At 38.5% G+C, this 128,991-nt stretch overlaps 2 protein-coding genes across 5 annotated transcripts; both read left to right on the forward strand.

Moving 5' to 3' along the window:
• Positions 1–37,876: 37,876 nt before the first annotated feature.
• Positions 37,877–94,039, forward strand: HBS1L (HBS1 like translational GTPase). Of its 4 annotated transcripts, XM_061378135.1 has the most exons (18): positions 37,882–38,040; positions 41,293–41,358; positions 43,436–43,573; positions 44,992–45,186; positions 70,455–70,557; positions 76,748–77,001; positions 77,453–77,618; positions 79,086–79,203; positions 81,825–81,971; positions 82,625–82,699; positions 83,447–83,564; positions 83,760–83,828; positions 86,951–87,055; positions 88,817–88,907; positions 90,508–90,616; positions 91,224–91,324; positions 92,195–92,339; positions 93,379–94,039. In XM_061378135.1, the coding sequence occupies exons 1-18, from the start codon at positions 37,998–38,000 to the stop codon at positions 93,388–93,390; spliced, it is 2,055 nt and encodes a 684-aa protein (XP_061234119.1). In that variant the 5' UTR covers positions 37,882–37,997; the 3' UTR covers positions 93,391–94,039. The 4 variants fall into 4 exon arrangements, with proteins under 4 accessions (XP_061234121.1, XP_061234119.1, XP_061234122.1 ...); XM_061378138.1 differs by lacking the exons at positions 37,882–38,040; positions 41,293–41,358 and adding an exon at positions 42,080–42,196; XM_061378139.1 differs by lacking the exons at positions 37,882–38,040; positions 41,293–41,358; positions 43,436–43,573 and adding an exon at positions 60,737–60,783 and having other exon boundaries at positions 45,104–45,186.
• Positions 94,040–97,228: 3,189 nt separating this feature from the next.
• Positions 97,229–107,919, forward strand: ALDH8A1 (aldehyde dehydrogenase 8 family member A1). Its single transcript, XM_061378442.1, has 7 exons — positions 97,229–97,550; positions 101,665–101,812; positions 102,198–102,353; positions 103,933–104,082; positions 104,565–104,821; positions 105,125–105,286; positions 106,707–107,919. The coding sequence occupies exons 1-7, from the start codon at positions 97,413–97,415 to the stop codon at positions 107,157–107,159; spliced, it is 1,464 nt and encodes a 487-aa protein (XP_061234426.1). The 5' UTR covers positions 97,229–97,412; the 3' UTR covers positions 107,160–107,919.
• Positions 107,920–128,991: the final 21,072 nt, after the last annotated feature.

Consider the following 128,991-nt stretch of genomic DNA (forward strand, 5'->3'; position numbering starts at 1 on the left):
CTCCTCGAGGGAGTGATTTGTTGTGGGGTTTTTTTTAAATACACCTATTTTATACAAGCAAAATCATAGAACAATTCCATCTTCTTGAGTATCAGAGTCTTTAAACTGGTCAGTATTGGAGAGGCAGTCTTGCACTGGGTGTGATGGTTGTGTAAAAGAACAGGAAAAAGAAAGGAGGTAAAGGTACCTTTAGTAGCTCTGAGAACGATAAAATGAGGTGGATCCTTAGTGCTTTGTGGGTAGAAATATAAGACAAGTAGAGGCAACTCAATTTTCTTAAACAAGACAATTAGGGAACCAGCTAAATTGCTGGGGGGTGCTTATGAATAAGTAAAGCATCCATCCTTACTGATCTATCACTTGTCAGATGTTGTTTTAATTTGATGAGGAGGCCAGTATCTGCTTATACCCCCACTCTCTGCCCAAATGTAACTGGAGAGCAGGATTCAGCTCTTAGGCTGAGGTACTAGAAGTCAACAGGGGCGATATACCAGCTAAGTGCCATTATGGAGCTATGACAAATGACTTCTTGACAGATATGTAGGAGTTATCTGATTACACTGGAAGGGGTATTAAAATCAACCTCAGATGCCCTAAATCTCAATGGAGTAAGCTCACACACACACAAACACGCAAACACGCAAACAAATTCTCCCTGCTGAGGTGCCAGTGCCTTCTAGAGGTCAGGAATGAAGCTGAAGGCATCTACTCTGTGTTAGAAGAAAAGTAATTCTGGAGGAGTTTGGACAGAACGGAAACATTTTTAATGTTTCTAAGATAAATGATGAAGCAGTCAATGGTAATGTCTAAATGGTTCATCTCTATTTTTCAGACTTAGCCAAATGAATGCCATGAGCTGATTAGAGGAGCTCCTTCTTCAGGCCACTTTAAACAGAGGCATAAATCCTGAAACAGTTCATACTTCACAAGGGGATCAAAACATTCAGCTGAAGCAAATATATATTAAACCTATTTTCACACTACCAGAAGTTGTGTTTGTTGCAAATAATGTGATTTTTTAACCTCAGATACCTCTACCTCTCAGCTTTGCAAGCAATAGTGACAACGTTGCTGTTTCTGTTTAGATGCACAGTTTTAGGTACTCCTGCTAATACTTTGGCATTTTTAATAGAAAAGTACTCACATGATTTTGCTGAGACAAATTTTCCTGTGAATTCGTAGTGTTCACTTTCGCTCCTCACTTAAATTCACATCTAAATCTAAATGCTTCAGAGACAACTGGGCATTGTCATAACATAGTCTGTACACCTCTGCCTTCTGTAAATAGATAAGTAGATAGGTAGATAGAGTTTTTCTAGCATCAGTCACTGAGATGGCAAGTGCTTCTCTGTGAAGTCTGTTTTATTAAGCTGACATAACAGGAGCTGATCTGTATGTAACTGTGCCAAGGAAGGATCATCTTGTCTGCACATTTCTCCCAGTCTCTGCCTTTGCTTGAGGATACTGAGAGCTGGTGATAATGTGATAAAAATATCTTGCCAAAAAAGCTTTGAAACCTTGCCCTATAAACCATGGTCCATTTTCCACCCCCCTCCCCAATAATAGTTCCTCTGGAATTCCCCAGTAAGAAAACATATTAACCTTCCCAGTGACATTTTAGTTGTACTTGGCAACCACACAGTTTGTAAGTATTTTGGCTAATATTCTAACACAGCTGGCTATTTCTCTCCCTCTTCTGCACAAAGATTGATATCCACTCTTCTAGTCTTCCTCAGACAAAGCTGGTATTATCAGAAAATCACCCCCTTTTTTTTTACGGCCTTACTGAGTGTCAGAATTCAGAGATTCTCTGTCTTTTACATGCTGTAGGCTACTCCAGAAACAGCAAGGGTTTTTTCAGCAGTTTTTAAAAGCCTTAGGGCCATCCTGTCTTCTATTTTCAGCTTCCTCTACAGGTTTTAGGGATTACCCTAAACCTACAAAAGAATATGCTTTTTTTTTGCTTGCAGCTAGTTGATTCACTATTGTTTGAAAAGGCAGGGGATATTTCATGACTATTTACTCTGTAAGGTTCTGGTCAGGCAAATGTAGTTTTGCTGGTTTTAACTGTCCCAGAGAGTGGTGACCTGTAGGTTTCCCTAACCCTGTGGTGTCTGGGCTTTCTTCCACTGGATAAATATATCGAGATTTTTGCTTCTGCAACTACATGACAGGTTGGGATACCCACTGTTATCAAAACTTTCTGCAGGACAATCATTCCTGGCTTTGGAGTCATTTACCCCATTACTGTATTAACAGAAATCTTGTGTAAGGGACTAGTCATACAAGCTTCATGTTGGTTTTTTTTTTTTTTTTGTATCAGAAGAAAGAAAGAGGACTGTTTTATGCTTACATGGAAAGTTGCAATACCAAGAATATTCTTCCTTTTACAAGAAACACGTTTAGACAATTTGGCACACTACACTTTTTCTTTATGGGTGTTGGAAAGGCCCTGTCATTTTGTGTTCTTTTCCTTTCTGATACAGATAAGCTGACTGCAGAGAATGACCTCAGTGTTACTGTAGACAACAGTGAAACTCACAAAAGATTCATTTGTAGAGTGTCTTCCACTGGTGTAATTTCACAGGAGAACAGCACAAAACACACTATTTACTTCCCTTTGCATGAGGAAGATGCTCTCCACTAGCAGTTATCTATCTCCTGTGTTCTCTGAATTAATAATGGTGATGTAGGCCCTGATTCAGGGAAACACTTGTGCACTTATGAACCCTAAGGAAATATGCAAACCTTCTTGTCCTCCTTTTTGATTGAGCATTCTAAGTACACAAGTATGAAAGGCTCAAGCCTTCCTCAGTTAGTCTCTTGCATTGGAAGGGGAGAAATATTGCCAGTAGCAAAAGACTAATTTTAAAATTAAAAGCATTGGCCAAATGGAGAAGTCTGAAAATAAGCACTATTTGCAAAAAGGAAGCTCTGCCCAAGTCCAAGTGAAATACCATACCTTGTGGAAACATACCTGCTTGCCTGATAGCTTTGGGAGAGCAGTTACCAAAACACATTGTTGTCCTACCAAGATTTTGTTGGTAGGGTTTCGGTCTAGACATATGCTGTGTTTTGTCCTGCAGGATCTGTTGCTGGGGCACTTGGATAGCTTGGCCAGATCTCCCAAACCTTGTTGAGAAACTGGATCTGATGCTCTGCATCACTGCTACAACGGAATTGCCCCTCCAGGTTTTCATCCTTGCCTTACATTTCAAGAGACCCACATTCTTCAGATGCTCCCTTTGAACCCCTCTACCAGCTGCACTGGTATGACACTACAGCTCAGCAGACTGCTGAACTATACCCTTTCTGTATACCGAGTCTTGACAAACAGCCACAGTGTGTTGTCTCTTCTGTAAACTGCCCTTTTAGGTCCAGTTCTCCCACTGGGCTACCAAGGGCAACACTGGTTTATTTTAGTTTGGATTCATAATGAAGATCGTTGTACACTAGTTCTGACAACAGAAACACCAGTCCTGTTTTAAAGCTTGTATGCTTACCATGAAGTGGGAAATCCACTCTCCAGGGTTCATCAGACTTACCAACACAAGTAATAGAGCCTGAGAAGAATGGCTCTGCATGCTCCTCCTGGGTGGCTTTTGTTCAGCACATGACTGAAAAATGACCTTTCCTCTGGCATTTCCTACATTTTGCATTTCTAGCACATCTGTGATCAAGATCAGTCTGTAAGCCCTGTCTACTGTTTTGATTGCTTACGCTTGCTATGCTTTTCTGTGTTCTCTTATTAGCTGGAAATACTTTCATAATATCTGTCTCAATTACTTTGTTAGATGGCTGATTTTTTATTTCTTATGGTCATCTCGGTGTTCTTTAGAGAGCCAGTGGTATAGGACTAGAAAGCCATTCATCAGTCCTTTTCAGAAATAGTAACTACCAGGTTGTCTCAAATTTAATTATTCTCATAGAGTTACATCTTGGCAAGTACTCTTCAGTCTCCCTTTGGCAGTATTACCAGCTTTATTTGGACATAAAATTATAGTTAAGTTTCCCAATGCTTTCAAGGCTTTCATTTTTTATTTTCCTCCTTGATTAGGAAAGCTGTGATTGGGAAGCCAGTGTTTACCCTATTGACAATTGAGGGATCTCTCCTCTACCTTTAGGTGTCTTTGCACTAAAACTCTGTAGCTACCTGTGAGAATTCCTTGCATTCTGGCTGTTCTATAACTTTCTCAGCATTTTAGTGTTTCAGAGTATTAAGGCCAGACTTAAGTTTACATATTTACCAAAGTTAAAGTTGTTTAGCTTCAAATCCCACTGGAAAGCAAGTTAGTGCAAAACATGGCATAAATGATATTTTTTTTTGTTCAGCCTGACTCAATTTAGCTTTAACTATCATTTGGGATAAAATTTATATGAAACACACATCTGAATTTATTTTATTACATGTGATTAACCGAAAGTATAATTTTAAAAAGTATGTAACTTTTAATACGGACAAACTTCACTGGTGGTATATAAATACTTTTTGTATTCACTTAAACTCCCTAGTTATATACACTTCTCAATGTACTGAGCTAGTAAAACCTACAAGGCAAAGTACTTGGAGAAGTTACTAGGTTCTTCTTAGAGGTAAGAAGTGTCTGTCTTAAGTGTTGATTGATTAGTTGCTTCTTTCCTGCATTGAGGTTTGGGCATAAAAACTACAATTTTAAAACCTCTCTTACACTTTAGAGTGGCAGAGATCATGGGTGAGGGTATGTAGCAATCAGGGAGAGCAGGTAAAAAAGTGGTGTAAGAAACAGGTTGTTACATACTGACAGAAAAAGGTGTGTACGTATATGCATATGTAAGTATATATGTCAGTTTAAACAGAGTTCAGACTCAGATGCAGCCCTGAATTTGTTGTTAGCTCTTGAACAGGCTCCTTGGATGATGTTGTATACCTGCTTCTATTTATATCATAGTCAAAACGATTTTCTATCTACCTAAATGAGGGGTAAGAAAAAGTCCAGAACGTAACATGCAAAGGTCAGTCCTGGATGTGGTAACTTCAAGAGCAACAGCCAGCAGCAAATCACGCAAGTACAGCTTCCTCAAGTGTGATCTTGGAGTAGCTGAGCTCACTTGTCAGACTACGAGCTTTAGAGAAGAGGGCTTTCTGCTGCCACTTATCTGTTGCATGGGCCAAAGCATATCACCTAGCTATAACAGCTTAAGGATTGTTACAAGGGGCAATAATATTTCCGTTCCTTAGAGGACATTGTAAAAGTTAATCTAGTTCATAAGAGTCACTGAAACTATCATGATATAGATCAGAAGGAAAGTTACTGAAGCAAAAATCTCTCTGAGAGATATCTTCCTTTTAGAAGAGTTTCTCCAGCTCCACTTCCTTCTTTCCACACAGTAGAGGTCAGGAGGGGCAGAGACAGCCCTATTGATTTTTCTGATCTCTACAGACTTTTATTACATACTATTTAGGCAATTTTCTAAAAAAGGAGCTGTATTTATGCCTTTTGTTAAGCCTTCAGCATCTACAGCCTGAGAAAGTTCAGCTTGGGTTTTCGTATCAGATATTTAGGTCTGTTTCTTCCTGTAACACAATGCAACATGGAAGATAATGGTATCAGTGTCACCTATACAAATGAGCCCTGACTAAATAAGGTGGGACTTTTTCTTTCATCTGAATTATTCCAAAGTTCTTTTTCTTTAAAACTTAATCACTGGAAATGCCTAAACTGTTTGTGAGAAAATCTTCCTTGTTGATTTTTTTAATATTCTTATCTTTCTGTTGAGGCTTGAGAGATCTCAAAATGCATGGAGACCTCTAACAAGGGAACATCTGATATTTAAGAGCAGCAAAGAAAACAAAGCAAGCAGAATTTTTCATGAAATTGATGTTTTTCTAAAACAGCAGAGAGAAACATACCATCCCATATTTGTTTCCTGTTACAAAACATACTATGCAGCAATGCTCAAAGCCTCCGTTACAAATGATAATGGTAATAATATTAATGCAGGTCCTTATCTGAGACCTGCTGAAGTCAGTTAAAGGCCTTCCATTGATTGCAGGGGATATTAGATCAGACCCTTTCAGAACATATTTTGGTCAGCTCTTGTCCAACCGTTATTTCTTATAGGAGAAATGGGGTTTATCTCACTTCTGCACTCTGGGCTTCTATCAGCAGAATGACATCCAAGTGAGTGATCCAAACATGAGAAAAGCCCAGGCTGTCCCAGTGGTAAAGTACAGAGGGTGTGCCAGTTTTTAAAGAGCCTCAACACAATAACACATGAGAAAGACAGAGAGAGGGAAAATAAATCATAGAGCAAGACTGGAAGGTAAAGACATGGAGAGGTATAAAGGCAGTTCTTCAGTTTTTCTAACCAAAAATAGTCTGGTCATGTTAAGACGTGAGCAGGTGGGAAAGTACAGCTTTGCAGCTTTGAAACTGTATGTTGTTTTTCAGCTGTAACACAAAAGAGAGATTGAAAAAAGTGAAAAGCGTTCCAGCAGGTTTCAGAGCAGGAAGCAGGCTATGCCAAATTATTGCTGATGTTCAGTCTTTACAGGTGTGCTTTCTCCTTCACCTTGGTGGGAAATCCCCTCATTTAATCTCATAAAATGTAGCAGAATGATTGTAAGCAACTTCCTACTTGGTGTCCTTTTCTTCTGCTGTTCAAGCCACAGTGAGGCTATGGGAATTAATTCCCTGCAGGTTGCGGCATATGGATAAAACCGTATCAGTCTGCACAGCATCACTGGCAGTGGGGTTCTGAGGTGACACCAGCAGCCCTGTGTGAGGAAACATTTAGCAGAGCAGGGGCCACCTTATGCTGTTTGCTGTGGCTTGGTCTTCCTCTGAATACTTTCTCCCATACTTCTCAAGAAAACTTGATTTACTCTTAAAGTAAGAACCATGTTACATGGTATCATGTACCATGTTACAGTAGGGAAGTGCTGACTGTAAGTGGGATGGGCACTTGTTTTATTTTATTTTACAATAAACATGATTCACAGGGAAAAAGGTCTTTAAAACCATATCCTACCATACCCTGTCTCCATTACACTAAAAGAACTAATACTAATCATCTAATTAATACTAATATCCCGGTTGCACATTTTATTGTCCAAAATGCCAAAAAAAAAAAAAAAAAGTCAAAGACAACCCAAATGTTAATTTCCTTAAAATCTTCATTATCAGATTCCTTCAAAATATTGGAAAATTATCAGGAAATGCTACTCTGCAGTCAAAATACAAATATTTTACAATATTTTATTTGTTTTTTAAATAGTTTGAATATTACTGACAACATCAGCTTGTATATGTTATTTTGGCTTTCTTGTGCTATTTAAATCTTATTTGATTCATATTTTCATTTTTTGAAATCCTTACATTAGTGCTAATATGATGTCTGCATTCTGTTTAACGTTAGAAAGGATAATAACACTTTGCATTGCTAAACTGACATTCCAATATTTAGTGTTTCAATAGTTTTCATGTTTCCCCAGAAAACTTTTGGAATTCATTTTATAAAGCAAAGCTAAATATTTTTACTCTTTATCCCAAATTTGGGAATGCAATTTCTTCTTAACCTAGCATGAAGCTGATAATCAGCACCAATCTCTTCTCAGTTTTCATGAGGTGCATATGAGATCAGACATTCTTCTTGTCTCATTTTCCTTCCTCTGACCCTGCTATTCCCATAAACCAACACTAGTCTTCTTCCTTGTGCACTCATCCAATCACCTGGACTAGGGCTGAGACATTTTTCCTCTCCTCTAGGAGCTCAGACCCTAGAAGCCTGATAAAAACCCTAGATTGTTGGGAAAAAAATAGGACCATCTTATTCCATATAATTTTTGTAAGACACTTTTTTTTTCACCCATGATTTCTTAGTATATAGGACAGAATGGGAGATGAATAATTCAACGAGGTCTTGTATTCATTTTGCAAGCACACCACAAGAAAAATGCATACATTAGAATATTTGGTAGCAATTCACATATATATTACTGCTTTTGCATGTGTATTGAAAACAGCATATGCCTTTGACACCCCTGTGAATTGTTGAAGAGCTTATTATGAATACAGAGATAAATGTTCCATTAATTTTAATGTATTTTTAATCATTGTTGTTTTTCACTGTTTTTTACACCCAATAAATAGTTATAAGTAAAATATGTGACTAAAGTGAACTAAACAAGTTAGAACAAGCTTTAAGAAAAAAAATCTATTAATTATATTTGATTAATTTCCATCTCTTTAGATTTTTACTGCGATGAAATACATAATTATAGATTTTCTCACCAAAGGCCTGATCCAAAGATTGTGAAAGGTAATAAGTGTTATTGCAGTTTCATTAAAACCAATTGGCAAAGCTCCTCCATCAGGAGCAGCAAGATTTTGAGCATGGTAACTTGCTTGTGTTTTGAAAAGTCAAGCTTTATGTTTTGAGATTAACATTCCTATTCATGCAAATACTTTAAAAAATTAATGAGCAGGAAGTTGGGTGGAAATCTTGAAGTGACTGTTCAATTAAAAAAAATAATAATAGAATCACAGAATTATTTGGGTTTGAAGGGATCTTAAAGATCATCTAGTTCCAACCCCCATGCCATGGGGAGGGACATCTACTAGGCAAGGTCACTCAAGGCCCCATCAAAGGAGGATAGTTTTCACATGCAAAAAATCATATGAATGTACTGATTTTTGTAATATTTTTGCAAGAAATTACCAAAATAGCCTATCATGTCAAATTTTGTATGCTGTATATTGATGTACTAAATATGCAGGATATTCTATACTTATCTGTCGCTTTTTCTAACATAGCATTAACTAAAACATCAAGGCCTAATATAAATGTTGTGACTTAAAACAAATAGAGCATATTTTCATTTGAAAAAAAAATCTTTAATATTTGAATTTTCCTGCTGGTTTGGGATGAGACAAGATGTTGGCATCTCAGAGTCTCACAGGGAGTGGCAGTTGCACATCAGTGGCACACCATTTTCTTTAGCATGACTTGTCAGCCACTTTCTTTAGCGTGACTTGTCTTGCTGAAGTCAGTGGCAATTTTGCTGTTGAGTGAAAAAGGACGACAGCTAGGAACTTTATTTTCTTCTGAATAAACGTGTCTCTTTCTTAGCTTTTCCTTTTACCTCATGACTACTTTCCTCTTGCATCTCCACAACCATGTCTCATTTCATGTTGCCACAAACATTTCATACTTGATAGACCACTATTGGCTCTGTGCAGCTTGTTACATACCACATGGACTTTTCTTTTGTAATCAAGTGTTTCCCTTTCATAAAGAGCTGTCTCATTGCAATGTCTCCCAAGGCTCTGTCTCTCTGTGATCTGAATATGTTCCTGTTATGTGAATTTAAGCTGACACTGAACAGTCAGGAGGAAGGAGAAAAGAGGAAGGACGCTGGTGTGGTTACGGTGTTAGCCAGAGCCTCTGGGGATGAAGGTGCTTTTCCCTTCTCTGCCACAAATGGCTGTGGTGGCTTCAGGCAGATTACTTAAAGTGCTATACAAGCCAGTAAAATGTTACTTAGGCAGCAAAATAATACTTTATAAAACACAGTCTTGGAGCCACCGCTGGTCATAGCCTGAAATTCATCAGACCCCTAAGCCTTTCTGTCTCTCTGTGTAAGAAATGCTTCAATGTGGACATGACTGAACAGCTCAGTGCCTGAGCTTGCCTGGCCAAAAAGCCTTGGCATTTCTCCACCTGCCTCCTGCCAGGGATGAGACCTGGCTGGCAGGCTCAGCTGCTTCCAGCCCACCCAGCCAGGTCCCAGGTGAGGGGTGATCAGTGGGTTCACTGTAGATTATGGTCTCACCTTTGAAGTGAACCCCCTGATCATTCTGCCCCACTTGTTCTCCTCCAGTCGGTGCGGAAGGGTAGCTGGGTAGTGCACAGACTGGATGCTCTCATGGAAGTAAGCTGGGAATGCATGGCAGGAACACACTTGGTGCCCTCCTGTGCTAATCAGTTTTCAGTACCTGGTGCCAGGCTACAGCTACTCACAATTAAAACTTCCTGAAATGCCTAGCAGGAGAACACAGGGTCCTCGACCTCAACAGTATCGCGCAGCGAAGCCATGCCTGTTGAGCTGGTCTACTTGCTAATGTAGAAACAGAGTGGGAATTCAGCACAGAGATGCCCAACTGTGTCCCTTTTGTACCTAATCTTCAATTGCTCTGTAGCTCTGGTCCCCACCCAGGAACAAGGATGTCAATGCTCTTCTACCCATCCTGTGTGTAGTTACTGGATTTCACCCTGTGGTTGTTAAGTCAGCTATTATCTTGCTTGAGTAAAAATTTCATTAAAAAAAAAAAAAAAGGAAAATTCTCTCTTACAAAGATAAATGTTAGACCAAAACTGCCTTGTCTTTTCCAACAAGGTAGCTGGGGAGCAACAGGAGCTCAACAATCTCTTTTCAGTGTCTTACAGATGCTCATCTTTCCCTGTTATTTAAGTGAACTCTTCTCTACACTACTTTCTCACAGGTGTATTTAACTCATTTAACTTTCTTTCTCACCTCTGTCTGCATTCTGCCACTGTCATGTGGTTAGTCTAACTTCTCCAAAACTGTCTTTCTGTCTGTATTGTTAAAATCTTTTATTTTCATATCTTGACTCTCCTGGTGATAACTTAAAAAAAAACAAAGAAACAAACAACAAACCCAAAACAAGCACAGCCTTTCTTTTACTAAGAAAAGGGGTGCATTTCAAGCCATATTAATTAATTTTAGATAAAATCTTGAGGAACATAAGACAACTGGAGTTTTTAAGCCCTAATAAATAATGAGGGGGAGCTAAGGATTTTAACAGAGCTGTAAATATAAAAAAAAGTTAAGATGCTTTGAGTTTTTGAATCTTATGCAATAAGTCTTTGAGTGTGATGAAAACTGAGGTAGAATTAGAATACCTGAATGGCTGGTATCCGAGTGACACTGATTTTTCAGGTTTGTTTTTAGCTTCAGAAAGTCCAAGAAAACTCCAAAAAGCTAGGTACGCTTTCTAAATATGAGGCAAAATTATTATAATAGGTTCCTTGGTCACTCTTTGACTAGCTGAGAAAGATTAAAGATTGTTTTATTCTGGTTTTCATGAATGAACTGGATTAAACCAGCCCTCACTTATATTTCCCCCCCCCCCGCTTCTCCTTTTTAGAGAACACAAGGCCTGTATAGCAAGTATCTAGCCAGGTGCATAGAAAAGCAATATATAGTTTCAATATGAAAATGACCACCTCTCTGCCTCAGAACCCTGTAACGTATGCATCATACTACACAATCTAGTGTATGTTGTGATTGCCATTTCCAAAGACATGAGAGTCATACAAGTCAAGCGTGTCTTTCAGTTAATTTTGGATCAGGCCCTTGCTTGCCATTTCTGAATTGAGCATTGGCACATTCAAAATCCTTGAACAAGGCACTTGGGGAACTCTTTTCTAAAAAGTCCCACACATTTTGGGTTTTTCTTTTTATAGACAGCCTAATTTAGACACCTGCTGGTGTTTAAAGCCAGACAACCGTAAACAGAGGCATGCAAAGTCAGTGAATACTTGTGAGCCCTTTCAGCCTTACCTCTGTGTGGATGATTAAGTTCTGGTGTGATTTGTGAGGCCCAGATGAGTTAAATCAAGGCTAAACTGTGAAATTGAAGCTTTTGTCTATAACATTTTGTTAAGGTTGCTTTGTTCTGCTTTGGCTTGGTTTGTAGTTTGTTTTGTGGGTTAGTTGCTTTTTGTTCGGTTTTATTCAGAGAAACTGATCAAGATATTCAAATTGTAAGGACTAAAGGTTAGTCCTTAATCTACTTGTCTATCTGTCCATTAAATACAGCCTGCTTTGATGATGTTTTGTATCTCCTGACCAAAGATGAAAATGGTGCGTATTTTTCAGCTTCCATAACTTTAGGCACTTAAGACTGACCTGAACTGCTCACTTCAAAAAAGTTCTGAATTGAAACTTAGTGCAAAAATACTAAGGAAGACAATATGAGAAGAAAGCACATTTGGTGGTCACCTTTTTATTGCTAAGCTTACCACTGTCACAGGGAATTAAAAGCAAAATCAAGGAACAAAACATTGAAACCAGAAATCCACAAGAAAAAATGAATCTGACTCATGAAAGGGATGCCCTTACTTTCCCTGTTGGTAAAAATGAATCACTTCTGCGTGTGAGAGCTAAGTGAAAAAAAGATCAACTGTAAATACTGCTTTCTTTTTCCTCCCTTTTATCCTGTTCTTGCACCTACAGGCTGTGGTTGCTATGAAAAAAAAATGACACTTTATGAAATGGTGTCCACAGAGGCAGAGTCCCCACAACACCCAGCCAGCTAACCTGAAGGTTAATCTGGGTTCCCTTTTTTTGTTCAGTTGTCCAGGCTTTAGGCCAAATAACGTGATTCAGTTGATCTGCCCTTGTACTTGAAGCCAGCATCCTGCTGTTTAGGAACCTCTTATATTCAGCTTAGAGGTTTTGAGGTTTTGCCTGAGCAGGCTTTTGAGTCTTTGATACTGAAACTTTCTGCTTGCCATTTTAGTTCTCTATGTCTGATCAAACCTTCTTGTGCCTTGGTGCCTGTGAATAAGCCTAGTCCTTTCTCTATGTAGTCTGTGACAGCAAAATAAAGAGATTGAGAGCTAAAGGTGACTTGATTCTGAAGCTAACAAAAAGTATAGTGACTAAAGGAAGTCCTGCCTCTAAGCTTGACTTCAGTGGTTGTTGACCTATGATATCAAAGGCCTAAGTATGTGATGTGTACCAATGTTTGGTAAAAAGATAAAAAAAATAAACACAATTCTAGATTAATAATTGTAGGTTCGCTTGGGTTTTTCTGTTGGTTTTGGTTTGTTGTTTTGGGGTTTTTCTTCTGTTTGTTTTTTTTTTGTTTGTCTTTTTAATAAAAGATGCCATGTAAACCAGAAATGTATATGTATTTTCTTTATTTAAGAGTGCTATAAAACTCAGAAAGAGTCCCAAATAAAACAGAATCAATTCATTCACATAATACAGACTGACATACTAACATTTGAACGGTTGGGGCGAGATTTACAACCTCATATATATCAGGCAGATTTACTTTTTCCAAGCAGAGCTATAGCCAGTTTCCCCTCACTGAGCATCTGGACTACTGCTTTTAAATTACTTAAGTGTCAATTAATGATGGAAGTGTGAAGCCATCCCCAAAAGATTATCACCACTAAAGTAGCAACAAATATAATTGTCAGATTATTGTCCAACTTGTTCTTTAAATACTTCAGTCACTCTGCTAGGGAAGTGAGTAAAGACTTCCAGAATCTGACTTTACCACTCATCTGCATACCATTATCACTTATATTAACTGAATCAGTCTTTCAGTCAGATCTATAGATCCATTTATTGACTTCACTGTACAATCCACCTCTTTAAAACTCCACAGCACAAGCAATATCCTTCAACCTCTTATTTAACAGGAGAACCAGGATGGCTTCCAGGGTTTGCAAGAGAGTTGAGAAGCAGAATACAACTAGTATGCAATATGGATGTGACTAAGATACTTTTTGGGGCCCATAGTATCAGCACAGACAGGGAGGCCACCATCACACCCACTTGAGATACTTTCTTTGTTGGGTGGGGAATCACTGGTAAGTAGATTTGAAACCATTTTTTTCAACCAACCTTACCTACCTGATGGTGAATATATCAAGGTTCTGTTTCCTTCTGAAAACTCCATGTAGACAATGACAAAGCTTTACTCCAGTTACGTACTTATCTTCTACTTGTTCCTGCTGTGCTACATCTATTAACTATCAAAGAAATAAATTAGTTTGAAGTGAGCTGTTCTTGACACACCCTTGTTGCTTGTTTTTATCACTTTATTATCTTATAGGCACTTGACATGGATTGTTCAGTAATTTGTTCCAGAATTTTTTATAGACTGATTAGTTTATGACACTCGGCATCTTTACATCTTCCTTTCTCCTTCTTTATAAGGCTTCCGCCTTTTCTTGTTTTCTGAAGCCTCCTTTGTCCTCCCTAGGTTCCCATATCTTGATTAGTTCCAAAAATCATCTAGTTTGGCTCTTTCTAAATTCTGCTTGTTTTGTCTAGAGTAATTTTCATCTAGCTCTGCCGGCTAGAACATCACTCACTTAGCTAATATGTTATTTAATATGCTTTTTCTGTGCTTTATCTGGTACTCTTCTGTCCTTGTTAAAATGTATTTTCTTCCAAGTGGCTGACTACAATTTATCTTTCATGTTTGTGTGTGTGTGAAGCCACACTTGCTTGTTGCCTCCACTATGCAATAGATCTATAAAAGGTTTTCCTCTTCTTCCTAATACATTCATAGCTACTTTTTTCTTGCCTTTTATGCCTCATGATAATTTAAATCTATTTTTCACCTGAGGTTTTCTGATTTTTCACCACTTGGTCATGCTTGAAAATAATGTTTATAAAATAATATGCCTTTCAAGAGTGCTTGCTGTAGCAGTGGAAATCCTAACCTAAAGGGCAGGAAATACAAGTTTAAGCACTACCCAGCTTACTTACAAAATAAAGTTTCAAAAGCAGTGAGGATTAAAGTGAATGGAAACTGACTGCAGTCATTGTTCAAAAATAAAGTGACCTCTTCATCTCACTCAAAGCTGAAAACCAGTAGCTGTATATGTCATTATGAACTAACTCAGAGATACTGGATAAAATACTCCTAGTTTTAGCCTTTGTGTTTTAATATAAGCAAATCATAGAAAAAATAGTGACTGATGTTATTAGGAAAATAGTGTCAAGATTACAATATTAGAACATATTATTTTCTCTACAGAAAAGCTACTTTTTCTATATATTTTTTTCTGCATATAATTACATATAAAATAGAAGGTTTTTCTATTCCTATGTCAAACCTACCCATACTGTAGGTTTGACATAGGAGTACTGTAGCTGTATCATGATGTGGGTTGTGCTGATCACGTAACTGACCTGAAATGTTTGAAAAGTATCATGTGTACTTCACAAAGTGCTTCCGTGAATACTTATTGTCCCTTTTATGATCATGCCTCTTTCTGTCTTCTGTTTAGTAAGTTTAGGCTTTTATAAAGAGGCTGTGTTTTCTTTTAAAAGCTGCTGTGATATGCCTTTGAGCATATTTCACTTGCTGTTTTGACTGGCTTGACTTCTCACTTCAACAATGCAGCTGTATTACACGTCTTACATTAATTTTAACTCATCCTTTTGATAATAATAATAATAATAATAAAGAAGTCAGTCTTATCAGGGGTGAGATCAAGGAGGATTAAGAAGCTGAATCATGTGAGAGAGAACCGCGTATGAATCAGGTCTGCCAGATGGAAAATGAAAAGATGAAGGGAGAAGACTAAGGGGTGGTCATGCAATAGAGGAAGAGGATGAAATTAGGGAACAGGGTGTTACTGTGAAACTTCAGGCTTTGTAGGAATTCAAGAGCTATCAGACTTGTCTTCAAACATCCCAGCCTTTTCTTAGAGGCACTATGAGTATATGTAGTGTAGTTCTGGTATTGATTACAATAGAGAAAGGTGGCTAATGTCATTACTGTACTTCATGAAATTGGGAGCAGTCACATGTGGCTGCTATGGTGAGATCACATGCTAGGAGTCTGTGCTGGGGTTTGAATTGCTAAGTACTCCAGGATGCCTAGAGTAAAAAGGAGAGGAGGTTCAGATGTGGGCTGTCTCATGATCTAGCTCCAAGAGGTTTCCTGCCCATTCCATGGGGCAGTAGTGGGACAGCTGAAAGTAGAAATGCTTCACCTCCCACCTGTCTCCACATTCTCCCTCAGGATCCCTCTTCCTGTTCTCTGGACATAGGTACTGAGCTTCTTGCCCTTGGCCACATGCAGATTATTTTACATGGCCTGAAGAGCAGGACAATTGGTTGTAAAAGACAGGTATCATACAACCAGGTGAAAGTCTAGTTATGAATTTCTGGATGCTGATGTGGCCACACTAACTCAAAATACTGTTATTAGCATTTTACTCTTCATGAAGAAATTTTCAAAACACTGAAGAGCAGTTACTGCCTAGTCTCTACTGAATGTCAGGACTAGATACCTGACTCTAGCTAGACCTGAGCTAGAAAATATAACTGGGGAAGAGGAAGACTAAGAAGTACTGCAGGGGTGAGTAGGAATAGAAAGGGCAGGACAGGAACAGCAAAACTTACCCACAACTTGGGTTTAAAGGAGTAGGGATTGATAGTCAGCAATGGAAAGTATGTGAGACAGGAAAACACTTCTGCATGCATCTGTGGATAAAAGCAATTTTTTTAAACAAAAGAGTATTCCATGAAATTGCAGATTTCATGTTAAAATCAATTGTTGCTTCATTAGAGCATGTGCAGTGTGACTGGTCAATTTGTAGATATACATAGATATCCTCTGGAGCTTTTCTCAAACTTCAAGTGTTATGTTTGAAATAGAACAATGGCTGTTACTGTAACACAACTTTATCATGTGCACCATTTAAAGCTGCCAAAATAAATGGGGATGTAAAGGAAAGAGAGGGACAGTGGCTGACTGAGTAATGTTCAAACTGTCAAATTCCTTATGAACAAATTAGCTGATCCTAATCTAGTTGACATGGGGAAATCATCCAGTTTTGGGTTTTTGTTTTGTTTTGTTTTGTTTTTATAGAAGATGACTTTTTATTGGAACTGAGACAACTGCTTTCTTGGCTCTGATTACATCCTTCCTCACCACAGAGTGCTTGGTATGGCTAGCAGAGAGAAGTCTGATTCCTTGACATACGCATCCTGCCTGTGCACCAATACAAAGGGTTTGGGGAAGAAGATAAGGAAAATTTCTTTGCTGAAGGCAGCCTGGAGAGGAAAGCCTAGGGTAGACCAATGTAGATGTGAGAATGTTAAAGCATCACTAGAAGGCTAAGCTAGGGCTGGGCTATTCCACCATGCAACATCAAGCAGGGTTTTGTCATGATTTTTCTGAAATTGGGCCTTACCTTTCTCATCTACTTGGATTAATTATTTTGTCCTATTGAACCTGTTGGAATCAAACCACTGGCAGAAAATACACAGAAGATAACTTCTGCTCTAAAAGACTTCTGTTATTGAGTTATGTGGGTGAGCTGTACCAGTTTTCAGTCGTCATGGGAAATCTCTTAGTGTGCGTATGATATGCTTAAATGTGGTGATTAGGAGAGCTCTTCAGAAGTCTGTTCTTCAAGTTTTATTCCAGTTCCAGCAGGCTGGTCCACCAGATCAGCTTCCTGAAGAATGAACAATTTGTTACTTCAGATACCTTTGGGTTATGGATTAAAAGTGAGGTTTGGCTAAGTATCAGTGGATGGCTTCTGGATGCTGGGGAACTAAAAGGTCACAACCAGAGGGAAGAGAAGAAATCTCACATCTTCTGTTCAGAAACAAAGACAGAAAAAAAAATAAAACCCTTGAAAGGGGAAAATTAAGAGTTACAGCAACCACATATTAGAGCTAATTGCCCGGACACTTTATGAAATTTGATTTCAATGTGGGGGGAACTTAATTTGCTCTTGGCAACAGGGTAGAATGCTTAATTCAACTTAACAAAAATACATTTTTAAAAGGGGAAACAAGACTGACAGAATTTTGGCATGTCAACAAAAAGCAAGAATACAAAAAGAAAAGGATTAGTGAAAATGAAGATCAAAAAAAGGATCAAAAATACATTGGCTAGAGTCCAGGAAACATTTGTTACATTTTATAAGCAATGCTATTCTTCCCAAGTGTGTAGAACAGAGGAACTAGCTGATCTTTACCTAAAGCGATATTGGCCACCCTGTGTGCTAATGAACAGATGTCCCCATAGGAATCAGAAGAGCCTTGATCTGTGTACTATAACTGAAATGGCATAAACTGACATGTTTACATGCATTAAAAACAAATGGAAAATTCAGTAAGGACTTGCAAAGTTACATTGATTTATAAGTCAACAATTCCTAATGCATTAAATAGGACATAATAAACTAGTTCTACATTTAGTAAAAGCTTTTCTTGTCTTCTGCTTCTTACAATATAATGACTTGTTTCACTCCATAACATGACTAGATGGCGGGCTTAAGAGAAGGAGAATGTTTTTTTCATGTGATGCCCAAGTGTAGTGTGGCAAAACCAGTGCCATAGGATAATAATAAGATCAAAATATAGATTAATTAAAGATTATTCAAGTCAACACGGGAAGGGTCCGTCAGGAGGTTTCAGATTGAGAGACCCCCTAAACTGCCAATACGTACCAGCGTCACTCAGCACCTGGCCCTGTTCTTTATGTTTATGCCTTAGCATTTTTGCTAGTGGCCAATGCAGATACCAAATACTGAGCTAGTTCAGTCTTAAGCCTGACCCAATATGAATATTTTTACAGTCTACTCCTGCATTTGTATGGCCTTTTTGTATTTATGACACATTTTTCTAACAAATAACTTCAGAAAAAATTACTCTTAGCTGTGATTCCCAGCTGAGACTTATATAAGTAACGAAAGGTTACTTATAAAGGTAACGAAATATCATAGAATCATAGAATTAACTAGGTTGGAAATGACCTTTGCGATCAAGCCCAACCGTTATCCCAGCAGTGCCAAGTCCACCACTAAACCATATCACTAAGGGCCTCATCTACACATCCTTTGAACACTTCCAGGGACAGTGATCCCACCACTTCTCTGTGCAGCCTGTTCCAATGGCTGATCACCATTTTGGTGAAAAAAATTTTCTTAATATCCAGTCTAAACCTCCCCTGGTGCAGTTTGAGGCCTTTCCTCTTGTCCTATCACTCATTACTTGGGAGAAGAGACCAACCACCTCCTTGTTCTATCCTCCTTTCAGGTAGTTGTAGAAACCATAAGGTCCCCCCTGAGCCTTCTCCAGGCTAAACCATTCTTCTCTGGGCCCACTCCAGCAACTCAGTATCTCTCTTGCAGTGAGGGGCCTAGAACTGAACATGATATTCAAGGTGCAGCTTCATCAGTGCCCAGTACAGGCGGATAATCATTTCTCTGGTCCTGCTGGCCACACTATGTATGATACAGACCAGGATGCTGTTGGCTTTCTTGGCTTTCCTTTATGAAGTCAGATGGATTAGTTCAAACAAGGCTCCGAGTAATTTAGTTAGTAGTTAGTCTTTTTGATATTGCACTGAAAATGGACTAGGAATGTTCTCAATATCTACAATGATACAAGCAACAAATAACCCAAGACCAGCTTTTGTTTGTTGTTGTTGTTTTGTTTTTTTTTCCATGTAGTTGCAATCACTGATGTATGCCTTGGAGTAGAATAAAAATTCAGAGCAGAATTACTGAAGATTTATCCGACTATTGGTGTTTCCCATCCAAAATTTTCACATTACCTATGTGTAATAAGATGCACAATGAACAGACTGAAGAAATTCTTCCTGTGGTCTAAACTAGGAAATGTATAATTTATTTTATTCAAATAATTAATCTGCAAAGCAGATTAAACTTGAATGACTTTCCAAAACTATTTAAAGCTTTTCTAAAACTGTATAACATCAGTTTTCAAAGGTGTTTCTTGAAAAATTTGTCTGGATACCGTGAGACTGCTGGGACATTTTTTTACTATGCCTAAATTCAGATGAAGCAAGGAAAGAAAAGGCTTAGGACAAAAGACTGTGGGAACTGTCAAGAGGACTAGTAATTATAGAGTCAGGTTTTATACTGCTAAACTCTGTCCACATGGGCACTGCTGAATGTGTCAAATTACTTTGATTTAGGTAGACTCAAATAACCCACAACTGCCTCTTTCTGATATGGAAAAAAAACATTTTTTTTTTCAGTTTACATTGTCATTTGGAAAGGGATTCATGCTTGACTGGGAGGAACGTTCTCATACTTGACAGAATGTCCCCTGAACTATTTTTATCTGAGCAATGATACTGGTATAAGCAAGTGACTAATCATTCCTGCATAATGGCAAGAGGCAAGAGTCACTACTCAGAGGCCATGTTAGTAACCAAGAGATGTGGCATTCCAGTGGTCTACTAGCATGAGCTCTGTTCTCTTTGTCCAGTTCCTGGGAGATGACCACCACCAGAATTACAAGTAATTTACAGTCTGAGAAGAAGTAGTCAAGATCTTGATGCTCTGCATTAGAAATGGCCTTCCAAGATGTGAGGAGCAAGAAATGTAAGCAATCTTAACCTACTACAGCCCATTAATACAGCTATTTAGAGGCTTAGAAAGAAACCATATTGCAGGCTTTTGATATGAAAAGCTGCCCAAGTTATTTGTTTGCCCCCCCCCCCCAAAAAAAAATGTTTTTGGAAACAATTAGAAATTGTTATCACAGGTTTAAAAAATGGCAGTGAATCATCTGAAGTCACTTGCAGTGACTCATACTGTGGTCAGGGTTTTCATATGTCAAGCAGGTATTTTTCTCAAAGAATACCTTATGGTGCTTCTTTTTATTATCAGTTATTCAGGATATTACTTTTTATTTAGTCTTTTACAGCAGTCCATACTATATGTACATATGGTTTAGCCTATTGGACTAGCTAACCATGCAACACTATGTTCCATACCCCTTTCAGTTCAGCCATTACACACTTTGATTAGGCAAAACAAAGACAGCTGAACTCACCTTTGAATTACAGTGTTCTGAAAGAGAAATCTATATGGAGGTACACAAGAAGCACTCTCTGGCTGATTGCTATAGGATGGGTTGTTCAGGCTTCTTCGCTTCCCAGGCCCTGAGTGAACCTTCTTTGCCTCATGCAATCTGGATGTAATACAGTGCCCACTGAAGGCCACTCACATTTGATTTCACTAAGCTTTATATCTGGATTCTCATGTAGAGTGTAGCAGCAATATTATTTGTTGATATTACCACCTGTAACATTGCTAGGATGGTTTTGGATGTCTGCTGGAGCAACGCTAAAATTCTTTTAAGTAGAAGGATGCAGTTGTGCTCCAGACTTCCTTCTTAGCTTCTCCTTATTAACCACACTGCAGTGGCAGTTCTTAGAGGTTCAACAGCAGCTAGGTGGGTAGGATTTCATTTTCCTGTAATGCATGATTTAGCGTGGTACCATGATACTTCCTTCAGGATATAAGCCTAAAACCACTCCACCCCATTTTCAGTAACACCTGTTAATTATTTTGTAGATATTTTGACTGTACTCAGTATCTGGGAAAGAGTCTCGCTGCTGATTTTAAAGATGATTTTCTGTTTGGTTTGGTTTCTAATCTTCTCCTTTCGTGCATTGTACATGACATGCTTATCTTTGGAATTTTTCATTATTTTAACTATTAGTGAAGAATTGTACCTTATAAATGTACTCTGCCAACGCTATTCCTTATACCTGCAGTGACATCTGAAAGATGTGAACATATACAGTGAAAGGGACAGAAAGTTTCTTTGAACATTTTTCCAGAAATTAAAATATATTAAAAGAGCAATTTTTTTTTAAAGCTTCTGTAGGTATTTTTAAAGCAATGAGTTATTGGTTAGTTTTAAGGTAATGACAAGTGGTGGAATCACTTGTCCCTGGAAATTTTCAAAAACTGTGTAGATGAGGCCTTCAGTGATATGGTTTAGTGATAAATTTGGCAGTCCTGGAGTAATGGTTGAACTTGATGATCTTAAAGGTCTTTTCCAACCGAGTTGATTCTATGGTTCTATGATTTTACAGTAATTCATTGCTGATTTGTTGATCTGAGGAGACATATTCACCACCAGTACAATATGCTCTTTGACGCAGAAGACCTGATCCTTTATGCAGGTTCAATGTAAAATCAGTAAGATTAAAGCTGCAATGCAGTTTTGCATTACAGTGCCCCCACACTTCACCCTCCTGCCATTCTTGAAGTGAAATCCAAGGTTTGCTGTAGGTGGAATAAGTACGTCTTGGGGAACAGCTCCTGGGGCACTACAATGTCTCTGCTGAGTAGAGCATCCAGGAGCAGGGGCTAATCTGCAGTAGTGACCGAGTTGACTCCCCACTGCCCTTGTTAATGCTAATCTCATTTACAGACACATTCGCCCTTTTGTGTGACTCACCAAAGCTTCCACAGAGTGGCATGTGGCTGGACATGAGGAAGCAGTCATTTTGATTCTCCTCTTCTGACATATAAGAATCAAGCTGTGGAGGCATGTATGAAACTGTGTGGTTGACGGATGTGTTATCTCTTTTCTCTTGTTTGACAGACTTTTGATCCTGCTGACTCATACAAAAAAGAGTTGGCAGAGAAGCCACAATGGACCATGTGCCGCACTGGTGATAGCAATGAAAAAACAATGTCTTGGACTGAAAGTTTGTTTCAGCCTTTGTTTCAGGAGATACCTTTCATTATCAGTCTTTGCTTTGAAACATATATTCTTACAATTAATTATGTTCAGTTTTGGTCTTCAACTAACTTTGAAAGTCTTACTTTGGTAAATATATATATATATACATACAATATATTAAAATATTTCTAAGACAGTTATTAATTTTTAATTGGACTTGAGATTTTTGTCTGTAGTCTGGAGAAAATTGATAATGCTAATCAAACCGAAATGACAATTGAATTTTCTGGGTGCTTATATTACAAGTCCTGTAATTATACATTGTATTTGTATATGCAAGTAAGTATTTGAATGTTTAGAATTGATGCATAAACATATCAACATATTCCTTAGCTATTTTTGTACACATAATTAATTGCATTTAAAAATGCATTTGGGGTACTTCTTCATGCATATGCTTATTGAATAGCCTACCGCATGCTGAATACTTCTGATTGCAGAGAGGTTTTGTATGTGTAATGAACAGGTGCTTCCATAAGCACAAGAATTGCTGGCAAGCTACATATTTGAATCCTTTGTCCCTCAACCATTTCCATCACAATAGCCCCTGCTCAACAATAATTCCTTCAACATTTTCAGTTCGAAGGAGGTGTTGATAACATGCTTGACCCAGAGATCTTGATGTGCTTGGTGGGCAGCTGCTATGTACAGGTTCACTGGCCAATAAAGCACGTATTTTTTCTAACTCCTTCCTTTTTCTATACTACAGTATTAATGTGGGATGGTATTCCACCTAGGAGCTGAATCCAAGAAACACTTAGAATCATGATTATCACTGAGATACTTGCCACACTTTGAAATTTATACAAACTGGCCAGTGAAATCAGAAGGCATGGGGCAGGAGACACAGAAGAGAAGAGATAGACAGACCTCCGGACAGATAGCTCAATCAAATCCTCCTTTCCTTGGGAAATCAAGGTAAAAAATAAAGAGAAAATTTATGACATTTGACCTATGACTTAAACCACAGCACTTATCTACCCTAACTGTTCAATAACTCTAGGACTGAATTTGCCCCAGACCCTATGGTTGCCCTGGAACCCATGTCTTGAAGCTAAGTTTTCACTGCGAAAGCAATAACTGGAACAACAAAGTGCTCTATGGCTTGCAAGACAAACAGAATGTTCCAAGTAAAGAGCAGTAAATTAAGATTTTTTCTACTTTGTCCAAGAAAAAGTCTGATGTACTACAGTAGAGAAATCCTACAACCAGATGAAGATATGGGATATAAATACATTGTTCTTGCATAGAGTTTCCTCTGGTCTAGCCAGAATGACCTATAATTCTGTTGGCTTGGGTTCTTTTTTCCTTTAAAATAATTTTGAAAACTTTGTGTGCTTTTGCATTTCCTTGGCCTAACTTCAGTCTTGCTTTTTTTCTTTTTTCTTGCTTCTAGTACTGAAGGTCTTTAGCACCTGTTGACTGTCTCATTTCCCACACTTAGTGTCATCATGTGATAATACCAGCTGAAGGGCTTCTTCTAAAACAACAACCACAAAGTCAGACTGTGGTTTTGAGAAAGGCACATCTCGCAGAGGGTGACTATCGTGATGCCACCTGCATCTATGTTTGAAGTAGTCTCAAACATAACATGAATCATGTCTGACTTTGTGTGAGTGTCAGAGGTCCAGTGTAGCACCTTGAAAAGAAAATTATCTGGCTTTAAAGAAGTTAATTACTAGCTACCAAAAAGGAATACATTTTAAGCACTGAAGTCAATTACCTGCATTAAGGTAACTTGAGGTCCTAGACATATTCTTACATGCCAAAAACTACAGCCCCAAATTCTGCACCACATTCCCATCCTACTGTGGGATCCCTGCAGCAGCTGTACCCACAGAAGGCCGTCTTGCTTGGAGCTGCCCCTCATTCAACTACTGTGGATAGCTTCTTTCCTAAGACTTCATTCCTGCCTTCAGAGTGATTAGTGAAGAAGAAGCAACATCTCTTGCCTACCTAAGAATAAAACTCACCACTATCATGACAGAATTACAGTTGGGCGGCAACAGTCAGGAACTCATTCCTTCCATTCAAAAACATAAAACTAGGATGGTATCAGTAAAACTAGGACGGTATCAGTAGGTGTCTCTCAGTGTTCAAACACCTCAGCTTGAATGGTTAGAACTTCTCACATCACTGTTTTTTACTAGAGGATACAATGCTTTTTGAAAGAAAGGTACTGCCAAAAAGACCCCTAAACCATGAGAAATTTTGAGAAAAATGAAAAGAAGCTCCAATGGCAAAATAAACACTTCAACACTTTCTAATATGTCCCCAGCATGAATTAGAATGGTGGATGATGCCCTTTGCCCACCTGAGCCTGTGGAGAAAATTTAGTGTCATAAAAGTTAACACTATACTCAAGATTATACTAAAAGGCCATCCTCATAGTAAATCTTGATTTCCTCCCCTCACAGTTCACAAATAAGTTTTATTTAAAGGCAGCTTCTGAAGACAACTGTATAGAACTGTGACCAGTTTTTCTTCTTGAGAATCATTCACCTACGTGTAAATGCTCAGGATTTTCAATTCTCAAAATGCTACTTTGTCATGTTATTACATTTTCCACAGTCTCACAATTGTAAGCACCAAAGCTGTGACTCTTCCCTCACACATTGTTTTCATCTGGAGTAAAACCAACCTAGCATCAGTCAGGGTGGACAACACATGTCCATTTCCTCAGCACATACCAACAGCTCAGCTAGCTGTAGGATAGCTACCACACCACATATTTAGGGAAACGAACGGGAAACAAGCCATGTGAGAACTGGGATGCAGGTTGAAACTTCAAGACCATGCATCTCGGAGATCCTGAGGCCCCCAGACTACACTAGGGTGTACTAGATAAGTTTATTAGACATATAGTAGACAAATAGGAGTGGAGTATGTACTCAGGCAGTGCTGCATAAATGACATGGAAGTAAATTGCAGATGTAGAAACCTAACAGAATGACTGCAAGCATAGATAAAGGTCACTGAGCTTTTCTTACACTTGCAAATAAAACAGGGTCAGGGCTCATACTCATGCACCCTTCTGCAGATGCTGATACTTCTATGGTTTTAGCACACTTCCAAGCATTACTTTGGTTCTTGCCAATTCGTACTACTACCCTAGAAAATATGTCATGGTCAGCATGTTACATAAAGCTTTCCCATTAGGAGATCTGGTAAAATTAATCTATTTGGGATAGGAGGTGGGGACTTTTTGACCTAGTTTCAAGCCGTGTCGTGTTTTCTGCGCCAAAGCACAGTCTCCAGTCTGTTTTACTTTAGAGTATAAATGTAATTCAAAAGACCTGTTGCAGAAAGGGAGGCAGAACAGAGTGGTCAGCAATTTCTGGATGCAGATCTCAACTTTTTTTGTTTCTGGCTTTGAAGCATTCACCCATGAGATCACGATAAAACAATACATCTAAAAACTATGAAACAATTCAACGGGGAAACGATTCAGATAGCTTATGTAGGAGGCCAGATTATGTAGTAACATTAACCTCTTCTTGATTTATAATCTGTAAAATGATCAGTACACCTTATGTAGGAGGCCAGATTATGTAGTAACATTAACCTCTTCTTGATTTATAATCTGTAAAATGATCAGTATTCCTGGACAAGACAGAAAAGAAAGTTTGTCAGAAAGGAACAGTAAACTTGCAGAGTAACCATGTACAGGAAAGTTTAATTTGCATGAAGATGATAGCTGCCTCAAGGTTAAAGGTACTTCCATTAATATCCAATGTGGGAGCTAAGTAGAAAATCAGCAGGAACCTGTGTGTGGGTCACAAATGAATCCAAAAGTATTGTCTTCCAGCTCTCATTGGCATTACCAGGAAAAGCCTCACAGTCTTCACTGGCTGTTGAATAAAGCATAATGAAGTGTAGCATTTTTAGTTAAACAAATCACACATGTTCTTGATAGATTACTTTTTGTCTTTTGCACACAGACCAGAGGTTTCATTAATATTTTTGTTGCTGTTTTCCTGCTTTTGTGGAGATCACTGTTTTTCATTTTGTGATTTTTTGAGGACACACATTTTGATTTTTCAGAATTAGGTGGGTTGTGAGAGCAGAGATGGAAACACTGAAATAATCTCTTTTTTTTTTCTTAGTGGGGGGCCCCATAGGGAAGAGCAAAAACACGTTTCCTCAGCCCAGACAAGTTTAGCGAGATAGTCTGAGGTGAGGGCTGAAACATATTCTCTGATCATCTACAGACCATGTATTTGATGAGCACAGAGCCCTTATTGTTGATGATGTACAAATCCCCCAGGAATTGTCACACTAAAATTGCACAATCAACCACTGGGTGCTCAGTAGAACAAATTCATACTAATGAATGGGGACACTCTGAGAAATATTGCTACGTGAATTCTCACGTCCATGAATCAAACAATGAAAAAAAAGGGTTCTTGCATATAGCTGATTTATACTTTTTTTTTGATTGATGGTAGCTTAGCTATAATCCTTTACCAGAATAGACTGTCATAAGTCATGATTGCACCATTAAGATGATGGTCTTACCTAGCTGCCTGAGGATCATCCACACCTGTTCCCTCACTGTTCACATCTGTCACCCCCCTCACAGACACCGGAAGGCCAGCATCTGACCTTTGCTTCTTCCCTCAATCCAATCTAACTCTTCTGTCAGTGAGTCACAACACTGTCATTCTACCTCCAACCACCTTGCCACTTGAAAGGCTGGGTGCTGGCTTTACTTCCTGGTTTTCTGGGCTAAGTGTAGTTCACAAGAGGCTGCTGAACTACAAACAGGTAACATGGAGCTGGGGCTCACCACAGTTGCTAAGGCTGAAGCTGAGGTCACTGATGAACAGCAGGAAATCACCAGATGAAGGCACAAACTCTGTTAATAGGAGAGTTTTGCAACATTTGGGACTGTACCTGTAGCTGGTTATACTCACAGATAACAGATGCATGGATGGATGTACAAGTTCCCTAGAAGGGGCATGGCAGTCTGACTTCCCTTGCTGCTCATGTCTTCCCAGCCCCGAAGGAGGACCCCTAACTTCTACCAGCAGAAAGCCTAATAAAGGGTAATTATAAGCTTATCACTTTGACGACTGAGATCTACATTTTGAAGTACACACTCTTCTCCAGTCTTCCACTGAGCTGTGGTTATACAAGTCTCTGTGTACTTTGTTTTTCATTGGACATTTATTTCTTAAGTTAAGAAGGGAACTGATAAATAGTAAACAGCTACATATGTACTGCATCAAACTGATACAAGTGATTGATTTTTTAGTAACGATTTAATCAGTTGGCTTTTAAAAGGCAATTATTTAAAGATTTGGAATCTTTATTATTACAAATGTCCCTTTTCCTTGAAGACTCATTCAGTTATGGGGAAAACAGGTATAGAAGAATCCATTATTCCCTCCTTCCCTGGGGCTGCAATTATAATGTTAGGCCAGATAGTACCTATTACCTGCCTGCTTCCTGTTATTTTTGGAATGATCTTAAACAGGGTGAAAGTGCTTATTCAGGGTGTGGGAATAGCAAGGTTTTATTTCACCTCTCCAAATAAAAACTGTATTGAGCCAGTATTTTACATGACAAGCTAAGGACCAAAATCCATTGAATTTTATGTGAATCTTACAATAATGTCAAACAAATTTGGAAGAGGCCCTGAAATAACAAGAATACACATCCTGTGGGATGCTGTACACCATGTGGCAGTGCAAACAGCACTTTTTTCACTTTTTTACCCTCACAAAGTATATACTGTTCACACGCTTCAGTGGGTTAGGTTTGTATTACCGTCAAATGACAAACAATCACATTGCTTATAACTTGAACAGATTGTTTGTTCGATCATTCTTATGGAATAAAACTTGTTACATCAAAGGAACATTCATCCATTCAGCAGCTAAAACAGCGTTTCTCCTCAACGCTGTTGATGCACAGAGATCACATTTAAACTATACTGAAAGTCTGTCTGTGTTTTATTTTTTTGATACTCATATAAAGCATTGCAACAGAAAACTTTAGCTTCCAATCAGAGAGACAGGACAGCATAAAGATTATTAATCTGTTTGGGTAAAACTGAATGTAGTTTCACAGATTTTGCTCTTACTAAATGAAATATATGAACCATTTTGACTTCCTTTAATTATTATTTTTCCTTTTTCATGTATACGTCTTCCTCATGGCTACTTTTTCCCCCTCCATTCTCATTTGTTTGATTTTTCCTTCAATATTTTCAATAGAAAAACATCCCTAAAAGATTTCAAGAGCTCATTTTGTGCCTTGGAAGCAGTGTGATTAATAGAGACTTCTTTAATGTATATTGGAAATATAGTTTTCTACTGTTTTGCACATAGCTTGGGATTCTTTTTAGAATGGGTGCATGATGTAAAAGACGAAGGTCAGTTCCTCTGGGTCTACACCCAAACAGAATTTTGTTTAAAAAGATATGGTAGATGCATCTAGGTTATGAAGTAGCAGTGTTAAATCCACATTAAAGATGTCTGCAGATTCAAGAAATGATTCTCATTTGAACAATGCTAATTTATTTCAGAAGCCTACATAAGTCATATAACTCACACAAATGCAAAACTGATGTAATATTACAACTGACTTTCAATACATTGACAATCTTTTGATTGGTCATAAATATGAATTTGTTTATGTCCCTCTTTGAGATACCAATGCTTTACTGCTATTATTCTTTGTGTCAGTCCTGGAGAAGAACCATTCTGTACTCAGTAGGGTAAAAATGCAGAAAAATAATAAAGATGATCCTTTTTCCAAAGAGCTTATAACCTGAATTGAGATTTTTTTTTTCCTAGTTGATGAATATTTACCTTTCAACATACAAGAAGTTTTCTTAAAGATTTCAAATCAATGGATCACAAACAATTACTTTTTCCTCTTCTTTTTGAAAGGTGATCATTTGTCTTGATAGGCACTCAAAGATAATGTGTCAAGTCTGCTTTAAAATACTGGAAAGTGTCATGTCTTTATTCCAAGGCAAAGGAAGTCTTATACAAGCACACAGTATTTGCTAAGCCCCTATATTTTGTAAACTGGCAGGCTCCCTCACCGGCCAGGGAAAAAAAATCCGGTTCCACACCCAAGCCTCTTTAAGGCTTTTCCCTCAGGCACAGCTTATTATCTGAAATGCAAACTGTACCAAGCAACACAACACAGGGTTATTTCCCCTGACTAAAGCTAACTCCAACAACCAGGAGTCAACATATCCAGCTGTGTTTCTTGGTGCTTAGCAGGAGTCACTTGATGCCTTCCCTTTTGGCCAAATAATGGCTTGGACCAGATTGTTCCAGTGCTTCTCTCCCAACTCCTCAGGCTCAAAGGGGCAGCCTTGGTTATTCTCCTCCACTTTGCTATGTTTTACTTTTTTTACTTTTTTTCTTTTACTCAATCTTGTGCTTTCACAGATAACATCTTGACATTTTCTCACTGCCTGAGAACACAGATAAGAAATTTTCCATACCTATTATTATCTTTAGCTGCTCAGCTCATGGTTACTCTAGCAATAATAAGATGTCTCTCTAAAACGCTCTGGAACCTATTGTACAATTTCGCTGTTTTGTTCTATGAAAATCCTCTCCTTCATATGTTTTGTTGGTCTGGTTAGTGTCAAATTAATTCATTAAAGCAAATGCAATTGTCTATTTACTTTCATAGAGTTTGGACCAGAATGAAATGAACGTCTATAAAAAGAGGACCAGAATCTTTCAGTTGGAGAGTATCAGTAGAATTTTGCTGTAGCATTTACAGAGAATGAAATGTGAATTTCCACACGAGCACAGATGAATTAAAATGAAACAGGAATATTTTTTAATTCTATTTCAAATAATGCTCTTACTGATCCTGCTTGTAACTTTTCAAATCATTCCAAACTTTCTTTTAACAAATTCAAGTGACCAATACAGAGTGCTGGCATTGCATCATAGCTGTAAATTATGATCTCAAAATTTATGAAATCCAGTATAGCACTGATACATCTATCTAATGTTCCACCAAAATAGTTTCTGAATGGCATGTAGATACTAAAATGTATTGCTATGGGATTAAATTAATTCCTGATTAAATTTCATTGAAGTCGCTTTTATGTGCCTTGTCAAATAAATTATACTGACTTAATTCATCCACTCTAAATACTGCTGAGTATTAGATATTAAACGCTGAATATAAGTAATTTTGTTAACTCCTGAATATCCTACCATCAGCTTCAGTAATGTGGATAGACTGTGACTGTTTCTATTAACTATTTCAAACTCCAGAAAAAGTTTCTGCCAAATAAACAGTAAAGAGATGAAAGCCAGATTATTCTGCACTGTATCTTTTGTCCCTCAACTACCCTTCATGGCAGTAACCAGAGCTGTCTCTTATCTTTGTGACAGCATCATTGGGCCCATACTATGGCTAATATGAAACTCTGCAAATATGCAGAAGATGTAACAGTTAAATTTTAGACAGATGAAAGTTCTCCAATCAGCAATAAAATCACATAAACCAATTATACTTTTAAGTATATTAAGCAAAATTTTATTAAGGTAACCTGTCCTCAGAAATAGTCTAGAAAGCGAGACAATAATCTTTTCAGAAGGGGATACCTTAGAGGTAGCACAAGGTTTATATAGAACAGCTACATCAGTTAAGCTTTTGATACCAGTATTAAGATACTGTTTCATAAGGCCTAAGCCATGTTTGTTTTTATAAGCAGTGCAGATATGAAAATGGCATACATGAGTAAGATACCTCCAGTTAAACTGAAATCCTGCCATTACCCATGAGGTAGATGCTGCAGCACCCTAAGACCAAAAGTTTACTTTCCTTTTTGTAATACACGGTGTACAGACTAGGAACATTGGATTGGTTCTAGGTTTTATTTAATTGGTGTTTCTCCTTTACACTTTGTGGCTAATGTTTTCCTATTATCAAGGCTTTGCATATTTTCAGCACCCACCCAACTCTGTGGTATTACATGCAAATTTTAAAGGTCTGAGTGACAAGTACATTGATATAAGTGAATCATTATTTTGCAGGCATAAAATTTTATCAGATTGGTTTTTGAGTAGATCTATACATTTAAGACAGCGCATCTGCCATACAAGATTAGCTCATGGAAGATAGGACATTTTTCTAATAGCAAGTGATAGAATTTTATACTTAAAACATGTGAAGCAAACTAGATAGTAAATGAGCATCTTGTTATGTAGTTCCTGGTTACCAGATAAAGTAAACAAAACTGAACTAAAGGCATATTATTGTGCAAGATTAGGCCAAGTTTCCATTCCCTGCTAGTGTCAGTGCTTTATGCTGCAGAACTACATTTTACTGTAGTATACACAAAACATAACCGGATGACAAAGCAAGAAAAGTGAAATAAAAGAACATCTGAAGTGTGTAATCTCTTGCTATGGGATTCTTCAGCCTCCAGTATCTGAGAATTGATTGAGAGATAAACAGGGACTTGGTAATTTCATGAATAATTATCCCTTTAAAGTGAAAATTTTCTGTGGAATAAAACAAAGACTTTAGTCTAAGACCAAAACATAGTATCAGACTGAATTACGCCACATTTCTTATTCTTCTTATGATGTTCCCTTGTCACACTTAATAATACCATGTATCTCTTTCAGCCTGACATATCCTGGTTTCACAGATTCAGTTCTGAGTGTCGTGTGCAAAGGAATATAGTTGAGGAAAACCCTGCAGGTAGCAGATTTCCAAGAAAAGTATAGGGACTTTCCCTGACTCAGTGGCCACGCTATACCTGCCATTAGGATGCCTGTAGTTTCCCACTTCTGCACCACAAAGGTAACCAAATCTCAGGCTGCTTACAGACCCCAGGCAGCTACACAGCCTTGCAACTTGGACTATGGCAATGCTCCATGCTCCATGGTACAGAGGGCAACAGACTGTGCACACCACCCGTACTACGAATGAGCCTAACATCCTAATGTGGATGCCTCATCCTTGGCAGTGTCCAAGGCCAGGCTGGATGGGGCTTTGAGCAACCTGGTCTAGTGGAAGTTGTCCCTGCCCATGGCAAGGGGTTTGGAACTAGTCAACCTTTAAGGTCCCCTCCAAACCAAACCATTCTGTCATTCTATGATTCTAACAAACACTGACAGCTGAGATTTTACTTTCAGGATAACCCATGAGTTACCCAGCCCCATGTGTGGGTCTGCACTTCAAATAAAATGGATACATATTCACTGATTTTGCTATAGGCTTAATTAATATATGAATATCAAACGGTAGTTCTACTGGATGTCTCCTGGAAGCCTGGATTTACTCTTCTACTGGAAGCCTTTGTTGTGTTTTCCATGTGTCAGGCAATTTCACCCTGACTCCTCTAGGACAGGGGGCAAAAAATACGCCTCTAAGAGACCAGCATATGGAGTTGACTACATACTCAGTGTGCTCTGCCCAGCATATAGATGTGTTTGACAAAGGCAGATCAAAAATTTTAGAAGTGCAGAAGACAAAATCAGGGTTATTCTAAGATAATGCTTGGAGATTAACAAGCTCCCTTCCCAACAAACCAGCTATAATTATGCCTCCCACAAGCATACATGTGTCAGTATTTGTTTTTAACTTAAGGTCTATATGAAGAGATCAGTAGTGGAAGGTCCCAGTCAGGTTTATATCACAGATTACTTTATCCAGAAAAGTCAGGGACTTTTCAAACTATATTTGCCCTGCTTTGATTTGCACCTGTGGATGCTTGTGTAATGTTTCCTAAAATACTCTCCAGAATCTAAGTTCTTTTTTTCTACTGAGGCAATAGAAAAAGATCCCACTGCTGTTACTGGAAGCTTGGCTGCATCTCTATGTTTCATAGACATACCGCAACCCAGAAGTACTAGTAAAGACAGTTTATGGTAGCAGCCAGGATCCATGACAAACTTTTTAAGTACATCCTAAATTGAGGTGTACGATCACATACAACAGAAAGCTGCCACTATATATATGTGAGTCAGTATAATCTGCTTTAGCGCAGACACGTGCACCATATTCTGCCAAGTCATAATGAGAGCCTTTGGTTTTGTCTCTTCCTTATGTCTGCAGCTCCCATTAATTTATCCTGTTAGTCACCTGTAACAATTAAAAGTAGACTGAATCACTAAAATGAAGATTTCCATTACTTTGCAGAACGTTTATATAGATTTGAAATATTTACTGTGATCATGTTTAAGTGTTCTTGTCATCTACCCAAGTATGTTTGAATCCTGCTTGGGTATGTTTGAATACCCAACTGTTTAAATCCTGCTAAATTTTTTGCTGTGAACATTTCTTCTGGTGGTGAAACTTGCAGTCTAGTTCTGTGCAGAATGAAAATAGTTTATCAGTTTAAAATTTGCCTTCTTTCAATCACAACAAATTTTCTCTTTTACTATGAAAAAACCCCAATGGCTATTTCTAGTATTCTAATGGCTATATATTCTAATATATAGCCATTCCCTAGTATATACTTTGGTCATGTCCCATTTTATACATCTCCTCTGTAAGACACATTCCTAATCTTTTTAGTTTTTCTTCATGTAAGCCATTTCTCATGCCCCTGATGATTCTCGTGACTTACTTCACTGGATCAACAATATACTTCACAGGCCAACTAAAGTGAAGGCCACACTGCTGTAACTGTACCTTGTTTTTTAGGCTGTGTTGAGTGCAAAAAAAAAAAATTTAACAGGGATTTTCAGTGAGTGCTTCACAGTGGCTATAGTACCATGCTCTTGGCAACCATACTTGAATTCATGGTCTCACAGCCGTGTGGTTCAAGGCAACTCCCCTCCTTGCACAGACTGAAGCTTCCCTTTCTGGGCTGACTTCTGGGTCAACTGCAGATCAGGATCAGTCTGAGAGCCAGTAGGGATGCAGCAGGATGAAAGAGGAATTGGGGATCGAGCCCAATGTGTTTTGGGTAGTAGAGACATAGCTAAAGTCACTGAAATATTTTATTCTTTACTGTAAGTTTAAATACTTGTGAGGAACACAGATGTACTGGACTTGGAAGTGCTAGGTTTATAGTTGGACTCGATAATCTTAAAAGTCTTTTCCAACCCAAAGGATTCTATAATTCTATGTTAAACCATCCAAACTGGCAACTTTTCCAGAGCCACTTGCCATTATGTTACCATTTGCCATCAGTTGATATTTAACTCGGATACTCTTGAAATTGCATAAGGTGCTGACTAACATAAATCACAAACTCACATGTGAAACTTGTTCTGCAGACTGATGCATTCTCAAAGAAAAAGTATATTTAATAAGCTCATTCATACTGTGGAAAATTAGAGACGCTTGCTATTTACCATGTGTACAAAATGATCATTTATTAATGCTCTTTGTTTTCTGACTCCTAAATCAGCTTCTGTTCTAGATGGCGTAATTTTAAACAAAACAGACATTTATTGGTTATGGTTCTTTTGATCTAGTGAGATAATTTATCGGCTGGAGAAGCGCTTAGTGACATTGATGATATCTGTATTTTAAAACCCACACTGCATAGTGTGGTATAACATCTGGAATTACATTGGGTTTTTTTCCCAGAGCAGGTCTTGCTTAACTTTGGTTTTAAAGGAAACAATAGTGAAATAGACTGAGTGATATTTAACTAAGGACTTTAAAACTACAAAAAGATGGGTAACTTTAAGAAGAAATAACATAATTCAAAAGGCTGCTTATCTAAAATAAATTATTAAATATTTTATTAGTTTTTACTGTTAAAAAATTATTAGTAGCACTGGGGCTGGGAGTGCCCAGCAGACTGCTGAAAAAACCCACGAATACCAGTAATGCTGCCACCTGGATTGAGACTGGTGGTCTTATTTCTCTTCTTTATGCACACACCTTAAAGTAATATATAATCTCAGTGTGCAGGAAGGAAATAACACTTGTAGTGTTTACCAGAAGTGACCTGGTTAGTCATTCCCTAGTCAGAAATGAAGAAACCAGATGGACAAGGTTCTCTAATCATGCTTTAATTGCTGCTGAAGGAATAATGTTTAGTTATAGACTGATTTGCTATCAGATGAGTATCTTTCCTGAGCCTTGCATTCACTTACAAATAGCACTAACTAAGGCATAGCTAGGACTTAAGGACTAAGGCTTACTGTTTCTTGAATACCTTTCCCTAAAACATTTACACAGCTCTTAAGAGTTAAGGAGAGGCATGGAATGATCACAGTGTATTTGTGACTCTTTGAAGATACTGCTGTAATACGAAATAATTGTGCTTCTGTAGGAAAATGTTGTTCTTGGTGTTTTTTTGTTTTTTTTCTTTCCCTGAGTCTTCATGTGATATAACCTAATAAACTTTAAATGAAGAAAACCAGCAGCCTTCCAAGTTCCCTGTTAATGCCATGGAAAGACTACATAGTGTATAACCTTCTACACTGGCCTTAGATCATCTTTATATTTTTACAACTATTGTTTATTTTTGAAATCTTGAAAACAATGTTAAATTTTACTATCAAGTAAATAAAATGTGAGTCATATCTGTGGAGGCCACAGTCACTGAAAATCAACAGCAGTAACAATAAAAGTAAACATAAAATTCAAACATGAAAAAATTATTTGTTAAGCAGCTAATGATTTGTGTAAAAAGCACAAATAGCAAAGATAAAAGAAACATCTTTGAAATAGGATGGTCAGGTGTGAAATGAGAAGACACTATTTGAAAGAAACAAACGAGTTAAATGTACATGGTTGAAGATTTAATGGTGTTTGTAACATGTGAAAAATGGGATGTAAGTAATTTTGGAGGCTGGAAAGAGTGCCATTTCCAAAGTAAAGCTGCTGGAGGCAGACTGGCAGGAGGGCTGTAGTGCTACTGTGTCTAAAGGTACTTCATTAAAGGCTCAGGTAGCACGTTCAGAATCAGATTTTGAATTTAGAAGTGTGTCATACTGGCCATATAATATTAAATCATAATGCATGACAGCAATTCTTCACTTTTGTATCTTTGACCCATATCAAGAGACCGGGACAGATACAGATCAACATGACTTCTGTCAAACCTCTGCTGCAGAGAACATTAGTGTCACTAAAGGTCAGCAGGACATCAAATGGGTATCAATCTTAGCACCATATGAAAGATATAAGTTTGTGCAGCTACATCTGCTGTTCTGTACAAGTCAGTCAGAAATATGCAAATAACGTAAGGAAACAATCTGCACATTTGCATATAATTTGTATATGAATACAACCTTTGGCTTAACACACCCTGCCTCTGGTGGTGGCCAGGAAGGATGTGGAGTTACAGATAGTGACAGTTTTGGCATATGGGCTAGGATGAGACAATAGTTAGGTGGCAGTTACAAACCCACGGTATGTGTGTTTGTAGGGATGTGTGGCTATGTGGTGGGTGATCAGAGGACACCTAACGCGTGCAGGTGGCTGGAGGAGGCTGCATTTCTGGCATGGTCAAGACTGGGTAAAAAGATGGTAAATTAAGTATTAAAGGTCTTGAAAATGGAGACATCAGACTTGAGAAATACTATTGTGAGTCTGCCTGTTGGCTCCTGAGAATAAGGTGAATGCAGGTATCTGAGGAACAACTGGGCTGGATGGTGCAGAGGCAGCTGAGTCTGTTAGCAGGGAACACTGGTAGAGCCTGTGAACTGGGATCTCTCTCTGCCACCAAAGTTTACGTAGTCTTCTCTGCTTGCCCAGCAAGAGGAGTGGCTGTAAGGATGTTCCTTGATTACCTCATCCCTTGGCACTGCAACAGCACTTGTAGCCTGAAACTGTTTCAGATAGTGCCTGAAGTAATGTGCCAATGAAGTCAAATGAAGATCTCCATGGAGCCCACTGGTTTGATGTTTTGCTGCTTAACATTGTCAATGGCGATGCCAGTTACTCAGTGTTTTATCTACAGCCATCTCAATTAATCATGGCTAGTAGTCAAGTCACTGGATTGTTATGGCTAGCAGTCACCAACAAGCCACACCGATTTGAGCTGTTTCACCTCCAGAGTTGAAAAAAAAAACCAACCAACTCCAAAACCCATCTAGTTAATTCTAAAGCCTTGCAGACTGCTCCTGCAATGGCGCACAAATACAGAATTTTCGGAGTGTGTTTCAACAAGCATACCCTCAGTGAACTTTGGCCAACCTGAAATGCTGTGCTGACATCAATGGTGCAACTGTCTTGAATCATCTTAAATACACTTGCTTACGTATGTTGCAGCAGTTCATCACATTCTAACTTTGAGGTGTGTCAAGGCTGCGTCCGACTGCAGGATCAGACCCGCGGCAGATTCGATAGAGGGGTGACCAGGGGGCAGGTGCGACATGCAGGCCCTAAACCAGGCCGGGCCTTAGCACGACGCCACCGGACTGCGCCGCGGCTGCCCCTCCATCGCAGACTCAGCGGACGCCGCAGGCTGGCTACCTGGGCCGCGCCGCGGTGACGGACGCAGAGCCCGCGGTGGCCGCCTCAGCCAAGCCAGGCTGAACCATGGGCGCCCAGCGCCCACAGCTGATGTAAAACCCCAACACAGGGGCAGAATAAGAACAACCCAAAACAGGCGTCCCGCCTCGCCCCGCGACACCGGCAAGGCAGGCACCGCGCATGCGCAATAGCGCGACGACGTATTCTGTGCGCCTGCGCAGAGGTGTTTCGCGAGGCCCGCCGAGCACCGACATGGCGCCCTAGATGTGTCGTGCCATCGCCTCCGCGGGCTAGCCAGGCGGCCGCAACAACTATCATGTCCCGGCACAGGAACGTCCGAGGTTATAACTACGACGAAGGTAGTGGCGAACAGAAGCCGGTGGCAGAGCTGCGGGTGAACCGCTCTAGCCGCCGGTCCCTTCGCGCTTTCTCTATCTCTTGCCTGCATCCTTTTCTCCGGGGGGCCTTTCCACCCCGCCGGGTGTGCGGCAGTGCCTGTGGGTGTGACGGGGCCCAAAAGAATGGAGGGGAGGATGTGGGGGGGCTGTTAAGGGCGGTGGGAGGGGAGAGGCATCTCCTCCTCTCCGCGGGGGTTGGATGAGGCTCCGTGCGAGGCCTCGCCCCAGCTTTTCTTTCTCTTCCCCCTCCCCGTTTCCCGCCTGAGCGGTGCGCTTCCGCTGCCCTTCGGGGGCCGCATCTTGCTGCCGGGGCTCCGGGAGCTCCCAGGCGGGGGGAAAGCGCGGCTTTGGCGCGCAGATCGAGCCGCGGTGGGGGTTACCTGCATTGCCTCAAGCTGATGAAGTTGGCCGCTTTTACAGTCGTCAATGTAATTGAACCCGTCCTTCTTCAGTCTTGTGAAACTTAAAAGTTTGTATTACCAGTCTGACTGCAGCAAATTGTTGCTGGTGTTCAGCCACAGTAATAGATCAGAAGCAACGGCTGTTACCTGTAGAATAAATGTAGTTGTAAAAAGTGGCGTTGAGCATCTCAGGATGAAGCTGTTTTTCAGATGCTTTGCTGTCATCCGAACTTGAATGGAATGAATGTGGTTTTATGTAAAATCTTGGCTGATACCTGCAGTACTGCAGCTTTCTCTGTGTCTTCTCCGTTAACTTCAACAGACTGTAAATGGCATCCCTTTTTCTCAGAGGTTTTGTTTGTGTTGGCTTTGGGTTGTGGAAAAATGGGCACACTTCCAGTTGATACTGGTATTTTAAAGAACTCTGGTATGTGAGCAGCTGTTTTGTTGCCTCACGTCAGATTATATAAAAAACTGCAATAAATACTTGTGTCTGCCTTTGGTCTATTGCTGTTGAGTGGACAGTTGTATTGTAGTAGCACAAATTGGGTTTTGCATCATGATCGTGGAGTTTTTTTGGGAAGTCATGTAAATCCGTGCGAGCCATGACATCTGTGTGGCCTATCTTGCAGGTTTTACTAGTGCAATTTTACCTAATATAGGCAAAATCTTATTGGAGATGTTGCTGCTTGATTCTTTCATCCTTTAGATATTGTTTTCATCACAAATTGATGAAAATCTTGATTTCATCTGAATCTCTGTCATCTGTGAAGTTGCATGCCCAGTCATTAGAACCTCATTTAATGAGGTTGCTGAGATACATAGTAATTTGCTTTAGCCAAATGAGGCTTAAATTGCTATTTGAAAACTTTACTGTTGCATTACGTATCATGTTTAATTGGAAGTGTGTATAGGTGTGGCCTTTATACATAGACCTTATACTACTTTTGTAGTCACATACGATCATTTCTGTCCCAAATGAAGTACACTTTTTTTTTTCTTTTTTTTTTTTTTTAACTTAGTATAATGCCACAAGTTCTTCTTATACCTCTTACAATTCTGTAATACTTCTTCTGGCCCAATTATTTACTTGCTTTCGAAAATAAATATTTGCAGTACTTTTTTGTCTTCTTTCATAGGAAGCCTTTAAGGCCTAAAACTTTGTGGCCTTTATTTGACTGTATTTCTGCCCTCTCCTTTTGAAGTATTGTGATCAGAATTGAATGTTGATATTCCATTTGAGAGTATGTTGTTGATACAGCTGTTGCTAGTGTGGAATGCTTCTGCAGCTTCTGATCTGTTCTCTGTAAATGCTGTCATTTTTTAATAATTATTTTTGTGGTCAATGCAAGCCAAGCCATTTTCATGGAGGTGTGTCTTTTTCTTATTCTAGAAATTAAACCAATGTGGGATATACAAATGATGAGATAATGCACACTCACAAGACTTCGCTTGATTTCGCTAGCTGTGGATATTAGCCATTCACACAAGTCATCTTGGAATTCCCCTTGACAGTCTCCAAGTACTCGCCAATCTATAAAAAGTGCTCTTACCTTGAAAAAAATGTATAGCTCTTCTCTGGACTTTATAGATTAATTGGCCCTAGCATGGAACCAGGAGACATGGTCTGTGTCTGAGACATACTGTGTCCTTTTAAACATGATCAAAAGATAGATAACAAGTCTTCTTTTTAAGACAAACAATCAAAATAAGCCTTTATTTTCTTTATCTTGTGATACTTAATTTCCAAAGTAGCTTCCTGCATCTTTCACCAGACTTTCATACACTTGTGCCAGCCTTTCTAGCTACTGCCTTTGGTTGGCATTATTTTGAAAATTAGTTAATTATGGAGTTAGGTTTACTTTGAGATAAATTAATGCCCAAAATACCAAGCCTTTTATAGATGGATATAGAGTGTTTGTAATGTCCTGGGTTTGTAAGTTGGTAGCAGAGTGCAGATATTTTTTCTTAGCTGCTAGCTGCTTTTTTTCCTCTGACTTTTTTAAACCAACCAACAATGTATGTTATTTGTGAAACTGGCAAGTGTATACAATAACATCTTTAAAAATAGTTCATTACTTTTTTCATATATTTTGTTATTACTTGACAAAAATTATAAATTTCAAGATTTATGGGATACTAGGATTGTTTGAGGGGGATAGCTTGCTGTTTCTTTGTGTTTCCTGATAACTGATTCCTTATACCTTTTTTTTTTTTTAATAGGGAAAGTATATGGCTATATTTAAGTAACTATAAGAATCTTGCTTATTGGCTGAAATGGTTTTACATATTCAAAGAGAGTTGTGAATTGTGTTTTTGTTTAGCTGAACTTGAGTTGAAAGGTAGATAGCTGTGATGATAGACCAGAGAAGAAAGCTGAGAGTAGAAATGTTGATCCTGAGTTGTTAGAGTAGATTGTAATTGAGCTATATGTGGTTAAGACTGACTTGACTGCTTGAGAGGTCAAGCGAAAATGTCAAGGGAAGTGCCATGGATAAAGATGTGGGGGACTGTAGAAACGTGTTTGGACTGTAAGGGCAGCCTCCCAAAGGACATGCTGCAGGAGGAGGTGGGAAGTATGGCACCTCTTGAAACTTTTCAGTTTTCCTAATGCATAAAATGTTGAATGTTAAAATTCTATTATTGTAACTTTGAATCTCTTAGCTAGGTAAGTAAACAGTACTTAATGGCTCTTCTGGAATACTGGTGATAACATAATTTCTTAAAACCTTGTGTAAAAACCGTGCTTAGAATTATAATATTAAGTATTTAGAAATTGTGCAAACTAACCTTACTTTTCTGCTTCATATAGATTTTGAAGATGATGATGTGTATGGCCAATCAGTAGAAGATGATTATGGCATTTCTCCTTCAACAGGTTAGTTCAGATGATTACATATAAACATTGTCCATTGATTCTTACTCTGATTTTTATTTCCAGAATAAAACAGTATTTAAAAGCTGGTGAAATTTTTTGGAAGAGACTAGCTGCCATAATCCTGTTAAAGTCAGTTAGTGCTAGGTACTGTTGTAATTTTGGAAGTCACATTAGACAACTGGGCACATCTTCAGTCGTACAACTGTATTATCTTGGATGGTCAGAAGGTAATGTAAAGATCTGGTTTATTGGAATGTGTTGATAGTCTTGAAACATTTGTATCTTTTAAAATTATTAGTAGGATGTAGCTGCGTTGAAGAGTTATGGTTCTGCACCTGGTAGTTGATGTCTTACGCAACGGAGACTTTTTGGATAATTGGATGGTCAATGTAGTTGGTAATGTAAAGACCTGGTTTATTGAAATGTGTTGATAGTCTTGAAACACTTGTATATTTTAAAATTATTAGTAGGATCTGGCTGTGTTTAAGAGTTACGATTCTGCACCTGGTAGTTGATGTCTTTTACACAATGGAGTCTTTTTGGATTATTGGATGCAGCACTAGCCCTCATGCAAGATCATGTGAAGCTAATAAGCCTTCCAGCATTTGAAGTGTTGCAGAATAGGTGTAAAAATAGAGATGCTGTGTGCTCAGGTAAGATGTAATTGGAGTGGCTCAACCCAGCTGAATTCTGACTACAGCCATTAGGTTGTGTTATCCAGCCGAATCCTTGGCAAGGTTATCCCTTAAGAGTTCCGGTAGATTTGGTGGCAGTGTTTATAGATCTCAGTAGGCCCTGAAAATACTGTGGCTGATGTTGTGAAGCTGTACTACTGCAGGTGAGTTGGCTGGATCTAAATCCACTGAGACCGTGATGTAGTCTGTGACTAGGCCACAGCTACTTATGTTAATTAGGTTTTCAAAAATCAGTTCCTCAGTCATCCTATTGATTTTTAGATAAGCAAGTCTAGGTGTGTATTTTTTTATTATTTGTCGTAACATTCCCCAAAAGATTGTCTTGCATTCAAATTCTAAATTTAATTGCTAGGGGTTTTCAGATATTTTCTAAGTATTATGTTAGCCTTGTTTTTGTGGTGAAAATGTGCAGTGTATTTACTTTTTACTCAAGGATAAACTGCTAAATTGCAAAATTATTTCTTGTTTGTGCACAGTAATTTTCCTAAGAATTCTTTTTTACTTATTCTTTATTTATGAATTAATCTGATGTAGATTGTATGGCAATCTTTTAATAGTTTCTTCAGTTATGGAGATTGAATATGAAATTGCATGTGTGTGGGAAACAGTTGCTAAGGCTGTACTGCTTCTGAATATACATATGCTTTCAGTATGTATTTCAGAGCTGGGGAGAATATTACATATCATAAAGAAATTTGTTTACATTATACTTTGTACAGTTCTGAGGGTATGTAATAACTGGGGCTCATGTGCAGCAAGAAGTTTACCTATATATGCCTTAATGTGTTGCTAAATCATAATGAAATCATGCATGCGTTTAAAGTTTTGTGTGAATATACATTTTAAGTCGTGGGCTTTATTTATAATGAAATTCCAAGAAGAGAAGAATATGTTTGGCTCCATTAAATTGTTACTGTAGTTTCACAATGCTGTGCTGTAAAAGCAATGTTATTTTCAGGCGCCTTTTTTTTTTTTTTTTTTTTACTTGTAACTGAGGTAGAAAAAAATAGTTGTGGAGGAGAGTTCTCAAGATGTGTGGGCGCAGGTGGTAATTTGCTATAGGAAATACCATTTTTCAAACCTGGAGTACTTTAACTTGCTGGAATACTGAACTTTGCGGAATTGTTGCATTACATGCATACAAGGATATTGTCTAGCCTGTGGTTTCACTGTGATAATTACTTGCTTATATTCTGTCATGAACTGCTGTATGCTCTGTGCATTCTATCAGGTAGTGGTCATACAGTAGTGTCCCTTTCCTCCCCCAAAAAACACTGCAAAAGATCAGCACCCTAATTTTTTTGTCCTTTTAGATATGATTTGTTTTTAAGGGAAGAAAAAATATTTGACTTTTAAAATACTTTGTTTTTTACCTAATGCAGCAGCTCAGTTTATTTACTCCAGACGAGACAAACCAGCAACATTTGCTGAGCCATTAGAAGAAGAATATGGCTGTGAAGGTACAGATGATACTGCTGATTATTTTACATCCAATCATCAACTGACTGAAGTTGATAGAGGTAATTATAGAAAATAAGTAATTGTCAGAACAATGTCTTTTGTGAATTCAGGACTAACTAAAAATAGTCTTAATTTAAATATTTGTTACTTGACTGACGCTACTCACAATTTTATAATCCTGTAGAATAACACTCTTCATGAGCATAGCTTTAGTGCCGATTATTCGAGTTCACAACTACTTTTTGTATGCTCCTTGTAACTTAGTTGCATACATTGAAACATGTTCCTAGTTGGAAATAATGGGAATTGACATGAAAACCGGAGATAAGAACAGCTGTACTGGCTCAGGCCAGGCATCCATGTAGTTCAAGGTCTTGACTCTGCAAATGATGCTTAGGGAAGAGTGTTAGCGTATCTGTAGAATAATCAGTTCTTGTGTTGCATTCCAAATTATAGCGATTAGCAGTATTTGAGATGTTTTTGAAGTCATGAATTTCTTTGAAACAGTAGCCAATATCTGTATCATCTATAATCTTTTCTTACCTGGTTTTGAATTTATTAGACTTTTGTTTCCATTCAGTTCTGCAGCCATAAACTGTACATAATAAGCAAGAGTTCTGATCTGTGGTGTTGAATTCCCTTAGCAAAGTTCTTTAAACAACCCTATCTTTGAGGAGGTGTTCAAATAAAAAAATCTGCAGTTGGCTTCCTGTTCTTCAGTTCCTGTTTTCTAAAATCTGAACTGGCAGGAACTGTAATATTCAGGAATATTATCTTCTCTTGTGTTTGTATATCTGACCAGCACACTACTTTCAGCGAGTGTCAGCTTGGTTAATTTTCAGTCTCTTGTGCAGCAAGTCAAGATTTACAAAACTTACCTTAGTCAAGGCTTATACTAGCTGCAGAAATATGCTCCACAGAAAATTTATTTTATCAGCCAAAAATGTATTACAGTTGTTGGAAAGGTAAAGACTGTAGATGGTTTCAGACCTGATGTGTTGTTCCGGAGTTTTTAGTTGTTGAGGCCTGGGGCCTGTCAAACTGCGTTTTTTCTTTAGGTGTTCATTATAGCATCCGTAAACCCTTAAAATGTGCTGTTCATTGGGATTCCGTGTTGACTTCCTGAATTACTTTGGATAACTTTGAGGTGATTATTTGTATTTGTGTAGTCAAAATAGCTAATTTTACAACATCAAAATATGTCAATATTGAGACTTCATATAGTAATAAGTAGTAGTCAGTGAAATGTTCCATATAGCAATATCTGAAATTAGTCAAATATTCTGCAGGGCTTGGGGGCAAAGTTTATTATGGCAGTAAGTGAGATTGAAATTAATTTCTAAAGGTTTTGTCTTTTACTGTGATAATTTTCTCCCATTTTTGTTTATCAATGTGTGGTGCTAGTGGTTAGGTCACTTAAGACTTTTTTTTTTTTTATTTGTGTGTGCAGCTTATAACAGTAATATGTCTCTTTTAGCTCGTCTTAATTCATGCCTTGATCAAATGAGAGAAGTTTTGGCACAGTCTGTACCAGAACAAACAATGGTGCAAGCAGTACTGGATAGTAAATTTGATGTACAGAAGGCTTTGGATCTTGTGCTTTCACAAGGCAGCAAGCAACATGTGAAGACCAAGAATGAGGACACTTTGATTGTAGGAAAGAAGACAAAAGGTATACTTCTATTTAATTGCTTGCATTCAAGATGATTCATTTCTATGTACAGTTTCATTTTGGCTTACAAGCTCTGAGGGTGTGTGTTACTGTATCAGTCATTTATTAGAAAAATTAAAAAGACCAATTTACTCTCCTGTTCCTGTGTTCTAAAAACATGTAAAAGAAACAGTATCTCTTCTTGAGTTAGAAGGCAGAATTACACCTTAGCATCAGCTTAAATTCAAACTGCAACCATCTGTAGTTCACAGTGAATTTCTGATTTATAATATATGACTTAACTGAATTAATACATGTCCTGCATGTTGGACAATGTCTTCAAGATTTATGTACTTCTGTTACTTGTTTGTGAACTGACATACCCAATACTTTCCTTTTTTTTGCTAGTGCTTTGCAGTAACTTATTTTGATTTATGCTTAAACCTTTGTCATCTTTATTGTCATTGTTTGCTGATTCTTAAAATTTCTTAGATACCTGTATTTATGTCAGTAGATACCTATAGTTTAATTGTAGAACATTGCATATATTTGAGTAACAGTTAGTAATTAAATGCCTTTTCATGTTTCTTCTTGATTTCTTTTTTGTTGCTGCTGACAACGGTAAAAAACAATGGATATTTCAATGTGACTGCATTTCCATCTGAAAATTATTGGCTATTGTAAGGTAAGGAGACTTACTTTGTTGTCCAAAAATGTGTATGGATACAGACATTTTTTTTTGTGCAGTAGAAAATGTTGCCAACAACACCAACAAACCTGGTTTTGGAAACTTGGCAGCCAGAAGTGGTTCAACTTGTTGCTCTTTAATTACAAATGACAAAATGCTGCTTAATGCTGAAAAATCCAATATAACTTCACCTGAAAAGAAGGGATTGAAATCCTCTTCACTTGTTCTTTCATCTTCTTTCAGTGATGATTTGTGTAAAGGATCATTTTGTGAACCTGTGAATAAACAGGCAGAGAATCAGCTACCAGAAAGTGTTAATACATTAAGTTTGATTCCTGACAGTGAAGATGTTTACTTTAGCATAGGAAGTGACATATCTGGAAATTCTTCCTTTAAGAAGCTGGAATGTAAGGAAGCACAGGACTTGAAATCCTTGCTGATGCAGAATGTGGTTTGTGATTCTGTGAGTCCACCTGTTTCCTCAAATACTTCTGATTGTAAAAGCAGTGCAGGTTTTTACAGTAACCCGTGTTTAACAAATACTTTAGGAAAATTGGTTCTTGATAGTGAAGTCAGTGATAATAGAAAGAATGAACTTTTTGATAATTCTTCTTCAGTTGTGCAAAGCAGAAAACAAGAAGGCTTCTCATCAGACATGGCTGCTTTGCCAGTGTTAAGGTCTGGAAATACATCATTGGCTGACTTACTTCAGGAGCACCAGGAAAGCAGTGCTAGCCACTGTTACTCTTTGGCTGACCTTTATACCCAGTCAACAGCAAATCTCACTGATAGGAAATTGGGAACCTCACCATTATCACAACTAGTAAGTCAACCCCAAACTTCAGGTGGGATGCCAGAGCTAACAGGATCTTTGTCTTCTCTAACCCTCTGTCAAGATTCTCCACTAAAGGAGGTTGCGAATTTGTCACTTTCAGATTTAATAGCAGAGACTATTGAAGTAGATAAAACTCAACAAAGGATGGACTTCTCCATGCTCAATGTTACTGAATTAAGGCCCTCTAAAAGAACCAACATTGATTTAAGTGTCCTTGTAAAAAATGCAGAAGTATCTGCAGAACAAAATGTGGTAGGACAGTCAAATGTCTTAAGCCCTGAAATTAAAGTTTTAAAAGAAAACCAAGGAAAACGTTCTGGCTTTGCCAAAACAAATAAAAAACCCAAAAGAGTTACTCCTAAGGAGCAGGATTTGTCACTTTCCTGGGTGAAGGCATTGCGTGCAAGACCTTCAGCTTTTGCTTTAACCTTGTGTCTTCGTTACCCTCCAAAAGGTTATAAGCGGCACACAGCTGGTGTACATAAAGCTTTCCTGTACAGTAGACAAGTACAAGATGTAAAACCCAAGGAAACTGGTCCTTTGATTGCCATAACACCATTTGACTTCAAATCAGCATCTCCTGATGATATTGTGAAAGCTCACCAAAAAAGAGCTTTTACAAGAGAATACTAAAAAAAAAACAACCCAAACCAAAATCAGTGTTTATATCTTGGCATATTAAAAAAAATCATTTATAATCCACAATTGAGGGTTTTTTTTATTTTTTTTAATTGACATATTACAGTTTTCACTTTTGGTAGCAAATTTGTGTGTAAACTTTGTTGCACTGATTTTTTGTCTAATTTTCACTGACAATGTTTTTAACTTTGGCAGTGTTGAATTTCAGTATATACATATTGCATGTACAAAATTCTATAAACACTGTAAGACTTCTTGAAACATCTTTCTAGGTGTTGATGATGCCGTTCATTGGCAAGAACACTGAATTATTATTTTGTAAAGTAATTTAGTTTTGCTACATGGTGTATAGTTTGGGGAGTGGAAACCTCGTTTTATATTACAACTTTTAGTAAATGTTCTTAAAGTTAGATTTTCTGATAAGGTATGTAACTAAATTGCCAGTCTTTGTAATTGATATTTCCAGTCAATGTAAATATTCTCTTCTATCTGTATTCTTATTACAATATTACAACAGAAATGTGTTTAGTTTTTAAGACTCACTAATCTCAGGTTTTGACAGTTTTAATTGTGGTAGGACATGTACAGCTGTTGATAGGACCAAACTCGTAGGGAAGCAAGCAATTAAAACTGCGCACCTCCCTGCATCAGCTGTCAAGATGTGATATTCAGAATTTTGAACCAGCTGTTTTGTAGGTATATACATGCTGCATGTATTTAATTGGAAGTTTCACTAGGATTCCATGGTTTATTCTCAGTCTTTCAGGAAGGTATTGGAATAAAAATGCTTTCAACTCTAGCATGAGAGTCTTTACTCAGTGGAAAAAAAAAAAAAAAAAAGAAAAGAAAAAGAGGCAAACCATAAGTGCTGTTTGTGTCCGCAACTTGTCTGTTTTGGAGAAAGCTTTCTTCAGTAATGGAAATATATTTTTTTCCTACTGTTTGCACCCATTGCTGTTGTTTTGAATCTTTAGATGGAAGATCAGATCAGGACATTCTGCACTTAATTTTTTTTTTACCCGTTAATTACCAAATTCTGGTGCCCTTGTTTGTCAAATTAGTACCTGCATGTATATTTCAACTTTGCTTTTAGTACACATTACTACTTATTTTAGATTCTGAACAGCAATAAGTGCAATAAATGTAGTGCTGCAACTGCAAAAATACATTTGTTCATATACTGCCATACACTTATTCGTGCTAAACTTGGCAGCTAGTATGGAACAGTAGATAAAATTTTTGTCTAGTTTTAATCTAATTTCTGTTGAGCATGTTACATCAAAAAGAAGACAACAACTTTAGGTTTATTCCTGACTTCAGGTTGCATTACAGTTTAGTTTTTAAATAAAAATAAAACATGTTCCAGTGCTCTCAGGTACATATTGTATGTTTTGTATATTTTGCTTATTTGTCTAGTTGATGTTGTTGTCATTTAGGACTATGAGCAGTGTTGACCTGTGACCTCTTGAATGAAATTAATGTTTCTTACTCTTGCTAATAAAAGTTTTATATAATGACAGTGCTGCAATGTTTATGTTTTAGTAGACATGTTAATCTAGTCATTTCTATTTTGAGTGCCTTAAAGCATTGAAGTGTAAATACAATTCTGTGTATGTACCATGATCTGGTAAATTCATAAGCAGGAGCACAACTGATTCATTTCTTCAGATTTCCTGTACAAGTCTGGCATACTGTTTTTTTATTTATTAGTTTTAATAACAAATTCTGGTTTTTGAACAACATGAAACGCTTTTCAGCAATCAGTTTCTCTGTAGTTAGTCCGGATACTAACTTTCTGCTGCTTGGAAATCCAGGTCTGTTTTTCCCACTGAGGTAAAATGTCTTATTTGGAGAGTTTATTAAAGTTCAGTTTTTCCAAAATGTCTTCTAGTAGAGAAATTCTAATATTTAGAGTAAAATGTTAATGCAGAGTTTGGCATCGTCGTTCCTGGTGTATTTTTAGGTAATTTTGTTTTCTTATGTTCCAGATACTCTTAAGTACCTAATTAATTGTAGGTAGAGATTTTTAATACATGCAGGGTTTTTCCCTCTTAATCTTTTCTTTTACAGTTCTTGAACTTCCCTTTGGTTTGGTCTGTTTTCTCATTCTCCTGGCTGCTCTTCTTTGCATAAAACCTATTAGCATTTTTTATAATTTTAGAACCTGAACTGGACATACATCTAAAAGTATGTCCTCTGGGTTCCACTGCAAAGTATGTACAGGTAGTAGGTGGCAATGTACTTGGACCTCAGTTTTGCCATAGGTTTAATGCATATTGAAGTTCAAACAAGTGACTGAAACCAAAGTGCATCAGCATTTATTGTGGACTTTACTGTGGGATTGATACCTTAGTAAACAACTTTGGATCTTGTTAGGTAGCTAGATTTTAATATTAAAATACTTTTTCATTTGCATTTATTTCCCTGGTTTTGGTCATGAAGAAACAATACATGTTGTTTGGTGTAAAAGCAGTAGGGGAGGGATTTTTCTTCTGTTTGTAACCCTTAATCCTTGAATTAGTACAAACCTGCAGGCTGAATGCTGCAGAAGATGCCTAAGTGGTGGATAAACCTGAATCCCAGTTAACTTTCAGTGGAGATTATTTATTTCCATAATCAGAAAATTTTACAGTTCTGTTTTTATATACCGAAACTTACTATGTCACTTTATTTACTTTTTAATTGAAACTGGTATTTTAATAATTTCCTTAGTTATTCCTTAATTTCCTCACTGAGAAACAGGTTTGTGTCATCATAGGTTTAATTGTCTTATAATGTTGCATAATACTATGTGATAAGGCATTTTTGTGTATCAGGTCTGGCCTTTGCACTGAAATGTTTCTGCCTAATGGATGTTAGAATTCTTGTTTACTAAATCTGCTTATTTTATGCTTAACACAGTGAGCTTATTTTATTGATGTATAACTTCCCCTGCAATTTTGCAGCTACTGTATATCTTTGTGTAATATGGGTTGTGTTATTTGTTTTGGAATTCACACATTAACATTGCAAAGTGTTTGTGTTTGCATATAGACATCACAAAAATGTTAAACTACGTAGACATACTAAATCTGGTATTCAGACTGTATACCCTTACGGTATTTTGTACATTACGTTTATTTTGTGCGTAATTTTTAAGTGGCTGCTGAGTATCTTTAATACAGAATTGACTTCTGGACATTGGTTTATGTACTGAAATAAAATACACATTCTTAAAGGACTGTCTTAGTTATAATTTCTTGTTAACATACCTGATAGGATTGGTACTGAATGTTCTGTAATGTTTGTATCTACTGTGGAAAAAGGCTCCAGTACTTGTCTAGGTTTGCGCAGGTATACTTCTTTCCTGGGAAGATTCCTTTGGAAAAATTAAGGCAAAAAGTGGCATCTACTACTGCGCCTTCAGATACCATATTAAGGTTCCAGTTTCCTTTTGTTTAGAAGTGGGTTTCTCAGTATTTTTTGAGGTGATTTTGATAGCAGGTTTTTGAACCTAATTTGGATTGTAAAAAGGAAATGGCAACTGTCTAAAGTTAGTTCTCAAGCCTTATGATACAGCAGAAATTAGAACTACTGGAACTGATTTCTTAAAATCAGTATTCTTTAACTGTCTCTAAATACCTGTAAATACCTGTTCCATTTTTCTCTCTTAGATTTCCTTTTTCTAGCTGATTTCTGTATGAACTTGTTTTGGAAAACCAGGGCAAATTGAAAGTCGAAGTATGAGAAGAGTAGGAAAATAACAACTCCCATTGGGATATAAATAATGGCTGATGCTTTATACCCTGTGGGATGTGACTAAACATAATTACACTTAGTGTTTTTTTAATTACATGAGAAAAGTATAGAATGTTAGGAGCATGAGCTTCAAATTTAAAAAACCTAGTGGGTTTAAAACTTCGCATACCTGCTTTTCACTTTTTAGTCTTGAAATCTCTCATTGAATTATTCAGACAACTTTCAGGATCTTCAGCTTAGAGGTAGCAAGCTACATGAATTTCTGGAACTGTTGAGCAATAATATTTTAAGATCTTATTTCTAGGAGACTAACTGGTGCAGGAGGGTAGTCTTAGCAGTTTTGTGCTTTGACCTATTTCCTTTAACTGTGTCCTTCAGAGACATTTTTCAATAATCAGCAATTTCTGAAAATTTAAACGTACATAGAAAGTTAAAGAATCAAATGAATAGCTATACAAACTAAAAAATGAGTATCTATACAAAAGATTTGCGTGAAGGTAGGATATAGATTGTCTTTAGAAAATGTATATAGTTTATTACAGTTCCTTTATTTAAGGGCAGCAGTTAATAATTATGCAGACAACCATTCACATCTCTTTCAAATCTAAAGTGCTTAGCTTTTCAAAGTTGTTAAAATGTTTTTTATATTAAACATTGATTATGAATTGTGATTGGGTGGAAAAAACAAAGCAAAATTTCCAGCACACTGTAGTTTATGCAATAAAAATAAACTTCATAAAGTGCTGAAAGGAGATGCTTCTCTGCTTTTTTATTCCTGTGGAAATTGAATTGAATTTTTACAGATAACATACCTATTTTTGGTGTGTGCAAAGTATAGACAGCTGATAAACTCTTAAGCAGATTTTGTGTTGAGTTCACTGTGTCCATACTTGTGTAGACGATGAGAAAATGTCATTAGTCCAAGTTACCTAAACTTTTTTTGAAAACTGGTGTGTTGAGTCTGCACTAGAAAACAATATGATGAAACGAAAATCAAAGCCAGTGGTAATTGATGGATTTATTTCTTGAAGCAAGCTCTCTTCCCAGATTGTTATCTTCAAGCAGTTCTATGGGAATAGGTCTCTCTTTTAGTATTGCTGTACCCTACAGCCAGTTTCTCCTTTGTGTAGACTGTTGAAGTATGAATTTTTACCAAAGTAAGTTTGCGATTTCTGATGATTGTTGAGATTAACAATTCTTATGACATGGTTCATAGGTTTCTGTGTCTGTGTCATCATGAAAGTGTTCTTCATCTGTTTTGTGGACATGGGACTTAAAAATGGTCCATTAGAATCAATTGTCACTGACTCCCGAGTTATATCTGTGGTTTGTTGGCCAGTTAATTGATTTGGGTGCTTAGTGTTGGTAGGGTTCCTTAGAAAATAGCATGTTGCCCTTCTCTACAGTTTTCTGGTGGTAAAATGACCAGAGGTGACTAGAACCATAAAATAGTTGTCTGCAGAGTTGAAAATGATACATTCTGAAAGAGAACTAATGAGCCATTTGTTAAGAATTACAGATTTATAAAGGCATAGTGAAAATTGCCTTACTCATTATAATGAGAATATGGAGATTTTAGAGAAGAGTTGCCTGTGAAGTATCTACTCATCATCATGTCAATGTATGGAGGTAATAACTAATGAAGATGGTTATTATTTTAATACTTTGTTTGGCTGTTTTGGTCTTTTTTGTCCATAAAGTCAAAGAATATATGTGTATATGATTTTATTTTCTTTTATTTTTTTTTTCTTTTCAACTGATGTCAGAAGTTTTTGGCATATATAGAGTTTCTTAGGCATCCTTTGCTTCTGTCTCAGCAGTGGGTATTAGTGGTGTTCAGAGACTGCAATTTGAAATACACTATTACAATAAGTTTGCTTTCATTATAGTCAAGAGGAGTAAGGATTTTTATTTGATGAAATTTAGATAATAGTTATGGGTTCTCTGAGAAAACTTTCTTAAAGTTCAGGTTTCTAGAAAATGTTTATGTAAAAATTGTACCCTCTTTGTCAAAAGGCTCTGCATTCTGTGCGCATTCGTTTCATTTCTGCTTGCTTTTTCTAGCTAAACTACATTTTAAGTTTTTTTTTGTGCCTGTTAGTGTTGGAGAACAAATACAGATACTGCTGAGTGAGATAAATTCTGTTCCATTTCAGGCACCATTAAAGGAATTGTTAACCACTTTATGACACTTAGATTTTTGATTTTAGTGAATCATGAGCGAGAAGGAGGTCAGATGTCTGTAAATGTGCAGTCCTTGCAGGAAATAAAAACTACTGTGAACTGAGCATATTTGATTGTTGTTGGGGTAGGAAGGAATCTAGTCTTTTTTTAGATGAAATTGTTCCTGTAGTTGAGCTATTTTTTTGCTATTTTGTTATATGGTAATTTCTCAGGAGTGGCATCAAGAGCAGGACCTTTTTTAGGGCTATATATATAAATATTTAGTAAGAAACAAACTTCACAGTAAAGAGTCAAAATTGAAATAAAGGCACAGGAAGTTGAAAATCCTTACTCATGATAAGCCAGATAGTCTAGAAATAGAGTACAGGTCTCAAGCTTAAGTCTAGTTTTCTAAATTTTGGACTATACTACTATCCTTGCAGCTGTTAATAGGGAAGCAGTTATTTCTTCACTGGAGTTAAGTTTTGATTCATTATTTTTATCAATCTGTATGAATTCAGGTTTTTGATGTAGCTGTTGAGACAGTGTGGGCAGTTACAAGAATACAAGCCACAAGTAAAATTAGTAGATGCTTAGCTAGCATTTTGCTCATGTTGTTTATATTTCAGGTCTCTAGAATTCTTTTGCCTCTCTTGTATAAAAGTCTTCCTTCATTTTTGCCTTACATCAGTGACAGATAAGCAAAAATCACACAAACATCACCACAATGTTACTTAATGTAATTAGCTTTTTCTTTTCATTCAGCTGAATGCAGCAAGGTTTGGTTTTGGTTCAGAATGCTTGTGCTAACTTTTCTTTAGTGTATCATTTTGTAAATACTTGCTAATAATTATGAGAGCCCCTTGTACTTAATGGAGCTCAGATATGGCATGTATTCAGTCTGTGACAAAGAGAATGTGTTCTTTACTGAATGGAAACGTTTGAAATCTCACATGACAGGTGATATATCTGAAATCATGGAAAGTAATGAATTTAAGACTTGTGTGTGTTTTGTAAGAAAAATATATACACAGACCTCGAGAAGTTACTGAATCTTGATACTGAGGTACTGTGTGGGTTTTAGAAAGGAAGTGGCTTATTTCAGGGAAAAATGTGTCACCAGCAATGAAAAGCTTTCTAAAATCCTTTGAGATACCTTTTTTGAAGATTCTCCTCATACATACTGTACACCTACACTGGAAAAAGTGACACTCCAGGTTTTTTCTGAGTTTTCTTTTATGGACTTTTAACACTAGTTTGATTTACCTTTTTTTTTTTTTTTGTCCTGATAAAGTGTAAACCAGTACAAAGTCCATAATTTGCATAGTTGACTATATAATGTATGAAAGTTAGGTGTTTAGAAGCTAAGAGAGCTTAGATCAAAATAAAAATGATTGTGTTCTTCTTAAAACTTTGGGATTCCAGAAGAGCAAGAAATCCTTGGGAAACAGTAGTTGCACTTGTTCTTGCAAAGGCCTTCTATCTCAGTCCCTTCGAGTTATGGTAAAGATCAACCATCAGTTGGTTTTCTGTGTCTCTTTAGAACGTAAAGTGAAGAATTTACTACGTTCTTAGGTGTGATTGCTGGAGTGCCAGGAAGGTATGACTGGAGTCGCTTTAGTCCTGTTAAGTTTTAAGGATGAATGATTGCTGCTCTAGTGCCGTTATATATCAGTTTAAACATTGTAAGTTCTACCTGAAGTTTGCACTTGAGTAATTAAAGCAAGGATGTTGACAAGGCTAAGAGAATAGTATTTTGCAGTTGTGAACCAATGCATTTCAGCTCTAGAAACTTGCAATGCATCTAAATCTAAACATTAGCAGTATAGGCATGTCAAATCCAAAATTGTGGGTGTCTAAGAAACAATTTAACATATAGCAGTTACTGATGAAAAGGAGCTTGAATACTAACAGGAAACACTTGTAAAAATTCAGAAATAAAGTTAAAAGGTAATTACGGTGATTATGCTAGATGGCTTTCACTGCAAGTACTGTTGTTCGTTCCCTGTAAAATTTCTGTTAATACCTACTTTGTACAGTCTTCTGGATGTGTTTCTGCAATATCATGTTTTGTTTTTTTTAGTCTGTGGTTCAGTATTGTTATAAAACATCTTAGTTACACAGTCTGCATGCCAACAGAAATGCCAAGCACCCACTTCTGTTTTTACCTGAACTGGTTTGTTCTTGGGTGACAGAATACCTGTTTTTCATCGTTTCAGCTTCTGTATTCTTGCATAAAGCTTTACGTTTTGGTCTTTAGGGTGGACAATTTAACAAATGCTTAAAATGCATATGTACATACATGCTTAAAATCCTCCCTCCTGTTATACTTCTGACACTTGAAACGGCCATTAAACTCAAACATCATTCTACTGTCAGAATCTCTCTTAGAAATTCATGCTTAAAATGTGAAAAGTTTGGAAAATTGGGAAAATTCTGCATGGAAAATGCGTGTGCCTGCAGAAGGTGTGATGCCAGATTGGCAGAGATGTGGAAGAGCTTTGACTTATTGTTGCTTTGGTTCTTCTGTATTACTGCATATAAAAGCTCAGCCTAGATGGAAATTTTATATCTAATTAATTCCAAAATATTAATTGAAGTTGTTTTAGGTACTCCCCAAAACATCCTATTTGAGTCCTTGTTACCCCGTTCTGTGGTTTTAGCATCATACTTTCCTAGTTTTGATGTTCTTGTCTTCCCTATTGCTGATCCACATCAGCAGGAAAATTGCTATCTTTGCTTGTGAGCTGGGCAAGATAGTGAAGCTGCGTATACACCAAGTACTATGCTCAAGTTGAAAAAAAGTGAAGTGCTGATTTTTAATAATTTTTCAAGGCAAAATTATTTGAATTTTATGCTTTTTTTCTGGGATAAAATATGTATGCAAACAAATAGTTACAAGGTTGTGGATGCTATCTGGATGTGCTTCCAGCTACTACTGTAAATGTGGAGTGTCTACTCTTTCATTGCATTGAGGAAGAGAAAAACGGTAAGCAGTGAATTTGAGTCCATGCACATTCTTCTCTGAAGTCATAATAGAGTGAAATGCACTGGTTCAGACTGCCAAATTAACTTTTCCTGGCATTCATCTGCATCTGATAAATCTTGGAAAGCTTATTTAAAAGTACAGGTTATATTTTACTATAATAACTTCTTCTTCTAAGATAGATATGCAGCTTTTTCTGAATTAGTTTGTGCCTCTCATTTTTGGTAATGAACAAACAGAGCCTCTAGTGCTATGTTTCACATCACAGCTATGCATAGGTTGTTATTTTCCAAATATAAGTCTCCCTTACTTAGATTATGGCAGTGCTTGGCCTCCATTTTTTTTCAGGACTTAATTAAACAAGTTAATCTTTGATAATTCTGGAATTCAGATGTGTTTGCCTGGTGCCAGAGGAGTTCATAGGAAAATGTGGACTAAGGAAATTTTCAGAGTAATAATAAATAAATAGTGCAAATGTAGATAAGTAATGCAGGTAATGTAAAACATGCTGCAGTTAGAAAGGGAAAGTGAATACATTACTTATACTGCAGGTTGGGGCAGTTTTTATAAACTTTTCCTGAATTTTAATGCAGAACAGTTTGGGGGGTTTTTAATGTATTTTATGCTTGTCCAAATGCCTGCTATGTGTGTCAAGCACCTTGTAATTTACCTCTTCAGCTTGGCCGGTATCTGCAGTCTTGCAACAGTTTCCCTGTTTAAATACAATTAGGTCTTATTTCTAGGGTTTTATATCACTTAAGCTGTTGAAAGCCCTACTGCTAGCTTAATCATCTGATTAATGCTGGATTCACTAAATCAATAATAATGTCCATTATTACTGGTGGCATCCATAATGTATTTCGTATGGAATGATGCCTTTCTCATGTATAATCTGTTGTAGTAGCCAAGTTAGTACAAATAGTAGGGTGTATAGTGGTGGTCCAGGAAAATTGCCTTCATGACTTTTCAGATAGCTTAAAATTTGTGTCTAGAATTGTAGTAACTGATATCTGCACTTGTTTGCTTTATTTATCTATTTATTTATTTATCTGGTAATACATTTTTCTCACTGCTGAAGTGCTGGATTGCAGATAAGTATGCTTGATCAGCCTACTGCATTGATGCAGCTGGAGTTTGTTTTGCAAGTTAGATTCAGAGATCTTTAGCAGTTTCACACCTAGGTTTGAAAGGTTCTTTGTAAATGTGTTGCCACTAACACATTTATGAGTAACAAAGAATGCTAAAGCTTTTTTTTCTCTATGTTCTTCGTATTTTTTTAATAACCTTTTCTTCCTCTGCATTTTTGCCCTTCCTTAAATGTACTCTTTACATGAATAGGGCAAGATAGCAGTGTGCAAACTAATTGTATTTATTTAGGGAATGAGCAGGGTGGCTTTGATTACAGTTAAAGGAAGCAGCAAAAGTAGATGTTGGAGCTTGTTGATATTACAGACAAGACAAAAAGAATTTTACAGAAACAAACTAGAAGAAAATTATGTGTCAGTAAAATATGCCTTAGTAGTTTCAAACTGCTCTATCTTACAGCCTGCATTTTAAGCCGTGTTTTCAGAATGTGGTAATCTTATCCTATGGATGTGTTTAGTTATTATCTTTCTTCTTGTGAAGACAGCTTCTGTTGAGTAGATCTGTGTGTGAATCTATTTAACTTCTTTCTGTGTAGCGGTGAGGACAGAACTGAGATTGTGCTCTCCCCCCATATTTTTAGTTTTTTTTTACTCCCTTCGAATGGTAGAAGTTGCTGGAGTTTTGGAGGTATGTGCAGAAAAGAGCCGTTAACAGCACATGAGTATCTGGAAAGTGTGCCAGGTGCTAGTGATGATGTAGTTAGCTATATCAGAAAAGCTGAGCTTTGAATCCCAGTAGTAAGGTAGAATAAAATGCTGGTTCTCTAGAATAATTATGACCAGTGAAGGTCATTTCCAGTAGAGAGCAGTCATGGGTGGCATAACAGATCTTCATATACCCCATTGTTATAGACGTGGTACCAAAACCGGATAGATAAGAATGTAACCAGACTTTAAACCTTATTTCCCTTTGTTTCTCTTCTGATTTTCCACCGTGAGTGGAAAATAGCAATAAGGAGAGGAGTAAGACTATGGATGATGATAAGATGTTCAGAGTTTAAGTGGTATCTAATATAAAAAAATAGGGAGATTACACTGCTAAGTAGTAGCACATTGTAAAATTGGTAGGATGCGAGTGTGTTTTAGAAATGCCTTGTTTAATGGTGCACCTACAGCCTTTGCTTTCATGATGTAAAAACACACTGAAAGCAAAATACAGCTAGAAGGAGGAAATCGTAAATGTTTTTCTCCTGGTGTTACCTTTTAAAATGGATGTTGAATATTTACAGGATACTTAAACTGTCTCATTTACATCAAAATAATTTCTAAATCTCATTTCTTTTTTATTATGTCAGGCTGAATCAAATATAAGAAAAACTCAAAACTCTTAAGTAGTGTTTCTGAAATTTCTATTGCAGAACAGTGATCCTGCAATTAATTTTTTTTAAAAGCTATGTAATATTTTGTAGCTAATGACATAAAACATCACCCCATAATCTGAAATCATGGAACAGTTAAGGAGGAGAAGAGCAGGTAGTTGATCAGTATTAGTCTCTAGTTTGGAAAAGGGGGAAAAAAAAAAAGAGTAAAGCCAGCACCTTGTTAATTATTTTGCTTGGTTTTGATAAGTGTGTGTGTTCTGCTTCATTATTTTACATTTAGTTCTATTAAAATGAATACTGTGAAAGGTGTATGTTCACTCAGCAAATTTCCTTTGAACAGATTGCGTGAAATGTTTAATTTGTATATAAAAAGGAGAACAATGCATTTTTAATGCCTCTTTCATAACATTTGTTCTTTCTGATACATTAAAAAAACTAAAAATCAGATGTTTAATATTTTATTTTCAAAGTAATTATTCAGGTGGCCTTTAAATGTATGCGTTAAAGTGTTTCTAAGATTCACAGCTTTTAAAAATAGACTCAGTTAATTTATCATAGAATTATAGAATAGTTAGGGTTGGAAAGGACCTTAAGATCATGAAGTTCCAACCCCCCCGCCGTATTTAACTTCTGATAAGATTATACATTTCCAGTAGCTGCCTGAGTTTTGGGTATGAAGAGACTGGTTGAAATAGCAAAAAAAGTAGGATTTTCAAGTTAGAGTACTTTCAAGCTATGTGGTTTTGTAAAACCTGTTAAAGTTATTTCCGAGTCTATCCTTTATCTTGTCATACAGCTCTTTTATCAAGGGCTTATCAGCTGCTAGGTCTGAAGTTCTGTATTTGGAGCTCATGAGCTAACTTTTGCATCATTCCATCAGTGGTATTAATTCAAGTGAGCAGACAACTTGGTTTTTTCTTTTAAAGTTTTATTTACAGTAGTTAACTACTTAAGTAAAGGCATTCATGTGCACAGTTACGAAGTACTTGCTTTGAAAAAAATTCTCATTGTCTTGGGGGCACATGGGCAGACACTGTTCTGCTAGGCTGAAAAAGTGAGAGCACTTACTACGTGTAGCATGCTAGTTCCTATCTCACTGCTTATACTTGTTCCTTTGGAAGATTTTTTACTTTTTTTATTCAGAGAAAAAGGCCTTGCATATTCACTTTTCTGGAGGTCTGGCACAAGACATAAATCATTTCTGCAAAACAGGCAAGCTTGTAGAATGTCAGTCTTGCGTTTTACTGGTTTCATCTTTATTGGAGCTTGCCTTCCAGAATCACTATTTTCCATTATGGTGAATACTTTCAGTTTTTTCCTTGTCAGTTTTCTTAATTTGTGAAAATTGTTCATGTTCAAGAAACTCAAAACACTAAATGTTGTTCTTGACAATTTGAAAATGTGCCTAATTTCTTTTGTTAAAATAGTACCTTTTAAAGATTTTTATTTTGGGATTTATGATACCACAGTATTTTGTCGTGATACTACTTGTTAGTAATAAATTTTTGTTTGTGTTCTTGTTGTAGAGAGTCAGAGTGCTCTTTGGTACGTTATTTTTTTCATAAGAATGTAGTTCATGTAGCGAAAGTTCTGTAACTTGTCTTTGTACTTTATTATCTTTTTCTTCAATAGCTGTTTTCTGTCTTAATGGAAGCAGATGAATAAACTGAAAGCTCTTGTTGAGCTCAAGTCTCCACAATGGTTATGGATTAAGGATTTAAATAGCATTTAAGCATTTGTATCAGAAATGAGGGCTTGGTTGGCAAGGACTTTGTACCTAGTTTTACCAGATCCCAGAGAACTGCCCTAACTACTTGGTTTGGAAAGATGTTTCTGCCTCTGTTGAGTACGAGGTGATGGGCATGGCAAGGATGATCAAGAAGTCAGTTTTGTTACACTGCAAAGTAAAACTCCTGAAAGATAAACTGTTCAACATAATGTACATCCATTTTTTTCAATCTCATTTCTGTTGGCAGTCTAATACCACCATTCCTGCCATCTTTAATGAAATTCTAATGAAAGGGAAACTGTCATTTCCCTTCATCTTTGTTATAGGTAAAGCTTTCAAAATTTGAGTCTTCGGCTGACTTTTTGTAAAATATGGAAGTAGAATATGTCTATCTTTTATCTTTTTAAAGAAAAAACCCACAAACTAAACAGCGACATTTCTGAGGATTTGCTGTTTAATTACCATGACCTTGCAAGCAGAACTACAAAAGTCAGTGTCAATCAGTGAGTCTGTCTCCCTTGACTCATGAACAGTTCCTATTCTTTTGTTATTAAATGCAATTTGTGTTTCAATTTACAGTAAGTATGTGTATATATAGTGTTTTCAGTAATTGCTGTATTGCTGGACCTTGATTTCCACACCCCCCCCTTTTAAACCATACTCAGTCTGTTAAACATTTTTGATTCTTTGAAATCATGTCACACCTAAGTCCCTAAACTGCTTTTTTTCAGTAGCTGATAAATTCTTGATAAATGACTAGGTTATTGTTTTAGTCCTCTGAAGCCACAAGTCATCCACTCTGAAACGTGCTTTATGCTGTGACACTGCGGTCTGCTCTGCCGTCCTTGAAATCATGGAGGGGAGTGAATGTATTTTTCTTACACATGGCTAACTTTTCAGAGAAATAAAAAAAATGAATGTGTGTACTGTCAGGTTTTTGGTATGCTTTTCTTATTCACTATTCTTACATTTGAACTTCTGTTTCATACTGAAGTAATTTTGGTGCATAAACAGAAGTTGTGGATCAGGAAAGCTTCCTTTTGTAAAATGCCTTGCAGTCCTGCAGTAGGTAACATCAAAGGCGTGATGTTTCTGAATTACCTGGATGATGTGCAGGGAAATAGCACCATCCTCTGGTATTATAGTATTAGTTAAGAATTAAACATGAAATTGCTGTCTGTTATTTTTGGACATTCAGTATAATTGTAATAGAATGTACATATTGTACTTTCAGTTTTACGTACCTCATTTTGGGCTTTAACAGAAATTCTGTAATTTGCATGGACTCTGCGTATTCTGTTCAATTAAGTGGCTGGCTAAAAGGGCTGTCTTTTTACAGTTACCTTGCCCATAATGCTGACTCTGGTCTTTACATGACTATTTATGGCAGGAAGTTGCACTTCAGAAATACCAGACCAAGCTTTTTCTGAATCTCGGTGAAAGACTATTCACAGTCATTTAAGAAAAATTCGTTGAATTAGAGAATACCACCAACGACTTGTGTATGTGTGGGAGAGTAAAGATACTGTTACAGAACAACTGCAAATGTCTAATAAATTATTTTTACAGCAGATTGTATCTTCAGTTATGGATTGAGAAGGGGCATCATTGGCATTGCTAGAGTGCAAAGCGATGCGCCTCCCATAAATAAAGTTTCATTAGCTGCAGGATGAGTTATGCTAAATTACGATTATGTGAAGGGCTGGATTTTAGTCCATTTAAGCATAAGCAGTAGGCATGAGAAATACTGTAGGGACATTCTTTAAAAAAACCTGGTGGATGAGAAAGTCACTGTTTTGATTGTTGTGAATTTCTATTGGACCTTTACCTGTTTACGTATCAGAAACACCAAAAGAAGGCAGCTGATGTTTGTGTAATCTCTAGAATAAAACACACAGTCCAGTCTGCCTTTCGCTACAGTAGATCTCCGTTCTTTTACACAGGAGGCGTTGGCTTAGTGAAACTGGAAATCTTAAGAGTTTTACCTCAGTGACAGTGCCTTTCTTTCCCCTAATATATTAACTGTGAATGTAAACTAGATCGATTATCTGTGTTTTTGGAAAGACCATACCAGTGATCTACGTACATAGCTGAACATTTGTTGTCCTTTGCTGGCTGCTGTATTCTGTATCATTTGGCTTCAGTTGAGGAGGAAATGTTGGCAGGAAGAGAAATGGTGAGAGTCCAGAAATTTTTGCTAAGTTTCAGGCAGGAAAGAAAATGTGTTATTGTCCTGTTATAATGCATTCCACCCCATCCACTTCAACCTCATCTAATGTTAATGTCTGTGTCCTTCTCATCCTCTGATTTATTTAGTCATGTTAAATTTTTCATTTAATTCCTGGTTTTGCCATAAACACATTTCCTCCTGTCATTTTGAGTTTTCATTGCAGTTTATTTTTTTCCAGTTATCATTCCAAATCCCTGATCTAGCCATTCCCAGTTTCCTACCGTTTTACTATTATACTAACCATGATTATTTTCCATGTTCACTTTTTTCCTACCCATAATTTGTGTTCAGTTTCAGTTCTGATCTTCTTCCCTTGCTCATGTTTAGCTCTGCATGTAACTTGTCACTGATTATGCAGCCTCTTACTTTCTGCCTCTCCTTACACACAGTTTTTCTCCAAGTTAGGTTGTTAACAATATTGTCAGTATTTTTGTGGTCACTTGTAACTTTTATTTTGTCTTCTCTGTTTTATTAGTTTTCATTCTTCTAGTCCTTGTCTATCCTTGATAATCTGCTTCTCTTACTAATTGCCAGTGCTCACTATACCCACTGGTTTTGCTACTTTTTATGATATCCAAGGTAGCTTCATGCCTTCAGTTAGTAAACTGTGGTAGGAAACTATGGAGACCACAAGGGAGGTGGAATTTTCTTTAAGGTGACACAGCTGAGCCCAACCTTGTAAAAATTAGCCACAGCAGCTACATACTGAGTGTTGATGAAGTATGTTGGGGATTTAGTTGTTAAAACATAAGTCATAAGAGCATGTGCACACTGTTCTCAAAGGTCAAATTAGTGAATTTTCAGAAGGTAAAGAGATCACTTGAAGGATTTCATTTATGCAAATAATGTTTTCTTCAGGTGTCATTCATGAAAATAAACAATTCTGTGTGATCTTTTTTCTTCCAGTTTCCTTGTTCTCCCTGTAAAAAGTTAACCCCAAGCAGGTACCTCGGTTGAACAGATTAACTTTTGGACAAAGGATTTTAATGAACTGGAAGTTGCAGGCATTGAAAGTACAGCCTGAGCAGCGAGAAGTGCCAGTTGACTGTAACAGGGATGGCTGCCAGCCCTTCTGACTGTGCCTGCTATACCCGTCTTGTCGTTGAAGCTGCATGTAGTGAAACAAACTGTTTCTGGAACTTCAGTCTTGAGGGTAGCAAGTTTATTGTGCTGTTTGTGTGTTGTGAGCCACAAAAAATTGGCCTGTGTAGACAGGCTAAGAAAGTTGGAGCTATTCAGCCTGGAGAAGAGAAGGCTTACTGGAGACCTCGTAGCAGCCTTCCAGTATGTGAAGGGGGCCTACAAGGATGCTTGGGGAGGAACTGTTCATTAGGGACTGTAGTGACAGGACAAGAGGTAATGTTGTTAAGTTTAAACTTAAACATGGGAAGTTCAGGTTAGATACAAGGAAGAAATTCTTTACTGTGAGGGTGGTGAGGCAATGGAACAGGTTGCCCGAAGGCATGGTAAATGCTCCATCCCTGGCAATGTTGAAGGCTAGGTTGGACAGGGCCTTGGGTGACATGGTCTGGTGGGATGTGTCCCTGCCCATGGCAGTGGAGCTGGAACTAGATAATCTTAAGGTCCTTTCCAACCCTAACCATTCTATGACTCTGTGTTGGAGATCACTCAACAGTCTGCTGTATCCTTCCTCCCTCCTGCTGTATCAAACCTTAAAAACAAAACAAAATTCTTGCAGTCAGGTGCAAATAGATGTTTTAAGCCTTTTTCAGTGAAAATGCTGACTGCCAGTTCCGTGGGGGGAAAAGATAAAAAGTCATATTCACCATCTGAAACTTTGCAGAGAAGGTAATACAACAACAAGGCAAAGTTACTTGGAAAGCCCCTGACTTTGGTTTCTATTAGGAAATAACCTTTCTTTAAAAGAAAAAAGTTCAGAGTTCTTGTTTGGAGAAATGTTTTTAAGTAGTATCTTTAGAATGGCTGTGTGCTAGTACTTAGTACTGGGGGTGACTTAGCAAGTTGCCTTTTCCATTTTCTATTTTGGACTATTGCATTATTGTCGTAAGTTCTTTGGGTGTTGCGGAGCACCCGTTTGTATATTGCAATTCATAATAATGTAATGGCATGCATTTCCCAAAATGGATATTTTAAACTGGTATAATTTAAATAATGAAGTTAACATTTTAACTTTTTTTCACATCACGTTTTTATTAGAACTAGGTGGTGTTTCTACTATCAGAGGTGCTCCTTGGAGGGCTGCTTTTTAAGATCCAAAGAAGTTTGGGAGAGACTTTTCTAAATAATTCAATTTTTCCATTCCCAGGTTCCCCATGCTGCTTTATATATTTGCATAATAAAGGATTTTTGTATGTTGAGCTTATTTCTCATGTGTGACTTTGGCACTATCTTTTACATCCAAAGAAATGTAAGTAGTGGGCTATAGAGATCAGTGCACAGCAAATTCCATGCAGGTGGAATGGCTTAAAGATTAGCAAACTGTAAATTTAGGAAACTGGGATCTTCTAAGTTTAGTAGTTGTCTTGTGTGCTGCTGGGACATGGTTGAGAGTCTTGGACTTCTGATATTGTTCCCAGCGCTATCGTATGTTGGTAATACTAATACTCAGTATCACTGTCACTGAAGATCCAGTGTGCTCTGTGGCAAACTTCCTTAAACTTCACTGCAGGTTGATGCCATGTCCTGTAGCATTTTGTAGAATTTATGAGTGTCAAATAATTCAGTTGAATACATAAATTTTTAATAATCTCTTTAGTTTGATAAACTTCTATATTTCCTTGTCTTACTGTTTTATTCCTAAGTGATACGAAATTTGATGGGAGAAAAATACAATACTGGTTTTGAGGCAAGTGAAATGTTTTAGTTAAAGGCTAGAAGCCTTAGTTCTAAATCATAGCACAGCTTATAGTAAGGGAAATGTTACCTTGAAAGAGGCCTCAGTTATTAAATCTTTTCAGACAGAACTGTCTCTTCTATGCTTCTCTTGGCACTAATACACTTAATAGTTGCACTGCCAGTAGTGTATGCAAAAAAAAATATTATTCCTTTATTAATGAGTCACAAAACATACTTGGAACAAGCTCATCAAAAGGTGCACAAAACCAGTGCACTGTCTTTTTGATTTCATGCAGTTGGTGGCTGTTGCTGTGTAATTGTTAGACAGAGGTGCAAGTGGCGTGCTTGTGGTTATATAGAAAGTCTGTCGCAGAGCAAAGGATGCAAATTGTATCTGCTAGCTCAGAAAGCGTGGTGTTAGATGCATATTTTTCCATGGCAGTGCTAGTTTAGACAGTGAAAGGAAGGACCTGCTTAAGTAAATTAATTCTATTTAGTGTCAGTAACATCTAGGCTCTCTAGTCCCATTCAAAATTGAAATAGTATGCAGCTTTCTTTAAGTGCCTGTACCATTTTTGAAAATAGAAGAATCCATATAAAGCAAGCAAAAATTTCAAAAGCATGTAGATGACTTAAAGCTTTAAAGAAAAGAAATTGCAATCTGACTAGTTAAGTAATATATAATTCCCTTGGAGGTGACTTCCTTTGCCAGTGCTGTTAACACTGCTAGTTGTTTTGTGTGAGATTTCCACCTGAAAAAACATGGACTCAAGACATGCTTAGCATTCACATTCTTCCTTCCTTGTTTCTCAGGCTGAATTCAGGTATATTAAAAATACTGGTTCACCTTATCAGAAGCAGGCTGTGCAGTGGTGCAGCTGAGCAAAATTTTAATTTCAGTGCCATTGTACTTCACTTACTATTCTTCTTTGACAGGATGACAAACTGGGAGGAGAAGCCTCAGTGTATAGGAATCGAAAATGCTGGAATTTTATTACTATTGTTAAAAAGTGGCCATCTGAACAAAGCCAGTGTGGATTTAAATACTCATTGCTAGTATGCATTTATTCAAATACACCAATATCCCTGTTTCACTTTGTGCCAACATGTCTTTTTTTTTGAGATGGTGATTGTTTAACAGACTCCAGTCGTTTTTATGTACCTCTGAGCTATCTGGGAACAGAGTAGATGGATAAACAATTCTTCCAAGTACTGAAACATAACTTTCATCTCTCCTACAGGATTAAACCCCAATTTTTATCTTCCTGTCCTTTCAATGTAAGTATATTGGAAAGCTGAAAACAGGAAAACTGAAAAAAGAACTTCAAGCCTGTTATATATGGTAAAGAAGCCAAAATATTTTGATTTGTTTATTTAAATATTTTACGGGTACTCTTTACAATTTTACCAAGGAAACGTAGGGAGTTGCTTGCAGTAAAGGAAGATTGCTGACTATATCCATGCAGTTACTCAGCTCCAGGTTGAGCACCCAGGGAGACTTTCAATTTTTAAAAACTGTCACTATGTTTTACTTGCTTCGTGCATAAATACATGTCTGTGTCCTGTTTATCAATCTGAAATACTTTATTTATTATTACGAGGTTTTGGGGTTGTACTTCTAATAACCTCAAAGAAGAATAATAAAGGGAAAAGAGCTTTGAATGTCAAGTTATCGCACATTGCCATAGTTGCACTGAAGTAATGGCAGTGCAGATCTGTTCCCGTTGTTTTTAGGCTCCTCCTAATTGAATACTGAGACAAAATGCATGAGGGCATGTTTTGTTTTTTAATAGTGTTTCAGTTCTTGCTAGAGTACACTTTAATCTAGGTATTCTGATGTCAGTGCAGTCTAAATTCCAGATACATGTCTGAAAACTACTTCGCTTAAAATAGGCTATAAGTTTTGTTCTTTAAATACTCTGAGTTGTGAGAACTATCATGCTGATGAGCCTTTACATTTTTGTAATTAATGCCTGTGTACTGTTTTCATGGAAGGAAAATTTAATTTTCCTAGTGTTAAGTTAGTGAATTTCCTGAATTTTTATGGTGTCCTCTTCAGTAAAATCTCTTGCTCTGCAGTCAGCCAGTTGGTGCATTTACTTGCATGTGATCCATCTACTCTTATTTTTAGTTTTTGCAATACTGGAATAGTGAAATGTAGCAAGGAGGCATTGGGACTTCTTAAGGAGTTTATGAAAGATGTATTTGTCTTCGTTTCTATATGTATTCTTGATTTGGAAAATGTCATTACTTGGGTATATGTTAAGAACATTCAAATGGCAGTAGGCATGAAGAACTCTATGAATATGTTCTTAGCAAAAAATTGTATATCCTTTACATCCTTTCTTCAGAGGTTAATTTTCCTCAGAGCTGCTCCTCTCCTAATCAGATGGGGATTACTGCACCTAAAACTTTTTGTAGGCTTCTAGTGCACTTCAGTTGCCATAGGATACTCTGTTTGTTTATTAAGGAGCATTTTACAAATCATATCAGCATTGTGCATTGACTTCCTTTTAGTTCCAAGGTGCAGTTTAAGGATTTGCATATGATCTGTTAAGTGCTGAATAGCTTTTGCATTGCCTGCTAAAGCAGATAAAAATTTATCATACAGTTTTCTCCCGTGCCCTATAGATTAGATAGTAAGGTATGCTCCTTTCCCAGCCTTGTGTCCTTTGTAATGAAGCCCATGATTATTAATCTTTAATGGTGCCTGCAGTTCACAAAAGACAGACTTGGTCTTTATCTCAGATGTGCTGCTTGATTTTATTGTTCATTGAAGTCAGAAAAAGAAATTTGATGCTTCTGTCAGTAGTGTTACTAATAATCCTTGGCATCTATTTGAATGCCACCATGCCACGGTTACTTTCCATGGTTTGGTTTGCCCTTATATGATCCTGGTCTGCTTCCTCACTTCACCTATGCTGATGTGTTAGTGCTTTATAAAAATGAATAAAAACCCCCCACCCAGAATGTCAGTGCTGTTGATGGGCAATTACTGTACTTTCTCTTGCTTTTTGTTAATGTCTGTTTGTATCTTCCTTCAACTTTTAGTGTTTCCTAATGTGTAGTTTAAAACTTCTGTGTTTTCTGTGTCAAGATACTTGGTTTGTTGAATGTATTTTGTGTCCTTGTACCTTTCACTTTGGATCAGTATCAAAACACTCCAATGTATTTGTACAGAGTACAGCTTAATTTCTAAACTGATTAAAGAGATATAAAACCTTTTGACACTTGATTTTGGATCATACATAGCAAATATTGCTTGTAGATTGAAAACTGTTTTCAGGTTATGTGATATGAATTGTTATCTTTCAAATAATCTCATTTCAATTTCAGGTTTTTGTATTTATTAGTTATTAGCAGCCTGATTTCAAACGTGGTATTTTCTGAGAGTTAATATAATTTGTTTTTCAAATTATGTGTAAAGCATTCATGTTTAACTGGCAGTTGAAAGTGGTGGCTGCTTGAAAATTGTTAAAAGTGGAGAAAGACATACCAAGTTGGTATCAAAAATAATGTCATTTTTACTGTAACTCAAGTGGTTAACTGCTTATTAAAAAAAATGCTGTAGGTGATCTATGTAGGAGCTTGAAGATGAAACAAAAATCTTTGTGCTTAACTATAGTCCTTGTCCAGTGATCTGAGAATTTTTGTTTGGAATCTTTACTATTTGTTTGTCAGTTACATAATTTGTGATTATTGTAAACCATGATTTGTACTGTTGCATTCATTTCTCTTACTGTTTTTCCTTACTTACAGTGCACATGGTATGCAATTATTAATAATGCATATACAGACTATTTGTTCCAGAGATCTCCAGGTGGCATATAAATAAAATGAGTATCAGCAGATAAGGCAAATGAGGCAGATGAAGTTAGAGTCTGACATTAAATAAGAATCTCTTAATCTGTAGCGTCATTGTTTACAAAAACTTGCACAACAGCTTTTCTGGTATGCTGTCTGTTATAGATATGTCTGTGGTATTCTGTTTCCTTACCTGAAATCATTGGCAGCTTTGACCGCAACTTTACATATAAAGCAGTGTGATTCTGTGGTTTTAAAGGTGTAGCTGTCACACTTCAGAACACAATAAAGAGTTAACCTAAATGAATAGGACCAAAATGACTCCAGCAGTTTATTTTACAGTAGTAATCTGAAAAACTTAAAAGATTAAATTGTCCTTCAGAATAAGTGTTCACTCGACCTGTGACTAGCCAAACTGGTCTATTACTTGAAGAGAAGGGGCATTTTTCCACATTTCTGATACATCTGTAGGTGAAGATTGTTCAAAATTTGCAGCTTAATTCTGAATTCAGGTTATTGTTTTGCTTTCCTGTGTGTATAATACCCTTCAGAGCACAAGGTACAGTGCCATTAGTTTTGAAACTAGTTTCACAAAATTAAGAATAAACCTTATTGTAATTTTGGTTTCAATTAAGTTATGGGAAAAATTTGATATATTTAAAGTAGTTAAGTTACTCAGCTCCGGTAAGTATTTCTAAATAACCTTTAAATTAGCTAGGTTTTGGGTTTTGCTCGGTGTCTTCTGTGTAATGCAGTACAAGAGTACTCTGTTTCCAGGTTTCGGGGAAGGCCTGCTAGTAGCATGTGCTGCTGCTAGCAGTACCTGAGGTAGACATTGTTTTACAGCAGACTTGAAGCTCAAAAATATTAAGGCAAAAGAAAAAACTAAACAAGAGTTAATCAGCTAGTGAGCAACTGCAAAGTGTTTCTTCATCCTCATACTGCATGAAATGCTTCTGGCATTCTGTAGAACTGCTGGGAGTAAAGCTCTTGAATGGTGTAGATGTCCTATGGATGCTTGGAGATGCAGATGAGATTTTCAGTGTAAATGTTGTTGGTAGGTTATTTTGCATAAACATGTACTACATGCAAGTAGTGTATCTGTGAGTTGAAGATAAGTAATGTAACTTGTTAAACTTTAACACCTGTTAGTCACAACCTTAAGTTCAAACTTACTTTTTATCTATTGCTAGGTAAAACAAGGGATTCCCAGTCAGCCAATTGTGAAATTGTGCCAAAAATTACCAAAATGACAGTGTCTGGAAAGAAACAATCTATGGGATTTGAAGTTCCATGGTAAGCCAAGCCCTCGTACATCAAGGTACATCAGTAGCACTTCTTTCAGACTGATGCACCTGTAGAAGTTTTCTTCTTTTTGTTTTCTATTTTTTACAGCAGTTTTAGTGTCACTCACCAGAATTCACCATCTCAGCTTCTTGTTTGACTCAGAATTACTTTCAGAAGATGGTACCTCACGTTTTGAGTTTAACAAATCCTTTCACTATGAATAGTGCAGAGAGATATCAGCTAGTCAGATTATTTAAACATCCGCTTCATAGAATACTGAACTTTCTTGGGGTTCGTTTATTTTAAATTTAGTTCTCTAAGTGGAATTATGAAATCAATAAATCTTAACTGTAATTGCTTGTTCTTCAAAGGAAGTAATACATTTAAGAATAATTTATGGGCAAAACAATTACTTCTAGCTAAACTTTGTTTTCCTCTGCAGCTTTTATTAACAGGTGTCCAGGGTACAACTGTTGCAGAGAGAAATTGGTCCTCCTGATGCTATAGCTAAATTAGAGTGGTTGAGCAGTAGTTCTAATTTTATTCTCACTTGGAGCTGTCGAGGGGATGTCTTGTGAGAATGTGGAAACTGGCATCTAAGTCTACATGCAACAGTAGCCAGCAGTGAATACTTAAAAGATACATATGAGGACAGAGCTTGTGCATTCAGAATATAGTCCATGAAATATCATTGCATGTAGCATCCTGTGCCTTCCCACCACATTAGGCTGTTTCTATAAAGAATGGTTAATGGATTTTTCTTTCTTTGATATGCCTCTGGTTTTGAATCCAGATCTTGCCACCTAATCCATGCAAGAAATTTCATAGTTAATCCTCAGGAAAAAATTCACAAGTGTAAGCAGTACCAACATCCTCACTTCATCCTGAAGCGTTTGTAGTTCTGATCTCGAAAGCATTTTTGGGAATAAGAGGGAAGGATGGTCTTTATTTTACAGTATGTTGTGCGTGTTTGATAATTAAATGAAAACAAGCTGTTGAATCTTTAGTCTCTTAAGCTTTAGTACAAGGAGTGAAGCTGATGTCATTATTCCCTTTATACTGCTAAATATCATTGCTAAGAGACTTTACTTTCATTCAGCTGCTTAGATGCAATAAGCTCCAAATGAAAAAATTCTGGACCTTTCAGAATCTTTCTGTGCTGTTTGAGATTTGCAGTATATAAAAGGGGACTTTTTTTTTTCACCGTTGCCTGTACTGATCGGTGACTCTGAATGTGACAACTGGACTTGAAGGTGCTGTGATGTTGATAGGAATTTCACAATCATCTCTGATATTTCTACCATACTTCTTATAAATGGCAGTTTTTCTTGGGGACTTTTGTGTATTAAATTAACTTAGGTAGAAGCTTATAAGAAGAAAGGAATCTTAAGTGAGTGAAAAATATATGCCAGGTAATTCTGGATAGTAGTGATTGATTTTTTTTAGCTATAAAAATGACTAAATGTTTGTTTATAAAAAAAAAGGGGAAAATACAGAATTGCGTATCTATGATACTTAGCGTTTGTCACACCTTGTGTATGTGTGCCTTCTCCATAGGGAAGGAGGAGATAAGAAAGAATGCTTCCTTATCTTTGAAATGGAGTAATTCCTGAATAGGATAGTTATGACTCTCTGGGGGAAGATAGTTGGCACTAACATGGTTCTCAGCCAGTATTTCTCTTCAGGGAACCTGAAATAGTTTGCGTCATGATTGCTTCCAGTTAAGTGACATAATATATTTTTGTGGCAGAAAAAATGAATCCTTCAGAACCTGTTGGTAATCCCTTTAGGTAAATCCTCAGTACTGCAAAGATATCTTTTTCTTTTCCTTTTTTTTTTTTTTTTTTATTTTTAAAATTCACCTGAGTTACTTAGTGGTACTGTTGAAATTCTACTGATGAAGAGCAAGCCTGTGTTGTAAAAATTGAATATATATTAGGCATTTAGCTTTAAGTGGGAGGAATAGGTAAGAAGTGGAATGATTTGGAAAAGAGCATGGGATCTGGAGCATAGCCAGTCAGTGAAAATGGAAGAAAGCACAATTTAAATAGTAAAGTTATTGGGCATGTCTGAAGATCCCTGGTTCAAGGAGTCTGTGGTGGCCTCCTTTATTCTTCTGTCCTACAGGCAACTGTGGAAGCACCACTAAGGCACTAGGACCTTGACATGAAGAATGGGGGAGAAGGTCTTGACCATATTTGTGTCATACTTTTCCTTTTCTGTAGGATAGTGGCATTTACTTTCCTGATTCCACTTGAAGCTTGACTAGCTCTTTTGTGTAAAGACTGTGCTAAATATATTGTGGTTAGCTGAAGTACTAGCACTGTCTTCCAAGTTTATAATGACTTGATACACATTTGTTTCTAAACTTTGAAAAAACAAAGCAAAGCATGCTCCATGATTATCAGAGTTGGGAATTTATTTCTACAGTTACCTTGTGGAATATTGATAGCATAAGGATGAGGTGTCAGGGAACAGGAAGAATCTGTGTTTATTAACACCTCAGAAGGGCTGGTTCTTTTGATTCTTTTCATACCCTTTTATGTTACTGATGCATTGATAAATGTACTGCAAAGAGTTTATAATAATGTAGATTTCTAAGTACATAGTTTATATCACTGACCAAAAGCACAGTGTTGTAAATGATTCATGGCAGTTTGGGTTTTAAATCAGCTATAACTGTCCCTTAATCTCACCCCCAAATACTTGTATGGTGTTGGAACAAGCACCATTAGAAAGCGATTGTACAATACGTATGATCTAGCTTTTGTTGTAATCTTTATGGGATCTTAAAGATAATTCATGGACCATGTTTTTAAAACTAGTGGCCTAGAATTAGCAAAACTAACCAACCATTCTTTGACTAGCTATTCAATCTTTATGATTCAGTCTTGTTATGAGGTATGACCTCATAATAAATGAATCTTATTTAAAATGAACGCATTATTAGAAGTCATGAATTGCTTCCAACATTGACTGCCTTTGTTGCTGAGTATTTGTAGTCTACCGATTGTCTACAGAAAATGGAGTTTACTCACTTCTAGCAAACTGATGCTGTAGCAAAACTACTTACAAGGCTTTTTCTTAAATCATGAAGGATGCCAGAATAAGTTGTGAGCAGAAAAGGATGATTATTTTAACCAGCCTGATCAATGTTACGTAATAAGTATTTTAAAATGGTGTCAGCTGTGGATTTACTTTGGTAAATACTTGATTTACAACCTGATTTAGTTGAAGATGTCTCTGCCCATGGCAGGGTGTTGGACTAGATGACCTTTGAAGGTCCCTTCCAATCCAAACTCTTCTATGATTCTATGATTCTAATTAATAATTTTGAAAGGGGAAATAAATGTAGACATTCCTGTAATGACTGTAAGTACTCCGAAAGAGTCGGTTGCATAAAAATAATTCACTAAGCATCTAGACTACAAGGTTGAAAACAGTGTTTAAAAGTTAATTATGCAGAGTTAATCTTCATTAGATAAGCTTCCAGGTTCCTCTTTGAATGCATGGTAGTTTTAACTTTTCAATAATTGTGTGAGATTGAGTGTCTTCTAACATATTCTATGACAATGTATGTTTTATTTCTTATTTTTCCTTCAGAAATCAGTGATGTAACCATAGCTTTTACTCAGTTTACTCGTATGGTCCTTGCTGGCAAGAAATATAGAAAGTTTCTGGCTTGGCAGTTTTGACTACATATTTGTCCTTGCCAGCCTTGCCAGGCTTTTGTATGTTGGCTGATTTCCTAACAAAAAGCTGTGGTAAGCTCTTTTTGACATTTGTGTCTGAGTTGCTGGTGAACAAGCTTTCTTGATTACATTACTTCAGTGCACGTACAAACAAAGTGCATAGTGGTTCTGTCATTTCAGAGAAGTCAAGAGTTGCTTAATCAAATGGTTCCACGTTAGTGGCTAGCAGTCATGTGGCAGACAGACACAGATGTTGGCAAGCAGACACAACTCTTGGAAGTTCCATCAAGTTTTCGTCCAAAGACACAAGGAATTAGTTAGGAAGTGCTCTTCCTTCAAATAAAAATGGTAGTTGAACATAACTCAAACCAAGTTGGAACTTTGCTACCAAAGATGCTTGCTAATGCAAATTACTTGTTTATAGCCTCAACTGCCTGCACTAGTGACATACTGGGTACTAATATGGTATTCTGTTTTCTGACAGAAATTTTCAATTCAGTAATTTTGAAAAATCTCAGTGAAAAAGGCTTACTGAGAAGTGCTTTTAATGTCATTCATTTTCTCATTAACTGTTAGAGAAGAAGCTCCTTTGTAATTTTCTGAGCTGTTAACAAGCTTTCAGTAAACTACTCATCTGGTTGTGATAAGGAATAACTAACTGTCAGGATCTTGCTGCTGCATCCTGCTTCATGTACTTCTGTGAGACTGGAATTGTACATTTCATCTGCTCATTTTCCATTAGGTACATAGCAATAAACTTACTCTACCTTCCCTGACACCGGTCAGCAAAAAGCTGAATTATCTCATCAGAGATGCTCTGTAAGTAGATCATACACTCTGTGCATTTTGATGTTTCTCCTCTGAAACTGCAAGTTTTAATTTATCATGACAGAGGTGTTTTTCAGATTTCCAAAACATGGTAATAATCTGAAACCTGTAGAATTCTAAGTGGAGCTGTGTACTGACTGTTCAAATATTCCACCACTGAAAAAGTAGGAAGGCCTAATGTTATGTTGGCTAGAGTCATGTTTACTCATTATTTCATTTATATCTAGCACTCTTGCTTTGCACCACCCAAATTATAAACTATTCGAGAACCTTAAGCAGTGATATATGAACCACTAGAGAGTGAAAAATTCACCCTGAATGTCGAGACAGTTGATTTTGAGAGCCTGCATGAATCTATTCCATAAGAAAGCAGCCCACAGCATGGCAGTACTGCATTGGAAAAGTTTTCCAGTTTTCCATGGGAAGAAGCCTCTTCTTGGATGAAGTTCTAAATACAGTATTTTGTAGGTATTTCCACATATTGCAATGAATAGTAGTTTGTATATTGAAGTTTGCTGTGCTACAGTTTTGTCACACCTGTAATAACTGCTTCTCTTCCTGTCTTGCTGTTTGCATTAGTGCCTCACCATGACGCTCTGTCAGGCACAAGAAAGCTTTTGCTCTCTTGAAGGTGTTACATAGCATATATTTTTAGTGGTCATCTTTGTCATAACAGGTGAAGAATCATGTATATTCTCAGAGTACTTGTGTAAGCTAGGAAATTAATCCCATTTACAAGTCAGTGTAAGAGAATAATATATTTAGGATTATTTACTATTAGGATTAGTATGGTGAGCTATGGGAGAACAGGGTGTTAGAGAAGGGAAGTTGAGGAATCCAAATTGCCTTAGTCATAGAATCAGAATCATAGAATGATTAGGGTTGGAAAGGACCTTAAGGTCATCTAGTTCCAACACCACTGCCTCACACTAGATTGTGTTGCCCGAGGCTCTGTCCAGCCTGGCCTTGAACACTGCCAGGGATTTCTTTGGGCAACCTGTTCCAGTGTCTCACCACCCTCACAGTAAAGAATTTCTTCCTTATATCTAACTTGAACTTCACTGTTTAAATTTAAACCCATTAATCCTTGTCCTATTGTTATAGTCCCTGATTCTAGATGCCTGTAAGTTTTTACCAGTTATATCTTTTCTAAGTAATGATAAATGTAACTCTATATAAACATTGCACCTTAAATTGCAGCTCAGGTATGCTTAGTAGCTATGTTTTATGCTGTATTGCTCTTCTCACAATAGAATATAGCTACATTCAGCTGCAGTACTTGTAATGTATGTGGAAGCTGTCTTAGTATCGATACTTCAAAGTTGACTTGGGCTCTTAGTTCAGACCACCAGCTTTTTGTAGTTCTGGACAACTGTCCTTTCCCTCTAAAAAAGTGGCTTGTGGGAAGCTCTTGTTTATCTGTTTCATGTATTTTGCAAGACTATTTCTTATCTTGGTTTTGTACAGAGTGCTTTTCAGACAAGATGTTCAGAGCTGGTATCTGTGCAGGTTGTAACCAGCTGCTTATCACTTCCACCTTAATGGGCTTATCACATACTCTTTGTCCGGGGCTTATATGGTAGTGATGGGAAAACTCAGTTTCTCTCCTGCATTTCTATGGCTTCTTTGTCACTTCTTGTGTGTTTTTTTTTGTTTGTTTTGTTTTTTGTTTCCCCTAGTGTGGTTGCTGAAGAAAATGGTCATGCTAATGCACCTCAGAAAGGACTGTCAGATGAAGATGCCAGTGTAACTTCTGGGGTACCTGAGGCAGTCTCAAAATCTGCTCTTTCACAAGTAGCGCAGGTTTCAGAAGAGCAAAATACAGTGCCTACTCCAGTAAAAAAGTCAGGAAAGACAAAACAACAAATAGATGTGAAAGCAGAGTTGGAGAAGAGGCAAGGAGGAAAGCAACTGCTTAATTTGGTGGTAATAGGTAATACTGTTAAATTACATTTTGACACACATAGAGATTAAAAATTTTCTTAAGTGAATCTGGAAGTGATACAGAAGCAAAACTGTCCTCTCTACAGGGAAGGAAAATCTCATACTAGTTTTAGTTGCATCTGCTTGATTGTTGTTGTTCTTTGGAAAAAATGCATTCAGATGTCCTTGACTAGGACAATACAGTAAAATGTAATTTGGTTTGGTTTCATTCTGTCAGTGTGTTCTTTTTAGTATGAATTTGGAGGTGCTATATAGATGTCATGCTGACAGTTTCAATAAAAACTCTCTGTATCTCTGTTTTACAGGATTGTGAGGCTTTATGGATTACATAAGGATTATTAGTGAATCTGATTTTCATGTTATAGTATATTTCTTCTTGTACTATGTTTAAAATGCATAAATTAATAAAATTATTCTAATATTTATTTCCCTCCCTATAGGACATGTTGATGCAGGTAAAAGTACTTTGATGGGTCATCTGCTCTACCTTTTGGGAAATGTGAATAAAAGAACTATGCACAAATACGAGCAAGAGTCTAAGAAGGCTGGCAAAGCTTCGTTTGCCTATGCGTGGGTCTTGGATGAAACGGGTGAAGAAAGAGAAAGGTAGAAATATCTTTCAATGGAGATTACCCCTTTTTTTTTTCTTTTTTTTTTTTTTCTGAAAGAACAGTGTTTGTTAGGAAATACAGATCTAGTAATAATGCTTTGGTAGAAATATCCTAAATGTTTGAAGATACTCAATACTTATTAGCAAATATTTTTCTTTGTATGAGTACATATTACCAAAAGAAAAAGTGATATCTTTGTTGGGCTATAAGAAATGTGAATAAGGAGTTGAGTATCTCTTATTTCTATGCTGTGGAGTGTAGTGAAAAAATATAAATGCAGAATGCTTCTAGTAGCCAAGTTAGTTCATTTAAAGCTGCCTTATTGGTTCATTGCTGCCAAATTTCTCTCAGCTTGCTTATAATTTTATATGAAAAGTTCTATCTTAAATATTTCTGTGAAAGGGTGTCAGAATTATAATCTAAGTACTGAAATGTCAGTTCATCATGTGACTTACATTGAATATAAAATTGTATTTTTCACAAATTGCTTGTAATAGCTTGAAATGCAAAATTTAAAATTTAATTTTATCCTGTTGAAAAAGTATTTAATGAGGAAGCAGTAAAGCAAATTAAAAAAATCTAGGAGTTTCTAAGAGCATTATAAAGCTAAATACATGATATTCTGCTTTCAGAAAATAATAAAAACATTTTCTTATATGTTTATATTTTTACAGTCACTTGTAAACTTGAGGTTTCATAGCTTGTAAGCTCTTACAGTTGAAAAGATAACCTTCACAATGAAAACTGATGCTGAAGAACATGGAGTAAGGCAGTAAGGGAGGTTTATTTTGTTAGTTTATATTGTCACCAGAAGTAGCATATTTTAGAGTATCTAGGCTAACATGAGAAGTTTTGTCCCTTGAAAATACCAGCCTTCATCATATGTGAAGGGAGATGCAGATGGCTTACTGAGATGCATGTATGTGTGTGATAGGATTCATCTAGTCAAATCCTGTGCAGAACCTGTGATTTGTTAGTGAGATGTGGAACTGAGTCAAAGTGCTGTAATCCTTCCTTGATAATTGGTAGTTCTGCATGTAGATCTTTGCAAATGTATCACTGTATTCCTATAGTCACATACCTTTTTTTATTATTCTTGGCTACGTTCCCATTGTTCTATGTCACCTTTTTCTCAAGAACTGAATGTTAAAAGTGGAATTAGCACCGACTTAAATACAGAGTACAATTTTCATGTTCTCACTGAGCTTGTTGGGACATAGTACATGGTGCATGGAGTTAGTACTGTGAATTCTGGGTGTTTGTTTCTTCATGACTGGAGTTACTGAAAGGCAGCTCTAGAGCTCTGCTTTTCCAGCAAGCAGGTTTCTTTCAATTTGTTTGTGCAGGCTAAATCAGATGAAAGCTATGAAGCATCTAACTTCAGGATTGAGTTTTTTATAGCTTACTTGATGAAGCTTTTGAAGCAGTTTTAATGGTGCGTTGCATGTATGCTTTGTTTAAGGGGAGTGACAATGGATGTGGGTATGACCAAATTTGAGACAAAGACTAAAGTAATTACACTGATGGATGCTCCAGGCCACAAGGACTTCATTCCAAATATGATCACAGGAGCCGCACAGGTAGTGATGGTCTAAAAGTCTTTCCAATAACATCTGTTGTTTAAAACCTTTTCTTAAATTTGGTTGTTGTTTTTTTTTTTTTTCTTAAATCTTAAGGTGAAATGAAATCATTGATGGTGCGAAGATACCTTTGAGGTTTTCATGAGTTTTCTAAACTTAAAAAGAATGTGCTTGTTTAAAGGCAGTAGTGGGATGTTAACATTTTGGAGGAGAGTTTTATTAGGGAAGTAATTTGAATACTAAGTTGCAGTTCGATAACATCAGAGTTGAGCTTTGAAAGCTATTCAGATGTGCCATATGTCTACTCAGCAAGAAGTTCTGTGAAAGTGGATTTGTAAGTAAAGACTAAGTGGTTTCGAGCTTAAAGGAAAAAGGATCTGGAAAGGTCAAACAAGAGGCATCTGTTTAACAATATATTTTGTATGAATGTGAAAGCATAATGTAGATAACGGTTTGTGCAGAGTGCATCTGTGTTGTCAATAGGACATTTGCAGAGACTACGGCAGCTTGGTTTAGGAGCAGTAGGTAAAGACAGAAGTATTTGATACTTCCCATTCTCATATAGGTTAGTTATTTAATTTATGGAAATAATAAATCAGAAGGGGGGAAGAATAACGGTTACATGACATAGGAAGTGTGAAAATTTTCCACTTAAATGCACCCTTTTTTAGATAGTAGAATTGATACTCCACGATAGAGCTGTAATCAAAGGTTTTGTGGTTTGGTTTGGTGATTTTTTTTTTCTTTTTTGTTTTCTGGAGCTAAGTGTACAGGTTTTTACTTCGTTCATGTCATTGCAATCTGAAATGTGAGTTTATCTTGAGATCTTAGTAAGGATGGATTATACTGTTAGTATGATTTTACAGATAAAGAACTATACTGTAGGAAGACTGACTTGCCTCAGGTACTGCTCTAGCTCTGAAGCAGAGCCTGGGTAAGAATTCAGAACTTGTGATCCAGTGGTTAGGTTGCAGAATAGTCAGAAGTTTGCAAATTGTGGTGTAGAGCTTGTACAGTTGTCTGTATTGTGGAGTGTATCTTGTAGGAAGTTTAGGAGTTTTAAAATTAGAAGTGAAATATTAGTTTCAGAACAATGGAAAATGTTGGCTTAACCAAGTCATTTTCTTTACAACTTCAGCTTAAATTAGTTGATCTTTTTGGGGAAAAATAATAGAGGCAGAAGCGTTAAGACTGGCAGATCCACCAGCAATTTTATCAATTCAGCAGAAGATGGGGCGAGCAAATAAGACTTGGTATCTCTGTGTTCCCTCAGCTCTCAGGATGGTGAAGGGCTGGTCTGTTCTGAAGCCTGTTTACGGAATCACTGAAGCTTTGCAAGTTTCTGTTGCCTGGTAGAGTAGCTACACTCAGCACTGAAGCAATGCATGGAAGAAAGCAAACATGGAAATAGCTCTGATGCCTGAATTCTGTTAGGAGGTGAATCCCCAACTGCTGTTACGCAGAATTTAAATCAGCCTTATCAGGGGCAGGATCTAGCCTTTGATACGTATGGTTAATTCACGTAAGTCCTGAGGCACAGTTTTATAATTTAGAAAATACAGGATGTCCTTTTTTTTTGAGGGAGAAGTTCACCGCAATGCACTTCAGAGGCTGAGAGCTGTGGGGAAATTCATCCCTCATCCTTTTCCCGTTCTCACGGTTATGCTGTCTCTGTCTGACTTGCGGGGATTTCATGCCTAGGATGAAGTGAGGGGAATTCAGAGCCAGGACAGTGTGCTATCCTCTGTTCGTTCTCTTGGTATCCTGAAGCATAAGTGTGTAAGGAAAGAAAGTACCACTCTCTTTTCATGATGTCCATCTCATCACTCTTATGAAATTGTTTTATACCTGCCTCTTGTCAGCAGTACCTCTATTCATGTCTGTCGCCATTGCTTGGTACATGATTGTGGTCTACCTGGCTGTTACTTGCAAAAGCAGGAAAGTAGAAGCAATATTAGAGGCATTTAAAGCTAACAGCAAAGTGTGGGATTTTTTTTTCCTGTGCTTATATGCTGACTTTTATGCAGTGCTGTAGACTGTGTGATACCTTTTTTCTCTTAATGCTGTGACAGTTTGCCTAGATTATAAAACAGGCTTTTTCTTTTCCACCTTGTGATTTGGCATGCTCCAGTGTCTTGAGTGGACTCTGAAACAACCACATCCAACATGCAGTTGACCAGTTGTCCCAGTTCTATAGTGAGGTGATCTATCTGTAATTTTCACAGCTACTGACTGTGATGGTGTCCAGAACTGAAGCAGAGAGGACTGGACGTTGTGCTCATATCTGTTCTTAAGGTTCCAGAGCACAGACTGCTTCTGTTCAGTTGAAGTCTATGCAGCATATCCATAGTGGGCAGTTTGAAGAGGACAGGTTCCCGAAATCAGGAGTTGGCTCATGATGGTTTGTGACGTGAGGTGACATGCCATAATATCTCACCAAAGTGGGCATGACATAGATAGGGTTGAGCCGCCTAAGTTGTATGTGAAGCATATCAGGATTTTTCCTGTTCAGAGTATGTTTTGTGTGAACTCTCGCTGATTGACAGACTTACCCAGACTATTTCCACCTCTTAACCACTTCTGATTGATTGATTGATTGTTTCCTTTTTTTTTTAATCTAGGCTGATGTGGCTATTTTGGTTGTGGATGCTAGCAGAGGAGAGTTTGAAGCAGGTTTTGAGACTGGAGGACAAACTCGAGAACATGGATTATTAGTGCGGTCTCTTGGAGTGACACAGCTAGCTGTTGCAGTCAATAAAATGGACCAGGTACATGCTCAACTTTTTCATGCAACTGCAGGATTTCCATCTAGGATTGTGGGCCCTAAGTTTAAGGATCAATATTGTGTCTTTCTTTGATTCTCAGCTCTGTCTCTTGTGCTTAGACTTTACAATTTTTTTGATGGCTGTTATTTTCAAAGCAGACAGAATAGTTTTGGTGCTAAAATGAGTAGGGGTCCTTCTTGTTATGTTAGATTTTCACAAGTACTAGTTAACCCAGTGAAATCTTCAAGGGCATCTTGGTGGTCATTCGGGTCAGGACACCAAGAGCTTTATTTAAACCTGTATGGTGTATTAGGTATTACTAGTTTGTATTTTAGATTATTACTGTGTATATATTTTATATATTCTTGCTGAATCTGAATTTTGAGTGAACTTAAGAAAAAAAGGAGCTGTTCAAGGACTAATCATACTAAAGGGGCTTGCAAGGTAAGTAGTGGTGTGTTGTTTGCTATCAGTAATTGTTAATATGCTCTTACGTGTCCAACTATGAAACCATCTGGAAATCCCATGTTTATAAATTCATTAGCTGCTCTGCGTGAAGAATACCTACTGGTACTAGAGAGTTGATGACATGCAGCTGTATGTTGGAGTCAAGGTTAAAAATCTAAAATTTTATTATAATATGTTTTCTGTTTTAGGTCAATTGGCAACAGGAAAGATTTCAGGAAATTACAAGTAAACTTGGCCAATTTCTTAAACAAGCTGGCTTTAAGGTAATGTAAATTTCTGAGATCTTTGTTGCTTTGCTCAGGCATTTGAGTAGAAGTTTTTCTTACAATCAGATTATTTTGTGTCGCTTTTCTGCTGCTGCTATGTGCACATAGTATAGCAGATTCCTTTTCTTACGGGTAGGATGTATGTTGAGCCCTGGGTCAATACTCTTTCTGTCATCACCATCTTTGTTTAGGTCTGTTGGATCTTTGGGGCACTTGCCTCATTTGTAGTTTCGTGGGACTGTTGTCTATAAAGCAGAACAGACCAAGGATCATCCGCCTTAATGTTCAGGATTGCATGAATAAAGGTAGAGAGTTTTATACCAAAGCAGATGCCAGTTTGGATTATGAACTCATAAGAAAACTCTCCATTAGCAATTCTTGAATGTTCTCACATTTCCTCATTTGGACTGGCTGTGGCCTTCCTGAAATCCCTATGCATAAACCAGCATTTCAAACAGAAGTTTTGCCTGTCAGTTATAAAACTGGAGTATGTTACCTCAAATCAGTTTCTAGTTGTTAATGTTGCTGTCATTGTGTTTAAATATCTCCAACCCTTTGGAGCACTGTGATCAGACAAGAAGTAAACTGAAAGAAAATGGATTAACTGAGAAACCTGCCTCCTCCAGGGGAAATACGAATGTGCAAGCTGTTCTTTTATAGCTCAGTTGCATAATACTGAAACAATGCACCTCTTGCTTCTGCTTGAAGATCCTGTTAATGTATGTTTAACTTCCTTTTAATTAGGAATCAGATGTGGCTTATATCCCAACAAGTGGCCTTGGTGGTGAAAATCTGGTCACAAGGGGTCAGATAAGTGACCTCACACAGTGGTATAAAGGAAAATGTTTGTTAGAGCAAATCGGTGAGTGCAATTTTTTTTAAACACTGATATACCTGGGTCAAATCTGTGTAAAAATCTATGTCAAAACTTTTACTGTGAGGAAATGTGGGACAAAGTCTGTGGAATGCAATATAGTTGATTTATCCCTAGGTGAGAAGTTGTTGAGTTAGTTGCTGAATACAGGAATTCTAAAAGATCTTATCAATTTATTTGCAGATTCTTTCAAGCCACCACAGAGATCAGTGGATAAACCATTTAGGTTGTGTGTTGCTGATGTCTTTAAAGGTTGGTTGTTTTAAAATATTTTCACCAATATTTAATACAAGTGTTGAAAAATGATGCAAACATAAGACTTAAAGTGGATCCTTTATGTGTATCGGTAGTCTTGAACAAGAATAGTGAGTTTTCAAGCACTGTTCTTTGTCAAATTTTAGATAGTACTGCTGAAGGAAAAACACACTGGAAAAGAATTTGAGGAAGAAAATCTGCATGACCAGCTAATTGGCTATGTAATGAGTTGATGGTTCTGTGGGACAGAATTTGGGAGTTTCTGTTTCCAAAACTGGTTCTTGTCTACATGAGTGTTTCTCAAACTTCTTGTGACTTCAGGCCTGTTTACCTTCTACTCCTGGATTTTAAGGAAGTTTGACTTGCTCAATATATGTTCATTGTTGTAGCTGTAAATAATGATAAATTCCTTAATTTTTGTATAAAAATTTGGGGGGTGGGGTGGAAGAAAAGGGTAGTGGTGGTGATACTACTATAGCCAGGCAGCAATTCTCTAGCACTAATAGAGAAATGGACAGCAAGTACCTACAACCAGTTCTTATTCCCATTGTCTGGATAGACCAGACTGCCTTTAGCCCTTAAGGTCTTAATGGCAAACTTGATATTTTTTTCAGTTAAATACATTGACATTTACAGGTAACTTAGAAGAAACAAGGTTTGTAACACTCATCCCAATTGAAACTTTACATAGGTCCCGTGACAAATGTTGCAAACTAAATGACAGCGTGATTTGAAATGTCATAAAAAATTTGTTACTAAATATTATTATTGAATTTTGTATTTTAAAATAAGCTGTATTCTATATATGGGGTGCTTATAGCGGAAGTACAAGCAAACCAAGATACTGATTGTAACTGGAAAAATCAGTTTTCTGCGATTTTCATGTGGGTCTTTGAGAAAACACTGGATGCTGTCTGTGCATGCCCTATGTTGGCTGACTTAAGGTACTGATGCCATAACATTAAGTATTGAAACTTTGCATGAGAATTTACCTTAGTTTTTTAACACTAGTTTTGTCATCTAGGCAGTCACTGTAATTTTTTTTATTTTATTTTTATTTATTTTTTTATTTTGTGAGCTGTGGGGAAGTCTGTTGAGATTATTGATTGAGGTCTTTCAAAATATTCTCACAACATTTTGTTGCAATAATCACTTTTGTGTTGAGCTAAGTTTCACAAAATGAGCAATTTTGATTAAATCAGTTTTGATAAAGTATACAAAAAATAATGGCTTTGGGAGGGACTCAATTTACATATACAGGGGTTTTCACTAAATGTGGCCTTTTAGGTGTTTTTAGGCTATTTTTTTTTTTTTTTACTTGTGATTTCAAAACTTAATTAACTTGGATGCCACCAGAGGAAGTAGCGGCAGGTACAAGTACATGAATCAACAGTTGTTCTCAGCTCTGTTCCAGTGTCTGTGCATGCTGTCCATAGAAATGTGTAAAAAGTGAGAGTGCTGAGTGTACTCTTACGTAGTTTGGAAAACCCCTTTCTCTATTAAGGTTACCCACATATGTGATTCATCTACCTCAGCCTGAGTTTAGCTGTTGTCCTCCATAACCCTTCTAATATTCTCTCCAGGCAAACTATCTCCTGATGCAGGAGGTCCCTGTAATTTCCTTCAATCTTAAATCTGTCTAGGGTATGACTTGACCTGACATTTGAAAAGCTTTGTCCAGCGTCCAAATCCTGAGGACAAAGAACATGGCCTCACAGAACCTGAGTACCATGATAAAAGATACGAGGCCATTTATATGCCCTGATTCTGTCCACCACTGTCTGTTTTGTGCTTGCATTGATTTCATGGGGAGCCGAAGAAACTTGACACTTTGCAAGCAACAATCAGCATGGGAGAGAGGGCAAAGCTTCAAACACCATACTAGTGTACTAAGCCAGAGTTGGTGATGTTCTGGGGAAAAGATACTTAGTTCTTGATTTTGGTTGGGAACCTGGAACCTGTTCATGGTTCTGGTTGCTTTCAAGTGCTTGCAGAGCCAGCTTCAGGGTTTTTTGCGTACCATATTGTATTGATATTTCTACCGTTAACTTGGGGATTCTTTTTCTAGCACGTACCTGCTTCTCCAGGTTTCTGTTCTATTGATGGCCAGTGTCATTGGTTAATTGACTGCAATCATCTCGGTTGCTAGAATGGAGGAAAATTAGTTTGCAGGCACTAATAGTATTTTTACAGTGAGATAAATGGAAACATTCATCAATAATGGTGTTGAGTGCAAAAGAGCAAGTTGGTAGTATGTGACCTGAAATCTTGAGCTTGCTTCTTTGAATTCAGCTTTAAATGAAGCTTTTAAAATAATGTGAGACACAAAATACTAAGATGCTTGCTTCTGACTAATGTTTAGCAAAAGGTATATTTGATTTTTGTATGGGCACTGAAAATGTCATTGTAGAATCAATTCAGAGGATTCTTTTTAAATACACCTGCAAACACACGTTAGGAAGATGAGGCATTTCTTAAGGTGTACATGCATAAATGTGCATGTGTGAAAATAACTGACATTCAAATAATGAACAGAGTATTAGGACATTGAAGAAGAAAAACTGCAGCTCTTTTATTCAGAAATACTTAAATACAATTAATAGCTCCGCATGTATAATAGGTCTGAATCAATCTTTGACTTCCCAGGAATAAAAGTAAATATGCAGACAGAACATGTAGGATTCTGACTCACTTAAACAATAAATATCAGAGGAATTTGCACCTGTATGCATGAGAATTTTTATGAAAGGTCTGTGGTATGCTTTTTATCTGTAATTGTAGTAAGAGTTTGCTGAATTAAATAAAATTGCTCTACATTAAGGGGCTTAGTCTAATATTGAAAAACTAGAAAATATTTCTTCATGTGTCTGCATTTGTTTAAAGAAGGATATTTCTCGCTTAGTTCTGAAAAACATGAGATCTAAAGGTTTTGAATCTAATGTTTCATTTTCATTATGATGCACAGCTGGCTAGCTTGCAAATGCAGAACACTGCTGGGGGGAAAAAAACCCATCTTCATTATATTAAAAACTTACCTATGCATTGCTTCAGGGCTAACTTGTGATGGGAAATTAACCTTATTACAGAGTGTTCTGAAATTATTACTGTGTTTATTACAGACCAAGGATCAGGATTTTGTGTGACTGGTAAAATAGAAGCAGGCTATATTCAGGTTGGAGAACGACTTCTGGCAATGCCTCCCAATGAAACTTGCACTGCAAAAGGTACGGTCTTCAGAAGCGTGTTTACTTTCAGGTCAATACTGGGCTAGAAGCAGTTACTGAAATGGTAACAGCCTGTCAAACTGATACTAACTGTCAAACATAAAATGTGAAAGCATAAAACGGATTTCTTTAGATGTGACTATGTCTGTATAAACGTGTCTATCAAGAGTGTGTGAAATCTTGCATTATTATTTTTTACCTTTTTTTTCCTGTATCAGATATTCTAAATGTTACAGCCTCATGACTTTTGGCATTGCTTTATGAAGACCCTGTAGAAACATCTGAATTCCAGCAATGTCTTTAAAAATATGCAGTTCAGGAATCATTAATATTCAGCTTTGCTGTGGAGCATTACTGCTGTTAGGAAGTGTGAAGATGTTGAACAAACTTTAAAAATTAATCTTATGAATTAGATGTGGAAAAGCTTGAGAATTAAGTCTCTGCTGTTTTGATGTTCATGAGGTTTGTCACTGATCCTTTCATAATACACAGACATCCAGGACATAATTGTCCTGAGAAACTACAAAAGAGTAGAAATTTGGATTTAAATTTCAATACATTTGATTTCTGGAAGGAGGAATAGCTAAGTCAAGACATTAAATGTTTAGCTGTTTCCTAATTAAGCTTGCTTGCTTTATACTGCAGAGTTGTTTTTATTTCATGTGCAAACAAAAAAACAAAATTATTATTTTCCTACATTGACCAGTGAATAAAAAATTAAGTCCTCAAAGTAAATGAATAGGTTTCTGTATCTAACTATTTATCCTGAATTAAGCTGTGTGCAGGTTCAACTGTCCTGCTCAGTTCCAGAACCACCTTGTTCAGTGCTCATTTTGGAAGCTCTTCATTGTGCCTGTTTTATACAGTTGTATGCACATTGTTCATGTGCACAGGAATGTTACAGTAATGCAGATAAATATTGGTATCAGACCACTGTAGCCATTCCTGTTTTGTGAGTGGAAGAAGTAGCATTGAAAAGATGTATTTTGTAGCCCCTACTTAAAAAATCAGTACTGAACATAATTGAATGATGCTTTCTGGCATGTGGTTTTGGGAACAGGTTTGCAGATCAATCTGTAGTAAAATAGAACTACATCCTATTAATGTATGTAGGATTCATAAAAGGGGGGGGGGGGGTTAAATTGCCTTCTTGGTGTCTACAAGAAACCTCAGAATGTTAGTTCAAGAGCATTTGGTTTTGTCCATACCCACCAGCCAAGTTGTCTTATAAACCAGGTTAAAATACATCAAAATCGGAACATAGTTACTTTTAAAAGTATGAGTAGACATAACATTGTGAATGGTAGGCATCGGTTACGCCTTTTTTTTTATGAAAGAGTCAGCAAACCCACTTAAGGTAAATGAAAGTTGACACAGTACCATTAAAGTACATGAAAGATGCGGTCTAGGGTGTGCGTGTGCCTCAAAGGATGGGTGGGGCAGATATGGAGATATTTGGTACTACAGCATTTTCGGGACTGCGTCATTTGCGCTCTGTGACAAGTGCCAGGTCCTCTCCTCTGGCTTAAATAAAGCCATGTTGTTGTGCAGGGTGGGGTGAGAGAATAAGTGAGTCCTCACCAAGGAGGGAAAAAAGGCTTCCTCAGTCTTCTCAGTTTAAAAGCTTTTACTCTCAACCCATTCATACTGAAATTTGATGAGTAATGGTTGATGAAGCACAAATGGCCCAAACAGAGCTGTTTGTTTGTAGCTCAGAACCTAGGTACTTCACTGTGAGGTTCTGTTCTTACTCATTTCCAGGAATCACACTGCATGATGAACCAGTTGATTGGGCTGCAGCAGGAGATCACATTACTCTCACTTTGACCGGCATGGATATCATCAAAATCAAGTGAGCAGAACTGGGTTTCAGTCTAAGTAACGGTTTGTTTTTAATGAAAAGCTGTATAACTATTACACTTAACAATCAGTGGTTTACTTGAAGAATGATGTGGCTACCAGGATATTTAAAACCAAAGTGATGCCTATCACCTGGCTTGCGTGTACAAACGTTGGAAACATCTGCTACATGTGCAACGGCTACCTCAGAAGAATACTGTTAGTGTTCATGCTTTGCCGTAGTGCTGACACTGGTAACCTTCAAAGTCTTGGTGACCTTAAGACTTGTCCTTGGGCATTTTACTTGCTGAATTAAGTATACTTGTTGCTAAATGAAAGAGAAGATTTTTGAAGAGCTTATCCAATCATAAACCATTCTAACAAAGCATATTGATGACTGCTATTGCATACCAATAAGTAAATCTGAACAAGTGGAATTGATGGAAACTAGTTATTCAACACATTTAGCTGCTCATAACATTTGTTTTGGTACATGTTTTGCTGCCTCCTTTTGTGGGGGATCATGTTCAGTGAGACACAGTAGATCTCATAGTATTTGTTTCAGTCTGTAGGTTTCATGCTAAGCATTAGCCTCAAGCTTTTAGGTAAGTGTCAGGTTTTGTTCAGGTTAGAAAGTTGGACCCATAATTCATTCACCATTTTTACAATCATTTGGACTTCAGAGAGGAAACTTTCAAGCTACTGTTTGAAAAAATACCTGCATTGATAGTTTTGCAAAGTTATGCTCTATGTTTAAGGGAAAAGTTTGGGCTTTTCTGTATTACCATCTTGTAATGGAGTGTGATTCTCTGTGGTAAATGGGGGGAGGAGGAGAAGTCTTGCTCTGCTTGTTGAATGAAGGCTTCATTAGCTTGATGTCATTCATCTTTTGGAGTCCTCTTGATAAAGATTAAATTTGATTGCATCTGAAATTTGATACATTTAATTGTGCAGTTTATTCTCTTCAGTCATGTTTTCCTGGATGGGATTAATTTTCCTTTCGTTTTAGATGGCTAAAACTAGCTACTGTGAAAAAGCTATGTCTGGTCTACCTGACTGACTTGTAAAGAGCAGCAGCAGCTTTTTGTGTATTTTGGAAAGTATTTTGGAAGTATTTTGGAAATACTTCATATAGAGTATTTTGAAAAAGCTGCTGAGAGATTTAAGTTTTGAGAGTCCTGATCACAGTGTCTCTTTATCCACAAAATAATTGAGTTGTAGGCAGCAGAACTTCAGTTGGGCACCCTGCAGTAATTTGTGTTGTTGCTCTGGGACAATTAATCTCTGAATGAAAGTCTAATTCTTCAAAGTACCTACGCACAGGAAACACTGACATTTTTAGAAACTGATTAGCAATGGACGTAATTGTTCACTGAACTAGACAGACCTCCTCATGCATACCCACAAAGTACCGTAGACATTGTCTAGGAATTAATTTTGTTACAGGCTTTAATATGGTGTTCCTGACTGGTGGTTTGCTTTCCCCACCCTTAGGTTGTACTAAAGTGTTGTCTTTGCTTTATTTGTTGTAAACGTTTGTCTTTTTCTAGTGCAGTGATCAACATTTGTATGTCAAGGTATATATCAGTTTCTTTTGTTCACCTCTCTTGTAGTGTTGGCTGTGTATATTGTGATCCCAAGGAACCCATTAAAGTTTGCACTCGTTTCAGAGCTCGGGTTCTCATCTTCAATATTGAGGTTCCAATCACTAAAGGATTTCCTGTAAGTATCTGTGAAAGTTCCTATGTTCATTACAGCTTGCTCAGGACTTTTCCTCTCCATGTTCAACCCCCCAAATATGGGAGGCATTTAGCATCCAGAAGCAGTTCCATCTCTGCGGATGAAATGAATTCTTCTTTGTTTTGAAGAGGATGTAAGGGGCTATTGTGGCTGCTTATGTATATTCTTAATGGCTTTTAATGCATAGCTTTGCCATTTCAGAGAACATGAGGTCCACCAGTCACATTAGGCTGTCCTTTAGAAAGCCTATGCCTTGTAGGAGTATAATGATGAACTTAGTTGTAAGATACCTTTAAAATAAATGAAGTACCAGTACATGCTGTGGTACTACACTGAAGTGTCAAAAGCAAAACACTTAATGAGCAATGTATTTATGACGAATTAATAAATAATCTTTCTGTCATAATTGTACACATCACAAAGTTTATGAACTAAAAATGATTACTGATTGTTGGGCAGAGACTCCTATGAGAGAAGTTTTATAAGAATTTGTTCAAAAAATGAGTCTTAAAAGAAGTTGAGGTTTTCAAGTATTAACACCTGGGATTTCTGATTGTAGAATGTTTAATAACAGAAAAAATATTTTTAGGTGCTTTTACACTATCAAACTGTGAGTGAACCTGCTACTATTAGAAGACTGTTGAGTGTCCTGCACAAAAGCACTGGTGAAGTGACAAAGAGTAAACCTAAGTAAGTGTTTATTTTGAATAGTTAATAATTATTTAAGAAATGGCTCTTTTAATTAATATATGTATTTATACACTGAGCATTTTCTATTATGAAACAATGATGTGTTTAAAGGATAGTCTTTCATTGTTTTAGCTGGTTTCATGTTTAGATTTCAGAGTGCTTTACAGAGTGAAAAAACTCCTACTAAACATGATAAATGCAAAGCACCTGAGAGGTCACTTGCAGAATTTGTAGTAAATCTTACATCACCAACCCTGTATTTAAAGGATTTTTTGTTTGTTTGTTTGTTTTTGTTTGTTGGTTTGTTTTTTTCTTTTTTTGCTTCGTATAATTCTGGAGTGGGGTTACTGTCTAAAGCTCAGCTAGACAGTGGGTCAGAGAAAAATCAGATTTAGGGAGTCTTTGCATACAAGTTAGGCTATGGGAACTTCCTTCTAGTTACTCAAAGCTATTTGAGTAGAAATGTTACCTGAGACACAGTGTTATCAGAATAATCCTTTTGCATGGCTGAAACTGTTGCTTTAAAGGTAATGGGAAGAAAAATCATGACTACAGAGCAAAGAATTGGCTCTTGATTTTGAAATGGGACTTGATTTCTACTGGACATGAAAAAAAATGGGTATTAAGTGAGATAATTAAAACCATTTGCTAAACGTTGATGCCCTTCTCTAGAAGCTTTTGAAGAAAACTTTACTGTCTTTCTAAAGGGTATGCTCCAGGCAGATGAGTTTTCAATCTGGTGGCTTGGGTTATACTTGAAATCAAGCTTTATCACAGTACTTTTGTCTTTTTAATTTTCCATTTATTCACTGTTCTCTTTTTAATTCATGAATGTGTTTATAATGGAGTTTTCTGCTTATCTGTCTGTAGGTTCTTGTCCAAAGGACAGAATGCTCTAATAGAACTACAGACGCAAAGACCTGTTGCCCTAGAGTTGTATAAAGATTTTAAAGAGCTTGGGAGGTTTATGTTACGCTACGGTGGTTCCACTATTGCTGCAGGAGTTGTCACAGAGGTATGGCATTTTTGTAGCAGAATTTCTGTACTATAAAAGAACCGTGTTAACTTTCATACAACATTCAGTTTTTATGGTTAAGACCTGTTTTACACCCTTTGGTCTAAAAAGCGATTTTATTCTGCTGAAAGAGACAGTGCTTCAGCAAGATGTGAGGAAAACTTGCCACAGTTCTGCTAATTTCTTTGGATCAAAAATGACTCAGTTTAAATTGTTGAATGTTGTGCATTTTCTCTCCTCTCTGGAGCTTAAAGCTAAGGTTTATTTAATCTTAACTCTTTTAACGTACATCGTCTTTCCAAAACCTGATTGTCTATATAAATATACCTGAAATAGTTTGTAAATAAGAAGCGTTGGTCAATTTACTGTAGCTAGTTTGGGTCCCAGATCTTTTCTGTTAGCAGTAAAGACAGTTGTACATTTGAGTCTTACTGATGCCTGTGTGAGAGGAAGCAAAGGCTGTGGGGCTAAATAGGAATGTTTTATCTCCTATTAGGCTCAAAAAATACGAATGTCCTCTATCACATTAACAAAATCTTCCTATGATTTTTAGTTTAAAATATAACTTCTAATTCTAGGCCTGAGGGAGAGCAGTTTAGTCAGATTAACCTAGTTCTGGTACTGGGACAGAAGATGAATCATTTAATGTCAAAAAATTGGAAAGAATTTCTGTCTTGTTCCTGTGTGCATAGGTATGCTGTGGTCTGGCCTTTCTGGAGCTTTAATGCTCTTAATAATCTGCCTTGCCTTAAATAGAATACAAAATTAGGGCTTTAATCTTGTACCCATTTTTCAGTAAGTTTAATTTGAAGTGAATTGGGTCTTAGGTCTGTGATGCCCTGTGTCTGCAGAATTGGGGACTAAACTCTCAGCTATTTGGGGATTACTATTTTATATATCTTGTTCAAGAGAATTTCAAAAGAAAAGGAATTATTGTTTGCACATCTCACTAGATCATATTGAAAAAAGCTGCGATCCTTTTACATTTGGTACTCCATTTTTCACCATAGGTTTTTTTTCCATCTGCTTGTATTTTTAGATTAAAGAATGACAGTGGTGCAAGAACTTTCACTGTCCAACCAAAATGCAGTCAGATGCTCAAACTTCTGTTTAAGAATCCAGTTACTTCAGTTGAAGGAACAAGTGCAATTAATTGGGGATAAGATGATGATGACAAAAGTCAGATTGTGGGAGACGTCTGGGGAGCCCTTCATCAGTCTCTCCCACTGCAGAACAAGATGCCAACTGACAAGGAACTGTTAATGTTGCACTTGTTGATCTCAAGAATCTCATGTGTTTCTCCATGTGGAATTTAGCCCTTAGAAAACTTGACGGAAAAGATCTTAGAGAGTTGAATTAGAGAAGAAGGTGTTGAATCATCATGAAATAAACTCCTTACTTCCAGACATAAATTGTTTACATATTTTCTTAGATTTGCCCTTTTTTTTTTCTGCTCATTAATTCAGTAAAGTAACTTTATTGGTCTAATATATTTTTAGGTTTGATTTGAATGCATATTCAGGGGAAAAAAAGAGCTGTTTACTTTGATTGGTAGTAGTATCTTGAGATTGTTTTCCCTGTCCCAGAATTTATTTAAAAAACATAAATTTTCTTTTGCTGTGTAGTGGAACCCGTGCCAACATTGGCTAGTTTTATTTTTTAAGCTGTAGGAATAATAAAATAACTTTGTCTGAGCATAATTCTTGGCTCCTTCATTTTTTGTTATTTAAACACTGCTAAATTCTGTTAAATCATTCATAATTTCCATAACACAGAAGTTTCAGAGTAAAGATGTTTTGTTCAACATCTTTGTTGCTGACATGGACAGTGGGATTGAGTGCGCCCTCAGCAAGTTTGCCGATGACACCAAGCTGTGTGGTTCGGTTGATACGCTGGAGGGAAGGAATGCCATCCAGAGGGACCTTGACAGGCTTGTGAGGTGGGCTGATGCCAACCTCATGAAGTTCAACCATGCCAAGTGCAAGGTCCTACACCTGGGTCGGAGCAATCCCAGGCACAGCTACAGGTTGGGCAGAGAAGAGATTCAGAGCAGCCCTGCAGAGAAGGACTTGGGAGTGTTGATCGATGAGAAAATGAACATGAGCCGGCTGCAGTGTGCACTCACAGCCCAGAAAGCCAACTGTATCCTGGGCTGCATCAAAAGGAATGTGACCAGCAGGTCAAAGGAGGTGATCCTGCCCCTTTGCTCTGCTCTCGTGAGACCTCACTTGGAGTATTGTGTGCAGTTCTGGTGTCCTCAACATCAAAAGGACATGGAACTGTTGGAACAAGTCGAGAGGAGGGCCACGAGGATGATCAGGGGACCGGAGCACCTCCTGTATGAAGACAGGCTGAAAAAGTTGGGGCTGTTCAGCCTGGAGAAGAGAAGGCTGCGTGGAGACCTCATAGCAGCCTTCCAGTATCCGAAGGGGGCCTATAGGGATGCTGGGGAGGGACTCTTCATTAGGGACTATAGTGATAGGACAAGAGATAATGGGTTAAAACTTAAACAAGGGAAGTTTAGAGTGGATATAAGGAAGAAGTTCTTTACTGTGAGGGTGGTGAGGCACTGGGATGGGTTGCCCATGGAAGTTGTGAATGCTCCATCCCAGGCAGTGTTCAGGGCCAGGTTGGACGAAGCCTTGGGTGACATGGTTTAGTGTGAGGTGTCCCTGCCTGTGGCAGGGGGATTGGAACTAGAAGATCTTAAGGTCCTTTCTAACCCTAACTATTCTATGATTCTATGAAACTGATGAGTTAAAATGCGAAAGTGGCATGTGCCTTGTCTTTCTGTGGAAACCACTTCAGTTTTTCTCATCTTACTCTGCAGCTACTGCACATACACGTCTTCATTCAGACTTGGGGCTCTTTTGAGCAAAAGCTGGCAGTTTATTCTTGGCATGTATGCTAAAGCCAAATTGTTGTGCTTACTTGAGCCTGTAACTCCCTCTCGCTTGTCAGTAATAGGGCAAGTGAAACTCCCAGCTGAAAAGAGTCCTGCTGCTGCCTTCAGCATAAGCTCAGGACAGACACACTTTACTACAGCTCAGAAGACTTTTTTTCTGTAGGAAGTGTAAGAAGAGCTCAGGTATTTCAGAGCCTATATGCAGGTCTTCTTTGACCATAGTAGTTGTCGGAAGGAGTGGTCATTCCAGAGCATCATTCACTGGGGTTGACTGAAGTAAAGCTGTGCCCTCTGTAATGAAGAACACAAAAAGCCTATGCTGGTTGTTTAGTTCAAAGTCACGTTCAGTTGTAACAACTCTTCCCACATGCCTTTTTTTGGTAGGTGACTGTTTTTGCACTTACATGTTTTAGCCCCAATTCAGCACATAACCTGCACTTGATAGTGCAGATAGATCAATTGTACTGTTGACTACATGCGCATTATAGAAGTATCAGCAATGTTTTATGTGGAAATGTCTTTTGTAAAATCTTATGAATCTGAAATACCTGAAAACTGTTGCTGCCAAAACTGAAGCTTATGAATTAACACTATTTGTTGTGTCTTTTTGTAATGAAGACATTGTATTTAAATACTTAACCAGTTTCAGCATGCCAGCTGTGAAGGTTCAGTGCACTTGTTGGATTCCAGAGATTTTGTACTGTTAAGCTCCTATGTTGAAACTGTTCCACTTGAACTTTCCTTAAAACCTTGAAAATGTTTAGCTTGCCTTAAATGTCAGGGGACAGCAGAATTGCTACAGGCAGAAGAAATGTGTCTTCAGTTTTAAGACTTCAGTAAATTCCTTGCTGTTTGTGGATAAGGAAATGTGATGCAGAATGAACCTCTAATACCCTTCCTACATTGAGTTTTGAGACTGTATTCCGTGACAAGTGAAAATCTACTTCATGCTTTCCTGGTCTGTAACTTTGGAGAGCTGGAGGTATTACCTAATCCAATTTCAATATGGCTGCACCACCTTTCAGCACTGATCTGAACTCTGCCCAGAGGCACCGGTTGGCTGATGCATAAATGATCTGTTGTGCAACAAAAATGTATCACTGTTGTTCAATCCAAATAATTTGCACATGGATCCACAAGGAATATGATGGCTTGGCAGTGGTATAGGATGCAAGAACTTTAAAAATTGCCTATCGAGGTATTCACAATCTCCTGGTGACGACACACTGCTCTCTAATATGGATGTAGAGTATCTCTGGAATGGAAGAAGTTGGCATGCAATCTAGGAGCAGTTTGATACTCTTAAGCGTGCTCTGTTGGAGAAAAATATCTTTTATACAGCTCTTACCAGGCAGGTTATTGCGAAGTTAAAGAAAAACTTAATTATATGTAACAGGCTTCTGTATAGTAAGGTAGCTTCCACTGGAATGTGTATGGAAACAAAAGCAGTGAAGCTGTTGTCTTGCTTCTTTTTAAAAAACTGTTTCTTGACAGTATACAACAGAGTGTACCAGGTAGGGTTGTGCTTCTCAACTCTTGAATTGAAGGGCCATTCAGCTGCTTGTATTGTTTGATGTTTGGGAATACTGGTGGCAAAAAGAGTGCTTCTTATGTTTAAAATGTTTTGGTTTGGCAGAAGCATTGTTTTTGGGGTTACAAGGAAAAGTGTTGATGGTAACAAGCAGTGAACATGAGCCGCGGATGTGATTGTCTAGGTATCTCTGTCTCTGCTGGTGATAAGAAGCAGGCCCTTGGCTTGATGTTTGTGTGTTGAATTATTTTGTATAGTTGAGACAAAAGGGCTTCAGACTGTAGCTTGAAGAACTGATGCAGGAAGAAATTTCTCTGTCAAATTACTGTTTTTCTTCCCTTCTTTAGTACTTCATTTTGTATAGACAGGAGCTGTTTCTAACAACTAAGCTGGTCCTGCCTCCCTGCTTCAACTCCTAGAAAAGAGCCGAGTGTCACAGAAACAGTAATTTCCACCCCCCTCCCTTTCCTCTTTTCTGCTGTTATTGCCAGGGTTTTTTCCCCTCATGAGCGAGCGGTGCAGGGAAAACAGAGAGAGGGGGAGGAGTTCAGGCTTGCTGTGCAAATATACATACAGACCTACTAATCCAGCCTGATGCCTTGCAGAAAAAAATCACAGATCAAGCAAGCGGCTAAGGATGGCTCACTCAAAGGATCTCTTGGTGCTGGAAAACTTCATAGGAGGCAGATTTGTTCCTTGTTCCTCCTACATAGACTCCTTTAATCCGTCCACTGGAGATGTCTATTGCAGGGTGCCAGACAGTGGCAAAGAAGAGGTGAGTACTATCTAGATGTGCAAAGAACTGAAAAGGTTTAATGCACATAACATTAATATTTTGAGTGGGAGACACTGAAGGTGAGAGAACAAAAAAATGCTGGAGACTTACATGCTTATATTGTAGCGCTGTGTAATCTGTCGCTGCTGCAGCAGCAAATACTGGGTTTTTTTCTTACATTTTGCTGTTAGAAAGTTACAGGCTGGATCCCAGGCTGGTGTAAGTCAACACAGCTTCAGTGAAGCTCCTTCAGCTCATATAGGAGACGGCTTGTACAAAAGTGAACAATAACACTTAGAAAAGCTGTAAGTATAAACAATCTGTGTGAGAGAAATGGGTCTATTGATCTCTTTTGTAAAATATCTTGGAAGCATCGTATACAACTGTGTTCTTCCTTAGTGTCTTGATGATTTGCAGTGGTCGTTTAAAAGGGTTTTTGGCTTGCTGACTCTTCCCTGAAGATGGTAAACAGCTTCCAGATCTCTCTGGTTTTGGTATTAGCAGCTGGATATTAAGTGAGGTGATGACGTGGCTGTGATGAGTGTATGTTTCCTTGTAATGCAGCCTGTCCTCTACATCAGTTCCTAGCCGTGTGCTCTTCAGTGGGATGAGTGTTTCCTGGTACCTTATATGTCTTCAGGTGTGGATGGGCAATGTGACATTCATCTGGGGACCTGCACTTTCATTGGTGCTACCTTATAAGGGACCTACAGGTGTGTCCAACATAGTGTTTCAGATTCCCTGAAGAGAGAAACAAGTAGAAAAGCTTGGATAAGGCAAAGGGACTGGAAGATTTTGACAAGTATTTTCAAAACATTTTTTTTTTTAAACAAACTGCTACTGTGTGTAGCTGTTCCCTTCACTTGGATTTCAGTCCTGTTGATGTCTTTTGTCTTTGCTTCTCTCAGCAGAAAACTTTGCACTGTAATTTCAACTGGGTAAATATTTGCTAGATGATGATGACTAAGGGTTAAAGAGTAACAGGCTGGATTTGCTAAAATACATTGGTGCAAGTTCATTCCAACCCTAATTATGCTTGAAGAGACTTCTCTTTGATCTGCAGGTGCAAATCTTCCTGTTCATTCATTTGCAAAATCATTAAAACTAGGGAGATGTGAGAATGCCAGAACAGCCTAGCAGAAGTAGGCTGCTGAACGTCCTGGAGATACATTTCAAATATACTAAAGAGCAATGGCTTTTTCAGCTTTCTGAATTAGTGATGATGTGTAGCAGCAGGAACGTGGTTTAAACACCTGTAAACCTGCCAAGTGCTTTACTCCTGCCTTTAGACAACTATACAGGAAGGTTGGGCTCTGCAGAGCTGGTGTCCACTGGTGACTGATGGAATATGCTTCAGGGGAAAATGCAGTCATGTACTACATAGAAGGCATCTAGAGACAGCAAATTAATCATCTGAACCCAGGTTCAACAGAGAACTTGGGATGCTGGTTTCTAGCAAGGTTTAATGTCCAGTTGGACTTTTTTCTTGGTTCATTTTGGTGGAAGGTTAGAAGGCAGAACAGGGGCAGACAGCAAATCTGTTGCTGGTCCTAGAACTTACCACCAGTTCAGCTGCACTGGCCATTTCAGCCAGTTTCTGCCAAATCCACTAAATGTTTGGGGTTGTTTTTTTTTCTTTTCCCAGGGGTTAATTTTCCCTGCAGCTAGATGTGTTAGTTTCCAAATAGCAGTACTGGAAGCAAGCTGAACAGGTGCCCTGTGTCTCCAATGACAGGCTGTGAGGCCTAATTAGTCCTGGCAAGTATCTTCTTAAAAAAAAAAGAAGTCTCTTCAAAGAACCTTGCTCATGTGCATCATCTCCTGGGAAAACAAACATCATGTCCTGAGGGCAGGTTGGGATATTTCAGTATCAACCTTTTACGACAGGCCTGGGTTGTGTGTTCTTTCTCTGTTTTGTGCAGAAGAGGAAAGCAGAAGGAAGTGTTTCAGACACACAAGTTCATAGTTGAATTCTTACATGTGTTTTCTTTGTGGCTCGTCTGTCTCTGCTGCTTTTTGCCAGGCAAACTAAGTAACTGATTAACCTTTGTATGCTCTTTTCTTTCTTCTGTACCGATCTCCCTCCGTTTTTCCTCTTGCTTTTTTCTTTTTAAGATCAGTCTACTGCCACTTCATTCCTTCCATTGCTAATTTCCTGCTGTCTGTGAAAATGCAACATCATCTTCCTTCTCCTAAACCCACTGGCTTAACAATGCAGATAGCCTTAACTTCTTATCAGCTCCCTCTTGAAGCACAAAAGGCCAGAGAGGACAAGGCAGATGAGAAGCAGCACCACAATGGCACCTAATGACGGGAAGGTGGAAGAACAACTTAATTAGTAAAGGTGGTGTGTGGTTTCACAGAGGGTGAACCTTTTCAGCATGTACTGTGCCATCCACACCTGACTCATTCAAGAAGGTGCAGTTCCCCTTTCCCAGGCCAGCTTTGGCCCTGCTCCAACCGTTCAGTGGTTGACAGCCCACCGCTGGTCGGCACCTGAGCAGTAGGTTGTCCAACTACAGTTGAAAGAGTACAGTTCTGAGCTTGGCCAGTGATCTGGGTGACCTTGTGCAAGTTGTTTTTTTTCCACCTTGGCCTCCATACCGATGTCTTTCTGACCCTCAGACTCTGTTCCTTATTTTTAGAGAGAACGTAAGTTCTCATATGCATGGGGAGGAAGGGGTTTTCACCCACTTTTGTGCCCTTCTGAGTAGAACACCACTGGAGTGTCTGTTAGTTATTTTTGTGGTGGTTTTTTGATAACACCAATCACAATGTGAATAAGTGAATTTGGAGCTCAGTTTTATGGAATTGGTGGAAAAGAGCCTTTAGTGACTACACAGGAACCAGCAACATGGCAAAATTAGGAGAGGTCAGAAGGTTCTGATTGATATTACATCAGCATCCTCCTACTTATTGACTTGGGAAATTTTCCAAATCTGAAGAAAATTAGGAGCAAAAATGATGGGTAAGCAGCTAAAACAGCTCTGGCTAAAAGCCCACCTTGGTGCTTATATTAGACATTAGAAGCAATAAGAAGTGATATATGTGAAGCAAAAGCTGGGAAATAGAGTAGTTAATTAAAATATGGAAGGATGCTGGAACCATCTTTAGTTATCTGAGAGACTGGGAAACATAAAAAAGGAGCTGCATATAAATCAATAGATGCAGGTAACTTCCACTTAAGAGCCCAGAGGAAATGGCTGATGAGAGAGAAAGCTTTTTGGTGAATTTTAATCCTTTGAAGCCTAGTCTGCTTCGGAAAAGTGCTGGTAATCTGCCACTATTCAGTGAGGTCAGGCTGAACAACCATGCAACAGTTATGGACATCTCAGCCAAAATACCTAGGAGACTGATACGCATCTATATAGAGGCATATAATAATATTAATAATATCTGTAGACTTCATTAGGTATCTGGTGAGGGAACTGACCAAACCCCAAGAGTTTAGAAAGGAACCATTTCTTTTATTTATTTTTTGTTTCGGTGAGGTTGTTAATGGGTTTCCAGCTGTGATCAGGTGAGATGGAAATATTTTCTATGAGTGCTGTTCTGTAAGTATATTCTTAGTCTTTGCTTGAACCAGCCATGCCAAAGAAATTGGAAGTCAAAGGCTAGCAGGCCATACAGTTAGTTCCTTCCCCAACTTTCATCATTGCCTAGTGTGGCTGAAGTCTTGTGTTGCAAGGATGGTGGACATTTAGATTGAGGCTGCATTCGCTTTGGGAGATCCTTGCACTTTCCCCCATGAGAAACAAGATTCTGCATGGGCGTTTGGTCGGTGGCGCCTGCCTGGTGATAACTGACTAGTCTGGCATTTCCTCCAGGCCTGGAGGGTTGCCCGCTAGTTGTTGGAATTTAGAGAAAAGCAAGAGTTAGAGTGGCAGTTTCTTTTCTAAATGCTCTATTTCAGTAGCGCTGCTTGAGTTATGGGATAGTATCCCAAGAAAGTGAAAATGGGGAAGCTGTCAATAGTCATAACTCAGAAGAGATGCAGTCTTTCCAACAATGTGATCTAGATTATGAGCCTCCCAATTATGAATTCATCTGCTGATTGTTTGATTCTTTCTAAGGCCTTTCATTAGCATTCACCATCCATCTTTTGCTTCTTTAGGTGGAAGCTGCTGTCAAAGCTGCCCAAGATGCATTCCCAAATTGGTCCTCAAAAAGTCCATTGGAAAGATCTCAGATCCTGAACAAATTGGCAGACCTAATTGAACATGACCTGGAAGCTTTTGCAAAAGCAGAGTCAAAGGACCAGGGTAAAAATCTGAACTGTTGATCTCAAATATAATGTATCTTGTTCGATATTGAAATGGAGGGTATGGTCCAAATTTCTAGTATGGTATGAAGTGTCAGAGCAAACTGGAGTTGAAGTGCGTGAACTTATCAGAAGTCACTGATTTTGGATTCCTGGGCCATTCTTGCTTTTCAGGATTACTGACTTTGACTTCAGTTTTTGATTGTTTGGAATGCAGTACATCAGGGAAGCTGTTGTCATTGACTGTACTTGCATTGTGCTGGGGTTACTTCATCACAGGACAAAAGACATTTCCTAAAAACCATGCAAATGGGTTTTCAGGGCAGAGTTTAAAGCCCTGTTTATGCCCATGATAACACAGCAGTGTGCTTTTTTTATTGTTTCAGGAAAAACTATTACATTTGCTAGAACAGTGGACATCCCTCGGGCAGTGTACAACTTCAGATTCTTTGCTTCTTCCATCCTTCACCATGTGACAGAGTGCACCGAGATGGCAACCATGGGCTGTGTGCATTACACCTCGAGGGCCCCTGTGGGAGTTGGTATGGTGCTGCTGAAATGCTGAAAAGCTTGGCAGAGTGTCTGCCTTAGCAGTGGGTCAAGAAAGAGAGAGAGCATTTATTGTCTCTGGACTGTGTGCTAAGCACGACTAGTCTGCTAAGCATGAGCAACTTTGTGCAAAACCAGTTTTTTTTACTTCACGTTAGCAAGAATGCTTAGGTGCCTCAAACAGCACCTGGTTTAATCTGGTAGCTCTCAAAATCACTCTTATGTTTTGTACATGGGGCAGCAGGGAGTAAGTAGGTATTCCTACTGTGGATCAGTGAGGCATTCAGAAGCAGTCAGCAGTTCAGAAGGTGCTGCAGGGAGAGCTTGATCCTCCTCACCTCGGGAAGCAGTAGTAATTTACAACGTGACGTTTCAGCCTGTCACTGGAGTGCATACGTGGATGAACCACTTTTACCTGGGGAATTGCTGAACTCGGCCACTAGATGCCGCTAATGCTTCAGAAATACAGTGACTGTGCTGAGCTTGCCAGTAATGGAACGGTAATGATTCCATGATCAGGTGTTTTATCTAAACTACAGAATAGTTTGGGTTGGAAGGGACAGTAAATATCATTTAGTTCTAACCCCCCTGCCATGCGCAGGGACACCTTCCACTAGACCAGGCTGCGCAAAGCCCTGGCCAACCTGGCCTTCCAACACTCCCAGAGTCAGGAGATCCACAGCTTCTCTGCGCAACCCGTTCCAGTGCTGCACCACCCTCACAGTAAAGATCTTCTTCCTAATATCTCATGTATATGAATGTTCCGCATTCACACTTGAATTATTTAAAATATAAAATTGGCTAACCTGGAGAGGACCCATTTGTAAGTTTTCTTGATCAGTGGAGGACATAAGTACTGATAGAATTACTCTCATAAGGGAATGTTGCTCACTGGATCTGCTCCATCAAATAGCACGAAATCCTGTGGTGTTTGCAAACAGTTGTACCTAGCAATTACAGATGTTTTTTTCACTGTTTCCTATAAATATGTAAGGTGAAAGTATTCTCAGAGGCAATTACTGAAAACATTCTGGTTGTTCAGCAATTTGTGGAAACAGTTTGTACACTGATAAACCTTTGGAACTCTGAAGTTAGGTTAAAATTTATCAGGAAAATATGCATTACATGTTATGCACGCCCTATTTAATGTTAAAACTGGGGGATAGGGGGTAAAAGGGGGGCTCCCTAGAGCAACAGAAAGCAAGTGATCTGAGCTAACACATTACTGCTGCTTAACTTGCTGTTTGCTAACACAGAATATTACTGCAGAGCAGCTGATGGTTAACATTGCATTAATGTTCCTAGAAAACACTGAAAAACTTCCCGTGAATGTAAGATTCTCCCCTGAAGCAGTAAAACCTACTCAGAGAGTTTGGCTGATGGACTTTGCACAAATATTTTAAAGTTATCTGCCTATGGGAAATATTTCTAGCTGCGAATTTGTTGTACAGTTGTCTGGAGATAAAAGCCATGGCTAAATGCGTTTCATAAATCTGAATTGGTTAAGGTCAGAGAAACGAGTTTTGTATCCCAGGAGACTAAACTCCTGTCTTTTATGGTTTTTCTTTGTAGCTGGTTTAATTAGTCCTTGGAATTTGCCACTATATTTGTTGACCTGGAAAATAGCTCCTGCCATTGCATGTGGAAATACTGTAGTTGCCAAGCCAAGCGAGATGACGTCTGTCACAGCTTGGATGATGTGTAAGCTCTTGGAGAAAGCAGGTAAGTCCCGTAGCATGCTGGGGAGGGGGAATGGAGTTGAAATGCTTGTCTGTGCACCATTATTTGGTTGCAGAAATCAGAAAGTGCTCAAAGACTTTGGGAAAGACTGTTTGCTATAGCTGAGTGTTGCACTGAAGAGCAAAAAGCTCTCCCTGTCCTCATACAATTCCATGTCCCCACCCCAGTTATCGCCCAGTTTTTTCCTCTATCTTCTCATGAAAAAATCTTCATGTTCTTCCTTTCCCCCTCCTATGCTCCACTTAAGAGTGTCCTAAGTCTGTGGTGACAGCAGAGGAATCATGAGAGCATAAGAAAGTGAGAATCAGCTCTCAATGGCTGTGTTGTGACTGTATTTGATGCGCCATTAAGCAAAACTAGGAGAACAATTGCTTCTTCTGTCAGTGACTTAAACCTGGATCTCTGATGATGGATATCAGGCAAGCTTGACTGATCAGAGGAATTGGTGCCTCTCTTCCCACCAGGGGTACCTCACGGGGTGGTGAATGTGGTGTTTGGAACAGGCGCCAAGGCAGGAGAAGCCCTTGTCTGCCACCCTGATGTGCCTCTGATCTCTTTCACGGGGAGTACGCTGACTGCCCAGAGGATCACGGAGAAAAGTGCTCCACACTGCAAAAGGCTTTCACTGGAACTGGGAGGCAAAAACCCTGCCATCATCTTCGATGATGCTGACTTAAGCCAATGCATCCCCACAACCCTGAAATCCAGCTTTGCCAACCAGGTGCCTCCCACCTCTGTAGCATATAAACCTTCTCTGCAGCAGGTGGTGTGTGTGTATCTTTAAGTGTGTGGCTGTCTTTAAGTGTGTGTGTGTGTGTGTGTGTGTGCACAAACCTTTGAATTGAATCCTAAACTGTTGAGGTGAAAAAAACTACTTTGCAGTGTTGGTGAATGTAGTTTACACTCCTGAGGATGCAGGGAAATAAATCTCATTGTGGGATGTGACTTCTGGTACTCATCGATAGTACAACATAATATGAGCTAATATTGTTGGTTTTCTTGTTTGTTTATTTCTTTTTGGTAGGGTGAGATCTGTCTCTGCACTTCCAGGATCTTTGTTCAGAGAGGTATATACAGTGAATTTTTGAAGAGGTTTGTGGCAGAGGCGAAGAAGTGGAAGACTGGGAACCCTGCAGATCCTACAGTCAGTGTGGGAGCACTAATAAGTAAAGAACACCTAGAAAAGGTGATGATGTTACATTCAGCTTGTGATCTTATGTCATTTTTTAGAGGGTTACAAAAGGTGATTTCAGCTGTATATGGGATGGACCATGTTCTCTCCAAGGTTAGCTATGAGGGATGATGATTCAAAGTCATTGCTGTTGCCTGTGGCCTGGGATCATGTGATTACTTTGGAAAAAATCAATTCTATGGGGAAAGTAATTTAAAATGACAAGAAAATATTCCCGTTTTAATGAAATAATTCAAAATGGTTAATTCTGAATCTGGAATTTATACTAACCAATCTTAGCGCTTAGCAACATTTTCATAGATTTTAATATCGCATTTGCTATGATCACTTATGTGCCTAGTAAGTTAGTTACCAAGGTAAATGTCGATTTTATATCACTGACAAATTCTGGGCAGTACAATACACTGTTTCCAAGGACAGCTTTCAGTAATTTGGACTCATGTATGTGTGGAGGGCAGCTGAAGATGGTGCACAGTTAGACATAGTCTGTTTTAGTGGCTTATATGAAATCAATTTTTATGGTGTCAGACACTGTTCAGGAGAGCAGAGGCTCATATCCCAAAGCTATCTGACACCATCAGCATAAGCAAGAAGCAGACTGAAAACCGCAGAATGAGACAGAAAGCTAGACCTTTGTCATGCTTCCTGATGCCCCAGCAGGTTCTCCAGGCCTGTTCTGAAGCAGAGTGGTAGAAACACCCACTTCCCAAGGTCCTCGGTCTGTGGCACCACAGGGGACTTCTGAGTCTAACCTACCAAGGTGGTTAAAAGGCAAAAAAGATGCCCTGTGGTATCTCTGTGGTGTTTCTATAGTGAGAGAACCCAGGCAATGATTTCAGAACAGAAGAAGCAGATCAACAGCATGTGATATGTGTTCAAGGTAGTATACAATAGCAGCAGCCATGGAAGCAGCTTTAATTATTTATTGGTGAGATTTTCTATAGCATTTGTGACTTCATCATCCTAGTGGCATGTAAACATTTAACAAGTCTGCCTATGAGGTAGGAAAAGATTACTGATCCCTTGGAGCAGATGAATGAACTGTGATATGGAATACATAGCAAACTGCCCAAGCTCCTGTAAGAAGGGAGGGAGGCTCTGGGATCACTTATGTTTTCACCAGAGGTCCTACCCTTTTGAAAATACTTAGATAGAAGGGCCAGCAATGTTTCCTGCTAGGTTACTGTTTGGGGAGGGAGAACAATTGTTTTACAGCAAGAAATACCCAGCCTTACTTTTCCAGACACATAACAACAAAAGCTACGGAATGACCCTCTGTTGTTCAGAGGAAAGTAAAGGCAACGTGATCCATCTAGAGATACTCAGAGGCTCCTGCTGTTCTGTCCAAACTGGAGAGCTGAACCCTTAGTATTCGGTGTCCTTTAGCAATGATGTTTTCCTGCTGCTTTCACAGGTGAGAAGCTATGTGAAGAGAGCCCAGGCTGAAGGAGCCAGAGTGCTCTGTGGAGAGGGAGTGGATTCCTTAGACCTCCCAGCTGGCAACAAGAAAGGCTATTTCATGTTGCCCACAGTTATTGCTGAAGTGCAGGATGAATCTTGCTGCATGCAAGAAGAGATCTTTGGTCCCGTGACATGTGTGGTAGCATTTGATACAGAAGAAGAAGTGATCAAAAGGGCCAACAGCGTGAAATATGGCTTGGCAGCCACTGTGTGGTCCAGCAATGTGGGACGCGTTCATCGGGTGGCACGAAGACTACAGTCTGGACTAGTGTGGACCAATTGCTGGCTTATTAGAGATCTGAACTTGCCATTTGGTGGGATGAAAGCCTCAGGCATAGGAAGGGAGGGAGCAAAGGATTCCTATGAGTTCTTCACTGAGGTCAAAACCATCACAATAAAGCACTGACGTACATCAGTGGAGGTATTTTAGTGTAAAATAAATTATAGTAATTTGTGTTATCAAAAATGGCTTTCTAGAACACAGGCTGCTATTGTGGCCATCTTTTTCTTGAACTTTGGGCAAGTAATATCTGTAACAGCTGAAAAAAGTCACCCCAAATGCTAACGTTAAATGCAGCCTTCTGTGTTGGATGAGAAGTTCAGCATGGACTCCACAATCCATCCCAAAACAGACAACTTGGTTATCTTACTGATCCTAAAGCTTTTTGAGTGTTCTTGTCTCAAACATCTCTTCCTCTAAGGGAGATGGAGAAAAGATGATATATGACTGTACCTATGGTTTGTGAATTACCTAGAGGGACAAAGTGGGAAGCACGGTGTGAGGCTGATATTGTAATGGGAGTCGGCCAGTTTCCACCATAAACAGTATGGTCCATGTACCAATCCATATTGCACTTCGTTGGTATCAGACAAGGAATAATGCAACAGCACCCTAAAGGCCTGAGGCGATACCTTTAATCTACTAAGTGGTATTAAACCATGAGGTTGTGAAATTCTTGTGATACACAAACATTTTAATTATAACCTGCTTTATGGTATGCAGCTGAATCATCCGAACACTTGTTCTCTTAACTGTTTTGAAATTGAAATTACAGCCTAAGCCTCAGCGCTGGTGTTTTTCACATCCCTGCACAAAGATTTGGCTACATCCCAGGCAGTGTCATTCTTCATTAATAAAGACTGAAAGTGACTCCCAAGCGAACTAACTGCTGGGAAGTATTTGTCACCAAAATGTAAAACATTGGCAACTTTTTTTCATTCATTTGGTCTAGTGGAAGGTGTTCCTGCCCATGGCAGGGAATTGGAGCTCAATGATCTGTAAGGTCCAACCCAAACCGGTCTGTGATTCTATGATTTACAGAGCTTTTTTCTTTTTTTTAATAATAATGTTAATAACAATTAAGAAATCAGGTGTCTCACAAACTTGTTCTCATTCCACAAAAGGAGAAATAAAGTTGGATGTACACCACCCCCCTGCATGAGATGGCTACATTGCTATTGAATTTTTTACAGCAGTCCTTCGTGATTTGTTTTTTGAGTTTTGAGCTGAATATCACAGTTTCATAAATGCCTGTATTTTGGGAATAGGTAATGAGTCATTGGAATATTTTGACAGGGCTGTTGGGGGTGGGGGGACAGGCACCTCCTGAAATACAAAAGCAGCAGATGAAAAACGAATACTGATGAGATGTGAAAGACTGAATTGCTATGCTGAATTGTCGTGCACAACAACAACAAGAGATTCAGGGTTAATAAAAAATGCAATCTTATTTTTTGTACGATTTATAACACGCTGGGACCTTGGTCATCAGACAGATTTGGCACAAGTACCCCCAGATGGAGGTGACTTAAGGAAATACATAAAAATGACAGGCTTACTGAATTGATGTATTCTGAAGAAGCACAAATATTTTGTATTTTAAAACTCTGCCTTAGGTGTAGTCATGACCATATGGTGGCAGCAGAACACCTGCTTTTGTGTTTTTAATCACCCAGTCACACATTTTGCTGGGAGCTCTATCAGTGCATGTTTCATTCTGCCAATTTTCTTTTTCTTTCTTAACAAATCCTGTTTGGAAGAGCAAAAGAACCCCAAAGCTGTGAAACACTTCATTAGTTTGGGGGCAGGCGTTTTCAACAACAGCAGATGGGATATTACATGATTAGTGGATTTGGATGGATTCCTTCCCCCACCTGGTTCTGGTCTAGGTTCACTTTTAATGAGCTGAATTTACTTTCAGGTGGTGATTTTGACCCTGTGTTAGAGGCAATGGGAGATATCTATATATATATTTCATGTACAGGAGACAAAGGCCTGTGTGTCATCTGTGTGTTTGTGTTTACAGCCCAAGAGGTATTCTATAGAGATGGAGTAGTAGGTGGGGAGGGGACAGAGCTATGCAGGACCCCAGGTGAGGGGTATGGAGATGGCAGCTCTATGTGCAGCATGGCTCTGAGGATTTCTCAGAGGTGAACTCCTGGGGTACCCCATTCCATTGTCCCTGTGTCCAGCACCTCAGAGAGGTAAAAGGGATCTGCTGGTGCTAATGATGATGCTTACTTTTGAGCAGGAAGGAGAACCTGTGTGAGGATATAAAATAAATGTTCCTTTCTGCTTTTTCTGTCTGTAATGGATTCTTTCCTTCTCCAGTCAAGGTGGAGTTTAAGTGCCTTGCTTATTCTACTATTTCTTGCCCTTCAGATGAGTAGCAGCAACTCACATACGTATATATGCACATGCGCGGCTGGGTAGGTGTACTTGGTGGTGAGGTTTCTTTTTCTGCCTGTAGTACTGGGTAATTCTTGCATTTCACATGCCTGCCTCCAACTTCAAGTGCCAGCCCACAAGAGAGCCGATGGTGCTTGTGACTGAAGCAGATTATGTGAGAGAGGTTATCTGCTTGCACCAGGGCCTGTCTGTGTGGACACCAAATTCTCCTACATACCAAATACTATGAACTTTCCTGTATTTTCTTTATTCAGACTGACTTTAGCATAGCAATGTGTGGATAACTGTCTCTCATCTTACAGACAAAGTAGTCCAAGAACTTCCTGCAGATGATGAAGGTGCCTGTCGCAGCTTCTTTGTTTCTGGATTTTCTGCTCTTGGACCCAGGGGCAAAGCGGTTATCCTGGAGGATGGGGCAAGCTGATTCAAGGCATCAGGCTGACTGCTCTTGCTGAGCTCTCTGGGCTTACACAGCCTGGAATTTTCCAACTCGGCAGAAAGCTCTTTACCCTTTTTGTAGGCTGCCCTGGCTTGTGCATGAAATCATGTGGCCATTGTGAGGATTTGTTTAATTACTGTTACGTAAAGCCCGAAGAGTTCCTCCATCTGTTATTTCTTACAGATGGAGCGAGCACAGTGCTGTTCAACACCGGAAGATTATCTCACTTGTGTGAGATGGTTGCTTTACATAGGTAGGTAGTATATTTGCCATACTTTACAGCTCTCAAATAGCATAAGGTTATTTTTGTCCTACTTCTGATTTTTTTCTCAGCATGTTTATATCTATATATGTTGTGTAATGCTTGAAAGCAGCTTTACTTAGGGGGACCCTGGTCATACTTTGGAGGGCAGACACATCAGTTTCAATGTTTACTTTCAAATTAAGCTACATCCCTGCTCCCACACTGTTAGTAATTTAGCCAAAATATGAAGTACTTGTAAAACTCCCTGGGCTGAAAACAGGCTTGACTTTTGGGGTCAAAGAGAGTTTCATGCCTAACTTAAATGTGCAGAACTAGAATGTAAGCTAGGCTAGGTTTAAAAACTTAGCTTTGCATTTCCAACCTTTCCTGCCAGGATTGGCCTCAGGACTGAGGTGTAAGGTTTTGTTCAGTCTGGAAGGATGCTTGTCAACACCTGTCTCACCTCTAAAAGGGATGCCATCTGAAGTGTCCAAGTACTTGACTTCAAGCTTCTTATTATACTTATGGATTTTACATGTGGAAAGAGGGTAAAAATGAAAACTGAATGAAATCTTCCTAGGCAGGGGGGAACACTTGAGTCCCACTTCCATCCTAGTTGGAAGTTAAGTATGCTGTAGAAAGCTAAATGTAATGAATAGAGGGGACCCAGAACAGTTGCAGGAAATCCTGGAGGCTGGGACATTTTCTTCATTGAATTCTGTTCCCCTCCTTTCCGAGCATTTGTTTTTGTCCCTGGAGGCTGATGCTTGTACTTAGGGAGCCTCAATGCACTAGCTTTGTTGTTCTAAAATGTATAAAGTCCCTATTGCTAGCAGTTGTGCTTTATATGAAGAATGGTAAGTATAGGAAGTAGGTATAATGAGAAAAAGAGAGAAGTCCTGTAGTTACTGTAACTGGATGCAGTTTATTGCAGCTGAAAGCTAGCTGTGCATCCAGAAACTGGATGGTGCTGCTTCCTGAAAAGGAGCAGTTGGAAAGGATTTGGAGATCATGAGGGAAAGCACAATAAGTGTAAGCATTACCAGCTCAGCTGAACCAGCCCAACAGTGTGTAACTCCACATGAGTTTTGCTGCATCATTGCAATTAATGGAGGAGCCAGCATGATCCCAGAGAAGATAAGCAGAAGTGTACTGGATCTGAAAATAATCCTTACCTTTCTATGCGGTATTATTGTCATGTTTTGCATCTATTTCTGATCTCTTTTAAGGGACGTGGAGGGAGGAAACTTGTTCCTAATTTTTAAGGAAGTCCTTCTAGCGTGAGACTTAAACCTTGGACCGTGTGTTGTGACATCCTTTGCCTTCAGAAACACCTGCTTTACTAAAGACAGCTGGTTGGTGTGTGTTCAGATGCAGGGAAGAAATTACAGGAATCAATGATGAGTCCAGAGAAGGAGATGCACACTACTGAGCTGGAGTTTTGAAGAGCAAGTTTGGACTTCTAAAACACACGCAGTGTTGGAGCACACTTGACATACGTCCTCTCTGTTAGGTGATGAGTTAACCATGGCACAGCCTAGCTTATGGTGTTTCTCTCTGGCACCATGTGTCCTTAATCATTTTCTAGAAAATACAAACGCTCCCAAAGAAGTGAGCCCAAGTGTCCTGAATGGTTACAGCCTGGGGTTTAAAGCTTGCTGTTTATGGAAAGGGGGAGATACGGAGTTGCGACCTGTCAGGTGGATCAGGACAAGGTTTCGCATATGGTTGTGACCGCTTGGCCTTTGTTCTGGTCTTTGGGAAGATGTGCTGGACCTCACAGCTTGGCTTAGGTGAGGGTAAGGATGTTTGGTCCAAGGAGCCTGCTGGTATATGAGTAAGTGAGAGACAGATGCTAAACTGTGCTTGAGACTGAGGCATAAGTACTCATGGAACTTCACCATAGCCATGTGGGGCCTTGGTGCAGTTATGTGCAAGACGAAATAAGGACATTTCCCTGTGCATGAGGTACTGTGGGCTGCTCAGATATGGTAATGATGGGGCCTATAAAAGTCCCCAGAAGAATAAAAGACTTATTTTATGTAATGCTTCTGAGAGCTATCTCCTGGTTTCAGAGAAATAGAAGTAGTTATAGCCCATTTATTGTAGAGAAGTAGGGACATGTTCATTCACAGGATGCTAAACTTGTCCAATTAACTCTGTGCTCCTGAAATAATAATGAAAAGGTTATGCTACCATTTTATTAATTGAATTTTCTCCTCCTTTGGGAACAGTGCATATTAAAGTGAGGGTTTACCCTCGGTTACAGAGAAATTTCTTGGTTTTCAAGTTTGGCTGACCTAACACAAAAGGCAGGCAAAAGTCACATTTTTTACAGCTGTAAAATAGCATTTGTTGATTAAAAAAAAAAGAAAAAGGAAATAAAATGAGCGTTTCCTAATCTTGCCTTAGTTTTTTAAAATGGATTTGTTTAGACTTACTTGGCTTGATTGAATTAACTGTGTTTACTTGCTGAAAATAAAAGGGTTTGTCCTCAGGAGGAATGCCAAAATGTTTGTTGGTGGAAATAGCAGTCCAGTCTGGTATTCCCTTCACCATTCTTGTGCTGAAATACCCATGTTTTCACAAGCGTACTTGTTAGCTGAAAAAAAAATCCCGCTTAATGGCTGTGTTTCACTCATCCTTTTCCAAGCAGACACTGGAGCCAGTTTTCCATGCAGAAGACATTGAGTAGCTATGATAAGGTAGTCTAAGAAGTTTAATTAGGAAATTACCTCCTTCCTGTGATGTTCTGCTGCCAGAATTACACTGAGCTTTTAGAGGATGGGAATGATACTTTCGTAGTTGGTAAGTATATTAGTAATGTATTTTCAGAGCTGTCAGTTTTGCCGCTTCAAATGCGTAGTGTGAAGGGGGTTTTTGATCACCAGATGAGTCTCCTGACTTAGAATCATAGAATAGTTAGGTTTGGAAAGGACCTTAAGATCATCAGGTTCCAATCCCACTGCGGGACACTTAACACTAAACCATCTCACCCAAGGCTTCGTCCAACCTGGCCTTGAACACTGCCTGGGATGGAGCATTCACAACTTCCACAGGCAACCCATTCCAGTGCCTCACCACCCTTACACTAAAGAATTTCTTCCTTATATCCAATCTAAACTTCTCCTGTGTAAGTTTTAACCCATTACCCCTTGTCCTATCACTATAGTCCCTAATGAAGAGTCCCTCCCCAGCATCCCTATAGGCCCCCTTCAGATACTGGAAGGCTGCTATGAGGTCTCCACGCAGCCTTCTCTTCTCCAGGCTGAACAGCCCCAACTTTCTCAGCCTGTCTTCATACAGGAGGTGCTCCAGCCCCCTGATCATCCTCGTGGCCCTCCTCTCGACTTGTTCCAACAGTTCCATGTCCTTTTTATGTTGACGACACCAGAATCGCACACAATACTCCAAGTGAGGTCTCACGAGAGCAGAGTACAGGGCTAGGACCACCTCCTTCAACCTGCTGGTCACGATCCTTTTGATGCAGCCCAGGATACAGTTGACTTTCTGGGCTGCAAGCGCACACTGAAGCTGGCTCATGTTCATTTTCTCCTCGACCAACACCCCAAAGTCCTTCTCCGCAGGGCTGCTCTGAATCTCTTCTCTGCCCAGCCTGTAGCTGTGCCTGGGATTGCTCCGACCCAGGTGTAGGACCTTGCACTTGGCATGGTTAAACTTCATAAGGTTGGCATCTTCCCGCCTCACAAGTATGTCAAGGTCCCTCTGGATGGCATTCCTTCCCTCCAGGTCCCATGGGCTTGTGCATGTTCGAGTTCTTAAGATGGTCTCGAACCAGTTCCTCTCCTACAGTAGGCCTAGGGTCTTCTTTCTCACGGTCTCTGCGTCTGCCTTCCAAGACTTGGGTGGTGCGGTCAGAGCATTTGCCAGTGAAGACCAAGGCAAAGAAGTTATTCAGAACCTCAGCCTTCTCCAAATCCTGTGTAGCTAGCTCTCCCGAGAGCTTCCGGAGGGGGCCTACGTTCTCCCTAATCTGTTTTTTATTTGCTATGTACCTATAGAATCCCTTCCTGGTATCCTTAACATCCCTAACCAAGTTTAATTCTGACAAGGCCTTAGCTTTCCTAACCTGGTCCCTAGCTTCCTGGACAGCATCCCTGTATTCTTCCCAGGCCACCTGTCCTTGCTTCCATCTTTTATAAGCCTCATTTTTACTTTGAATTTTCCTCAGCAGCTCCTTATCCATCCAAGGAGTTCTCCTGGCCCTCCTGCTGCACTTCCTTCTGGTTGGGATGCAACACTCCTGAGCTTGTAGCAGGTGACCCTTGAATATCAACCTTGAATATCAAGTCTTGGGCCCCCCTGCCCTCTAGGGCTATATCCCATGGAACCTTACTAAGCAGGTTCCTGAAGAGGCCAAAGTCTGCTCTCTTGAGGTCCAGGGCAGTGAGCTTGCTGCACGCTCTTCTCACTGTCCTGAGGATCTTGAATTCGACCATCTCGTGATCGCTGCATCCAACGCTGCCCTGGAGCATCACATTTCCAACGAGCCCTTCCCTGTTGGTGAGCACCAGGTCAAGCATGGCACCTCTCCTTGTTGGCTCCTCTGTTACTTGCAGAAGGAAGTTGTCTTCCACACAATCGAGGAACCTCCTGGATTGCTTGTGCCAGGCTGTACTGTCACTCCAACAGATGTCAGGGTGGTTGAAGTCACCCATGAGAGCAAGGGCTTGCAAGCATGAGGCTGTTCCTATCTGTCTGTAAAGTGCTTCACCCACAGAGTCCTCTTGATCAGGCGGTCTGTAACAGATCCCCACAGTAATATCACCCATAGCTGTCCTCCCTTTAACCCTGACCCACAAACTCTGTGTTGACTGCTCACCTGTTCCCAGACACAGGCTTTATGGATTTGAGTCAAATGGGACAGGGGTGAAAACTGTCATCCTGCAACAGCCATGTACCCAAGAGTCTGTTGGTGATTTGAGGAGAAATTTGCTGTTACAGTGCTGTGAAACCCCTCTGCAAGCTGACCCCTGCAAGGAGCTTCAGGCTACTTCATCTGTTGGTGATATGCTTTGAAACCTTTGTGTTGTGTTTAAAAATTAAATATGTGTATAGCTATTCAGATATTCAGTTTCCATGGTGTGATGGTGCAGTAAGGGGAGCAAGCTGAGCTATTGATCCATGTGCTTCCAAAGAAAATCTCACTCTGGTCTGAGACCTTGCCTTCCTATTCAGTTTATTGCTATGAGTAGCCTAAAAGAAAAGCAGTGTTTTCAGACTACTGAGCTCTTTGTAGCACATCATGGTATGTATTTGTAGTGTTTAACACAATACATTAATTTAAACAATAAAAATACCTTAAGAACAGGAGTCTAGGGGAGGTAATTTTCCTCTCAGCTGATACAAATCGGTGTCTAATTTTGATTGTCAGCTGATGTTTTGGTCCTGTTTTGGCTGTCATCTGGGCTAGAGCTCACTTTTCCTCCCAGAGCCTGATGAATGCCGCTTTTCCTTGTGCTGCTTTTCCTGGGATATGCGGTTATTCACCACTGGGGAGGAAAGTCATTCCTCCAGTCATTCTTCCTGAGGTTTGGCAAGGTTATTCCAGTTTATGTGTTTTGGACAAGAAGATAAGGCATTAATGTTTTGTCCAAGGACAAAATTCATCAAAAGCTGCATTTTTGCCTGGCTTTTAAATATGCTTAATGTTTTCCCCTCCTAATTAATATTTGGAAATGAGTTTTCATGCACTTAGTTTCACTTGCTGTTGTTTTGCTCCTAGATTCCATTTCTCACTAGTGATATCTATTATTTAATGGGCATATTGTGCTTCAGAAACAGCATTTTTAGCTGAGCTGCTATGTACTTGGACAGGCACTCACACAAATAAAAAAGATCACTTTTTGAGGAAGCTGTCGGAAATCTCCTGTATTTTAAACATCCAAACTGTGAGTTCTGAATGTTGAAGAAAATGTCACAGAGTTCTAGCAATATTTACTCTAATGTCCCCTTTGAGCTTCATGTCAAAAATAGGTACATCTCTGACTGAGATACAGCTTGGAAGTACTGGTTTCTAAACAATCCCTGAGGCTCCAAGAAAAACTTTAATGAATAGTCCTATGATTGGACAATTGTTCTGGCATACATTTTCTGTGCTGCATCAATCTGCTTTTTATGGGACTTTTTTTATACCAGAAAAGATGGTTTCTGGTTATCTCTTCTTAGCACTTCATTAAGAGGTCTTCTCATCTTCAAAGCAGTGTATGAACTTTAGCTAATTAAGCCTCTTTGCACATCTTACATCTGGAAGTGTGAAGCATTTTTCATTTGTCTGATGCAGCTATTTATGGGTAGACTGTACTCTAATACCTGCAAGATATTTTCTTCAAAGAGAGTCAAGGTTTTTTTTCCCTCTTTCAGTCATATCCTGAAGGTTTGAATGACCTCGCTAGAGAAGAAAGTAGCTTCAGAAGAGGAAAGGCAGTAGGCTCGTAGCTGCAATTTTCTTGCTTATTCCTTTCTTTGGTTGTAATGTGGTTTATGTGGTCTCCAAGCATCCTGGAAAATGCTTACTGCTGGAACTCAAGGAAAAATGTGTCAGCTGGTGTCTGCTCTGGCTGCTGGGTGTCTGGTAGGGATGAGTTGGAGCAGAACTCCAGAGGAAGAGTAAAGATTTCAGTGTTCATTAGTGGGAGGTCAGGCTTCTTTAAATCAGGCAGTCTTGGTAGTTCTTATTTCACTGTGGGTGAATCTTGTAAATCTATTTATATATCTCTAAATCATAAAGAAACCTTAAAGTAACTGCAGATGGTAGTTATGCCACAAGATAATTCAAAGATGCAAAGAAGCGAGAACATCAGTGAGAACTAGACTCAGGTAAAAGGGAACGATATGAAAAAGATTTTACAGGTGGTGTTGGCTTTGGCTTTTGAGAGCATGTTTATCATATATACAGAGAAAAAGGTGATTGCTGACATTCATCCATGCACAGACAGTAAGATAACAGATATACAGCGATATTCTGAGCAATACTATTTCATTTTGATTTCACTGCCATGAAGTAGTGTAGGAACTTATTTTGGTTTAAGGAAGTAGCCATTAAAGGCTGGACTTGTACTTCACACACCTGCCATGGGGATGCTGTCACATTTGTATAGTCCTTGACAGAGCTCTGTTCCTTGAGGCTAAGCCAGATCATTTTTGTGATTAATTCGCAGCATTATTTCTCATTGCATGAGCAGGCTGCATAGCTATTCTCTTAATTAAATTAATTCTTAAATTTAAGAAATGTGATCACTCCAAGCAGTGATCATTCATGGACTAAACTGTGCATGGTCAGAGCAGCAGGAGCATTAGGCATGACAAACCAGGGTTGTGTTGTTTCAAATAAAGCAAATAAAACATAAGTTATGTTTTCAACATAAAAAGGACATGGAACTGTTGGAACAAGTCCAGAGGAGGGCCCCGAGGATGATCAGGGGACTGGAGCACCTCCCATACGAAGACAGGCTGAGAAAGTTGGGGCTGTTCAGCCTGGAGAAGAGAAGGCTGTGTGGAGACCTCATAGCAGCCTTCCAGTATCTGAAGGAGGCCTATAGGGATGCTGGGGATGGACTACTCATTAGGGACTGTAGTGGTAGGAAAAGAGATAATGGGTTAAAACTTACACAGGAGAAGTTTAGATTTGGTATAAGGAGGAAATTCTTTCCTGTTAGGGTGGTGAGGCACTGGAATGGGTTATCCAGGGAGGTTGTGAATGCTCCATCCCTGGCAGTGTTCAAGACCAGGTTGGACGAGGCCTTGGGTGATATGGTTTAGAGCGAGGTGTCCCTGCCCATGGCAGGGGGATTGGAACTTGATGATCTTAAGGTCCTTTCCAACCCTAACTATTCTATGATCCTATGATTCTAAATAAGCTGGAAGCTGTACAGGGTTTCCCAAACCTCATGTGAAATCTCTTTTTCTGTGTGGCCCTAAACAGTTTACCATGCTTAGAATAGGTCTAATTTCTGAGCCTGCAGATCTCCATACAAAACACTTGACTCCTGAAACAGCAATAATGGGAGTAACTCTTATTTCTCTGTTGGGGAGACTGGTCCATACTTTGTTAATGGAAATGTGTGAATGAGAAAAGTGCCCTATAGTCCTAGGAAGGACATTGAATGCAGTGTTTTGTTCTTCCAACATAAATGGATGTGTCCGTACTGTCAGGGGCAGCTCTGGGTGAGCATGACTGTGAAGCTTTGACCAGTCCTGGAGAGCTGGGAGGACTCAGTCTGTTCTTATGATTTTTCTTCTGCTCATCATGATAGGAAGTTTGGCTAAGCACAGTTTAAATCTGCAGCTCCAGCTCTTAACTTTCCGCTTAGTGCAACAATTCTCCCATGGTGGTATGGGGGCAAAGGTAAAGAGACAGTCATTAGACTGTGTGACCAGAGTATTGTTTAAAGATGACCAGGATATATTTTGTTCAAAGTATGTCCCAGGATCAGCAGTTGTCTCATTTTCCCTCTTTCCCTCCACAAGCCCTCCAGAAGGTTAATACAGTTCGTGTTCTTAGCGGTCATGCAAAGCGACACTGCACCCTTTCCTCAGGATGTGTCCCATGCAGTCTAATCTTTGTACAAACCGTGTCCTGAACTGAGAGGTGAGGGTCATGTTGCCACACATGGAAACCAGAAACTTTTCCTTAGGCTTCTTGTAAATGTCAAGACTAAGTGATGAGCCCTGTGAAAAGGTGAAAGGAATCTCCACACCCTATCCATGGACATTTTGGCACTGCATTGTGCAGCATGAAATCTGCTCCGCTTTGGGTGATAAGAGAAGTGCTGCTCTTTCTGCCTTTTGGCAACACTGACTCCCTGCCACAGGTTCACAGTGATAAACAACCTGCGAGATGCTCATACAGAGTGGCATGGTGGTGGCTGCACTTTGCCCCTTGGTGGCAAGGCAGACACTGCCGTGCGGGAATGAGGAGTGGCTACTCCTGACACATCCCCACCTACTCGGGAAAAGAAATATGGGCAGGGTCACACGCACTTTCCTTAACAAACACGCTCATTACCTTGAAATTACAGTTTCCAAAGGGGCAGTGCTCTTGGTCTGTGTAATTTTAGATGATGGCTCTGTGCTATTTTTAGGGTGGTGCTTTCTTTCCCCTGTACGTCTGCATGGTGGTTATTTAGAGTTGTTTCCTTCACCACCCCTAATTCTGAGGAAACCGTAGAGAAGTTATGAAGAAATGGTAGTGGAATTAACAGATAAGAGACCTAAATTTGCTCCTCCACCAATGGAGGCAGATCAGGCAATAACTTCTGCAGAGGGGCATCAACTCTGCCCTGCTAGAACTGAAAAGAAGAAACTCATTCTCAGTGGGCACAAAAACTGCCAGCAAAGGTGCCAACAGCCATGTTGTTGCCAAGGGTTGGATCTAACTCATTCATTTTGTGCTGCTTATCAAAAAGGCATCGAGCAGCATCAGCTTTTGAGCTACAACACTAGCTTGGTTCAGGTCTGAACCAATAGCCTGGCTAAGAAAAGGCCCTGCAAGTTATGGCTGTGTCTCAAGGTTTCTGGGAGAGTGCAGTAAAAATGTTGTTACTGTGAAGAGAAGCAAGTTGTACACACTCCCCTCTGCCCTGTCCTGCAAAGCAGTATTGCGGTAGGGTATTTGTCATCTCCCTTCTGTTAATGAATCTGTATTAACCCCTGAAGTAGCAACATTTCTTTTGCTTGATGCAGTGGTTAACCACTGAAGGGTTGTATATAAACACGTGTACTCTTCCTTAAATCCCATTATTTGGCAATTCTCTACAGTAGCCTGGACCTCATTTCATGCTGCTTTTGCTCCTATTAGAGGTCAAAGAGAGCAACCAAGCATGTAAATAAACTCCCCATTTTTTTCTACACTGCTGAGGAGCTCCCTGAGAGCACAAGCTTGCCATACAAGCACTCTTTCCTTGTGAGACAACTGGAAAGCTGTAAATATCCCAGTTACCTCTGCATAAACTCATAACATTTTTTTTACTAGTCTGTCCTTGCACACCTACAGTCACATTTAAGGTGATAAGGGCTTGATCTGCACCTGGTATATCTGATCAGAGCTTCATTGGATTACCTTGGTTACCAGTTTGACCCAGTTCCTTGGGGTAGTTCAGAAGGGATTCTACCAGGACTAAAACAAATTTCAGTCTTTTTTGATGCCCCTGCACAGACACTTGTGTCTGCAAGCACCTATGAAGCTAAGTAGAATTACAGAAGGCTTTAGAAGGACAAGGCAAAGCTTTCAGTGCTATTTAGGCAATGACTTCTCATATTGCAATTTCTCAAGCCCCTGATTAGCCACCACATAAACCTGCCATTCTCTCTGCATTTAGCATCAAAATGCTCCAGGCTTCTCAATCATTTCACGTGTGTCTAAAGGCATCAGTATTTCTTCCTTGTTCCGATCTGACCAGCAGCTGAGTGGGAAGGAGCATGAAAGTCCTCGATAAACCTTTATTTTTCATGTGTTCCCTAACAGTGAATTATGATGGAGTGAGAAAGCTAGGTGGACAAACCTCTTGTTTACTTGCTTCCAGGACAGTATGTCCAATTGCTCTAATGGAAACTAAACCAGTTTTTAATAGAAATGCCTGCAGTCATTGGAGTAGGAACACAGACTGGGTCTTCCCTGGAGCTTAGTGGTAATGTTCACTTTCTCTGGCCTATTTATTCACATCCAGCACTACAGATTTTGCTTTGCATTTAGAAGTTTGGAGTTATTAAGTGTCGAATGCATGGGGCTGTGGTTTTTTGCATGGTTTCTTGAATGTTTTCAAAGGTTAAATCTGAGGGGAGAAAATGGTGTCATTATCAAGGGAAAGGAAGGTCACACTTTTCCTATCACTCTGTATCTTATTGCCTGATTTCTCCTTCCTCTGCCCTACCCCGACTCCGAATAGGGAGTTTGGAGGTGTTTCCTGCAGGACAGCTGCAGTATCATTGCTGGAAAGTCTCAGTTACAAGTGAAGAATGCAGGCTGGATCAAAAGTGATGAGTTACTGGTGACCTCAGCTGATGGGGGAAAAAATGACTCCTTGGTGAACTGGGCTAGTTCCCAAAAAAAGACTCCATCACTTTGGAAAAGAGGTTAATGGAGTACATCCAGCAGCTCTCCTGGCCAGTGGACAGCAGTCTGCACTGCAGCCACCGGATGAGGAGTTGGGTTGTGTCATTGTGTGATTATTTATATCTTCCGTTGACTAGCACATTTGTTTCCCCAAAGCAGAGTGGGTGTATGATTTGCTATTTTTTATTCTTTATTAAGTACTAAATATAAACCAGCATTGAAGGGTGTGTAGAACTGTAGTGCTGACTGATTTGGACGGGATGGGAGGAGGGTGAGGAACTCCCCCTGCCCGCAGAGGTCTTCTCTCCTTCTGGGTGTTCACAAGCTTCTGAGGCAAGCAATGAATTTTCCTTTGAGGAACAGTTTGACTTAGTCTGCAGAATTCAGACTGTTTTATGTCTCTTTTCTCAAGTACCACAAAGAATTTTACTAATAAAATTACTTGCAGTGTTGTGTCTGCATGACTTTTGCTACAGCAACCCTCTATTCTGATAGTTATAAACCCCTGTGGTGATACATGGCAAGGAGGAATAAGTTTATGGGGTATTTTAGTAGTGTTGAACTGCAAAGTGAAATTCTGAACCAAATCTGTTGATAGCTGTAGAAAACTTATCAGATTGATCATTTATATTAGGAAAGTTTTTCTCTTCTTTTGATAAGGTTTTTTGGGGGGGTGTTTTTTTCAGTCTTGTATGAAAATATATTTTAGTTCTTTAGTAATTTAAGTTTTAGAAGTACAAAATTATTGGTTGTGTATTTCTAAATCTAATGTTTAGATAAGTAAAAAAGAGAATGAATAAAACGATTCTGCCACTTCTGCAACTTCTCATACTGGGTCTCATAAAACCATTTAAAAGTCTGCAGGGTGTATGGCTGCAAGACCTCCTAGTTTTAAGCAGGAGACCCAGAGTTTGTGACAAATGCTCTTCTGAGGCTTCCCTACATGCCTATCAAAGCTGATTTCCCAGCAAAGAATTCTCTAGCATTCCTCTGAACAAGAAGATGCCAGTTTCCACCTCAGAGCCTACTGATCTTTACGACAGGGATCTGAGTACAGTGTTAAAAGCAGTGAAAGACTTTTAAAATATTTTTAAAACATAAATAAGAATTTAAAAGAAGCAGTTACCTGAAGCTCACCAACTTCTTGAAGAAGATATGGTTCTGATATTCAAAATATTTGTTCTGGGCTTTTTACCGTGAAGGTATTCCTGTCTGGTTTACCTTTGACTTTGCAAGTGTGGAATACCAAACAGCAAAGGACAAAGCACTGAAAAGCTGGCAGGCAAGTTGCTTCTGTGAGGAACCCTACGGTTTTAGATTTGTATTAGATCATATCCAGTTGTGATGTGCTTTGAAACATCAAATCTTTGGAAATTTGCCTGAAATTGAAGGGAACCCCTGCCTGTCAAAATGTTCAGGCACTTCCAGTGGTAATTATAATTCTGTTATGCTCCTTTTTGTCAGCTTCCACTGGCTATGCAGAGGCTTAAACTGTTGTCTTTTAAGTGGAAGGGTATATGATATTTATGGTTGTAAAAGACCTGACTCACACTGTGGATTGGACCGTAGGCATTAGGCTTTTCAAACCACAGTTCGGTTGAATTAAGGCAACCTTGGTTGCATGAAGAAGCACAGCAGTATGAACGAAGTATGTGGGAAAAAGCAATAAACGTTTTATCAGCTGAAAATTGGAAAGATCTAGGTGATTGATTTTATGAGAAACTGTTTCTGACAAGTCCAAAAATAGGTAGCAGAGCCAAAGGAATTTTCCACCCATGTGTTTCTGTTTCAGAGCCAGCTTCGTTAAGCAGAGTTAAGGTGGCTTTTTGCATCCATTGTGAAGTAGCACTTATGAACGATGTTCAGTCTTTTTAAGTATTTTCTTTTATCAACAAGTGGCCATTGTTTTACAAGAAATCTGTCAGAATAAACACAGATTTCTTTAGGAATATGCTAAGAAAGTACCTCCTACTTTTTTTCACTCTTGGAGACTTAGCATACGCCTCTTAACTGTCATAGATGTGTTTTAACTGAATTTCAGGGATGTTTCTGTGCTTTACTTTTGAAGCAGAGCATTGGAGCACGCTGAATGATACCTTGGGATCTCACTCTTTCTGTTGATGGTTTTTTTGGTAGTAGTCTGTATTCAGATTGCGTATAAATGCCATATGTCTTTGCGGTAGGTGACAGCAAGATGCTGAGTCCTTGATTGTCCTAGGGTGAGTCAAGAAGAGGTGTCTGACATTTTCCTATCAGGCATGGTCACTGCAAGGGCAGAGGGGAAAGCTGGAAGCTGCAAAAGCCTAACTGTGAGTCATGTGGGCACTGATGGGGAGCTGAGTTTTCTTCCTAAAATTCCCAAAAGGTGGTTCAGGGCTGGCCTTGACAGCATCTCTTTAAAGGAAGCAGTTTAGAAGGTCTGAGGTTTTTGAGCACAGAAAATAGTTTCAGAAATTTGTACAAACTTGCCTGTGACCTTCAGGCCAAACAGTAATTTCTCCCTTCCAATTCTATCTTCATTGATATTTTTTGATTTATTATTCCTCACACATCTATGTTTTCTTCTCTGCTTTCAGTTGACAAGTTGATCGTGTTCTTTGCTCTCTAAGGTTCTGATCGAGATCGAATGCATATTAGGCACACAAAATGAAACTTACATACTTATGAACATGATTTGGATATCCTTCTTATACTTGCTTTGGTTGTGTTTAGCGTTTACACAATGGTCTAATAGGCATTCATCAGGGATTTTAGCAATAGTACAAGGTGTAATGGGTTTAAAATTCTAACAGGGGCAGTTTAGGTTAGATATAAGGAAGAAATTCTTTACTGTTAGGGTGGTGAGGCACTAGAACAGGTTGCCCAAATAAGTGGTGAATTCTCCATCCCTGGCACCATTCAGGGCCAGGCTGAACAGAGACTTGGGCGGCATTGTCTGGTGTGAGGTATCCCTGCTCATGGCAGGGGGAGCTGAAACTACATGATCTTTGGGTCCTTTCCAACCCTAACTATTCTATGATTTTATGATTTTTGAGGGAGTGAACAAAAAGATTTCCTTACCAAGACAAATATGGTTTCCTTGTAGGTTCAATATCTATTCTATAGTGTCATCTTTGGGGTGCTGTACAGGGAGCAAATGCCTTATTTATTCTGCAATACTAAGTGGTCTTTCAGAGCATCCTGTACAATTGTCTTGGTGCCGCTTATCAGAGCTAATAGAGGCTTATTTTAGTCTGTTGAACCAACAGGAAGGACATTGGCTGCTAATAAAACAATTTAATTATGAAGGTTTGAATCTTCATTTAATTATAAAAACACACTGTGTTTCACCACCAGTGCTATGCTACTGGTTGTTGCCATAGCAACTATATTATACTGGGGGAAAAAGTCTGTATTCTGAGTTAACCATAGATTTATTTTTAAACAAAACTCTGACTGACCTCAGAGAACAACTTGCATGCTTAAATTTAAGTATATGCTTAAATATCTTACTAGAGTTTAGCAGCTCTCAGGGTTATTGTTACGCCTAAAGACAAAAATCTTCAATTTAACTGAGCAGAGGTTGCCTCTCTAATAGTCTGTTGTTGCAATAAACAATGGAAACCATAATCTGGCATTCAAAGTTAATAACCTGAAGTTAATGCTTGCTTATTTCAGAATTATATTATATTTAGAAACAGTGAAAAATAAGCAGCTTTGCTAGAGCAGAAATATAGGACACAATTGCCAAATAATGTGAGAAATAGAAAAGCTATTGCACTATTCAAGTTGTTGTAGTGTTCAGTGGAAATTGTCCTTGCTTGCTATCCTCTCAGCTATGCACATGTGAATAGCTTCACCCATGGTAACTCCTGAGTTAAAGACACTGACAGCTGAAAATGATGAAACCTTGTCCCAGATACCCTTGATGATTTAGTGGCCATTGCCTCACACTTTCAAATACGTTTCCTAGGGTTCAGGCTACTGATGTGTCTGGTTTTTGGTGATGAATGAAGGTGATCTGTTCATGGCTAGTGCCTGGGCTTTTGATATTCATAGCTTCAGATGTGTCTCACTTTGTCTTGGCCTTGTCTTCATGCTGAGCCTGATAAACTTTCCTTTATTAGCTATTAGCATGTGAGTGTCTTCTTCCTGCTTAGTTTACTCACATTGAACATTTATCTTCAGAAGTGGGTTAAACAGGAAAATGCTCTTGTTACTCACAGGATAAGAGAAAGTTATCTTTCACACAGAAAGTTATCACACACAGAAAGTTAGATATAATTGCTACTACATGTGGTGCTCTGTGGCATTCATGCAGCTAGGCAGACTGTGCACCCCCTTTACCCCAAAGACAGCTCATTTCTACCCAACAGTAGATGATATTAAACTGGTCCTTTCAATAAGTAAGCTTTCGGAAGGTGCTCGTTGTGTCAGTAGCAGTCAGGCATTTGGAGACAAAGTGGGGAGGTGTGAGCTGATCCCATTCTACCCAGGCTGCTGGGAAACTTGCTAACTGATCTCTCCAAGAGCCATCATGCTGGCTGACTGTATTTTGGAAGGAAAACAAATCTCCCAGTCGTTTTCTGAATTCCAAAGTCCAGTAAATAGGAAATAATTTCTAAAATAGTGATTGGAATATCTACTATAATCTAATTTAGTAATTTGGGAATATGCAAAGCACTCTATGAATCTTAATGAACTAATCATCCAGCAGATGTCTGGGGTGAGAAAAATACTTTCTCTGTGTTACAGACAGGGGAAACTGGGGCACAGAGATCAAAGGTTTAGCTAGGCCCTTTGGTTCTGCTTTTAATTAATACTTATCATGCACAAAATTAGCCAGCTAAAGAAAAAAGAAAGTTGTGTGAAACTGTAAGCTGCAGAAATCAGAGAAACTGGTTTATTAAGTGGAGTTATATGAAGAATCTACTGATCTCCAAACATCAAACAGGGTGCAGGGCATCAGCTGATTTTTCTCCTGGCCAATATTTTTTTCCACCTTGCTACGCTACTCAGGTGCCACCTTGCTACTCACTGCTTTCCACCTTGCTACTCCCTACTTTACATCTTACTACACTACTGCTGATGAGACCATTATTGGTATAAAGCCCAGAATAAAACAGAGCCAAGAAACTAGTGTGGGTATGAAAAACATCTTGAAATTGCCTTGTGTTATGTTAAAATCCATGATCTTGAATACCATCTTTTGGGGGTTTTACAGCAGCATAATTCCCCCGCTTTTAGCCTAGTATCTCCTGGTTTACACTACTGTGTGTGAAATCAGACTGTACTTTTAATCTGATTCTGTGTTTGCAGTTAGAAAGAAGCTCATTTTTTCCAGGCTAGAATTTTAATATCAGAATCTCATGGAACAATAGGGCTTGAAGAACCTCATGAACTTGTCTAGGCTTTGCTTCTGCTTCAGGCCAAAGTAATTATATGTTTATTAAATTTGTCCTTAAAGGCCTCTCATGGTAGAGAGTCCACACCTCTAGTCCACCCTGTTCCAGTATCACTATCTGTACAGCTAAAATGCTTTTTGCTTGCATCCAACCTGAATTCTCCTAATTAACTGCAAATGAAGGTCATTACCTCTTCCTCCCATCCATGCTGGGCAGGAAGATCTTATTACTTCTTTTATCTTTTCAGCTTTTTATATATTGCTAGGTGATCTTAACCTGTGCAAGTCTTCATTGTATGTTACACTTTCTGGATCCCTCTTGTTATTCACTACTCCACTTGATTTCTTCACACACTCCATGAACGTGACATCAAATCCTGGCTATGGTATCAAAGTGGGAGCTTGCCAGAACAGAACAGGCAAAAGACTGCTTCCTTTATCTCATGTAATTTGAGGTTACATGTTAGTGCTGCACAAAGATCAGTTTTAAAATATTAAAGCCTTCAGGATCTGCTCCTCTACTGTTTGAGAAGCCCTTTCCCCATATTTTTTCAATAGACCTTCTCAGATTCTGTATGACCATGATCTTACTATGGTGCAGTACGCAAAGTGGATTTTTTAGGAAAGTATTTCCAGTTGAAGGAAAAAGATGTCAAAAACGGAAAAAGGTAAATTATTCATCAATGAGGAAAAAACACCTCAATCACAAATGTGTGCAAGTTCCTATTTGGTTCTGCATCGTGAATTTGATTTCTGCTAGGATATATTTCTATTTCTCACTGAATACCAAGTAGGTAGGAAAACCCTGATTAAAGGTACATACTTTACCTTAAGCTATTGCTTTATATATATTAGATATATCTAGTATATCAGGTAAGTTACATGTCAGGTAACTACACTGGATTTGCCAGTGGAATCACTCATTTGCCATGGGAGGCACAGCTGTCTGCCAACCTTTGAAATTGCTTAGGACTTTGAGGTCCTGTTACTATTTGGTTACTTTATTCCCTAGGGTGCCTGGCTTTTAATTCTGGTACTTATTTTCCCCATCTGCCAGATAAGACAGTATTATTAAATTCCCTCATCCCAGGCTGGTTGGCTAGTCTTCTTCTCACTCACCTTCCTCTCAGCAATAAAGATGAAACATAGATTTGTTGGTGAAGGAAAGGTAGTTGTCCTATGTCAGCCCTCCCTAATGCAGCATAAGCACATAGTGGTCACAAGCCAAAATTGAGACCATGAGCTGCACCCCAGTTCTCACCTGTATGTGCAGCAATACAAAGGATGGGTTTGTTCAGGCTGGATGGAAGTGGAAACAAATATATGGAATTCCCTGGCACCCAGCCTGGTGCTTAGGTAATGACGAAGTGTGGCTTCTGGAAGGCACCATCACCCAAACCTCAGTTTACAAGAACAGTGATATATCTGGTTTTGAGTGATTGCCAGCATCCAGACACCATTGTATGTTTATGAAGTCTTGTGTGATGAGGAATTTTGGTTTTACTTTTTTTATTAAAGTTTCCTTTCTATTTTCATAGTTTTTCACACCTGTGAAATGTCTTTTGGATGCAGCTGCATTTAGCTGTATGTAGTTGAGGCAGTGAAGCTCCAGCATTGCTAAGCTCATGGTAAAGTTGAGGATATCTGGCAATATTTGACATTTTTCTCCGGGAGTTTGAAGCAATGTCTTAGTCACTGCTTTTACTACATTTAAAAACAGAAAAAGAAAAGAATGTGCAAACCTGTTCTTATGATGACTCAGAGAAAACCTGAGAACTTGAACAAATTGAACACCAAGGGAGCAGGAAATCGAAGTGAGAGCTTGGACATGACCCACTGAAAAAGTCTGCATTTTCAACCTCAACTGACAGCCTGAGGGGCAGAAGATGGGAGTGAGAGGGGTGGAAAGAACGTCCTCTGAAGTGCCTTGGGGTGGCCATCCTGCTTCTGACACCGAGCTGCAGCTTTTCTACAGCCTCACTCAAACACCCCTTGTAGCAGGTCAATGTGTCACTGCCTCCTGGGAGCTGTTATTTAGCAGAGCAGCAGCTAATTAAACCCTGGGAAGCAAAGCGCTGGTTAAGTGAACCTCAGCTACATCTGCCGAGGGTGTGCTGCCTGTCACAAGGACCTTGGGGCCCCCTAAAAACCGGAGTGCCGTTGCCTGCTGGCTTGCCTGAAGCTGGGGAGCTGGTGAAGAGACTAGCTGCCCCCAGCCTGCCTGAGGCCAGGGGCTGAGGTGGTATGTCCGGACCCCATGGTTCTTGTCCCCTCAGAGGGTGGTGGAGGTGGCAATGGCTTTCAACCCAAACCTCCCGGCAGCTACTGCCTCTGACAGGGAAGCCACCAGCACCCTATCATGGGAACAGGCTGCCTGTCAGACTCCATCCCCTACCCTGAGCTGTCATT

Source organism: Neopsephotus bourkii, unplaced genomic scaffold, assembly GCF_033783945.1.
Source record: "Neopsephotus bourkii isolate Nb327-2 ecotype Australia unplaced genomic scaffold, CSIRO-AGI_Nbou_v1 NB_1765, whole genome shotgun sequence".
NCBI classification, from domain to species: domain Eukaryota; kingdom Metazoa; phylum Chordata; class Aves; order Psittaciformes; family Psittacidae; genus Neopsephotus; species Neopsephotus bourkii.

Bases quoted from the DNA above. Each gene is read 5' to 3' on its own strand.
- HBS1L (XM_061378135.1), top strand. From the start codon at position 37,998: ATGTCCCGGCACAGGAACGTCCGAGGTTATAACTACGACGAAG. The intron at 38,041-41,292 runs GTAGTGGCGAAC...TGCTTCATATAG, and splicing joins AGGTTATAACTACGACGAAG to ATTTTGAAGATGATGATGTG. The intron at 83,565-83,759 runs GTGAGTGCAATT...ATTTATTTGCAG, and splicing joins ATGTTTGTTAGAGCAAATCG to ATTCTTTCAAGCCACCACAG.
- ALDH8A1 (XM_061378442.1), top strand. From the start codon at position 97,413: ATGGCTCACTCAAAGGATCTCTTGGTGCTGGAAAACTTCATAGGAGGC. The intron at 97,551-101,664 runs GTGAGTACTATC...TTGCTTCTTTAG, and splicing joins CAGACAGTGGCAAAGAAGAG to GTGGAAGCTGCTGTCAAAGC. The intron at 104,822-105,124 runs GTGCCTCCCACC...TCTTTTTGGTAG, and splicing joins AATCCAGCTTTGCCAACCAG to GGTGAGATCTGTCTCTGCAC.